The sequence below is a fragment of the Oncorhynchus nerka genome, linkage group LG11, assembly GCF_034236695.1.
Source record: "Oncorhynchus nerka isolate Pitt River linkage group LG11, Oner_Uvic_2.0, whole genome shotgun sequence".
Taxonomy (NCBI): domain Eukaryota; kingdom Metazoa; phylum Chordata; class Actinopteri; order Salmoniformes; family Salmonidae; genus Oncorhynchus; species Oncorhynchus nerka.
In genome coordinates this window covers 23665123-23777197 of record NC_088406.1, presented here as the reverse complement: position 1 = coordinate 23777197, position 112075 = coordinate 23665123, and the positions used below count along the sequence as shown (strand labels likewise).

General features: G+C 46.6%; 1 protein-coding gene and 1 pseudogene across 1 annotated transcript; one reads left to right on the top strand and one right to left on the bottom strand.

Moving 5' to 3' along the window:
* The first annotated feature begins 3131 nt into the window (after nucleotides 1-3131).
* Nucleotides 3132-52048, top strand: LOC115118101 (coatomer subunit beta'-like). Its single transcript, XM_065024314.1, is given in 23 exon segments — nucleotides 3132-3394; nucleotides 4231-4368; nucleotides 4523-4609; nucleotides 4760-4886; nucleotides 5036-5184; nucleotides 5366-5512; nucleotides 7376-7475; nucleotides 7704-7846; nucleotides 8132-8331; nucleotides 10490-10600; nucleotides 10706-10794; nucleotides 10911-11017; nucleotides 15354-15497; nucleotides 15634-15764; nucleotides 24699-24906; nucleotides 25050-25160; nucleotides 25504-25718; nucleotides 25967-26059; nucleotides 26391-26571; nucleotides 49466-49537; nucleotides 49694-51242; nucleotides 51245-51744; nucleotides 51956-52048. Coding segments are annotated over 23 exon segments (4692 nt in total). The 5' UTR covers nucleotides 3132-3391; the 3' UTR covers nucleotides 52043-52048.
* An 876-nt stretch (nucleotides 52049-52924) lies between these two features.
* On the bottom strand, nucleotides 52925-67305 carry LOC115126916 (small ribosomal subunit protein mS22-like; annotated as a pseudogene).
* Between the last annotated feature and the right edge of the window lie 44770 nt (nucleotides 67306-112075).

The following is a 112075-nucleotide window of genomic DNA, read 5'->3' as shown; positions in this document are numbered from 1 at the left end:
CAGTGGTAGACCTGATCACCGACAACGATGAGACAGTCTATAGGGAGGAGGTCAGAGAAATGGCAATGTGGTGCCAGGACAACAACCTCTCCCTCAATGTGAGCAAGACAAAGGAGCTGATTGTGGACTACAGGAAAAGGCGGGCCGAACAGGCCCCCAATAACATCGACGGGGCTGTAGTGGAGCGGGTAGAGAGTTTCAAGATCCTTGGTGTCCACATCACCAACGAACTATCATGGTCCAAAACATACAAAGACAGTCGTGAAGAAGGCACGACAAAAGCTGGTATGGCAACTGCTTGACCGTAAGGCGCTACAGAGGGTAGTGCAAATGGCCCAGTACATCACTGGGGCCAAGCTTCCTGCCATTCAGGACCTACAGTTGAAGTTTACATATACTTTAGCCAAATACATTTAAAGTCAGTTTTTCACAATCCCTGACATTTAATCAGATCCTAACATTCCCAGTTAGGATCACCACTTCATTTTAAGAATGTGAAATGTCAGAATAATAGTAGAGAGAATTATTTATTTCAGCTTTTATTTCTTTCATCACATTCCCAATGGGTCAGAAGTTTACATAGACTCAATTAGTATTTGGTAGCATTGCCTTTAAATTGTTTAACTTGGGTCAAAAGTTTCGGGCAGCCTTCTACAAGCTTCCCACAATAAGTTGGGTAAGTTTTGGCCCATTGCTCCTGACAGGGCTGGTGTAACTGAGTCAGGTTTGTAGGCCTCCTTGCTCGCACATGCCTTTTCAGTTCTGCCCACAAATTTTCTATAGGATTTAGGTCAGGGTTTTGAGATGGCCACTCCAATACCTTGACTTTGTTGTCCTTAAGCTATTTAAGCCAGTATGCTTGAGGTCATTGTCCATGTGGAAGACCCATTTGCAACAAAGTTTTAACTTCCTGACTGATGTCTTGAGATGTTGCTTCAATATATCCATATAATTGTCCCTCCTCATGATGCCATCTATTTTGTGAAGTGCACCAGTCCCTCCTGCAGCAAAGCACCCCCACAACATGATGCTGCCACCCCCGTGCTTCACGGTTGGGATGGTGTTCTTCAGCTTGCAAGCCTCCCCCTTTTTCCTCCAAACATAACAATGGTCATTATGGCCAAACAGTTCTATTTCTGTTTCATCAGACCAGAGGACATTTCTCCAAAAGTATAATCTTTGTCCCCATGTGCAGTTGCAAACCGTAGTCTGTTTTTTTTTATGGCGGTTTTGGCTCAGTTGCTTCTTCCTTGCTGAGTGGGCTTTCGGGTTATGTCGATATCGGACTCGTTTTACTGTGGATATAGATACTTTTGTACCTGTTTCCTCCAGCCTCTTCACAAGGTCCTTTGCTGTTGTTCTGGGATTGATTTGCACTTTTCACACCAAAGCACTTTCATCTCTAGGAAACTGTTAAGGTTTTCTTCCTTTCAAGGAGAGGAGGACCAAAATGCAGCGTCGTTATTTCGATACATCTTTAATAAAGATAATAACGAACAATACAAAAACACTAAACGTAACGTGAAAAACCAAAACAGCCCTATCTAGTGCAAACAAACACAGAGACAGGAACAATCACCCATGAAACACTCAAAGAATATGGCTGCCTAAATATGGTTCCCAATCAGAGACAACGATAAACACCTGTCTCTGATTGAGAACCACTCCAGGCAATCATAGACTTTCCTAGACTACTATACTATACCACAATCCCATTACCTAAAAAAACCCAAGACAAAACACACCACATAAATAACCCATGTCACACCCTGGCCTGACCACAAAATACTAAGACCAGGGCGTGACAGAAACAGAATTACGTCTCCATCCTGAGCGGTATGACGGCTGTGTGGTCCCATGGTGTTTATACTTACGTATTATTGTTTGTACAGATGAACGTGGTACCTTCAGGCGTTTGGAAATTGCGCCCAAGAATGAACCAGACTTGTGGAGGTCTACAATTTTATTTCTGAGGTCTTGGCTGATTTCTTTAGATTTTCTCATGATGTCAAGCAAAGAGGCACTGAGTTTGAAGGTAGGCCTTGAAATACATCCACAGGTACACCTCCAATTGACTCAAATTATGTAAATTAGCCTATCAGAAGCTTCTAAAGCCATGACATCATTTTCTGGAATTTTCCAAGCTGTTTAAAGGCACAGTCAACTAAGTGTATGTAAACTTCTGACCCACTGGAATTGTGATACAGTGAATTATAAGTCAAACAATCTGTCTGTAAACAATTTTTGGAAAAATGACTTGTGTCATACACAAAGTAGATGTCCTAACTGACTTGCCAAAACTATAGTTTGTTAACAAGAAGTTTGTGCAATAGATGAAAAACAAGTTTTGATGACTCCAACCTAAGTGTATGTAAACTTCCGGCTTCAACTGTATATAATAGGCGGTGTCAGAGGAAAGCCCATAAAATTGTCAGACTCCAGTCACCCAAGTTATAGACTGTTTTCTCTGCTACCACACAGCAAGCCGTACCGGAGCGCCAAGTCTAGGACCAAAAGGCTCCTCAACAGCTTCTACCCCCAAGCCATAAGACTGCTGAACAATTAATAAAATTGCCACCTCCCTCCCCTTTTGTACACTGCTGCTACTCGCTGTTTGTTTGTTACCTATGCATAGTCACTTCACCCCCACCTACATGTACAAATGACCTCAACTAGCCTGTACCCCTGTACACTGACTCGGTACCGGTGCCCCCTGTATACAGCCTCATTATTCTTATTCTTATTGTGTTACTTTATTATAGTTTACTTGGTCAATATTTACCTAACTCTTCTTGAACTGCACTGTTGGTTAAGTGCTTGTAAGTAAGCATTTCACAGTCAAGTCTACACTTGTTGTATTCAGCGCATGTGACAAATAAAGTTTTATTTGAGTTGAACTCTGCATGGACTATATTGGGTAAGCCTAGATACTGCAGCTTTAGCCTGATAAACATCTGAAAGACTATTCACTCACCAAGTTAGCATATTTATACACATTAGAAATAGGGAGATAATTTGAACAAATAGGACATTAGGCAATGTTTAAGATGTTCAAATTAATGATTATCTTTATAATTCATTCATTTATTCGTTTTTATTTATGTATATCTTTTTTGGAGGGGAGAGTGGGTAGGCTACATACAATTACCTGATTTTGCCTGTCGTCGAACGTCCATACATTTCTCTGTAACCTACATACACACCGCATAGTCTGATCATGTTAGGTACAGACTGTACTGGTGCTCCACCGGATCTTGCGAAGTGCAGCCAGGAAGCGTCATAGACTCCACGTCGCCAAGAAGACTCTCCGCTCTAAACTAGTCTACCAGCCCGACTCATTTCTCAGGGTGGTCGGGCACTTTGGCCAAACACTACCCGCAGACGTAGAAACATGGTAAGGAAATGAAAACATCGATGTTGAATGATGTGCAACATATATTTAGAGTGAAAGTATTGACAAAGATCCGCTGCCGCTCAGGCCAGTCGTGTTAGGCATTTTTTTATTTATATGAATAGCTTTTTTTACGATTGCTACCTGATTGAAAACTAATTTAGACCACATCCAATGAATTAACATATGCCTGGCTAGTTGTGAATGAAGATATTGCAGAAACTCTAGAAATGGCAATAATGTTACAATATGGTATTCAAAAGAGTCATGAAGTCTCTGATCGATTGGTCAGTTACTAAATATGCTAGTACTTCAATATGTAACTTTACATAACGATTTTTTTCCTTAACTACCTTATCGCAAATGGCTAATGCCTGGGAATTTCCAGACCAGAGAGAATCATTCATGCACCTCAAATGTGGTGGAATGACAGACACGCCCCCATATTAACCCTCCCCACAAGCTGTACAGTTGACTTGGTGCCACTTTGTGAAACTGTAGGCCGACAAGTGTATAGCTGTTATGGTTTGGATACACTTATAGTTTTATTGATAAGCGTAATCAGACTAACTTGAATACATGTTATAATAATAAAAAAAGGGGAAAGTGTATCCGACCTGTCTCTATAAAAACATACTCAGATCTGATCTCTGTCAAATCAGATGTTTTATTTATTGTTTCCGTTCAACTGATCTGCATATACATAGGAGTGAAGAGTAATCTGGTTAGTATCAAAATAAGATACTGTGTCTAGTATTGGTCTAGTATAAGTTAGGAGTCAGAGGTACAATATGACTTAATATATTGGGTCTCTCTCTCTCTCCCTCTGTCCCTCTCAGCCTCTCCGGTTGGACATCAAGCGGAAGCTGACCGCTCGGTCGGACCGTGTGAAGAGTGTGGACCTGCACCCAACTGAACCATGGATGGTTGCCAGCCTGTACAATGGCAGTGTCTGTGTCTGGAACCACGAGACACAGGTAAACAACATTCATTCTCATTTAGGATTCACTTCTCATTCATTCATTCATTGTAGATCTTGCTGCACACTATGTTCTTGAGTGATATATGAATGGATTGTCTCTCTATGATGATGATAACCATGATGCTGGTGATTCTTTTGAATCTGTGTAGACCCTGGTGAAGACATTCGAGGTGTGTGACCTGCCTGTGAGAGTGGCTAAGTTTGTGGCGAGGAAGCACTGGGTCATTGCAGGAGCAGTAAGTGTTATAACACCCTTATAACTGCTTATAATGCATCTATCTGTCCTGTTCAGAGTTTTCCCATATCTCTCTCCATTTTAACCTTCTCCACCCTCTCTTCCTTCACCTTCTCCCCCCTCTCTTTTGCTCTTCTCTGTTCCTCCCCAGGATGACATGCAGATCCGTGTGTTTAACTACAACACTCTGGAGAGAGCTCACATGTTTGAGGCCCACTCTGACTACATCCGCTGCATCGCAGTCCACCCAACACAACCTTACATCCTTACCAGCAGTGGTATGTTGTGTTTGTCTCTTTCTTTCTCTCACTCTCGCTCTCTCTCTTTCTCTCTTTATATATACATAAATTACAAACATCAACCATTGAATATTGTGAACATGATCGTGTGTGTGTGTGTGTGTGTGCATGTTTGTTTGTGTGTCCAGATGACATGCTGATCAAGCTTTGGGACTGGGACAGGAAGTGGGTGTGTGGTCAGGTGTTTGAGGGCCACACCCACTATGTCATGCAGATCGTCATCAACCCTAAAGACAACAACCAGTTCGCCAGCGCCTCCCTGGACAGGACCATTAAGGTACATACAGTACACACACTAATCTTTGTGTTTGTACCACTACAGTTGTTGGTTGGATTATTGTCATGCTGAAGTGCTTATAGATGTGTAATGTTTCATGAATTCTATACAATTGTTGTAAATCATTACCACTACATTTCAGTAATACACTGGAGTATTCTTTGGCCCTTGGCTGTTGCAGGTGTGGCAGCTGGGATCTTCCTCCCCTAACTTCACTCTGGAGGGCCATGAGAAAGGAGTCAACTGTATCGACTACTACAGCGGAGGGGACAAGCCCTATCTTATATCAGGAGCTGACGACCGCCTGGTCAAGATCTGGGACTACCAGGTACACATGGAAATAAACATGGAAACACAGTTTATGTACAGTCGTGGCCAAAGTTTTGATAATGGGCCTCCTGGGTGGCGCAGTGGTCTAGGGCACTGCATCGCAGTGCTAGCTGTGCCACAAGAGACTCTGGGTTCGAGCCCAGGCTCTGTCGCAGCCAGCCGTGACCAAGAGGTCCATGGGGCGACGCACAATTGGCCTAGCGTCAGTCTGGGTTAGGGAGGGCTTGGCTTGGATATCCTTGTCTCATCGCGCACTAGCGACTCCTGTGGCAGGCCAGGCACTGTACACGCTAACCAGGTCACCAGGTGCACTGTTTTTCCTTTGACACATTGGTGCGGCTGGCTTCTGGTTTGGATGCGCGCTGTGTTAAGAACGGATGGCTTTCGACCTTCGTCTCTCCCGAGCCCGTACGGGAGTTGTAGCGATGAGACAAGATAGTAACTACAAAACAATTGGATACCACTAAATTGGGGGTAAAATTTAAAAATAAAAATAAAGTTTTGAGAATGACACAAATATTAATTTTCCCAAAGTCTGCTGCCTCTGTATGATGGCAATTTGCATATACTCCAGAATGTTATGAAGAGTGATCAGATGAATTGCAATTAATCACAAAGTCCCTCTTTGCCATGCAAATGAACTGAATCCCCCCAAAAACATTTCCACTGCATTTCAGCCCTGCCACAAAAGGACCAGCTGACATCATGTCAGTGATTCTCTCGTTAACACAGGTGAGATGTTGACGAGGACAAGGCTGGAGATCACTCTGTCATGCTGATTGAGCTCGATTAACAGACTGGAAGCCTCAAAAGGAGGGTGGTGCTTGGAATCATTGTTCTTCCTCTGTCAATCATGGTTACCTGCAACACGTGCTGTCATCATTGCTTTGCACAAAAAGGGCTTCACAGGCAAGGATATTGCTGCCGATTGTTTGGGGCACCCGGACAAGGTGAGCGCTATCATCAGTCCTGTGTCATGCCAACAGTAAAGCATCCTGATAATATTCATGTGTGTGGTTGCTTCTCAGCCAAGGGAGTGGGCTCACTCACAATTTTGACCAAGAACACAGCCATGAATAAAGAATGGTACCAACACATCATCCGAGAGCAACTTCTCCCAACCATTCAGGAACAGTTTGGTGACGAACAATGCCTTTTCCAGCATGATGGAGCACCTTGCCATAAGGCAAAAGTGATAACTAAGTGGCCCGGGGAACAAAACATCAATATTTTGGGTCCATGGCCAGGAAACTCCCCAGACCTTAATCCCATTGACAACTTGTGGTCAATGGTCAAGAGGCGGGTGGATAAACAAAACCCCACAAATTCTGACAAACTCCAAGCATTGATTATGCAAGAATGGGCTGCATCAGTCAGGATGTGGCCCAGAAGTTAATTGACAGCATGCCAGGGTGGATTACAGAGGTCTTGAACAAGAAGGGTCAACACTGCAAATATTGACTCTTTGCATCAACTTCATGTAATTGTCAATAAAAGCCTTTGACACTTATGAAATTGTAATTATACTTCAGTATTCCATAGTAACATCTGACAAAAATATCTAAAGACACTGAAGCAGCAAACTTTGTGGAAATGAATATTTGTGTCATTCTCAAAACTTTTGGCCACGACTGTACACATGTACACACAGTTTATATACACATGTACACACAGTTTATATGCACACGTACACACAGTTTTTCACACACTGTCAAACGAAGAATGAAACACATATGAATATGCACAGCACACACACTTTTCAGATGAGAAAATACACACACTTGAAGTGTTACGCGTCTGTCCTAGTGATGATATATATTGAGTTGACTGATTCTACTCTAGTCCTCTCCTCTACCTCCAGAATAAGACATGTGTGCAGACTCTAGAGGGCCATACCCAGAATGTGTCCTGTGTCAGCTTTCACCCTGAGCTGCCAATCATTCTCACAGGCTCCGAGGACGGTGGGTAGTGTAGTGTTTACCTTATCCCTTTAGAATGGAACAACAAGGTGTTTACCTATGTTATAACATAGTAATAACATTGTAAAGTTGTAACATTGTACCGTGGTAATAACATGGTGCTTTCTTGTCATGTTGACTAGTTCTAGTCTTCCCTGGATCCGTTACCTCTCCTCTCACATGTAAATCTCTTTCTCTCCACCCTTCTTCCACCTTCTTATGGACATACAGGCACAGTGAGAGTCTGGCATTCCAGCACGTACCGCCTGGAAAACACACTGAACTATGGGATGGAACGTGTGTGGTGTGTGTGTGGCCAACGAGGCGCCAACAGTGTGGCGCTGGGATATGATGAAGGCAGCATCATCATCAAGGTACCAACTTAAGGAAACTCTAAACTACACATCAAGAATGATGTGGGGTCAGTGATCTGACTATTAGTATCGTTGGTAATCATATAGAATGCTTGTATTGTTTTCATACAGGGCCAGTTTGATTCTGTAGGCTGACATATCACCCATGTATGTCCAAGTTGGATGTTCAGCTGAAGTTGAAATATTATGATTTGAACATCACTCCTTCTCTTCCTCTGTCTCATCTTCTTCACTCTCTCCCACCTCTTCTCCCTCTCTCTCCTCATCCCCCCCTTCCTCCCTCAGTTGGGTCGCGAGGAACCAGCCATGTCTATGGACTCTAACGGTAAGATCATGTGGGCCAAGCACTCTGAGGTGCAGCAGGCCAACCTGAAGGCCATGGGAGAGGCTGAGATACAGGATGGAGAGAGGCTGTCCCTGGCCGTCAAAGACATGGGCAGCTGTGAAATCTATCCCCAGACCATCCAGCACAACCCCAACGGCAGGTCAGGGTGTGCGTGTGTTACCGTGTTTGTGTGCATGTGTGTACTAGTTGCTCATCAAATGTAAAAAAATATATATACAGTACCAGTCAAAAGTTTGGACACACCAACTCATTCCAGGGTTTTTCTTTATTTTTTAAAACTATTTTCTACATTGTAGAATAATAGTGAAGACATCAAAACTATAAAATAACACATATGGAATCATGTAGTAAGCAAAAAAGTGCTAAACAAATATATTTTATATTTGAGATTATTCAAAGTAGCCAACCTTTGCCTTGATGATAGCATTGCACACTCTTGGTATTCTCTCACCCAGCTTTACCTGGAATGCTTTTCCAACAATCTTGAAGGAGTTCCCACATATGCTGAGCACTTGTTGGCACCATCTCAATTGGGTTGAGGTCGGGTGGTAGAGGCCAGGTCATCTGATACAGCACTCCATCACTCTCCTTCTTGGTCAAATAGCCCTTACACAGTCTGGAGGTGTGTTGGGTCATTGTCCTGTGGAAAACAAATAATAGTCCCACTAAGCGCAAATCAGATGGGATGGCGTATCGCTGCAGAATGTTGTGGTAGCCATGCTGGTTAAGTGTGCCTTGAATTCTAAATCAATCAAACAGTGTCACAAGCAAAGCACCACCATACCGCCTCCTCCATGCTTTACAGTGGGAACCACACATCCAGAGATCATCCGTTCACCAACTCTGCGTCTCACAAAGACACGGCGGTTAGAACCAAAACTCTCAAATTTGGACATATTTCCACCGGTCTAATGTCCAGTGCTCGTGTTTCTTGGCCCAAGCAAGTCTCTTCTTATTGGTGTCCTTTAGTAATGGTTTCTTTGCAGCAATAATGGTTTCTTTGCAGCATTTCGACCATGAAGGCCACAGTCTCCTCTGAACAGTTGAGGATGAGATAGATGTGCATGTATTTAGGCTGCAATTTCTGAGACTGGTAACTCTAATGAACTTATCCTCTGCAGCAGAGGTAACTCTGGGTCTTACTTTCCTGTGGTGGTCCTCATGAGAGCCAGTTTCATCATAGTGCTTGATGGTTTTTGCGGCTGCATTTGAAGAAACTTTAAAAGTTCTTTCAATTTTCCGCATTGACTGACCTTCATGTCTTAAAGTAATGATGGACTGTAGTTTCTCTTTGCTTATCTGGGCTGTTCTTGCCATAATATGTAACCTTTATTTAATTAGTCAAGTCTGTTAAGAACCGATTCTTATTTACAATGACGGCCTACCCCAGCCAAACCCAAACGACACTGGGCCGATTGTGCACCGCCCTATGGGACTCCCAATGTGATACACGACCGGAGGGACTTGGTCTTTTACCAAATAGGGCTATCTTCTGTATACCACCCCTACTGTACCTTCTCACAACACAAATTCCACAAACCTTTAACAAGGCACACCTGTTAATTGAAATGCATTCCAGGTGACTACCTCATGAAGCTGGTTGAGAGAATGCCAAGAGTGTGCAGAGCTGTCATCAAGGCAAAGGGTAGCTACTTTGAAGAATCTCAAATATAAAATATATTTAGATTTGTTTAACACTTTTTTGGTTACTACTTGATTCCGTATGTGTTATTTCATAGTTTTGATGTCTTCACTGTTGTTCTACAATGTAGAAAATAGTAAAAATAAAGAAAAACCCTGGAATGAGTTGGTGTGTCCAGCCTTTTGACTGGTACTGTATATATGCTATTTAGCAGATGCTTTTATCCAAAGTGACTTACAGTCATGCGAGCATGCATTTATATGTACTGTTGCGCCCCGGGAATCGAACCCACAATCTTAGTGTTGCAAGCACCATGCTCTACCAACTGAGCTTTACAGGACCATAAATGGACAGTATATATGTATGTGTGTGTGTGTGTGTGTGTGTGTGTGTGTGTGTGTGTGTGTGTGTGTGTGTGTGTGTGTGTGTGTGTGTGTGTGTGTGTCAGTGGAGGCTGCTGATGGCAGGATGGCCCATAATAATGTCTTGAAGGGAGGAAATGGAATGGTATCAAACGTGGTTTATATGTGGTTGATATCATTCCATTGACTCCATTTCATCCATTACTATGAGTTGTCCTCCCCTCAGCACTGGTGTGTGATCACACACTAACTAATGTCGTGTGTCTGTGTGTGTATGTGTATGTGTGTTACAGGTTTGTGGTGGTGTGTGGGGATGGAGAGTACATCATCTACACTGCAATGGCCCTGAGGAACAAGAGCTTCGGTTCAGCACAGGAGTTTGTCTGGGGCCACGACTCCTCAGAGTAAATCAAGTCAACCGCACACTGACCACTCATACACAGTCATCTATGGACCATCCACAGTCTAGTATGGTCAGGCTGACTTAACCACTGTTGTTTCTATGGCAGGTATGCTACTCGGGAGAGCACCAGCATGGTCAAAATCTTCAAGAACTTCAAGGAAAATAAGTCTTTTAAACCAGACTTTGGGGCAGAAGGTAAGACAAACATATCTATTTGATCCAGTATGAGCTGACTCCCTGTGTGTGTGTCTGCATGCAGATGGTATGCTGATGTGTTATACCTAACGATATGTGTGTATCATCCCCTGCAGGTATCCATGGTGGGTTCTTGCTGGGCGTGAGGTCAGTGAGTGGTCTGGCCTTCTACGATTGGGAGAACACAGAGCTGGTCCGCCGCATTGAGATCCAGCCTAAACACGTGAGTCGGCTACAGTATTTAAACTGTTATTAATCCACAGTTGATCTATATCAACTTTCAGACACGTGACCGTTTACAGATTATAGCAGGTCCAGACAGCGCCTAGCTCAGGTCAAGAGGGTGAGACAGCGCCTAGCTCAGGTCAAGAGGGTGAGACAGTGCCTAGCTCAGGTCAAGAGGGTGAGACAGCGCCTAGCTCAGGTCAAGAGGGTGAGACAGCGCCTAGCTCAGGTCAAGAGGGTGAGACAGCGCCTAGCTCAGGTCAAGAGGGTGAGACAGCGCCTAGCTCAGGTCAAGAGGGTGAGACAGCGCCTAGCTCAGGTCAAGAGGGTGAGACAGCGCCTAGCTCAGGTCAAGAGGGTGAGAAGCCACCTACAGCGATCCAACCCTCCTCTGACTTCCTCCCCACAGCGATACAACCCTCCTCTAAATTCCTCCCCACAGCGATCCAACCATCCTCTAAATTCCTCCCCACAGTGATCCAACCCTCCTCTAACTTATTCCCCACAGTGAGCCAACCCTCTTCTAACCTCCTCCCCACAGCGATCCAACCCCCTCTTCACAGCTACCAAACCCTCTTCTAACCTCCTCCCCACCCAAGCCTTCTCTACCCTCCCAACCCCTGTCTCCCTTAACCTCCTCTCCACTGCCATCAACCCTCCTCCCAACCCTTATCTCCACAGCGACCCAAGCCTTCTCTACCCTCCTCTCCACTGCGACCCAACCCTTCTCTAAACCCCTGTCCACAGCGACCCAACCATTCTTTTACCCCCTCTCCACTGCCATCCAACCCTCCTCTAACCCACTCTCAACTGCGACACAACCGTTCTCTAACCCCTTCTCCACAGTGACCAAACCCTCCTCTGACCTCCTCCCCACAGTGACCCAACCCTCCTCTAACTTCCTCCCCACAGCGATCCAACCCTCCTCTAACTCCCTCCCCTCCACACAAAAATCCAACCCCTCCTCCTCCTCCCCACCTTCCTCCCCACCACAGCGATACAACCCTCCTCTGACCTCCTCTCCACAGCGACCCAACCCTCCTCTGACCTCCTCTCCACAGCAATCCAACCCTCCTCTGATTTCCTCTCCACAGCGACCCAACCCTCTTCTGACCTCCTCTCCACAGCGACCCAACCCTCTTCTGACCTCCTCTCCACAGCGACCTCTAACCTCCTCCCCACAAACCTCCCCACTCTAACCTCCTCTCCCCCACATTGATCCAGCCCTCCTCTACCCAACCCTCCTCCTCTAACCTCCTCCCCCAGCGATCCAACCCCCTCTTCACAGCTCCAAACCCTCTTCTAACCTCCTCTACACAGCGACCCAACACTTCTCTAAACTCCTCTCCACAGCGACCCAACCCTTCTCTCCACAGCGACCCAACCTCTTCTGATCTCCTCTCCAACGACCCAACCCTCTTCTGACCTCCTCTCCACAGCTTCTCTAACCCCTCTCCACAGTGACCAAACCCTCCTCTAACCTCCTCTCCACAGCGACCCAACCCTCCTCTGACCTCCTCTCCACCCCCAAACCTCCTCTCCACAGCGACCCAAGCCTTCTCTACCCCCCTCTCCACAGCGACCCAACCGTTCTCTAAACCCTTCTCCACAGTGACCAAACCCTCCTCTGACCTCCTCCCCACAGTGACCCAACCCTCCTCTAACTTCCTCCCCACAGCAATCCAACCCTCCTCTACCTTCCTCCCCACCGCGATACAACCCTCCTCTAACCTCCTCTCCACAGCGACCCAACCCTCCTCTAACCTCCTCTCCATAGTGACCCAACCTTCCTATTCACGGTGACCCAACCCTCCTCAAACCCCCTCTCCACAATGACCAAACCCTCCTCTAACCTCCTCTCCACAGCGACCCAACCCTCCTCTGACCTCCTTTCCACAGCGACCCAACCCCACTCTGACCTCCTCCCCACAGCGATCCAACCCTCCTCTAAATTCCTCCCCACAGCGATCTAACCCTCCTCTAACTTCCTCCCCACATTGATCCAACCCTCCTCTAACTTATTCCCCACAGCGACCCAACACTTCTCTAAACTCCTCTCCACAGCGACCCAACCCTTCTCTCCACAGCGACCCAACCCTCTTCTGATCTCCTCTCCACAGCGACCCAACCCTCTTCTGACCTCCTCTCCACAGCGACACAACCGTTCTCTAACCCCCTCTCCACAGTGACCAAACCCTCCTCTAACCTCCTCTCCACAGCGACCCAAGTCTTCTCTACCCCCCTCTCCACAGCGACCCAACCGTTCTCTAACCCCTTCTCCACAGTGACCAAACCATTACATTACATTTAAGTCATTTAGCAGACGCTCTTATCCAGAGCGACTTACAAATTGGTGCTTTCACCTTATGACATCCAGTGGAACAGCCACTTTACAATAGTGCATCTAAGTCTTTTAAGGGGGGGGGGGGGTGAGAAGGATTACCTTATCCTATCCTAGGTATTCCTTAAAGAGGTGGGGTTTCAGGTGTCTCCGGAAGGTGGTGATTGACTCCGCTGTCCTGGCGTCGTGAGTGAGTTTGTTCCACCATTGGGGGGCCAGAGCAGCGAACAGTGACCCAACCTTCCTATTCACGGCGACCCAACCCTCCTCAAACCCCCTCTCCTCCTCTCCACAGTGACCAAACCCTCCTCACTAACCTCCTCTCCCCCTCTCCACAGCGACCCAACCCTCCTCTGACCTCCTTTCCACTGCGACCCAACCCCCTCTGACCTCTGACCTCCTCCCCACAGCGATCCAACCCTCCTCTAAATTCCTCCCCACAGCGATCTAACCCTCCTCTAACTTCCTCCCCACATTGATCCAACCCTCCTCTAACTTATTCCCCACAGCGAGCCAACCCTCCTCTAACCTCCTCCCCACAACGACCCAAACCCTCCTCTCCACAGCGACCCAACTCTTCTCTACCACCCTCTCCACTGCCACCCAACCATTCTCTAACCCCATCCCCACTGCGACCCAACCCTTCTCTACCCCCTCTCCACTGCAACCCAACCCTTCTCTAACCCCCTCTCCACAGTGACCAAACCCTCCTCTAACCTCCTCTCCACAGCGACCCAACCCTTCTCTAACCCCCTCTCGACAGTGACCAAACCCTCCTCTAACCTCCTCTCCACTGCAACCCAACCCTTCTCTACCCCCTCTCCACAGCGACCCAACCCTCTGACCTCCTCTCTCCCCTTCTCCACAGCGACCCAACCCCATCCTCACCACAGCCCCAACCCTCCTCTGACCTCCTCTCCACAGCAATCCAACCCTCCTCTGACCTCTCCTCCTCCCACAGCGCCCAACCCCTCATCTGACCTCCTCTCCACAGCGACCCAACCCTCCTCTGACCTCCTCTCCACAGCGACACAACCCTTCTCTAACCCCCTCTCCACAGTGACCAAACCCTCCTCTAACCTCCTCTCCACAGCGACCCAACCCTCCTCTGACCTCCTCTCCACAGCGACCCAACCCTCTCTGATCTCCTCTCCATAGCGACCCAACCCTCCTCTGACCTCGTCCCCACAGCGATCCAACCCTCCTCTAAATTCCTTCCCACAGCGATCCAACCCTACTATAACTTCCTCCCCACATCGATCCAACCCTCCTCTAAATTCCTCCCCACAGTGATCCAACCCTCCTCTAACTTCCTCCCCACAGTGAGTCTAACCTCCTCCCCACAGCGATCCAACCCCCTCTTCATAGCTACCAAACCCTCTTCTAACCTCCTCCCCACAGCAACCCAACCCTCCTCTATCCTCCTCTACACAGCGACCCAAACCTTCTCTAACCTCCTCTCCACAACGACCCAACCCTCCTCTCCACAGCGACCCAACCCTTCTCTACCCCCCTCTCCACTGCGACCCAACCCTTCTCTAACCTCCTCTCCACAACAACCCAACCCTCCTCTCCACAGCAACCCAACCCTTCTCTAACCCCCTCTCCACAGCGACCCAACCATTCTCTTACCTCCTCTCCACAGCGACCCAACCCTCCTCTCCATGGCGACCCAACCCTCCTCTGACCTCCTCTCCACAGCAACCCAACCCTCCTCTGATCTCCTCTCCACAGCAACCCAACCCTCCTCTGATCTCCTCTCCACAGCAACCCAACCCTCCTCTGACCTCCTCTCCACAGCGACCTAACCCTCCTCTGACCTCCTCTCCACAGCGAACAAACCCTCCTCTGACCTCCTCTCCACAGCGACACAACCCTCCTCTGACATCCTCTCCACAGTGACCCAACCCTCCTCTGACCTCCTCTCCACAGCGACACAACCCTCCTCTCCACAGCGACACAACCCTCCTGTAACCACCTCTTCTTTCCTCAGGTCTTCTGGTCAGAGTCTGGGGAGCTGGTGTGTATTGCCGCGGAGGAGTCTTTCTTTGTGCTGCGCTACCTGGCTGAGAAAGTGGCAACAGCACAGGAGACCAAGGAGGGAGTCACCGAGGATGGGATAGAGGATGCTTTCGAGGTGAGACTATGCGACATCTAGAGATTAGATTCTGGACAGGACAATTTATTTTGTATTTCTACTCTAACATTTTTTTCCATACCTATATCTCTCCCACTCTCGGTCTCTATCTCCCCCCTCACCCCCCTTTCTCTAGGTGTTGGGTGAGATTCAGGAGGTGGTGAAGACTGGTCTGTGGGTGGGAGACTGTTTCATCTACACCAGCTCAGTCAACAGACTCAATTACTATGTAGGAGGAGAGATTGTCACCGTCGCCCACCTGGACAGGTAAGACTGTGCCTACCTGCTGAGACTGCTACAAACCATTGACCTGTTGACCTCAAATGACCTGTTATGCATGTGTTTCAATATTTGAAATCTCTCTCAACTCTTACAGTTCCCTAGGGCCTAAAACATAAAGGATTCATGCCTTACAAAATGTTATGTCAGAATGCCTTTTCCTTAAGCCATTGCATGTCATGTTTCCTTTCATTCAAGTCATGTTTCCTTTCATTTCATGTGCTCACCTTAATACTGGTGTTGTTTTGACTCCCCTGTCCATCTGCTATAGAACTACAGTTGAAGTCAGAAGTTTACATACACCTTAGCCAAATACATTTAAACCCAGTTTTTCACAATTCCTGACATTTAATCCTAGTAAAAATTGCCTGTCTTAGGTCAGTTATGATCACCACTTTATTTTAAGAATGTGAAATGTCAGAATAATAGTAGAGAGTGATTTATTTCAGCTTTTATTTCTTTCATCACATTCCCAGTGGGTCAGAATTTTACACTGAATTAGTATTTGGTAGCATTGCCTTTAAATTGTTTAACTTGGGTCAAACGTTTCAGGTAGCCTTCCACAAGCTTCCCACAATAAGTTGGGTGAATTTTGGCCCATTCCTCCTGACAGAGATGGTGTAGCTGAGTCAGGTTTGTAGGCCTCCTTACACGCTTTTTCAGTTCTGCCCACACATTTTCTAGTGTGAGGTCAGTGCTTTGTGATGGTCACTCCAATAATGTCACGACTTCCGCCGAAGTCGGGTCCTCTCCTTGTTCGGGCGGCGCTCGGCACAGTTTGCGCGAGGACGTCCGTCGGGAGTTGGCCTGCAGGGACACCACCCTCACCTTCGGCCAGCTGGTGGACCTGTCCATTCGGCTGGATAACCTGCTGGCTACCCGCGGACGTCCAGATCGGGTTCTGTCGGTTCCATCCCCCAGCACCACCGCTCCAGTGCCCATGGAGCTGGGAGGTGCGTAGGGAGACTGGAGGAGGTTGCGGCTCGTGCACCATCTGTGGCCACAGAGGTCGGTGCCAGGTTGGTTCCTCTGGGGATCGAGGCAGCAGGCAGGGCACTCTAGCGTCATCCCAGGTGAGCCGGCACCCTTCTCACCCAGAGCCCTCTGTTGCACACATGTTTTTGTATGTTACTTTTCCTAAGTTTTCTCCCGCATTCCCAGCATAAGGCACTCGTCGATTTCAGGCGCGGCTGGGAATTTTATAGACAGATCGTTCGCCCTTAGTTTAGGGATCTCTATTGTTGGCTGTGCCCTTCCCCGGTCATGCCTTAGACAGTCGACCATTAGGGTCTGGGTTGATTAGGGAGGCCACCGCTCCTCTGGGTATGGTGATGCAGGGGTGTCACAAGGAGAGAATCAGTCTCTTCCTCATTGACTCTCCTGCGTTTCCCGTGGTGCTAGGCCTACCCAGGTTAGCTTGTCATGATCCCACTGTTTCTTGGCAACGGAGGGCTCTCAAGGGGTGGACGCGAGAGTGCTCGGGAGGTGTTCAGGGGTTTCCGTTGGTGCTACTACGGTGGAGAGTCCAGACCAGTCTCCACTGTGTGCATTCCCCCTGAATATGCCCATTTGGCTCCCGCCTTCTCCAAAAAGAAGGCGACTCAATTACCACCCCATCGACGGGGCGATTGTGCGCTAAATATCCTGGTAGACGCTGCACTTCCCAGGAGTCACGTCTATCCCCTCTCACAGGTGGAGACGGCAGCTATGGAAACATATGTCTCCGAATCCCTGCGTCAGGGGTACATTGGGTCCTCCACATCACCCGCCTCCTCGAGTTTCTTTTTTGTGAAGAAGAAGGAGGGAGGTGTCATGACGTTCCCCTCTTTGGGTACAGCAAGCCCAATCCCCCTCTCCCTGCCTCCCCCTTCAACTAGGCTGCTGTGGTCAGAGAGGTCGTAAATTCCTAGGGAAGACCCTGCCTCATGGCCACACAGTATAACGAGAGAGTGAATTTTCATAGAGAACAAAGGAATTTCTTCCACCTCACAGAACTTGAGGTCTGAACAACATTTATGATCCGGAGAAGGTATAAAAGATCGGTGAAGAATCCAGCTACGAACTGGTCCGTTTGTTACATTTTGGCTCATGGGAGACGGTGCGGCCACATTACCATAACACTGTTTTTTATAATAGCCTCAGATATGAGGTTTACATCTAATTGTTGTATGAGATGAATGAGTGAGTATGATACTGTTTGTAAACTTGTGGAATGTGATTTTGGACTCCAATTCTCCAATTCCCTTTTGAGTTGAACTAAATCAGAGGACCGCCCATGAGCCCAGTTAGGGTCAGGCATCCTGGGACAGCCCCTTTTCTGCAATTCCGAATAAAACCCCAACTTTGAGAAGTTCTCAGTAGACCATGTTTTTCTCTATTACGAGAGGACGAAGTTTGCAGACCATTGCTGAATCTTTTAACCATACCACATGGTTAAACTCTTAGACTATCGATACCGACAGAATAAGAACAAGTCTTTGATATTAATTACTAGTCTGCAGCTAGGAATTCGGTATCATTGAACGCGAAGAACGACAACCACCGAAACATCCATTCTACAACAACATGAATGAATGTCGCTCTGAACTATCCCCTCTAATCAGGACATACGGAGAGAGAGAGACGGTCAATTCTACAAAAGAAACAAACTTTTCAACAGCGATCAAGACGACACACTGAGCGTAAATATATATATTGATTACAATTGTTCCCAAATGAGTGAGTGTTCATGTGCAAAGGATTAGTGTTTCAATTGTTATAATTATCACTCTGTAGTGACTTCTCAGGTGAACCCCACTCCCCCTTTTGTCTAACAAGCCGCCATGCCGGTTTAGCCCACTAGAGCACATTCTCCTATCATTTCTTGTAACCATATTTACTTTATTTGTGTGTGTGTGCACTTCTGTGATTGTTTAGTTAGTTAATAAATAAATTATTTAAGATTGATGTATGGATGACTGATAGTGAAGCCTGGGTTCGTGCAGATAACCAACAATTTACAACGTTTGGAATGAGACTAACGTGAGGTAAAGTAAATAATTAATTAATCAGAAGACTATTGATCAGATATGAAAATATCTGAAAGGTTATATTAGGAAATTATAACTTTGTAATCTGAATATTTTCCTTGGTGCCCCGACTTCCTAGTTAATTTTCGGACATATTCAATCAATCCCTATACCAGTCTGCTGTTCCCACATGCTTCAAGAGGGCCACCATTGTTCCTGTTCCCAAGAAAGCTAAGGTAACTGAGCTAAACGACTACCGCCCCGTAGCACTCACTTCCGTCATCATGAAGTGCTTTGAGAGACTAGTCAAGGACCATATCACCTCCACCCTACCTGACACCCTAGACCCACTCCAATTTGCTTACCGCCCAAATAGGTCCACAGACGATGCAATCTCAACCACACTGCACACTGCCCTAACCCACCTGGACAAGAGGAATACCTATGTGAGAATGCTGTTCATCGACTACAGCTCGGCATTCAACACCATAGTACCCTCCAAGCTCGTCATCAAGCTCGAGACCCTGGGTCTCGACCCCGCCCTGTGCAACTGGGTTCTGGACTTCCTGACGGGCCGCCCCCAGGTGGTGAGGGTAGGCAACAACATCTCCTCCCCGCTGATCCTCAACACGGGGCCCCACAAGGGTGCGTTCTGAGCCCTCTCCTGTACTCCCTGTTCACCCACGACTGCGTGGCCATGCACGCCTCCAACTCAATCATCAAGTTTGCGGACGACACAACAGTGGTAGGCTTGATTACCAACAACGACGAGACGGCCTACAGGGAGGAGGTGAGGGCCCTCGGAGTGTGGTGTCAGGAAAATAACCTCACACTCAACGTCAACAAAACTAAGGAGATGATTGTGGACTTCAGGAAACAGCAGAGGAACACCCCCTATCCACATCGATGGATCAGTAGTGGAGAGGGTAGCAAGTTTTAAGTTCCTCGGCATACACATCACAGACAAACTGAATTGGTCCACTCACACTGACAGCGTCGTGAAGAAGGCGCAGCAGCGCCTCTTCAACCTCAGGAGGCTGAAGAAATTCGGCTTGTCACCAAAAGCACTCACAAACTTCTACAGATGCACAATCGAGAGCATCCTGGCGGGCTGTATCACCGCCTGGTACGGCAACTGCTCCGCCCTCAACCGTAAGGCTCTCCAGAGGGTAGTGAGGTCTGCACAACGCATCACCGGGGGCAAACTACCTGCCCTCCAGGACACCTACACCACCCGATGTTACAGGAAGGCCATAAAGATCATCAAGGACATCAACCACCCGAACCACTGCCTGTTCACCCCGCTATCATCCAGAAGGCGAGGTCAGTACAGGTGCATCAAAGCTGGGACCGAGAGACTGAAAAACAGCTTCTATCTCAAGGCCATCAGACTGTTAAACAGCCACCACTAACATTGAGTGGCTGCTGCCAACACACTGTCATTGACACTGACCCAACTCCAGCCACTTTAATAATGGGAATTGATGGGAAATGATGTAAATATATCACTAGCCACTTTAAACAATGCTACCTTATATAATGTTACTTACCCTACATTATTCATCTCATATGCATATGTATATACTGTACTCTAGATCATCGACTGCATTCTTATGTCACTAGCCACTTTAACTATGCCACTTTGTTTACTTTGTCTACATACTCATCTCATATGTATATACTGTACTCGATACCATCTACTGTATGCTGCTCTGTACCATCACTCATTCATATATCCTTATGTACATATTCCTTATCCCCTTACACTGTGTATAAGACAGTAGTTTTGGAATTGTTAGTTAGATTACTTGTTGGTTATCACTGCATTGTCGGAACTAGAAGCACAAGCATTTCGCTACACTCGCATTAACATCTGCTAACCATGTGTATGTGACAAATAAATTTGATTTGATTTGATTTGATTTGAATTAGAGTTACATGATTAATCAGTTTGACCGTGTAATACTAATTACAGAGAATCTTTGATAAAAACTATAAGTCTTCAGTTTAATGATAGTAAAGACACGACAGAGGTCTGCGCCCGTGTATTGACTACCGAGGCCTAAACCAGATCACAGTGAGGTACAGTTACCGACCACGGCCACGGTGATTGAGTCAATGCACGGGGTGCGCTTCTTCACCAAACTAGATCTCAGGAGTGCGAGGAGGGAGACGAGTGGAAGACGGCCTTCAGTATGACCTCAGGGCATTATGAGTACCTCGTCATGCCGTACGTGTTGATGAATGCTCCGACAGTCTTCCAGGCCTTTGTAGACGAGATCTTCAGGGACCTGCACAGGCAGGGTGTAGTGGTGTATATTGATGACATTCTGATATACTCCGATGCACTCGCGGAGCATGTGTCCCTGCTGTGCAGGGTGCTTGGTCGACTGTTGGAGCATGACCTTTATATCAATGCCTGTTCTTCCAGCAGTCCATCACCTTCCTAGGGTACCACATTTCCACCTCGTGGGTGGAGATGGAGAGTGACCGCATTTCTGCCGTGAGTAATTGGCCAACTCCCACCAAGGTAAAGGAAGTGCAGCTGTTCCTAGGGTTTGCCAATTACTACCGGAGGTTTATCCGGGGTTTTGGTCAGGCAGCGGCTCCCATTACCTCACTGCTGAAGTGGGGCCCGGTACGTTTGCAGTGGTCGGCTGAGGCGGACAGGGCTTTTGGTCACCTGAGGGCTCTGTTTACCTTGGCTCCCGTGCTGGCCCATCCGGATCCCTCTTTGGCGTTCATAGTGGAGGTGGACACGTCCGAGGCTGGGATAGGAGCCGTGCTCTCTCAGCGCTCGGGTACGCCACCGAGCGAAACTATGACGTGGGGGACTGGGAGCTGTTTGCTGTCGTCAAGGCTCTGTAGGCGTGGAGACATTGGCTTGAGGGGGCTAAACACCCTTTTCTCATCTGGACTGACCACCGCAATCTGGAGTACATCCGGGCAGCGAGGAGACTGAACCCTCGCCTGGCAAGGTGGGCCATGTTTTTCACCCGTTTAGTTTTTTCCCTTTCCTACAGACCAGGTTCCCAAAACATGAAGGCAGACGCACTGTCCCGACTGTATGACACAGAGGAGCGGCCCATAGATCCCACCCCCATACTCCCAGCCTCCTGCCTGGTGGCGCCGGTAGTGTGGAAGCTGAACGCGGACATTGAGCAGGCGTTACGTGCAGAGCCCGCTCCCCTCCAGTGTACCGCTGTGTGTCTGTACGTTCTCTCTGCTGTCCGTGACCGGTTGATCTATTGGGCCCACACGACACGCTCCTCTGGTCATCCTGGGATCGGTCAGACGGTGCGCTGTTTGGTTGGCAAGTACTGGTGGCCTACCTTGGCCAAGGACGTGAGGGTTTATGTTTCCTCCTGCTCGGTGTGCGCTCAGAGCAAGGCTCCTAGGCACCTGCCCAGAGGGAAGCTACACCCCTTACCCGTTCCACAGCGGCTTTGGTCGCACCTGTCGGTGGATTTTCTTACCGATCTGCCCCCTCACAGGGAAACACCACGATACTGGTCGTTGTGGATTGGTTCTCTAAGTCCTGCCGTCTACCCCCATGCCCGATCTCCCTACGGTCCTACAGACTGCGGAGGCCTTGTTTACACACGTCTTCCGGCACTACGGGGTGCCTGAGGATATAGTGTCTGATAGAGGTCCCCAGTTCACTTCGAGGGTCTGGAAGGCGTTCATGGAATGTCTGGTGGTCTCGATCAGCCTTACCTTGGGGTTTCATCACGAAAGTAATGGGCAGGTGGAGAGAATGAACCAGGATGTAGGCAGGTTTCTGCGGTCGTATTGCCAGGATCTGCTGGGGGAGTCGGCGCGCTGCTGGAGCCGTACTGTCATGACTTCCGCCAGAGTCGGGTCCTCTCCTTGTTCGGGCGGCGCTCGGCGGTCGGATCCGCCAGTCTTCTAGCCATTGTCGAGCCAATTTTCATTTTCCATTTGTCTTGTTTTTCCACACACCTGGTTTCTACTCCCTCATTTACTTGTTGTGTATTTAACCCTCTGTTCCCCCCATGTCTTTGCGTGGGATTGTTTATTGTAGTGCTTGTGCACGTTCCCCTTGAGCGCACTACGTGTTATTTTTGTGCCTATTTATCTTGTTGCTCTTTTGTGCCTATTTATCTTGTTGCTATTTCTCTTTGTTGCGCTACAAATAACTTAACTTTATTGTCCTTAAGCCATTTTGCCACAACTTTGGAAGTCTGCTTGGGGTCATTGTCCATGTGGAAGACCCATTTGCAACCAAGCTTTAACTTCCTGACTGATGTCTTGAGATGTTGCTTCCATATATCCACATAATTTTCCACCCTCATGATGCCATCTATTTTGTGAAGTGACCCAGTTCCTCCTGCAGCAAAGCACCCCCACAACATGATGCTGCCACCCTTGTGCTTCACGGTTGGGATGGTATTCTTCGGCCTGCATTTCATCAGTTCGGCCTGCATTTCATCAGACCAGAGGACATTTCTCCAAAAAGTACTATATTTGTCCCAATGTGCAGTTGCAAACTGTAGTCTGGCTTTTTTATGGCGGTTTTGGAGCAGTGGCTTCTTCCTTACTGAGCTGCCTTTCAGGTTATGTCGATATAGGACTTGTTTTACTGTGGATATAGATACTTTAGTACCTGTTTCCTCCAGCATCTTCACAAGGTCCTTTGCTGTTGTTCCGGTATTTATTTGCACTTTTCGCACCAAAGTACGTTTATCTCTAGGAGGCAGAACGCGTCTCCTTCCTGAGCGGTATGACGGCTGCATGGTCCCATGGTGTTTATACTTGAGTACTATTGTTTGTACAGATGAACGTGGTACCTTCAGGCGTTTGGAAATTGCTCCCAAGGATGAACCAGACTTGTGGAGGTCTACAATTTTATTTCTGAGGTCTTGGCTGATTTCCTTTGATTTTCCCATGATGTCAATCAGAGGCACTGAGTTTGAAGGTAGACCTTGAAATACACCCACAGGTACACCTCCAATTGACTCAAATTATGTCAATTAGCCTATCAGAAGCTTCTAAAGCCATGACATCATTTTCTGGAATTTTCCAAGCTGTTTAAAGGCACAGTCAACTTAGTGTATGTAAACTTCTGACCCACTGGAATTGTGATACAGTGAATAAGTCAAATAATCTGTCAATAAACAATTGTTGGAAAAATGTATTGTGTCATACACAAAGTAGATGTCCTAACTGACTTGCCAAAACTATAGTTTGTTTACAAGAAATTTGTGGAGTGGTTGAAAAACTAGTTTTAATGACTCCAGCCTAAGTGTATGTAAACTTCCGACTTCAACTGTATGTACTGTACCTGTCTGTCTAAAATACTGGTGTTGTATTGACTCCCTGTCTGTCTGCTATAGAACTATGTACCTGTCTGTCTAAAATACTGGTGTTGTATTGACTCCCTGTCTGTCTGCTATAGAACTATGTACCTGTCTGTCTAAAATACTGGTGTTGTATTGACTCCCTGTCTGTCTGCTATAGAACTATGTACCTGTCTGTCTAAAATACTGGTGTTGTATTGACTCCCTGTCTGTCTGCTATAGAACTATGTACCTGTCTGTCTAAAATACTGGTGTTGTATTGACTCCCTGTCTGTCTGCTATAGAACTATGTACCTGTCTGTCTAAAATACTGGTGTTGTATTGACTCCTGTCTGTCTGCTATAGAACTATGTACCTGTCTGTCTAAAATACTGGTGTTGTATTGACTCCCTGTCTGTCTGCTATAGAACTATGTACCTGTCTGTCTAAAATACTGGTGTTGTATTGACTCCCTGTCTGTCTGCTATAGAACTATGTACCTGTCTGTCTAAAATACTGGTGTTGTATTGACTCCCTGTCTGTCTGCTATAGAACTATGTACCTGTCTGTCTAAAATAATGGTGTTGTATTGACTCCCTGTCTGTCTGCTATAGAACTATGTACCTGTTGGGCTACATCCCTAAGGATGACCGTCTGTATCTGGGTGATAAGGAGCTGAACATCGTCACTTACTCTCTGCTGGTGTCGGTACTGGAGTACCAGACAGCTGTAATGAGGAGGGACTTTGGGATGGCCGACAGGGTCCTACCCACCATCCCTAAAGAGATGAGGACCAGGGTCGCCCACTTTTTAGAGAAACAGGTGAGACTGGGAGGGTGGATGTATTTTTACATTGGTGTGTGTCTTAACGCACACCATTTCTGTGTGTGTCCTCTCTAGTGTCTGTGAATATTTTGTGTGTGTGTGTGTAACCCTTTCTCCTCTCTCTATCTCTCTCTCTGCAGGGTTTCATGCAGCAGGCTCTGGCTGTGTCCACAGACTCAGAACACAGGTTTGAGTTGGCTCTGCAGCTAGGAGAACTGAAGATCGCCTACCAGCTGGCTGTAGAGGCTGAGGTGAGACAACATGTAAAGAGAAAGACTGGGATTTGTTTTGACAAACTGGGAATTATAGCAGTCTTGGAATGCAAGGGAAGTATTGAGAAATGTACGGCCAAATTTGGATATTTGCAGACATACAGTATTTGGAGACCTACAGTATAAGATGACATGTGAAATACTGTAGTAAAGGTTATATCTTATCATATTTTTAACTAATCAAAAGCAGAGTGAATAGGGCTTCTGTTTTGTGTTTGTGATGAATGTCTTTCTAACATGGCATACCTGTTCCCTCTCTCTCTTCCCCCCGTCCCTTTCTCTCCCTCTCCACATCCTCTCTCCCTGGCACGGTGCCCTGCAGTCGGAGCAGAAGTGGAAGCAGTTGGCAGAGCTGGCCACCACTAAGTGCCAGTTTGTCCTGGCCCAGGAGTGTCTGCACCATGCCCAGGACTATGGGGGGCTACTGCTGTTGGCCACAGCCTCGGGCAACACCACCATGGTGGGCAAGTTGGCAGAGGGGGCAGAGAGAGACGGCAAGACCAACGTGGCTTTCCTCACCTATTTCCTCCAGGGGAAGTAAGTGTGTTTAGGGAGAGAACGGTGCGGGGGGTGGATGGTACAGAGGGAGGTGAGGAGGAGTGAGCAGAGTGTTTAGGTTGAACTTTTATATGTACATCATCTGTCAATAAATTGTTCTTATCGTTTCATCATTTATAATTCATTATTGGATCTTGGTGGGCTTTATGTTTATGATCTGGAAATGTCAATGTCCTTGGTTTCATCATTAGTCATTGTATTTCCATATTTCTGTTTTTTCCTTCTAGACTGGACAAATGTCTGGAGCTCCTCATTAAAACCAACCGGCTGCCAGAGGCTGCATTCCTGGCCAGAACATACCTGCCCAGCCATGTGTCTAGGTACAGCACTGGCAGGTTGACCTTGATTATCTCAATCTTGCCCTGGAAACACAACTTAGCTAAATTGGCTATATTAAAAAAATGCATGAAAACAAAATCTAGCTTTTTGGTCTTAATTTAAGGTTAGGGTTAAGCATTCGGGTTAGCAGTATTGTACAAATCTGAATTTATGACTTTGTGGCTGTGCCAGCTAGTGACCACTCTGCAGAGCTACCTCCAGCACATGATTCATGACAGAAAAACGCTAACCTGCACAGCTGTGTGTGTGTGTGTGTGTGTGTGTGTGTGTGTGTGTGTGTATACACATGTACTGACCTCTCTGTGTCTCCAGAGTGGTGAAGCTGTGGAAGGAGAGCCTGGGGAAGGTGAACCAGAAGGCGGCTGATGCGTTGGCCAACCCTACAGACTACAGCAACCTGTTCCCCGGCCTACAGGAGGCCTTCCTGGCCGAAGACTACCTCAAGGAGACCCACGTCAGGCTGAGGCCCGCCGCAGAGTACCCTCTCATCACCGTGAGTAGATACACACACATCTTGGGAACATTGTGGCAAAACTTTTGCAGCTGTTTTGGATCATTTTCTTCTGTTTCATACCTAATTAACACAACCCTGATTGGACATGTTCTTTCCATCTTTACACTGAACAAAAATATAAACACAACATGTAAAGTCCCTGTTTCATGAGCTGAAATAAAAGGTCTCAGAAATGTTACATGTGCACAAAAAAACATATGTTTACATCCCTGTTAGCATTTCTCTTTTGCCAAAATAATCCATCCACCTGACAGGTGTGGCATATCAAGATGCTCATTAAACAGCAAGATCATTACACAGGTGCACCTTGTGCTGGGGACAATAAAATGACACTCTAAAATGTGCAGTTTTGTCACACAACACAATACTACAGATGTCTCAAGTTTTGAGGGAGCATGCAATTGGCATGCTGACTACAGGAATGTCTACCAGAGCTTTTGCTCATTTCTCTACCATAAGCCGTCTTTAACACCATTAAAGAGAATTTGGTAGTACGTCTGACCGGCCTAACAACTGCAGACCACATGTATGGCGTTGTGTGGGCGAGCAGTTTTCTGATGTCAACATTGTGAACAGAGGTGGTGGGGTTATGGTATGGGCAGGACATAAGCTACGAACAACGAACACAATTGCATTTTATCGCAATTTGAATGCACAGAGATACTGTGCCGAGATCCTGAGACCCATTGTCGTGCCATTCATCTTCCACCATCACCTCATGTTTCAGCATGATAATGCACGGCACCATGTCGTAAGGATCTCTAAACAATTCCTGGAAGCTGAAAATGTCCTAGTACTAACGAGACATGTCACCCATTGAGCATGTGTGGGATGCTCTGGATCGACGTGTATGACAGAGTGTTCCAGTTCCCGCCAATATCCGGTAACTTCGCATAGCCATTGAAGAGGAGTGGGACAACATTCCACAGGCCACAATCAACAGCCTGATCAACTCTGTCTGAAGTAGATGTGTTGCAAAGCATAAAGCAAATGGTGGCCACACCAGATTCTTACTGGTTTTCTGACCCATGTCCCTACTTTTTTTTTTAAGGAATCTATGACCAACTGTATTCCCAGTCATGTGAAATCCATAGATTAGGGCCTAATGAATTCATTTCAATTGACTGATTCCCTTATATGAACTGTAACTCAGTAAAATCTTTGAAATTGTTGCATGTTGTGTTTATTTTTTATTCAGTATAATTATGTTACTGTAGTGTGTTAGCAACACCTAGTGGTGCAATACCAGCCGAGCACTATTGATATATGTGATGCACTGATGAAGACACTCAATGTATGCGACCAGCAGTAAAATACAGGTCAATGATTTGAGTCAAGGCAATACTTTACAGGTACCATAACCCCTTTGTACCTCTGCCCTTGTTTTCTGGTCAAATAAATGATATTATAATAATGCTTGTTATTATAGTATAAGTCTTGTACCTGTACTTGTAGTAATACTGTCGTAATGATGCCTCTCCACACACCTCTTCTACCTCTCTACTCACTGTTCTACTTCTCTACTCACTGTTCTGCCTCTCTACTCACTGTTCTACTTCTCCACTCACTGTTCTACCTCTCTACTCACTGTTCTACCTCTCTACTCACTGTTCTACCTCTCCACACACCTCTTCTACCTCTCTACTCACTGTTCTACTTCTCTACTCACTGTTCTGCCTCTCTACTCACTGTTCTACTTCTCCACTCACTGTTCTACCTCTCTACTCACTGTTCTACCTCTCTACTCACTGTTCTACTTCTCCACTCACTGTTCTGCCTCTCTACTCACTGTTCTACTTCTCCACTCACTGTTCTGCCTCTCCACACACCTCTTCTACTTCTCTACTCACTGTTCTACTTCTCCACTCACTGTTCTACCTCTCTACTCACTGTTCTACCTCTCTACTCACTGTTCTACTTCTCTACTCACTGTTCTACCTCTCTACTCACTGTTCTGCCTCTCCACACACTGTTCTACCTCTCTACTCACTGTTCTACTTCTCTACTCACTGTTCTACCTCTCTACTCACTGTTCTACTTCTCTACTCACTGTTCTGCCTCTCCACTCACTGTTCTACCTCTCCACTCACTGTTCTGCCTCTCTACTCACTGTTCTACCTCTCTACTCACTGTTCTACCTCTCTACTCACTGTTCTGCCTCTCTACTCACTGTTCTACCTCTCTACTCACTGTTCTACTTCTCTACTCACTGTTCTACCTCTCTACTCACTGTTCTACCTCTTTACTCACTGTTCTGCCTCTCTACTCACTGTTCTACCTCTCTACTCACTGTTCTACCTATCTACTCACTGTTCTACTTCTCTACTCACTGTTCTACTTCTCTACTCACTGTTCTACCTCTCTACTCACTGTTCTACCTCTCTACTCACTGTTCTACCTCTCTACTCACTGTTCTACCTCTCTACTCACTGTTCTACCTCTCTACTCCCTGTTCTACCTCTCCACACACTGTTCTACCTCTTTACTCACTGTTCTACTTCTCTACTCACTGTTCTACCTCTCTACTCACTGTTCTACCTCTCTACTCACCGTTCTACTTCTCTACTCACTGTTCTACTTCTTTACTCACTGTTCTACCTCTCTACTCACTGTTCTACCTCTCTACTCACTGTTCTACCTCTCTACTCACTGTTCTACCTCTCTACTCACTGTTCTACCTCTCTACTCACTGTTCTACCTCTCTACTCACCGTTCTACTTCTCTACTCACTGTTCTACCTCTCTACTCACTGTTCTACCTCTCTACTCACTGTTCTACCTCTCTACTCACTGTTCTACCTCTCTACTCACTCTTCTACCTCTCTACACTGTTCTACCTCTCTACTCACTGTTCTACCTCTCTACTCACTGTTCTACCTCTCCACACACTGTTCTGCCTCTCCACTCACTGCTCTACTTCTCTACTCACTGTTCTACCTCTCTACTCACTGTTCTACCTCTCTACTCACTGTTCTACCTCTCTACTCACTGTTCTACCTCTCTACTCACTGTTCTACCTCTCTACTCACTGTTCTACCTCTCCACACACTGTTCTGCCTCTCCACTCACTGCTCTACTTCTCTACTCACTGTTCTACCTCTCTACTCACTGTTCTACTTCTCTACTCACTGTTCTACTGTTCTTCTCTCTACTCACTGTTCTACCTCTCTACTCACTGTTCTACCTCTTTACTCACTGTTCTACTTCTCTACTCACTGTTCTACCTCTCTACTCACTCACTGTTCTACCTCTCTACTCACTGTTCTACTTCCTCACACTGTCTACTCACTCACTGTTCTACCTCTCTACTCACTGTTCTACCTCTCTACTCACTGTTCTACCTCTCTACTCACTGTTCTACCTCTCCATCTCCACTCACTGTTCTACCTGTTCTACCTGCTCTTTACTCACTGTTCTACTCTTTACTGACACAACTGTTCTACTCCCTCTACTCACTGTTCTACCTCTCCACACACTGTTCTGCCTCTCTACTCACTGCTTTACTTCTCCCTCACTGTTCTACCTCTAAAACTGTTCTACCTCTCCTACTCACTGTTCTACCTCTCTACACACTGTTCTACCTCTCCACTCACTGTTCTACCTCTTTACTCACTGTTCTACTTCTCTACTCACTGTTCTACCTCTCCACTCACTGTTCTACCTCTCTACTCACTGTTCTACTTCTCTACTCACTGTTCTACTTCTCTACTCACTGTTCTACCTCTCTACTCACTGTTCTACCTCTCCACTCACTGTTCTACCTCTCCACACACACTGTTCTGCCTCTCCACTCACTGTTCTACTTCTCTACTCACTGTTCTACCTCTCTACTCACTGTTCTACTTCTCTACTCACTGTTCTGCCTCTCTCTCTGTTCTACCTCACTCTCTTCTGCCTCTCTACTCACTGTTCTACTCTTTACTCACTGTTCTCTACTTCTCCTACTCACTGTTCTACTCTCTACTCACTGTTCTACCTCTCTACTCACTGTTCTACCTCTCTACTCACTGTTCTACTTCTCCACTCACTGTTCTACCTCTCTACTCACTGTTCTACCTCTCTACTCACTGTTCTACCTCTCTACTCACTGTTCTACCTCTCTACTCACTGTTCTACCTCTCTACTCACTGTTCTACCTCTCTACTCACTGTTCTACTTCTCTACTCACTGTTCTACCTCTTTACTCACTGTTCTACCTCTCTACTCACTGTTCTACCTCTCTACTCACTGTTCTACCTCTCTACTCACTGTTCTACCTCTCTACTCACCGTTCTACTTCTCTACTCACTGTTCTACTTCTTTACTCACTGTTCTACCTCTCTACTCACTGTTCTACCTCTCTCTACTCACTGTTCTACCTCTCTACTCACTGTTCTACCTCTCTACACACTGTTCTACCTCTCTACTCACTGTTCTACCTTCTCTACTCACTGTTCTACTTCTCTACTCACTGTTCTACCTCTTTACTCACTGTTCTACCTCTCTACTCACTGTTCTACCTCTCTACTCACTGTTCTACCTCTTTACTCACTGTTCTACTTCTCTACTCACTGTTCTACCTCTCTACTCACTGTTCTACCTCTCTACTCACTGTTCTACCTCTCTACTCACTGTTCTACCTCTCTACTCACTGTTCTACCTCTCTACTCACTGTTCTGCCTCTCTCCTGTTCTACTCACTGTTCTACCTCTCTACTCACTGTTCTACCTCTCTACTCACTGTTCTACCTCTCTACTCACTGTTCTACCTCTCTACTCACTGTTCTACCTCTCCACTCACTGTTCTACCTCTCCACACACTGTTCTGCCTCTCCACTCACTGCTCTACTTCTCTACTCACTGTTCTACCTCTCTACTCACTGTTCTACTTCTCTACTCACTGTTCTACTGTTCTTCTCTCTACTCACTGTTCTACCTCTCTACTCACTGTTCTACCTCTCTACTCACTGTTCTACCTCTCTACTCCCTGTTCTATCTCTCCACACACTGTTCTACCTCTCTACTCACTGTTCTACCTCTTTACTCACTGTTCTACTTCTCTACTCACTGTTCTACCTCTCTACTCACTGTTCTACCTCTCTACTCACTGTTCTACCTCTCTACTCACTGTTCTACCTCTCTACTCACTGTTCTACCTCTCCACTCACTGTTCTACCTCTCCACACACTGTTCTGCCTCTCCACTCACTGCTCTACTTCTCTACTCACTGTTCTACCTCTCTACTCACTGTTCTACTTCTCTACTCACTGTTCTACTGTTCTTCTCTCTACTCACTGTTCTACCTCTCTACTCACTGTTCTACCTCTCTACTCACTGTTCTACCTCTCTACTCACTGTTCTACCTCTCTACTCACTGTTCTACCTCTCTACTCACTGTTCTACCTCTCCACACACTGTTCTACCTCTCTACTCACTGTTCTACCTCTTTACTCACTGTTCTACTTCTCTACTCACTGTTCTACCTCTCCACACACTGTTCTGCCTCTCCACTCACTGCTTTACTTCTCTACTCACTGTTCTACCTCTCTACTCACTGTTCTACCTCTCTACTCACTGTTCTACCTCTCTACTCACTGTTCTACCTCTCTACTCACTGTTCTACCTCTTTACTCACTGTTCTACTTCTCTACTCACTGTTCTACCTCTCTACTCACTGTTCTACCTCTCTACTCACTGTTCTACCTCTCTACTCACTGTTCTACTTCTCTACTCACTGTTCTACCTCTCTACTCACTGTTCTGCCTCTCCACTCACTGTTCTACCTCTCCACACACTGTTCTGCCTCTCCACTCACTGCTCTACTTCTCTACTCACTGTTCTACCTCTCTACTCACTGTTCTACTTCTCTACTCACTGTTCTACTGTTCTTCTCTCTACTCACTGTTCTACCTCTCTACTCACTGTTCTACCTCTCTACTCCCTGTTCTATCTCTCCACACACTGTTCTACCTCTCTACTCACTGTTCTACCTCTCTACTCACTGTTCTACTTCTCTACTCACTGTTCTACCTCTCTACTCACTGTTCTACCTCTCTACTCACTGTTCTACTTCTCTACTCACTGTTCTACTTCTCTACTCACTGTTCTACCTCTCTACTCACTGTTCTACCTCTCTACTCACTGTTCTACCTCTCTACTCACTGTTCTACCTCTCCACACACTGTTCTACCTCTCTACTCACTGTTCTACCTCTTTACTCACTGTTCTACTTCTCTACTCACTGTTCTACCTCTCTACTCACTGTTCTACCTCTCTACTCACTGTTCTACCTCTCTACTCACTGTTCTACCTCTCTACTCACTGTTCTACTTCTCTACTCACTGTTCTACCTCTCTACTCACCGTTCTACTTCTCTACTCACTGTTCTACTTCTTTACTCACTGTTCTACCTCTCTACTCACTGTTTTACCTCTCTACTCACTGTTCTACCTCTCTACTCACTGTTCTACCTCTCTACTCACTGTTCTACCTCTCCACACACTGTTATGCCTCTTCACTCACTGCTCTACTTCTCTACTCACTGTTCTACCTCTACTCACTGTTCTACTTCTCTACTCACTGTTCTACTATTCTTCTCTCTACTCACTGTTCTACCTCTCTACTCACTGTTCTACCTCTCTACTCACTGTTCTACCTCTCTACTCCCTGTTCTACCTCTCTCACTACACTGTTCTACCTCTCTACTCACTGTTCTACCTCTGTTACTCACTGTTCTACCTCTCTACTCACTGTTCTACCTCTCTACTCACTGTTCTACTTCTCTACTCACTGTTCTACCTCTTTACTCACTGTTCTACCTCTCTACTCACTGTTCTACCTCTCTACTCACTGTTCTACCTTCTCTCTCTACTCACTGTTCTACCTCTACTCACTGTTCTACCTCTCTACTCACTGTTCTACCTCTCCTCTCTACTCACTGTTCTACCTCTCTACTCACTGTTCTACCTCTCTACTCACTGTTCTACCTCTCTACTCACTGTTCTGCCTCTCCACTCACTGTTCTACTCTCTACTCACTTTCTGTTCTACCTCTCTACTCACTGTTCTACTTCTCTCACTGTTCTACTGTTCTACTCTCTACTCACTGTTCTACCTCTCTACTCACTGTTCTACCTCTCTACTCACTGTTCTACCTCTCTACTCACTGTTCTACCTCTCTACTCACTGTTCTACCTCTCTACTCACTGTTCTACCTCTCCACTCACTGTTCTACCTCTCTACTCACTGTTCTACCTCTCTACTCACTGTTCTACTTCTCTACTCACTGTTCTACCTCTCCACTGTTCTGTTCTCCACTCTACTGCTTTACTTCTCTACTCACTGTTCTACCTCTCTACTCACTGTTCTACCTCTCTACTCACTGTTCTACCTCTCCACTCACTGTTCTACCTCTCTACTCACTGTTCTACCTCTTTACTCACTGTTCTACTCTCTACTCACTGTTCTACCTCTCTACTCTGTTCTACCTCTCTACTCACTGTTCTACCTCTCTACTCACTGTTCTACTTCTCTACTCACTGTTCTACCTCTCTCTCTACTCACTGTTCTACCTCTCCACTCACTGTTCTACCTCTCCACACACTGTTCTGCCTCTCCACTCACTGTTCTACTTCTCTACTCACTGTTCTACCTTCTCTACTCACTGTTCTACCTCTCTACTCACTGTTCTACTGTTCTCTCTCTACTCACTGTTCTACCTCTCTACTCACTGTTCTACCTCTCTACTCACTGTTCTACTTCTCTCTACTCACTGTTCTACCTCTCTACTCACTGTTCTACCTCTCCACTCACTGTTCTACCTCTCTACTCACTGTTCTACCTCTCTACTCACTGTTCTACCTCTCTACTCACACTGTTCTACTTCTCTACTCACTGTTCTACCTCTCTACTCACTGTTCTACCTCTCTACTCACTGTTCTACCTCTCTACTCACTGTTCTACCTTCTCTACTCACTGTTCTACCTCTCTACTCACTGTTCTACCTCTCTCTACTCACTGTTCTACTCACTCTACTCACTGTTCTACCTCTCTACTCACTGTTCTACCTCTCTACTCACTGTTCTACCTCTCTACTCACTGTTCTACCTCTCTACTCACTGTTCTACCTCTCTACTCACTGTTCTACTTCTCTACTCACTGTTCTACCTCTCTACTCACTGTTCTACCTTCTACCTCTCTACTCACTGTTCTACCTCTCTACTCACTGTTCTACTTCTCTACTCACTGTTCTACCTCTCTACTCACTGTTCTACCTCTCTACTCACTGTTCTACCTCTCTACTCACTGTTCTACCTCTCTACTCACTGTTCTACCTCTCTACACACTGTTACTCTTCACTCACTCTACTTCTCTACTCACTGTTCTACCTCTCTACTCACTGTTCTACTTCTCTACTCACTGTTCTACTGTTCTTCTCTCTACTCACTGTTCTACTCTCTACTCACTGTTCTACCTCTCTACTCACTGTTCTACCTGTTCTCTCTACTCACTGTTCTACCTCTCTACTCACTGTTCTACCTCTCTACTCACTGTTCTACCTCTCTACTCACTGTTCTACCTCTCTACTCACTGTTCTACTTCTCTACTCACTGTTCTACCTCTCTACTCACTGTTCTACTTCTCTACTCACTGTTCTACTTCTCTACTCACTGTTCTACCTCTCTACTCACTGTTCTACCTCTCTACTCACTGTTCTACCTCTCTACTCACTGTTCTACTTCTCTACTCACTGTTCTACCTCTCTACTCACTGTTCTACCTCTCTACTCACTGTTCTACCTCTCTACTCACTGTTCTACCTCTCTACTCACTGTTCTACCTCTCTACTCACTGTTCTACCTCTCTACTCACTGTTCTACCTTCTCTACTCACTGTTCTACTTCTCTACTCACTGTTCTACCTCTCTACTCACTGTTCTACCTCTCTACTCACTGTTCTACCTCTCTACTCACTGTTCTACCTCTCCACTCACTGTTCTCTCTGTTCTCTCTCACTCACTGTTCTACTGTTCTCTCTACTCACTGTTCTACCTCTCTACTCACTGTTCTACCTCTCTACTCACTGTTCTACCTCTCTACTCACTGTTCTACCTCTCTACTCACTGTTCTACCTCTCTACTCACTGTTCTACTTCTCTACTCACTGTTCTACTTCTCTACTCACTGTTCTACCTCTCTACTCACTGTTCTGCCTCTCCACTCACTGTTCTACCTCTCTACTCACTGTTCTACTCTCTACTCACTGTTCTACCTCTCTACTCACTGTTCTACCTCTCTACTCACTGTTCTGCCTCTACCTCTCACTGTTCTACCTCTCTACTCACTGTTCTACCTCTCTACTCACTGTTCTACCTCTCTACTCACTGTTCTACCTCTCTACTCACTGTTCTACCTCTCTACTCACTGTTCTACCTCTCTACTCACTGTTCTGCCTCTCTACTCACTGTTCTACCTCTCCACTCACTGTTCTACCTCTCTACTCACTGTTCTCTCTCTACTCTTTTCTACTCACTGTTCTACTTCTCTACTCACTGTTCTACCTCTCTACTCACTGTTCTACCTCTCTACTCACTGTTCTACTCTACTCACTGTTCTACCTCTCTACTCACTGTTCTACCTCTCTACTCACTGTTCTACCTCTCTACTCACTGTTCTACCTCTCTACTCACTGTTCTACCTCTCCACACACTGTTCTACCTCTCTACTCACTGTTCTACCTCTTTACTCACTGTTCTACTTCTCTACTCACTGTTCTACCTCTCTACTCACTGTTCTACCTCTCTACTCACTCACTCTACTCACTGTTCTACTTCTCTACTCACTGTTCTACCTCTCTACTCACTGTTCTACCTTCTACTCACTGTTCTACCTCTCTACTCACTGTTCTACCTCTCTACTCACTGTTCTACCTCTCTACTCACTGTTCTACCTCTCCACACACTGTTCTACCTCTCTCACTCACTTTACTCACTCTACCACTCTCTCCACTCACTGTTCTGCCTCTCCACTCACTGTTCTACTTCTCTCCACTCACTGTTCTACTCTCTCTACTCACTGTTCTACCTCTCTACTCACTGTTCTACCTCTCTACTCACTGTTCTACCTCTCTACTCACTGTTCTACCTCTCTACTCACTGTTCTACCTCTCTACTCACTGTTCTACCTCTCTACTCACTGTTCTACTGCTCTCTACTCACTGTTCTACCTCTCTACTCACTGTTCTACCTCTCTACTCACTGTTCTACCTCTCTACTCACTGTTCTACCTCTCTACTCACTGTTCTACCTCTCTACTCACTGTTCTACCTCTCTACTCACTGTTCTACCTCTCTACTCACTGTTCTACCTCTCTACTCACTGTTCTACCTCTCTACTCACTGTTCTACCTCTCTACTCACTGTTCTACCTCTCTACTCACTGTTCTACCTCTCTACTCACTGTTCTACCTCTCTACTCACTGTTCTACCTCTCTACTCACTGTTCTACCTCTCTACTCACTGTTCTACTTCTCTACTCACTGTTCTACTTCTCTACTCACTGTTCTACCTCTCTACTCACTGTTCTACCTCTCTACTCACTGTTCTACCTCTCTACTCACTGTTCTACCTCTCCACACACTGTTCTACCTCTCTACTCACTGTTCTACCTCTTTACTCACTGTTCTACTTCTCTACTCACTGTTCTACCTCTCCACACACTGTTCTGCCTCTCCACTCACTGCTCTACTTCTCTACTCACTGTTCTACCTCTCTACTCACTGTTCTACCTCTCTACTCACTGTTCTACCTCTCCACACACTGTTCTACCTCTCTACTCACTGTTCTACCTTCTCTACTCACTGTTCTACCTCTCTACTCACTGTTCTACTGTTCTCTCTACTCACTGTTCTACCTCTCTACTCACTGTTCTACCTCTCTACTCACTGTTCTACCTCTCTACTCACTGTTCTACCTCTCTACTCACTGTTCTACTCTCTACTCACTGTTCTACCTCTCTACTCACTGTTCTACCTCTCACTGTTCTACTCACTGTTCTACCTCTCTACTCACTGTTCTACCTCTCTACTCACTGTTCTACCTCTCTACTCACTGTTCTACCTCTCTACTCACTGTTCTACTCTCTCTACTCACTGTTCTACCTCTCTACTCACTGTTCTACCTCTCTACTCACTGTTCTACCTCTCTACTCACTGTTCTACTCTCTACTCACTGTTCTACTCTCTACTCACTGTTCTACTCACTGTTCTACCTCTCTGTTCTCACTGTTCTACCTCTCTACTCACTGTTCTACCTCTCTCTACTCACTGTTCTACCTCTCTACTCACTGTTCTACCTCTCTACTCACTGTTCTACTCTTGTTCTACCTCTCTACTCACTGTTCTACCTCTCTACTGTTCTACCTCTCTCACTGTTCTCTACCTCTCCACTCACTGTTCTACCTCTCTACTCACTGTTCTACCTCTCTACTCACTGTTCTACTTCTCTACTCACTGTTCTACCTCTCTACTGTGTTCTACCTCTCTACTCACTGTTCTACCTCTCTACTCACTGTTCTACCTCTTTACTCACTGTTCTACCTCTCTACTCACTGTTCTACCTCTCTACTCACTGTTCTACTTCTCTACTCACTGTTCTACCTCTCCACACACTGTTCTACCTTCTCACTCACTGCTTCTACTTCTCTACTCACTGTTCTACCTCTCTACTCACTGTTCTACCTCTCTACTCACTGTTCTACCTCTCTACTCACTGTTCTACCTCTCCACTCACTGTTCTACCTCTCTACTCACTGTTCTACCTCTTTACTCACTGTTCTACTCACTGTTCTACTCTCTACTCACTGTTCTACCTCTCTACTCACTGTTCTGCCTCTCTCACTCACTGTTCTGCCTCTCTACTCACTGCTCTACTTCTCTACTCACTGTTCTGTTCTACCTCTCTACTCACTGTTCTACCTCTCTACTCACTGTTCTACCTCTCTACTCACTGTTCTACCTCTCTACTCACTGTTCTACCTCTCTACTCACTGTTCTACCTCTCTACTCACTGTTCTACCTCTCTACTCACTGTTCTACCTCTTTACTCACTGTTCTACCTCTCTACTCACTGTTCTACCTCTCTACTCACTGTTCTACCTCTCTACTCACTGTTCTACTCACTGTTCTCTTTACTCACTGTTCTACTCACTGTTCTCTCTCTACTCACTGTTCTACCTCTCTACTCACTGTTCTCTTCTCTACTCACTGTTCTACTTCTCTACTCACTGTTCTACCTCTCTACTCACTGTTCTACCTCTCTACTCACTGTTCTACTTCTCTCACTCACTGTTCTACCTCTCTACTCACTGTTCTACCTCTCTACTCACTGTTCTACTCTCCACTCACTGTTCTACTTCTCTACTCACTGTTCTACCTCTCTACTCACTGTTCTACCTCTCTACTCACTGTTCTACCTCTCTACTCACTGTTCTGCCTCTCTACTCACTGTTCTTTCTCTACTCACTGTTCTACCTCTCTTACTCACTGTTCTACCTCTCTGTTCTACCTCTACTCACTGTTCTACCTCTCTACTCACTGTTCTACCTCTCCACTCACTGTTCTACCTCTCTACTCACTGTTCTACCTCTTTACTCACTGTTCTACTTCTCTACTCACTGTTCTACCTCTCTACTCACTGTTCTACCTCTCTACTCACTGTTCTGCCTCTCTACTCACTGTTCTACCTCTCTACTCACTGTTCTACCTCTCTACTCACTGTTCTACCTCTCTACTCACTGTTCTACCTCTCTACTCACTGTTCTGCCTCTCTACTCACTGTTCTACCTCTCTACTCACTGTTCTACCTCTCTACTCACTGTTCTACCTCTCTACTCACTGTTCTACCTCTCTACTCACTGTTCTACTCTACTCACTGTTCTACCTCTCTACTCACTGTTCTACCTCTCTACTCACTGTTCTACCTCTCCACTGTTCTGCCTCTCTCTCTCACTGTTCTACCTCTCTACTCACTGTTCTACTTCTCTACTCACTGTTCTACTGTTCTTCTCTCTACTCACTGTTTCTACCTCTCTACTCACTGTTCTACCTCTCTACTCACTGTTCTACCTCTCTACTCACTGTTCTACCTCTCTACTCACTGTTCTACTCTCCACTACTCACTGTTCTCACTGTTCTCCTTTTACTCACTGTTCTACTTCTCTACTCACTGTTCTACCTCTCTACTCACTGTTCTACCTCTCTACTCACTACTCTACTGCACTGTTCTACTTCTCTACTCACTGTTCTACCTCTCTACTCACTGTTCTACCTCTCTACTCACTGTTCTACCTCTCTACTCACTGTTCTACCTCTCTACTCACTGTTCTACCTCTCTACTCACTGTTCTACCTCTTTACTCACTGTTCTACCTCTCTACTCACTGTTCTACCTCTCTACTCACTGTTCTGCCTCTCTACTCACTGTTCTACTTCTCTACTCACTGTTCTACCTCTCTACTCACTGTTCTGCCTCTCCACTCACTGTTCTACCTCTCTACTCACTGTTCTACCTCTCTACTCACTGTTCTACCTCTCTGTTCTACCTCACTGTTCTACCTCTCTACTCACTGTTCTACCTCTCTACTCACTGTTCTACCTCTCTCTACTCACTGTTCTACCTCTCTACTCACTGTTCTGCCTCTCTACTCACTGTTCTTCTTCTCTCTACTCACTGTTCTACCTCTCTACTCACTGTTCTACCTCTCTACTCACTGTTCTACTCTACTCTCTGTTCTCACTGTTCTACCTCTCTACTCACTGTTCTACCTCTCTACTCACTGTTCTACTCACTGTTCTACCTCTCCACTCACTGTTCTACCTCTCTACTCACTGTTCTACCTCTCTACTCACTGTTCTACCTCTCTACTCACTGTTCTACCTCTCTCTCACTGTTCTACCTCTTTACTCACTCTACTTCTACTCACTGTTCTACCTCTCTACTCACTGTTCTACCTCTCTACTCACTGTTCTACCTCTCTACTCACTGTTCTACCTCTCTACTCACTGTTCTACCTCTCTACTCACTGTTCTACCTCTCTACTCACTGTTCTACCTCTCTACTCACTGTTCTACCTCTCTACTCACTGTTCTACCTCTCTACTCACTGTTCTACCTCTCTACTCACTGTTCTACCTCTCTACTCACTGTTCTACCTCTCTACTCACTGTTCTACCTCTCTACTCACTGTTCTACCTCCTACCACTGTTCTCTCTACTCACTGTTCTACCTCTGTTCTACTCTCTACTCACTGTTCTACCTCTCTACTCACTGTTCTACCTCTCTACTCTCTACTCACTGTTCTACCTCTCTACTCACTGTTCTACCTCTCTACTCACTGTTCTACCTCTCTACTCACTGTTCTACCTCTCTACTCACTGTTCTACCTCTCTACTCACTGTTCTACCTCTCTACTCACTGTTCTACCTCTCTACTCACTGTTCTACTTCTCTCACTCACTGTTCTCACCTCTCTCTACTCACTGTTTCTACTTCTCTACTCACTGTTCTACCTCTCTACTCACTGTTCTGCCTCTCCACTCACTGTTCTACCTCTCTACTCACTGTTCTACCTCTCTACTCACTGTTCTACCTCTCTACTCACTGTTCTACCTCTCTACTCACTGTTCTACCTCTCTACTCACTGTTCTACCTCTCTACTCACTGTTCTACCTCTTTACTCACTGTTCTACCTCTCTCTACTCACTGTTCTACCTCTCCACACTGTTCTGCCTCTCCACTCACTGTTCTACTTCTCTACTCACTGTTCTACCTCTCTACTCACTGTTCTACCTCTCTACTCACTGTTCTACCTCTCTACTCACTGTTCTACCTCTCTACTCACTGTTCTACCTCTCTACTCACTGTTCTACCTCTCTGTTCTACTCTCTACACACTGTTCTGTTCTACCTCTCTACTCACTGTTCTACCTCTCTACTCACTGTTCTACCTCTCTACTCACTGTTCTACCTCTCTACTCACTGTTCTACCTCTACTCACTGTTCTACCTCTCCACTCACTGTTCTACCTCTCTACTCACTGTTCTACCTCTCTACTCACTGTTCTACCTCTTTACTCACTGTTCTACCTCTCTACTCACTGTTCTACCTCTCTACTCACTGTTCTACCTCTCTACTCACTGTTCTACCTCTCTACACACTGTTCTGCCTCTCTACTCACTGTTCTACCTCTCTACTCACTGTTCTACTTCTCTACTCACTGTTCTACCTCTCACTGTTCTCTCACTGTTCTACCTCTCTACTCACTCACTGTTCTACTTCTCTACTCACTGTTCTACCTCTCTACTCACTGTTCTACCTCTCTACTCACTGTTCTACCTCTCTACTCACTGTTCTACTTCTCTACTCACTGTTCTACCTCTACTCACTGTTCTACCTCTCTACTCACTGTTCTACCTCTCTACTCACTGTTCTACCTCTCTACTCACTGTTCTACCTCTCTACTCACTGTTCTACCTCTCTACTCACTGTTCTACCTCTCTACTCACTGTTCTACCTCTCTCTACTCACTGTTCTGCCTCTTCTACTCACTGTTCTACTTCTCTACTCACTGTTCTACCTCTCTACTCACTGTTCTACTTCTCTACTCACTGTTCTACTTCTTTCTACTCACTGTTCTACCTCTCTACTCACTGTTCTACCTCTCTACTCACTGTTCTACCTCTCTACTCACTGTTCTACCTCTCTCCACTCACTGTTCTACCTCTCTACTCACTGTTCTGCCTCTTTACTCACTGTTCTACTTCTCTACTACTCACTGTTCTACCTCTCTCACTCACTGTTCTACCTCTCTACTCACTGTTCTACTCACTCTCTACTCACTGTTCTACTTCTCTACTCACTGTTCTACCTCTACTCACTGTTCTACCTCTCTACTCACTGTTCTACCTCTCTACTCACTGTTCTACCTCTCTACTCACTGTTCTACCTCTACTACTCACTGTTCTACCTCTCTACTCACTGTTCTACCTCTCTCACTCACTGTTCTACCTCTCTACTCACTGTTCTACCTCTCTACTCACTGTTCTACTCACTCTCTACTCACCGTTCTACTTCTCTACTCACTGTTCTACCTCTCTACTCACTGTTCTACCTCTCTACTCACTGTTCTACCTCTCTACTCACTGTTCTACCTCTCTACTCACTGTTCTACCTCTCTACTCACTGTTCTACCTCTCTACTCACTGTTCTACCTCTCTACTCACTGTTCTACCTCTCTACTCACTGTTCTACCTCTCTACTCACTGTTCTACTTCTCTACTCACTGTTCTACTTCTCTACTCACTGTTCTACCTCTCTACTCACTGTTCTACCTCTCTACTCACTGTTCTACCTCTCTACTCACTCTTCTACCTCTCTACACTGTTCTACCTCTCTACTCACTGTTCTACCTCTCTACTCACTGTTCTACCTCTCTACTCACTGTTCTACCTCTCCACACACTGTTCTGCCTCTCCACTCACTGCTCTACTTCTCTACTCACTGTTCTACCTCTCTACTCACTGTTCTACCTCTCTACTCACTGTTCTACCTCTCTACTCACTGTTCTACCTCTCTACTCACTGTTCTACCTCTCCACTCACTGTTCTACCTCTTTACTCACTGTTCTACCTCTCTACTCACTGTTCTACCTCTCTACTCACTGTTCTACCTCTCTCACTCACTGTTCTGCCTCTCTACTCACTGTTCTACTTCTCTACTCACTGTTCTACCTCTCTCACTCACTGTTCTACCTCTCTACTCACTGTTCTACCTCTCTCTGTTCTCACTGTTCTACCTCTCTACTCACTGTTCTACCTCTCTACTCACTGTTCTACCTCTCTACTCACTCTACCTGTTCTACTACTCTCTACTCACTGTTCTACCTCTCCACTCACTGTTCTACCTCTCTACTCACTGTTCTACTTCTTTACTCACTGTTCTACTTCTCTACTCACTGTTCTACCTCTCTACTCACTGTTCTACCTCTCTACTCACTGTTCTACACTTCTCTACTCACTGTTCTACCTCTCTACTCACTGTTCTACCTCTCTACTCACTGTTCTACCTCTCTACTCACTGTTCTACCTCTCTACTCACTGTTCTACCTCTCTACTCACTGTTCTACCTCTCTACTCACTGTTCTACCTCTCTACTCACTGTTCTACTTCTCTCTCACTGTTCTACTCACTGTTCTACCTCTCTACTCACTGTTCTACCTCTCCACTCACTGTTCTACCTCTCTACACACTGTTCTGCCTCTCCACACACTGCTCTACCTCTCTACTCACTGTTCTACTTCTCTACTCACTGTTCTACCTCTCTACTCACTGTTCTGCCTCTCTACTCACTGTTCTACTTCTCTACTCACTGTTCTACCTCTACTCACTGTTCTACCTCTCTACTCACTGTTCTACCTCTCTACTCACTGTTCTACTTCTCCACACACTGTTCTACCTCTCTACTCACTGTTCTACCTCTCTACTCACTGTTCTACTTCTCTACTCACTGTTCTACCTCTCTACTCACTGTTCTACCTCTCTACTCACTGTTCTACCTCTCTACTCACTGTTCTACCTCTCTACTCACTGTTCTACCTCTCCACACACTGTTCTGCCTCTCCACTCACTGCTCTACTTCTCTACTCACTGTTCTACCTCTACTCACTGTTCTACCTCTCTACTCACTGTTCTACTATTCACTGTTCTGCCTCTCTCTACTCACTGTTCTACCTCTCTACTCACTGTTCTACCTCTCTACTCACTGTTCTACCTCTCTACTCACTGTTCTACCTCTCCACACACTGTTCTACCTCTCTCACTCTACCTCACTCACTGTTCTACCTCTCTACTCACTGTTCTACTTCTCTACTCACTGTTCTACCTCTCTACTCACTGTTCTACCTCTCTACTCACCGTTCTACTTCTCTACTCACTGTTCTACTTCTTTACTCACTGTTCTACTTCTCTACTCACTGTTCTACCTCTCTACTCACTGTTCTACCTCTCTACTCACCGTTCTACTTCTCTACTCACTGTTCTACCTCTCTACTCACTGTTCTACCTCTCTACTCACTGTTCTACCTCTCTACTCACTGTTCTACCTCTCTACTCACTGTTCTACCTCTCTACTCACTGTTCTACCTCTCTACTCACCGTTCTACTTCTCTACTCACTGTTCTACCTCTCTACTCACTGTTCTACCTCTCTACTCACTGTTCTACCTCTCTCTCACTCACTGTTCTACCTCTCTCACTCACTGTTCTACCTCTCTACTCACTGTTCTACCTCTCTACTCACTGTTCTACCTCTCTACTCACTGTTCTACCTCTCTACTCACTGTTCTACCTCTCTACTCACTGTTCTACCTCTCTACTCACTGTTCTACCTCTCTACTCACTGTTCTACCTCTCTACTCACTGTTCTACCTCTCTACTCACTGTTCTCTCTCTACTCACTGTTCTACTCTCTCTCACTGTTCTGCCTCTCTACTCACTGTTCTACCTCTCTACTCACTGTTCTACCTCTCTACTCACTGTTCTACCTCTCTACTCACTGTTCTACCTCTCTTCTCTCACTGTTCTACCTCTCTACTCACTGTTCTGCCTCTCCACACACTGTTCTACCTCTCTACTCACTGTTCTACCTCTCTACTCACTGTTCTGCCTCTCCCACTCACTGTTCTACCTCTCTACTCACTGTTCTGCCTCTCCACTCACTGTTCTACTTCTCTACTCACTGTTCTACCTCTCTACTCACTGTTCTCTCCACCTTCTACTCACTGTTCTACTCACTGTTCTCTCTCTGTTCTACTTCTCTACTCACTGTTCTACCTCTCCACTCACTGTTCTCTCTACTCTCTACTCACTGTTCTACCTCTCTACTCACTGTTCTACCTCTCTACTCCCTGTTCTATCTCTCCACACACTGTTCTACCTCTCTACTCACTGTTCTACCTCTTTACTCACTGTTCTACTTCTCTACTCACTGTTCTACCTCTCTACTCACTGTTCTACCTCTCTACTCACTGTTCTACCTCTCTACTCACTGTTCTACTTCTTTACTCACTGTTCTACCTCTCTACTCACTGTTCTACCTCTCTACTCACTGTTCTACCTCTCTACTCACTGTTCTACCTCTCTCACTCACTGTTCTACCTCTCCACTCACTGTTCTACCTCTCTACTCACTGTTCTACCTCTTTACTCACTGTTCTACTTCTCTACTCACTGTTCTACCTCTTTACTCACTGTTCTACCTCTCTACTCACTGTTCTACCTCTCTACTCACTGTTCTACCTCTCTTACTCACTGTTCTACCTCTCTACTCACTGTTCTACCTCTCTACTCACTGTTCTACCTCTCTACTCACTGTTCTACCTCTCTACTCACTGTTCTACTTCTTTACTCACTGTTCTACCTCTCTACTCACTGTTCTACCTCTCTACTCACTGTTCTGCCTCTCTACTCACTGTTCTACCTCTCCTCACTGTTCTGCCTCTCCACTCACTGCTCTACTTCTCTACTCACTGTTCTACCACTGTTCTCTACTCACTGTTCTACCTCTCTACTCACTGTTCTACTATTCTTCTGTTCTACTCACTGTTCTACCTCTCTACTCACTGTTCTACCTCTCTACTCACTGTTCTACCTCTCTACTCACTGTTCTACCTCTCCACACACTGTTCTACCTCTCTACTCACTGTTCTACCTCTTTACTCACTGTTCTACTTCTCTACTCACTGTTCTACCTCTCTACTCACTGTTCTACCTCTCTACTCACTGTTCTACTTCTCTACTCACTGTTCTACTTCTTTACTCACTGTTCTACCTCTCTACTCACTGTTCTACCTCTCTACTCACTGTTCTACCTCTCTACTCACTGTTCTACCTCTCTACTCACTGTTCTACCTCTCCACACACTGTTCTACCTCTCTACTCACTGTTCTACCTCTTTACTCACTGTTCTACTTCTCTACTCACTGTTCTACCTCTTTACTCACTGTTCTACCTCTCTACTCACTGTTCTACCTCTCTACTCACTGTTCTACCTCTCTACTCACTGTTCTACTTCTTTACTCACTGTTCTACCTCTCTACTCACTGTTCTACCTCTCTACTCACTGTTCTACCTCTCCACACACTGTTCTACCTCTCTACTCACTGTTCTACCTCTTTACTCACTGTTCTACTTCTCTACTCACTGTTCTACCTCTCTACTCACTGTTCTACCTCTCTACTCACCGTTCTACTTCTCTACTCACTGTTCTACTTCTTTACTCACTGTTCTACCTCTCTACTCACTGTTCTACCTCTCTACTCACTGTTCTACCTCTTTACTCACTGTTCTACTTCTCTACTCACTGTTCTACCTCTCCACACACTGTTCTGCCTCTCCACTCACTGCTCTACTTCTCTACTCACTGCTCTACTTCTCTACTCACTGTTCTACCTCTCTACTCACTGTTCTACCTCTCTACTCACTGTTCTACCTCTCTACTCACTGTTCTACCTCTCCACACACTGTTCTGCCTCTCCACTCACTGCTCTACTTCTCTACTCACTGTTCTACCTCTCTACTCACTGTTCTACCTCTCTACTCACTGTTCTACCTCTCTACTCACTGTTCTACCTCTCCACACACTGTTCTGCCTCTCCAATCACTGCTCTACCTCTCTACTCACTGTTCTACCTCTCTACTCACTGTTCTGCCTCTCCACTCACTGTTCTACCTCTCCACACACTGTTCTGCCTCTCCACTCACTGCTCTACTTCTCTACTCACTGTTCTACCTCTCTACTCACTGTTCTACTTCTCTACTCACTGTTCTACTGTTCTTCTCTCTACTCACTGTTCTACCTCTCTACTCACTGTTCTACCTCTCTACTCACTGTTCTACCTCTCTACTCACTGTTCTACCTCTCTACTCCCTGTTCTATCTCTCCACACACTGTTCTACCTCTCTACTCACTGTTCTACCTCTTTACTCACTGTTCTACTTCCTACTCACTGTTCTACCTCTCTACTCACTGTTCTACCTCTCTACTCACCGTTCTACTTCTCTACTCACTGTTCTACTTCTTTACTCACTGTTCTACCTCTCTACTCACTGTTCTACCTCTCTACTCACTGTTCTACCTCTCTACTCACTGTTCTACCTCTCTACTCACTGTTCTACCTCTCCACACACTGTTCTACCTCTCTACTCACTGTTCTACCTCTTTACTGACTGTTCTACTTCTCTACTCACTGTTCTACCTCTTTACTCACTGTTCTACCTCTCTACTCACTGTTCTACCTCTCTACTCACTGTTCTACCTCTTTACTCACTGTTCTACTTCTCTACTCACTGTTCTACCTCTCTACTCACTGTTCTACCTCTCTACTCACCGTTCTACTTCTCTACTCACTGTTCTACTTCTTTACTCACTGTTCTACCTCTCTACTCACTGTTCTACCTCTCTACTCACTGTTCTGCCTCTCTACTCACTGTTCTACCTCTCTACTCACTGTTATGCCTCTCCACTCACTGCTCTACTTCTCTACTCACTGTTCTACCTCTCTACTCACTGTTCTACTTCTCTACTCACTGTTCTACTATTCTTCTCTCTACTCACTGTTCTACCTCTCTACTCACTGTTCTACCTCTCTACTCACTGTTCTACCTCTCTACTCCCTGTTCTACCTCTCCACACACTGTTCTACCTCTCTACTCACTGTTCTACCTCTTTACTCACTGTTCTACTTCTCTACTCACTGTTCTACCTCTCTACTCACTGTTCTACCTCTCTACTCACCGTTCTACTTCTCTACTCACTGTTCTACTTCTTTACTCACTGTTCTACCTCTCTACTCACTGTTCTACCTCTCTACTCACTGTTCTACCTCTCTACTCACTGTTCTACCTCTCTACTCACTGTTCTACCTCTCCACACACTGTTCTACCTCTCTACTCACTGTTCTACCTCTTTACTCACTGTTCTACTTCTCTACTCACTGTTCTACCTCTTTACTCACTGTTCTACCTCTCTACTCACTGTTCTACCTCTCTACTCACCGTTCTACCTCTCTACTCACTGTTCTACTTCTTTACTCACTGTTCTACCTCTCTACTCACTGTTCTACCTCTCTACTCCCTGTTCTACCTCTCCACACACTGTTCTACCTCTCTACTCACTGTTCTACCTCTCTACTCACCGTTCTACTTCTCTACTCACTGTTCTACTTCTTTACTCACTGTTCTACCTCTCTACTCACTGTTCTACCTCTCTACTCACTGTTCTACCTCTCTACTCACTGTTCTACCTCTCTACTCACTGTTCTACCTCTCTACTCACCGTTCTACTTCTCTACTCACTGTTCTACTTCTTTACTCACTGTTCTACCTCTCTACTCACTGTTCTACCTCTCTACTCACTGTTCTACCTCTCTACTCACTGTTCTACCTCTCTACTCACTCTTCTACCTCTCTACACTGTTCTACCTCTCTACTCACTGTTCTACCTCTCTACTCACTGTTCTACCTCTCTACTCACTGTTCTACCTCTACTCACTGTTCTACCTCTCTACTCACTGTTCTACCTCTCTACTCACTGTTCTACTTCTCTACTCACTGTTCTACTTCTCTACTCACTGTTCTACCTCTCTACTCACTGTTCTACCTCTCTACGCTCTGTTCTACTTCTCTACTCACTGTTCTACTTCTCTACTCACTGTTCTACTTCTCTACTCACTGTTCTACCTCTCTACTCACTGTTCTACTTCTCTACTCACTGTTCTACCTCTCTACTCCCTGTTCTACTTCTCTACTCACTGTTCTACCTCTCTACTCACTGTTCTACTTCTCTACCTTTCAGTCCAATGAGAATAGGAATGTCCTGGGGGAATCTGCAGATTATGTGCCAAAAGTAGTGCCTGCTGAACCAGAGGTAAATTCTGAAATCTCACACCTACTACAATACTGGACATGGCCACAGCTGTTATATGTTGTACTACTTACATAACCCCTATTTTAGACACAACCATTCAGTGTGATTTGTCAACTTGTCAATCTTAATTAAAGTACTTTACTGTCACTGTTCTAGGTTGCTGGGAGCATGGATGAAACCCCTGTATTGGAAGCAGTGGTAGAAACCCCTGTAATGGCAGCAGTGGTGGAGGCTACAACCCCAGAAGCTCCAGTAGTGGAAGAGTCCATTGTCATGGAAGAGGTAGAACCTGTTGCAGCTGCAGTAGTGGAGTTTATCCCAGCAGTAGAAGAATCTATCCCAGTGACAGTAGTGGAACCAACTATGGCTGCAGCGGAAGAATCCATTGAGTTGGCAGAGGAGGAACCCATTATTGTTGAAGTGGAAGCTCCCAAGCCAAAGGAGGCACAATCAGTGGAAGATATCATCACTAAGATAGAGGCTCTTGTCACCATAGAAAATGACACAGAAGCACCCCTCTTGGTGCCAGAGGTAGCACAGTCCACCCCAGAGGAAGAGTTCAGAGCAACACCAGAGGAGGCTGTTGAGGAAGGACCTGCAACAATGAAGCCCATAGCAACAGATGCACCTGTTACAGAGTTGGTCACAGAACCCATTGTAACAGAAGCACCAGTTGCCGAGGAAGCGCCAGTGCCTATAGCAACAGAACCAGAACCTGTTACCATAGAAGCAGTGGTGGAAGCTGAAGCACCCATTGCCGCAGCAGTACTAGAAGCCATAGCAACAGAACCCATGGTTACAGAACAAGCACCTGTTACCATTGAAGTGGCAGTGGCAGCAGAAGCACCCATTACTGAGGCAGTAGCAGAAGCCATAGCAGCATCTGAAAAAGCCCCAGTCATTGTAGAAGAGAATGAACCTGCCCCAGCACCACTCATAGACCTAGCCCCAGCCAGAGACCTAGCCTCAGCCATAGACCTAGCCCCAGCCAGAGACCTAGCCTCAGCCATAGACCTAGCCCCAGCCAGAGACCTAGCCTCAGCCATAGACCTAGCCCCAGCACCACTCATAGACCTAGCCCCAGCACCACTCATAGAACTAACCCCAGTCATAGATCCAGCTACAACCCCAACTGTAGAGGACAAGGCTGCAGCAGCCCCTCTAGCTGCCCTCTTAGAGGATAAAGGTGTGGAGGAGGCAGCCCCTGCAGCTCCTCTAGCTGCCCTCTTAGAGGGTAAAGGTATGGAGGAGGCAGCCCCTCTAGCTGCCCTCTTAGAGGGTAAAGGTGTGGAGGAGGCAGCCCCTCTAGCTGCCCTCTTAGAGGGTAAAGGTGTGGAGGAGGCAGCCCCTCTAGCTGCCCTCTTAGAGGGTAAAGGTATGGAGGATGCAGCCCCTCCAGCTGCCCTCTTAGAGGGTAAAGGTGTGGAGGAGGCAGCCCCTCTAGCTGCCCTCTTAGAGGGTAAAGGTGTGGAGGAGGCAGCCCCTCTAGCTGCCCTCTTAGAGGGTAAAGGTGTGGAGGAGGCAGCCCCTCTAGCTGCCCTCTTAGAGGGTAAAGGTATGGAGGAGGCAGCCCCTCTAGCTGCCCTCTTAGAGGGTAAAGGTGTGGAGGAGGCAGCCCCTCTAGCTGCCCTCTTAGAGGGTAAAGGTGTGGAGGAGGCAGCCCCTCTAGCTGCCCTCTTAGAGGGTAAAGGTGTGGAGGAGGCAGCCCTCTAGCTGCCCTCTTAGAGGGTAAAGGTATGGAGGAGGCAGCCCCTCTAGCTGCCCTCTTAGAGGGTAAAGGTGTGGAGGAGGCAGCCCCTCTAGCTGCCCTCTTAGAGGGTAAAGGTGTGGAGGAGGCAGCCCCTCTAGCTGCCCTCTTAGAGGGTAAAGGTATGGAGGATGCAGCCCCTCCAGCTGCCCTCTTAGAGGGTAAAGGTGTGGAGGAGGCAGCCCCTGTAGCTGCCCTCTTAGAGGGTAAAGGTGTGGAGGAGGCAGCCCCTGTAGCTGCCCTCTTAGAGGGTAAAGGTGTGGAGGAGGCAGCCCCTCTAGCTGCCCTCTTAGAGGGTAAAGGTGTGGAGGATGCAGCCCCTCCAGCTGCCCTCTTAGAGGGTAAAGGTGTGGAGGAGGCAGCCCCTGTAGCTGCCCTCTTAGAGGGTAAAGGTGTGGAGGAGGCAGCCCCTGTAGCAGTAGCAACAGCATCCATGGACCTGCTGGACCTGAATGATGAGGTAAACCTAACCAGTCTATACATCCTGTCATGACGTACACAGTATTTAGAATGCTAATCTATATTGGAAATCACGTTTAGATTTTTATTGATATTGAACAATGATGTGCTCTATATAACTGTTACGGACAACAAAGTACCAGCAAGGTAGTTCACCCTCCCCTACAGTTTTCCTCTAACTCCTCACTCATATACATGACTTATTCCTGCAGGGCCTTGACGACCTGGACATGTTTGATCTGGACGATGACATCGACACCACAGACGTCAATCTGGACGATGACTTCTTAGACGACTGAAACTCTTGGAGAAATGCCCTTAAAGTGACCAAAGAGCAGAGTGTTGTTTATACTCCTAGTGAATGGGAGTGTGTGTGTGGGGGACCAGGTGTTTTTACCTTTACAGTGAAACTGGTGAAAGGTGGGGTGGATGAGTTCATGTCTTTCCATCTTCACACATTAACTGTGAAACACCGTGGGAGGGTGTTTGTAGAAGGCTTTGGGTGATAATGAGGTGGACTGGGTTCATTCATTAGGAATAAACACAGTAAATGTTTTGAAACGGGATACAAATTTGCCTTCTTATTGAACAGGTCAAATGTACTGTGTCAAATTGATTTCTGGTTTCGCACATGCTGAACACAACCCCGGGTTGTATTCATTAGTCGTATTTCATTGCAAAATGTTTTGCAATGGAAATGGTCTCCTCCAAATACAAAACACGTTTCGTTCATAGAGTAAACTTTTTCCATTGCAAACATTTAGCAATGGCATCCAACTAGTGAACACACCATGGTTTTGAAATCCTTTGTACAGTACTTCATCCTCCAACTCTCACATTGACCTACAGTATAGAATGATCGTGTGAACCAGAGTGGTCATGGGTTTGACATGTTTACCTTATCCTCACACATAGGAAGATGGGAATAGTTTACTACTGTACCTCTTACCGCTAGCTAAACAGGCTTTGATCTTTCATTCATTAGTTAGGTAATGAGCTTGTCTTCAGTATACCTCTACATGTCTTGGCAAGCATGCTGCTCTGCCATGGTCTAGTATCTTATGCATCTGCTGTTTTTAATAAGGAACCTACTTCATTGTTACAGATGTGAACCCAAGTGCCTTATGTATGACTGGTCTGGAATTAAATGTTATCAACTCAATAAAGATGACAAGTGTATGTCTGAATCAGGCCATATTTTTATTTTACCTTTATTTAACTAGGCAAGTCAGTTAAGAACAAATTCTTATTTTCAATGACGGCCTAGGAACAGTGGGTTAACTGCCTGTTCAGGGGCAGAACGACAGATTTGAACTTCCGGTTACTAGTCCAACGCTCTAACCACTAGGCTACCCTGCATGCAATAAACATATATGTATATAAACATTTTTATTTTGTATGTACATGATAATTAAACAGCTTACAGTCAGTTCCAATGTTGAGATACAGTATGATTAAGGTTATGGACAAATTACAAGGTTGAAATGCAGAAGTGAATATCTGCACTGCGTCGACAGAAGTCAAGCTTGGTGCATCCCAATTATGTGCACATTTTGATGCCATTCATTGGCAATGGACACTTGGCTTGCAAGTGGTTCAAGATGAGCTCCATAGTTCAAGGACTAAGTTATTCTCTTTGTTTAGTGTAATTGTCCAGTTGATTAAAGATTTGGGTCATGGATAGGCAGGCCATTGGGGAGAATGTCACTGCTCCGTTGGTTTATTGTTGTGGGTGTGAGATGTATGGGACGGTTAGATGGAGCTATGCTGTGATGTGACAGAGCTCTCCAGTGGTTAGGTGTGGTGATGCATGACGGTCAGACGGATCTCTGCGGAAGTCTGCTCGTAGGCCTGCAGGGCCAGCTCTACGTATCCTGTCCTCTAGGACTCCCGCTTAGCGTAGATCTGTTGGGGAACAGACACAAGAGGTTAAACAAAGGGTTTACTGTGTATCACGGCTACCAATATGGTGACTAGTGCAACCTATAAATCAGGTTCTGAGATACACTAGTGTCAGCTGATTAGGCTTCACCTTGAGCAGGTCCAGTCCAGAGGCCTGTTGGCTGGAGGCCTCCTGGGCTGTCTCACTGTGTGGGTGGACCTTGTTGAACAGACCCACCAGACTCACTGCATCCTGCCATCTAGAACAATACAACCGGTGTTACTCTGGGCTAACAATGTAACAGTTATGGTGTTATTAAATCGTTACTTGTCCCAATGCCTACAAAACACTTATAACATATGGGGTGTCATGTAGAAGAAAAACAAGCCTCTAACACAGTGTTCCCAACAAAGGGTACTTGTGGTCTATCCACAGGGGGTACCTGGAGATTCATGAGACCATAGGCTTACTGGTCAAATTCACAAGGGGGTACTTCGGGGGTCTCCGGGCAGAGCTATTTTCAGTGGGTGCTACAGTAACCAAAAAAGTTTGGGAGCCACTGGTCTAACACACACAGACTCACAGGTCTTTCTGCAGCATGTCTGATGAGTCCATCCACCCTCCTGTGTCTGGTAGAGCGCAGCAGATCATACCTCCCCATCTTCTCAAGATCCTCAAGGTGGCTGCATGCACCTGGACCGCAGAGCACAGCCAATAGGGAGAGGGTTTTACAAACTGCTAATGGGTAATAATAACTGACGCATACATCTGGACAGCCTGTTGAGGAGTGTAGATGCAGTGGTCTTTTACCCTGATGTATTCTGAGGAGTCAGGTTCAAACTGGACCTGGCACAGATCCAACACATCCTCATGACGATCCTGGTGGGGTTCCACCTTCAGGTTCTCCTCGAAGACGGGGTGCTGTTAGCCTGCGGCCCTCTAGGGAAGTAGACCTGCAGGATCCTGTCTCTCTCTTCCCACGATGCCTTCCTCAGTGTCCCGGTGGGTTCGCGGATCACTATGAACCGCTCCTGGAAACACCGGCCCTCTTTAGGGAAGTAGACCTGCAGGATCCTGTCTCTCTCTTCCCACGATGCCTTCCTCAGTGTCCCGGTGGGTTCCCGGATCACTATGAACCGCTCCTGGAAACACCGGCCCTCTTTAGGGAAGTAGACCTGCAGGATCCTGTCTCTCTCTTCCCACGATGCCTTCCTCAGTGTCCCACTATGGTGGGTTCCTGCGGATCACTGCCTTCCTCATGAACCGCTCCTGGAAACACCGGCCCTCTTTAGGGAAGTAGACCTGCAGGATCCTGTCTCTCTCTTCCCACGATGCCTTCCTCAGTGTCCCGGTGGGTTCCCGGATCACTATGAACCGCTCCTGGAAACACCAGGAGGTGACCATGGAAGAGAGAACAAAACATGACAAAAGAGCACTAATTGTTTGAGGCATTGTAAATGATAACCAATATTTATGTTGATGGACACAAACCATTACACACTTTACCTGTGGTGTACTGTATGTTGAATGTAACGTTGGTGGACACAAACAAACACACTCGTCCTCTATGTCCTACCCTGTGTGGTATGTTGAAGGTGATGTCAGTGAAGACGTATTTGGCTGTGTCCATGCCCTCCAGGATCTTGTCCTCAGACAGGACATTGTTGATGGGCTTCCTCTCCGGCAGCACTGGAGGCATCTTCAGCAGCCTCTGGGCCTGCTCCCTGGGTCGCCTACAACACAAACACATTAACAAGACTGACACCAGCTGTATAGGGATGTAATCTGCCAAATTAAATGTTCAGAATGTTGCAGCAGATGTTGTAGAGCCATTCCCTACTCCGCATGATAGACAAACTATCTGCCCTACCATGTGTATGTGTGTGTGTCCATACCTCCTTCAACTGTGCATCTGTTATAAGTTTGTACTTGGGGGCTTCAGCTCCTGTTTGATGGGTCTGAACACCTTCTCCAGGTTCAAGCCTGTGATTCTGGTTAGGATGTCCTGCACCCAGAAACTGGGGCTTCACATGGGCATCTGGAGAACCTAGAAACAAATTAATGACTTTAGAGCTAGATGAAGCTAGCTCTGGTCTCAGATCTGCAGGTACGACCTGCATCGGAGCTAGTCACACTGCGCAGATTGAGACAGGAAGTGATCTCACTGATGTCGAGAAACAGGAAGAATGGCGCCAAGTACAAACCAAGGATGGTATGTACAAGCCTTCTGAAAACAAGCTTTGTAGATACTTTTCAATCGTCAACTACTGGAATGATTGCTACATCGTTGTTACATGTTCTCCAGAGAATCTTAAAGTGGACTCGATACTTAAAGAATAGAAGGGATGGAGTAGCTGCAGCAACAAGTCTTTTGAGCCTGAGGTAATTCTGGCACAGTGGGAATATGATTTTGGGAAAAAGTATATCCCAGCATTTTTTGGGAGTTACGAAAGTAGCTATATTGAAGCCAGCCACTAAACAAAGAACACATTGAAAGTGGCGGAGTGCAACTAATAGGCTGACCACACCGCTCGCGTCGTGTGCGCGAGTGTTGCAAAATAAATGTAGGAATCTATGTTATTAAATTATTGTGCGCGCCAACGAGCATCTGCGTTGCCAAGGGCTAAAATAGAACTCCTTTCTATTTCTGACGCAGATCGCACTGCAAGTCCTACCTCTCCCATCTCCTCATTGGTTTATAGAAGCAGGTACAGGTCGTTGCAGTAATACTATGAAAGTTTAGATGCCAACACCATATAAGTTCAAAGATGTAAAAAGCCTGGAAGGAGGAGAGATGACTAGAAACGATTCGGTTGACCGTTTTATGTGTGGATTAATTGTCGGAGTAGAGGACCTTGTGTATTTCAGGTAAAATAACAACTCAATGTTTATATCCCAGGACAAATTAGCTAGCAACAGCAAGCTAGCTAAATAGGACAAATCAGCTAGCAAGTGCAAGCTAACTAGCTAAATTGCCATAAATGTTTAATGCTTTTTGACCTGTTCCCAAATTAATGTAATTGGTTCAGAGTTTGTTTTGATATTTTAACCTGCATGTCATAATTGTGTTTGGTGTAGGGGGCCAAAATAAATGTATGCAGGATGGGGCACGTGCGCAGCCGGTTTGGGTTCCGTGTCATTGTCGTCGCGATGGACCCGAGCTAGCTAGTAACTTAAAGGAAAGATTCACCCATCTTCAATATTAAGGTTGTTTTTGTGCAGCAGAGCGATTTTCTATCGATTCCCAGCGTCATTTCATGTTTTCATGTGCGGGGTGCAACTTTCACTGGGGATGGTGAGCCCCCCAAACTTTAAGATTGTATTTTTAGCTAGCTACCTCACTATCTTCAGCAATTCTTTTTGCCTCAATCACACTAGACCTGAATCAAACGATGAAACCAGCGGCCAAACGATTGAAGACCGATATTCTGACGTTTTTTCAGCGCAATGTGAGTTTTTATTTTAATCAGTATAGCAATGTACTTGATCTGTCAGTTTCCCAAGCTAATTCCCTACTTTTCACTCTGACACAGTATAAACAGCTCTACAGGCTTCACTGCCATGGTGCACAAACAGAACACAACATTATGCTCATCATGTCTTAGCAGGATCAGATGGTGACAGGTGTCAAAGCAGGGTGAGACAGCCAGGGAAGACCAGTCTACAGAGCTCAGGTATATATTATAACAATCAGTGAATTGGTACAAAGTTCAATCTTGAGTTGATGGGTAAGCTACAGTCTGGGATCTAGGAATAATGGTCAGTTCAATTATTGAACCATTAATTACAGTGGGGCAAAAAAGTATTTAGTCAGCCACCAATTGTGCAAGTTCTCCCACTTAAAAAGATGAGAGGCCTGTAATTTTCATCATAGGTACACTTCAACTATGACAGACAAAATGAGAAAGAAAAAATCCAGAAAATCACATTGTAGGACTTTTAATTACTTTATTTGCAAATTATGGTGGAAAATAAGTATTTGGTCACCTACAAAACAAGCATGATTTCAGGCTCGCACACCTGTAACTTCTTTAAGAGGCTCCTCTGTCCTCCACTCGTTACCTGTATTAATGGCACCGGTTTGAACTTGTTATCAGTATAAAATAAACCTGTCCACAACCTCAAACAGTCACACTCCAAACTCCACTATGGCCAAGACCAAAGAGCTGTCAAAGGACACCAGAAACAAAATTGTAGACCTGCACCAGGCTGGGAAGACTGAATCTGCAATAGGTAAGCAGCTTGGTTTGAAGAAATCAACTGTGGGAGCAATTATTAGGAAATGGAAGACATACAAGACCACTGATAATCTCCCTCGATCTGAGGCTCCACGCAAGATCTCACCCCGTGGGGTCAAAATGATCACAAGAACGGTGAGCAAAAATCCCAGAACCACACGGGGGGACCAAGTGAATGACCAGCAGAGAGCTGGGACCAAAGTAACAAAGCCTACCATCAGTAACGCACTACGCCGCCAGGGACTCAAATCCCGCAGTGCCAGACGTGTCCCCCTGCTTAAGCCAGTAGATGTCCAGGCCCATCTGAAGTTTGCTAGAGAGTATTTGGATGATCCAGAAGAAGATTGGGAGAATGTCATATGGTCAGATGAAACCAAAGTAGAACTTCTTGGTAAAAACTCAACTCGTCGTGTTTGGAGGACAAAGAACGCTGAGTTGCATCCAAAGAACACCATACCTACTGTGAAGCATCATGCTTTGGGGCTGTTTTTCTGCAAAGGGACCAGGACGACTGATCCGTGTAAAGGAAAGAATGAATGGGGCCATGTATCATGAGATTTTGAGTGAAAACCTCCTTCCATCATCAAGGGCATTGAAGATGAAACGTGGCAGGGTTTTTCAGCATGACAATGATCCCAAACACACCGGGCAATGAAGGAGTGGCTTCATAAGAAGCATTTCAAGGTCCTGGAGTGGCCTAGCCAGTCCTGGAGTGGCCTAACCCTATAGAAAATCTTTGGAGGGAGTTGAAAGTCTGTGTTGCCCAGCAACAGCCCCAAAACATCACTGCTCTAGAGGAGACCTGCATGGAGGAATGGGCCAAAATACCAGCAACAGTGTGTGAAAAACTTGTGAAGACTTACAGAAAATGTTTGACCTCTGTCATTGCCAACAAAGGGTATATAACAAAGTATTTAGATAAACTTTTGTTATTGACCAAATACTTATTTTCCACCATAATTTGCAAATAAATGTATTAAAAATCCTACAATGTGATTTTCTGGATTTTTTTCCTTCTCATTTCGTCTGTCATAGTTGAAGTGTACCCATGATGGAAATTACAGACCTCTCATCTTTTTAAATGGGAGAACTTGCACAATTGGTGGCTGACGAAATACTTTTTTGCCCCACATTACTTTGTTTGAAAAAAATATAGAATAATTCATATACCCTACCATCTAACACTATACTCATTTTTTTTTTATCAATAAACACCATCATACTCCCCTATGTAAATCTATTTAGTCCTACCTCATGCCAACAGCTTGAAAGGATGGGACAACACCACTTAACAAACCCTGTAACTGACTTCATGTTACTCACAGCCAAATACCTCTGCAGCTGCCACCACAACACCCATTTTCTGCGACTTACATTCCATCCCTGCAGTACAGTTGATAACTAGGGATGCACAATATCGGTAAGAGGCCGATATTAGCTAAAAACGCCAATATCGGCCCATACCCATATAGCCTAGGTAGATGACATATTGACGCCTCAAAGATATAGTGCTACACGTGCAACACAGCATTCCTAACCTAGCCCACAATGTCTGCTGTGTGGATCGAGCAATCAACAATTCCAGCAGTCATTTGAAAGAGTAAGAACATTTCAGCGAGACAACTCTGCCAAATCCATTAACTTCTTATGGCTGCAGGGGCAGTATTGAGTAGATTGGATGAAAAGGTGCCCATTGTAAACGGCCAGCTCCTCAGTCTCAGTTGCTAACATAAGCATATTATTATTAGTATTGGATAGAAAACACTTTTAAAGTTTCCAAAACTGTCAAAATATTGTCTGTGAGTATAACAGAACTGATATTACAGGCGAAACCCTGAGGAATATCAAACCAGGAAGTGGCTTCTATTTTGAAAACTCCATGTTCCATAGCCTGCCTTTGCTCCATTTAAAAGGGATATCAACCAGATTCCTTTTCCTATCGCTTCCTCAAGGTGTCAGTCTTCAGACATAGTTTCAGGCTTTTATTTTGAAAAATGAGCCAGAACGATAACATCGCTTCAAGTGTTCGCATGAGTTTTGCTCGCACAACAGAGTTTGGACAGACATTGCCGTTCCCTCTCCTGCTGAACAAGACCGTTGCGGTTGATATATTATTGATTATATATTTTTAAAAACAACCTGAGGATTGATTATAAAAAACGTTTGACATGTTTCTGTGGACATTATGGAAACTATTTGGAATTCGTCTGCGTTGTCGTGACCGTTCTTTCCTGTGGATTTCTGAACATAACGCACCAAACAAACAAAGGTATTTTGGATATAAAAATAATCTTTATGGAACAAAAGGAACATTTATTGTGTAACTGGGAGTCTCATGAGTGAAAACATCTGAAGATCAAAGGTAAACGATTAATTTGATTGCTTTTCTGATTTGTGACCGAACTACTTGATGCTAAGTGTGCTTAATGTTTTGCAGAGCGATCGATAAACTTACAAACACTTGGATTGCATTAGCTGTAAAGCATAATTTCAAATTCTGACACGACAGGTGGATTAACAAAAGGCTGCTGTGTTTTCCTATATTGCACTTGTGATTTCATGAATATAAATATTTTTTGTAATATTTATTGAATGTAGCGCTATGCTATTCAGCGATTGTTGATGACAATTATCCCGTTAACGGGATTGCAGCCATAACAAGTTAATGCCAAGATAATGGTATTCATTGCCCTTGACAATCAACCATTCTCTGTCGTGGATGTTGGCTTTCGCCGACTGGTCGAGCACCGGTACACACTACCAAGTAGGCGTTCTTTTTCAGATGTTGCCCTAACGGAGTTACACAGTATTGTTGAAACATACATCCACACATCCACTTGCTATTAGCTTCACGACTGACATTGGGACCAGCGATGTCAGCCCCATGAGCATGGGCCGACGGGGATTTCGTACTGAGAAAAGCCGTATTGCTCAATAATGTGCTGGTTCTCATACCGCTGCTGCCATTTCCATGGCATTTTAAAACATGAACATACTCCTAGCTCCATTTGAACAACTGACTGGAGAAGTAAACTCATCAACTGCGTCTGCAGCAGACGTGATGCCCCTCTGTCATGGCTTTGAAATGGCTGCTCAACATAACTACCGACACAGACCGTGGGGTTAAAACTTGCATAAGTACTTTAAAAGAGGGTGTGAGCAAGCGATTCGGTGGCATTCTCTGTGAGCCTCTACTGTGTCACCGCCATGCCCGATGCTAGGTACAAGGACCGCTACTTCGAGGCAGACAAGAAACAGGGTTTACTTGAAATGTTACAAACAGCTGGACAAGATGGAAACAGACACAGTGGCAGTGCGCACCATGGAAGAGAGGCCACGGACAGACAGAGCTGAAACGTCACTGCTTGAATTCCTGGTTGAGAATGAAACTAATGAACAACGAAACAGCACAGCTAGTAAGAGTTGTTTCACTGGTAATGGAGACTGTCATGTCTTTGGCATCATTAAAACTGAAGACCTATTCATCAAATAACTTTGTAATTATTATTACACAAATTAAAATGATTAATCATGTAACTGTAATTAACAAGGAAGTCGGGGCACAAAGGAACATTTTCAGATTATAAAGTTAGAATCTTCCTAATATAACGTTCAGATATTTTAATATCTGATCAATTAGTCTTTGAATTAATTATTATTTAGTCAGTCTCATTCCAAACATCGTAAATTGTTGGTTATCTGCACAAACCCAGTCTTCACTATGAGTCATCCATACATCAATAGTCTTAAAATCATTTATTTACAAACTAAGTAATTCACAGAAATGCATCACACAAACAAAATACATTTTTATAAAGGAATGATAGGGGGATGTGCCCTAGTGGGCTAAACCGGTATGGCGGCTTGTTAGACTGATAATTATAACAATTGAAATGCTAATCCTTTGCACATGAACGCTCACTTATTCGGGAACAATTGCAATCAATATATATATTTACGCTCAGTGTGTCGTCGAGATCTCTGTTGAAAGTTTGTTTCTGTTGGAGAGTCTGTCCGCCCTCTCTCTCTCTGTTGTGGTTAAAATCGATAGTTCAGAGTGACATTCATTCATGTCTTTATAGAATAGATGTTTCGGTGGTTGTCGGTCTTCGCGTTCAATGATACCGAATTCCTAGCTGCAGACTAGTAATTAATATCAAAGACTTGTTCTTATTCTGTCGGTATCGATAGTCTAAGAGTTTAACCACGTGGTATGGTTAAAAGATTCAGCCATCTACTCAAACCTTAGCTTATACTCAGGTTTATGGTCTCCTCTCAAACCTTGGCCCTCTCGTTATCGAGGTAAGCTGGTCTCAACCTTAGTCCTCTCGTAATTGAGAGAAACATGGTCTGCTGAGAAATTCAAGGTGGGGGTTTTTATTCGGAAGAGCAGAAAGGGGCCTGTCCCAGGACGCCAGACCATAACTGTGCTCATGGGCGGTCCTCTGACTTAGTTAAACTCCAAAGGGAATTGGAGTTTCCTTCATTAAACAGTCCAAAATCACATTAAACAATTTCACAAACAGTATCATCCTCAATCATTCATATTATACAACAATTAGATTTAAGCCTCATATCTGAGGCTATTGTATAAACAGTGTTATGGTAATGTGGCCGTAGCTGGTTTCTTCACCGATCTTTTATACCTTCTCCAGAACATAAATGTTGTTTGGACCTCAAGTTCGGTGAGGTGGAAGAAATTCCTTTGTTCGCTCTATGAAAACTCTCTCTCTCTCTCTCTATACTGTGGCCATGATGAGATCATCTCCTCCAGGTATTTACGACCTGAGGTCGCAGCAGCCTGAGTGTAGGAGACAGAGGGGGGATGGTGCTCGCTGTACCCAAAGATGGCAATGTCATGACAGGACATATGTAAATGCCTAGAAAATAACTTTTTGGTCAGTGTGTTTTTCAACTATACTAGAATGCTTAAAAGGACTACAACTTTAAATATAATTATTGGGTTATTTGACAAGGAAAATATTGGATTTTGGTATCAGCCAAAAATATCGGTCTATCCCTATTGATAACCATTGCCAAAAATCAAATTTATTCCTGAGCATGACAACTTCTGCACTACTCTAACCCTGGAAACTTCAACCTGCCTCTCTCACATGGGTCTCACATAGGACAACTTCTGCACTACTCTAACCCTGGAAAATTCAACCTGCCTCTCTCACATGGGTCTCACATGGGACAACTTCTGCACTACTCTAACCCTGGAAACTTCAACCTGCCTCTCTCACATGGGTCTCACATGGGACAACTTCTGCACTACTCTAACCCTGGAAACTTCAACCTGCCTCTCTCACATGGGTCTCACATGGGACAACTTCTGCACTACTCTAACTAACCCTGGAAACTTCAACCTGCCTCTCTCACATGGGTCTCACATGGGACATTTCTGATCCCCAGCTCCATGGGCACCCCTACAATTAACACATACCATTACAATTTCCCCAATGCTACACATTCCTTTGTCTTATGCCCTTCTGCACACTTCTCACACCTAAGAACCTCCCTCCTACACACTGCTGCCACATGCCCATAAGCTTGACACCTGTAACAATGTAATGTATTCGGCACAAAAGCTCGAAAACGTATATATCCTAACATCACATCTGCAATAGTTTGACGCTCCAAACCACTTTCTCCTGTTATTGCCTTTGTTCAGTTACACTGCATTTATGATACATCAAAACTCAAAAGAACAGACGACTCATATCGCCACCCTGTGCATCGCACCAAACAAAGAGAATCAAACCAGGGAATCTTCCCCTTCAGTTGGTCAACTTTTACCACTACCCCAGTAATCCCTCCTTTCAATATTTGGTTTTCACCCACCCTGAAACAACAAATGGATCAGCCAAAAGCCAACGGCCCACTTTTTCCAAAAAACTAAAGACTCATCTTTATCCTGGGTGCATGTCTCGGGCTCATCTTTATCCTGGGTGCATGTCTCGGGCTCATCTTTATCCTGGGTGCATGTCTCGGGCTCATCTTTATCCTGGGTGCATGTCTCGGGCTCATCTTTATCCTGGGTGCATGTCTCGGGCTCATCTTTATCCTGGGTGCATGTCTCGGGCTCATCTTTATCCTGGGTGCATGTTCGGGTCATCTTTTATTTCTGTGTGCAGGCTCATCTTTATCCTGGGTCTCTGGGCTCATCTTTATCCTGGGTGCATGTCTCGGGCTCATCTTTATCCTGGGTGGGTGCATGTCTCGGGCTCATCTTTATCCTGGGTGCATGTCTCGGGCTCATCTTTATCCTGGGTGCATGTCTCGGGCTCATCTTTATCCTGGGTGCATGTCTCGGGCTCATCTTTATCCTGGGTGCATGTCTCGGGCTCATCTTTATCCTGGGTGCATGTCTCGGGCTCATCTTTATCCTGGGTGCATGTCTCGGGCTCATCTTTATCCTGGGTGCATGTCTCGGGCTCATCTTTATCCTGGGTGCATGTCTCGCATCTTTATCCTGGGTGCATGTCTGGGCTCATCTTTATCCTGGGTGCATTCTCGGCTCATCTTTATCCTGGGTGCATGTCTCGTGCATGTCTCGGGCTCATCTTTATCCTGGGTGCATGTCTCGGCTCATCTTTATCCTGGGTGCATGTCTCGGGCTCATCTTTATCCTGGGTGCATGTCTCGGGCTCATCTTTATCCTGGGTGCATGTCTCATCTTTATCCTGGGCTGTCATGTCTCGGGCTCTTTATCCTGGGTGCATGTCTGGGTGCATGTCTCGGGCTCATCTTTATCCTGGGTGCATGTCTCTTTATCCTGGGCTGTCATCTTTATCCTGGGTGCATGTCTCGGGGGTGTCTGTCTCTTTATCCTGTGCATGTCTCGGCTCATCTTTATCCTGGGTGCATGTCTCGGGCTCATCTGTCTATCCTGGGTGCATGTCTCGGCTCATCTTTATCCTGGGTGCATGTCTGTCTCGGCTCATCTTTATCCTGGGTGCATGTCTCGGGCTCATCTTTATCCTGGGTGCATGTCTGGGCTCATCTTTATCCTGGGCTCTCTGGCTCATCTTTATCCTGGGTGCATGTCTCGGGCTCATCTTTATCCTGGGTGCATGTCTCGGGCTCATCTTTTATCCTGGGTGCATGTCTCATCTTTATCCTGGGTGCATGTCTCGGGCTCATCTTTATCCTGGGTGCATGTCTCGGGCTCATCTTTATCCTGGGTGCATGTCTCGGGCTCATCTTTATCCTGGGTGCATGTCTCGGGCTCATCTTTATCCTGGGTGCATGTCTCGGGCTCATCTTTATCCTGGGTGCATGTCTCGGCTCATCCTGGGTGCACCTCGGGCTCATCTTTATCCTGGGTGCATGTCTCGGGCTCATCTTTAACCTGGGTCCATGTCTCCTCATCTTTAACCTCGGTGCATGTCTCGGGCTCCGAGAACGTCACCACACCTACCACCGCCGATACTTCGCCCTCATTCACTTCAATTTCTCCTCCTTTTTTAACTGACTCAAGCGCACCCTCTTCCTCCCTCTTAGAGCTCCTCTGCCACTCTTTTTCCCTCCATTCCTACTCTGTATTCCAAGTACACTTCTCCTTATGATAATACTGCACTTCTCCTGACATACATCTTGTTCATGCCTTCTCAAGGGATGCCATTTAACAGTCTGTCACAATCTCCGTACAATCAGCACGAACCCCTCAGGATGTAGCACTCAACAGTGCATCCCACTTATAAAGCAGCTGCTTCATCTCAATTTTCTATATCAATAGCGACCACAACACTTTTCCATATCAAACAAGCGCACTCTTCCCATTTAAATTTTTTGACCAATCGATTGGTTGAAAAAAATAATAATAACTACTCTTGGTCGACCAATAATTTGTTTATTTGTGTGTCAGGGACAGCCCCAGTAGAAATGCAGGAAATTAACTTTAGATGCCTAAAACAATTCTGAGGGAGGACCCCCAGACCCAACGCCAAAACTAAAGTTGCCCCCCTCTTCATGTGCATCTGCGCTATTGCCGTTCAAGCGAGGAGAAATTTGGCCATTATGACGTAGCATTGTATTAAAGCCACTCACTACACTGGAAGTTAATAGGAATATGACTTTTAGATCGCAAAACGTCTATCATATGTCAAATTTCAATAATGGCCGATGTCATAACGCAGGACGTTGTCTTCTCTCAAATGAGCCATTTTTTTTCATATTTTTTCAATAATGCCTACCTTGAGAAATGTGTAATTTAACAGGAGAGACCACCACAACCCTCATACTTGTCTGCCTCTTCAGTCCAGGGTGCATTGCATAGTGCCGTTGCGAATGTCAGACTCCACTCTGCGAGGCACATCGATCTGCAGGTTGAACATGGCGAGATTGTAGACTCCTAAATTGATAGTTAGCTATAAAATCTCCTAAACCAACTGCACTAACTACTTCACATGCTGATATTGACTTTGGTATTGTGTTTAATTTTATCTAGCTACCTAGTCAGTCCATGGAGAGAGCATTGCATTGTCGGTTTTGTAGTAAACTTCAGATGCAACAGATTTCCACGTTGCTACCAGCCTTAATGATAAAATGAAACATTTATTTACATAAAATATTGTTTTCACATAGTTATTTAACACTGTAACTTAAAGAAATTAGATATTTTAGGTGGACTTTTCCTTTAAATTAGATCCATGGTAGCCAGATAATATGCATGTGACGCTGTCACGTTCAAAACAAATGGGAACTCAGACCTAGGGAAATCTCCAACTTCAGAGTGTTCAAGACAACTGGGAAAAATCTTTTAAATCTTCATCCAAGTCGGTAAATGTCGACAACTTTGGGAACATTCAAGAGCTCCGACTTGCCGAGTTGAATATCACTGATGTTTTTTTCCCAAGTTCCCAGTTGTCTTGAAACCACCAGTAGTTTATGCTTTACAAAAAGCTAATGGTGCTTTCAAGACTGAGAACTGGGGAAAAAAACAAGGTCAAATCACGATGCCAGTGATTTCTCTTCAGGTCGGAGCTCTAGAAAGAGGCCGGAGTTTCCGACTTAGAAATCCATGACTTCGATTTTTCCAGTCGGAGCTCGTTTTTTCCGAGTTCCAAGTTGTCTTGAACGCACTGAAATCGGAGATGTCTGAGTTCCCAGTTTTGAACGCGTCATAAATTTGCGTTGTTGTCAACATGCGTTTAAATCGCTTCGAGGATAACAACTAGCTACTAGTACCATTAAAATACTAAAAAGTTAACGCTAGCATAGGCAGCTAACGTTCGACAACAATAGCTGCACATGCTACAAGGTCAGAGGTAGAACTCCAATTTGACGACAAAATAAACGACTTACTGCTGTCAGACGGTGCACTGTACAGCATCCTTCTGCTACATCTGACAAGTACTCGTGTATTTTGATCGACATTTCTGACCCGAGAATAGCTTCTAAATAAGCAACGTATGGCAAAAAGCGCTGCCATGTTTGTAATACCTCATCGCGCACACTGACGTAACCTTTACATACGACGTAGGAATGGGGGAATCATGGGAGATGGTGTCTTTCGATTGTGTGAGTGTTTTATAAAGGATGTTCGCAAGATGGCGCCAATTGATCATTTGTTCTGTTTCCACTTGCAAATCGTTCATGGTTACAGTGGTGATGCTCATGAAACTGTGACATGTAGTCCTAGGTTGGAATTAGGAATTTAGTATTGTCCTCAAATTGTAAGTACCATACACATGTATTATGTTTGTCTTACCAATACAGACAGTCTTTTCTCATTACGAAAATAAATAAATACATTCAATTTAGATGCCATGGGTGTCAACATGTTGGAGTGCCATGCTCTTTGGGCACCCATGCTAAAAAAAACAGCAATTATCTTTCCTTCTCTCTGCATGGTAGAATTGTGTCTGATAAGAATTCAGCTATTCCTGTATTCAGCAATTTAGTTGTTTTTCTGCACTGCTATGTGATGTCTGCCTATCCTTGAGGAAAAGCTTTGAGTCAGAGTACTAGACATTCCTACACCTTCGTTACAATGTGTTCCTGTATTGTCTGATAGATAGCTATGAAATCTGTCTGGATGATAGGGAACACACACACTTTCTCATGCAGACATACAAAACACTTTCTCATGCAGACATACAAAACGAAATGTAGACATCTACAAAAACAGAGACACGTAACGTTGCACTTTAGCACAGATTTACTGTCAAACACCTTATGATTTGGTCTGTAAAAAACATCTCCAATAATTTGTTTAACATTCTAAATAATAAAGGGTCATGGGATAGATTCTAGGACAATATGAAAACTTTAAGGAAGTCACAAATATTTTGGTAGATAATTATTCATTCTGACCCATAAGTCAGCAACTGATTGGAAAGTTCTATAATGGTAGGCAATTGAATTTTTATTGTGCACTATATTGTATTCCACAATAAAAGGGGAGCGAAACCAAGGAGACTGTTTTTGGACTGTTGAATATCTATTCATTGAGAAAGAATAGGCTGGCTTTGGCAGACATTCTCTGGTCGTCCCAGGTAACATGTAGGAGTGAAGCCTTGATCACTGCTTAGATCTTCTAGAGATGGATTATGAAAGACCAGGTGGCTATCGCTCACAGTGAGCCCACGGCACACACACACACACACTCACAAGCCACCAGCATATTATACAGTCACGTAACCAGAGATACCTATCTGTACGTCATCATGAAAAACAGCATGTCACACATAAATCCTTCCCCCAGGGAAGGGCTAGACAAGAGATGGGGGATGTAAGATAGAGCAGGGTAAGGTGTGTATTTGTCAGTAACAATGTGATGTGTAGCACAGCAGAGTAAAGCAGGGCAGACAGTGGGGTAGCTGTAGCTAGCTGTATGTAACAATGTGAGGATTGAGCTGTGAGGGGCCAACAGCTCCAGATGTACGCAGCTGTCGCGCTGCTGACAGTCCTAATCCTGCTACCCACAACTGAGTGCTCTAAGAGGGAGTGCTCTGAGAGGGATTTCTGATTGTCCTCTGTGTTGTCTTTATTTTTCTGTAAGATAGAGGGAGAGTAGGAAGAAGAAATCTGTCTATCTTTCTACATATCTGTTGACCCTCCTCCTCCTTTATCTCTCTGGACAGAGATTGTTTAATACAAACAGGAAGCTTGGTGACAACCATGATGAGTCAGGATCAAGCTCAACACACACACATATACAGTGCATTCGAAAAGTAATCAGACCCCTTGACTTTTTCTTAATTTTGTTACGTTATGTTTCGTAATGTCTATGTCTATGTTTTATATTTACGTCTTGGTTAGGGTCAATTGCATTTAGATTCAGATAATCCAGTAGGAGGTTCATAAACTTTTCTATTCAAGAACTGGAAAGTGCAATTAGGGTGTTTTTTCAGCTCTTGAATTCCAATTCACTACCTAAATTGACATGGGATTGACCCCAAACCTGAAATACCTAGACACACATGTAGGCCTACATATTTTCTCACACCCACGCATTCAATATTGGACTGGTTGAGTGTAAGGGTGTGTGTCAGCGTGACTGGGCGCAGCAGGAAGCACAGAGAAGTGAAACCTGAGTGGAGGGGCTCTCTGATAGAGGGGCTGCTATGGCGGGCGGTGATGGGGGCACTCAGGGAGCGAGTCAGTCTATGTTTATTTGTCTTTCTGCACGGTGGACAGAGGTGAACGGGTTCAGAGGAGGCTGGACAGAGGAGAACGGGTTCAGAGGAGGGTGGACAGAGGAGAACGGGTTCAGAGGAGGCTGGACAGAGGAGAACAGGTTCAGAGGAGGCTGGACAGAGGAGAACGGGTTCAGAGGAGGCTGGACAGAGGAGAACAGGTTCAGAGGAGGCTGGACAGAGGAGAACAGGTTCAGAGGAGGGTGGACAGAGGAGAACGGATTCAGAGGAGGCTTTACAGAGGAGAACGGGTTCAGAGGAGAGTGGACAGAGGGGAACGGATTCAGAGGAGGCTTTACAGAGGAGAACGGATTCAGAGGAAGCTTTACAGAGGAGAACGGATTCAGAGGAGGCTTTACAGAGGAGAACAGATTCAGAGGAGGCTTTACAGAGGAGACTGGATTCAGAGGAGGCTTTACAGAGGAGAACGGATTCAGAGGAGGCTTTACAGAGGAGAACGAATTCAGAGGAGGCTTTACAGAGGAGAACGGATTCAGAGGAGGCTTTACAGGGGAGAACAGATTCAGAGGAGGCTTTACAGAGGAGAATGGATTCAGAGGAGGCTTTACAGAGGAGAATGGATTCAGAGGAGGCTTTACAGGGAGAACAGATTCAGAGGAGGCTTTACAGTGGAGAATGGATTCAGAGGAGGCTTTACAGAGGAGAACGGATTCAGAGGAGGCTTTACAGAGGAGAACAGATTCAGAGGAGCCTTTACAGAGGAGAACAGATTCAGAGGAGGCTTTACAGAGGAGAACGGATTCAGAGGAGGCTTTACAGAGGAGAACAGATTCAGAGGAGGCTTTACAGAGGAGAATGGATTTAGAGGAGGCTTTACAGAGGAGAACGGATTCAGAGGAGGCTTTACAGAGGAGAATGGATTCAGAGGAGGCTTTACAGAGGAGAATGGATTCAGAGGAGGCTTTACAGAGGAGAACGGGTTCAGAGGAGGCTTTACAGAGGAGAATGGATTCAGAGGAGGCTTTACAGAGGAGAACAGGTTCAGAGGAGGCTTTACAGAGGAGAACGGATTCAGAGGAGGCTTTACAGAGGAGAACAGATTCAGAGGAGGCTTTACAGAGGAGAATGGATTCAGAGGAGGCTTTACAGAGGAGAATGGATTTAGAGGAGGCTTTACAGAGGAGAACGGATTCAGAGGAGGCTTTACAGAGGAGAATGGATTCAGAGGAGGCTTTACAGAGGAGAATGGATTCAGAGGAGGCTTTACAGAGGAGAACAGATTCAGAGGAGGCTTTACAGAGAAGAATGGATTTAGAGGAGGCTTTACAGAGGAGAACGGATTCAGAGGAGGCTTTACAGAAGAGAATGGATTCAGAGGAGGCTTTTCAGAGGAGAACAGGTTCAGAGGAGGCTTTACAGAGGAGAATGGATTCAGAGGAGGCTTTACAGAGGAGAACAGGTTCAGAGGAGGCTTTACAGAGGAGAACGGATTCAGAGGAGGCTTTACAGAGGAGAACGGATTCAGAGGAGGCTTTACAGAGGAGAACAGGTTCAGAGGAGGCTTCACAGAGGAGAACAGGTTCAGAGGAGGCTTTACAGAGGAGAATGGATTCAGAGGAGGCTTTACAGAGGAGAATGGATTCAGAGGAGGCTTTACAGAGGAGAACAGGTTCAGAGGAGGCTTTACAGAGGAGAACAGGTTCAGAGGAGGCTTTACAGAGGAGAACGGATTCAGAGGAGGCTTTACAGAGGAGAACAGATTCAGAGGAGGCTTTACAGAGGAGAACAGATTCAGAGGAGGCTTTACAGAGGAGAATGGATTCAGAGGAGAACGGATTCAGAGGAGGCTTTACAGAGGAGAATGGATTCAGAGGAGGCTTTACAGAGGAGAACAGGTTCAGAGGAGGCTTTACAGAGGAGAACAGGTTCAGAGGAGGCTTTACAGAGAACGATTCAGAGGAACGGATTCAGAGGAGCTTTACAGAGGAGAACAGATTCAGAGGAGGCTTTACAGAGGAGAACAGATTCAGAGGAGGCTTTACAGAGGAGAACAGATTCAGAGGAGGCTTTACAGAGGAGAACGGATTCAGAGGAGGCTTTACAGAGGAGAACAGATTCAGAGGAGGCTTTACAGAGGAGAATGGATTTAGAGGAGGCTTTACAGAGGAGAACGGATTCAGAGGAGGCTTTACAGAGGAGAATGGATTCAGAGGAGGCTTTACAGAGGAGAATGGATTCAGAGGAGAACAGGTTCAGAGGTGAAACCGAAAGGTTTGTGACTATGAAGGAGGACGGTCCTTTTTGAAAAACTATATGACCAAAATGTGAGAAAATAAATACTACCAATGCTGTATAGTTAAAATAATGTTTAATTCAAAGGGAATTGTAAGGTCAATGACTTTTAGTAGAAAAGCATTTATTGACCCTGACATAGAAAGAAGAAAACTCTGAAAGGATACATTTTCCCAAATTCCACCAGTTTAATTTTTTCTCAAATGCTTCGTAAATAAGTGTTATAAACCCCCTAAGGTCCATGTCCGTGCCCCTATGTCGCACTTCTGCATCTGCCGTAAATGGTCTTCTCACAAAATAGTCTGTAGTGTCCAATTGGTTTAGCCGACAAAACTTATGAAAGATGAGACTCTCACGAACAGTACAGTGTTTTTCATTTGCTCTCCAACCCCAACAATGTGTCTTGTGACTCGTCTGAAGTCGGTACAGCCAATCTGTCAACTTCTATCTGTAGTCTCTGAACCGTTTGGGCTACACACCTCTGTGGAAAGGTGAGACTCTAACGAACACGTACTGTACATGTCAGTTGATTTGCTCTAGGATGCCTACAGGCCTCAAAAGACATGTCTGAAGGTACCCGGAACCAGTTTAAATCTATGGAAGTATATATGGAGACTGTTTAGTGCCAGAAATGAAGGGTTAGATACATGTCAAATGTTTGTGTGTGTGTGTGTGTGTCAGCTGAGAAACAGGGGCATCTCTGTGGCTTCAGTCTCAAGGACAGCAGCTCCTCCTCTCCTCCTTGTCTTTGAACGAAGAGGAGTGAGAATGGGAGAGAAGGAGATAGGAGGACAGAGAAGACAGATAGGAGTGAGGGAGAGATTGAGGAGAGGGAGGAAGAGAGAAGGGCACAGTGACATAGGGATGGGTTGCTCCACAACTACAACCTGCATATTTTTATCATTATTACTGAATGAAGCTAGTGGCTCCCACCATCATGGAATCAGAGAGAGAGAGAGAGAGAGAGAGAATTCCTAGAGGGAGAGTTCACCTGCACCCTCTGACCTCCCTTGACCTGCCTACATCTTTTCATGCTCACTGGTTTCTAGTCAAGCCCAGACTAGCCCCATGCCATGCACTAAGCTATATGCCTCCCAACCTTTCTTATGGTTTTCACCCCAACTTCACCCCTTACTGTCTCCCTTCTCTCTCTCTCTCACACACACACACACACACACACACACACACACACACACACACACACACACACACACACACACACACATATACACACACACACACACACACACACACACACACATGTACACACTCATGTACACACTCATCATCACACCAATCACACAGACTACCCCCAAACTCCCCCTCCAAGTGAAACTGGAACCAACTAGCCACCACACCCTGCTGCACCTCCACCGTTCGAAAGGCCTTTAGACTGCATTTGTTTCCAACTAAAGCCTGTCTTGGTTTACATGCAATGCGAGAAGGCCTGCGAGAAGGGGGGAGCGTGGCACTGATAAAGAACCTAATAACCAGACTCTGAGGAGGTCAGAGGTCAAGCTGGGAAAACTGGGTGGTGGTGGTGGGTGGGGGGTGCTTCTCAGTAGGGATTGAGTAAAAATAGGTATGAAAGGTGCTTCTGAGTAGGGGGCTAGACTGGGCCGGGGCCTCATTGCGTGCCACATCGACCTCGACTTTTGAGGGACTGGAAGAAAGAGAACAAAAGATGGGAGGGAACACACTCTCTGGTCAGTGACAGTAATCAGAGCCAGTGTCCCACAGGAACAGGAAGTCCCACGGGATTCAGCTACTGATCTGCCCCAGCACTCAGAAGCCTCCACTACACCCTGTCCCCCACACACACACAACCTGTTCCCCTATTCCCCCACACACACAACCTGTTCCCCTATTCCCCCACACACACAACCTGTTCCCCTATTCCCCCCACACACACACACAACCTGTTCCCCTATTCCCCCCCACACACACAACCTGTTCCCCTATTCCCCAAACACACACAACCTGTTACCCTATTCCCCACACACACAACCTGTTCCCCTATTCCCCACACACACAACCTGTTCCCCTATTCCCCACACACACACAACCTGTTCCCCTATTCCCCCACACACACAACCTGTTCCCATATTCCCCCACACACACAACCTGTTCCCTATTCCCCACACACACACAACCTGTTCCCTATTCCCCACACACACAACCTGTTCCCTATTCCCCCCACACACACACAACCTGTTCCCTATTCCCCTACACACAACCTGTTCCCTATTCCCCCACACACACAACCTGTTCCCCTACTTCACCACACACACAACCTGTTCCCCTACTTCACCACACACACAACCTGTTCCCCTACTTCACCACGCACACAACCTGTTCCCCTACTTCACCACACACACAACCTGTTCCCCTACTCCCCTATTCCCCACACACACTAACTGTTCCCCTACTCCCTATCCCCCCACACACTAACTGTTCCCCTACTCCCTATTCCCCACACACACTAACTGTTCCCCTACTCCCTATTCCCCACACACACTAACTGTTCCCCTACTCCCCTACTCCCCACACACTAACTGTTCCCCTACTCCCCTACTCCCCACACACTAACTGTTCCCCTACTCCCCTATTCCCCCACACACTAACTGTTCCCCCTATTCCCCACACACTAACTGTTCCCCTACACACTCCCTATTCCCCCACACACTAACTGTTCCCCTACTCCCTATTCCCCCACACACACACTAACTGTTCCCCTACTCCCCTATTCCCCACACACACTAACTGTTCCCCTACTCCCTATTCCCCACACACACTAACTGTTCCCCTACTCCCCTATTCCCCACACACACTAACTGTTCCCCTACTCCCTATTCCCCCCACACATAACCTGTTCCCCTACTTCACCACACACACAACCTGTTCCCTACTCCCTATTCCCCCACACACACTAACTGTTCCCCTACTCCCCTATTCCCCCCACACATAACCTGTTCCCCTACTTCACCACACACACAACCTGTTCCCCTACTCACCTATCCCCCCACACACTAACTGTTCCCCTACTCCCCTATTCCCCCACACACACTAACTGTTCCCCTACTCCCCTATTCCCCCACACACACTAACTGTTCCCCTACTCCCCTACTTCACCACACACACACCTGTTCCCCTACTCCCTATTCCCCACACACAGTAACTGTTCCCCTACTCCCCTACCCCCCCACACACTAACTGTTCCCTACTCCCCTATTCCCCCACACACACTAACTGTTCCCCTACTCCCCTATTCCCCCACACACACTAACTGTTCCCCTACTCCCCTACCCCCACACACTAACTGTTCCCCTACTCCCCTATTCCCCACACACACTAACTGTTCCCCTACTCCCTATTCCCCCACACACACTAACTGTTCCCCTACTCCCCTATTCCCCCACACACACACAACCTGTTCCCCTATTCCCCCACACACAACCTGTTCCCATATTCCCCACACACACAACCTGTTCCCCTATTCCCCACACACACACACCTGTTCCCCTATTCCCCACACACACAACCTGTTCCCCTATTCCCCCACACACACACAACCTGTTCCCCTATTCCCCTACACACACAACCTGTTCCCCTATTCCCCCACACACACAACCTGTTCCCCTACTTCACCACACACACAACCTGTTCCCCTACTTCACCACACACACAACCTGTTCCCCTACTTCACCACACACACAACCTGTTCCCCTACTTCACCACACACACAACCTGTTCCCCTACTCCCCTATTCCCCCACACACACTAACTGTTCCCCTACTCCCTATCCCCCCACACACTAACTGTTCCCCTACTCCCTATTCCCCCACACACACTAACTGTTCCCCTACTCCCCTATTCCCCCACACACACTAACTGTTCCCCTACTCCCCTACTCCCCCACACACTAACTGTTCCCCTACTCCCCTATTCCCCCCACACACACTAACTGTTCCCCTACTCCCCTATTCCCCCACACACACTAACTGTTCCCCTACTCCCTATTCCCCCCACACACTAACTGTTCCCCTACTCCCTATTCCCCCACACACACTAACTGTTCCCCTACTCCGCTATTCCCCCCACACACTAACTGTTCCCCTACTCCCCTATTCCCCCCACACACTAACTGTTCTGTTCCCCTATTCCCCCACACACTAACTATTCCCCTACTCCCCTATTCCCCCCCACACACTAACTGTTCCCCTACTCCCTATTCCCCCACACACACTAACTGTTCCCCTACTCCCCTATTCCCCCACACACACTAACTGTTCCCCTACTCCCCTATTCCCCACACACACTAACTGTTCCCCTACTCCCTATTCCCCCACACACTAACTGTTCCCCTACTCCCTATTCCCCCACACACACTAACTGTTCCCCTACTCCCCTATTCCCCCACACACACTAACTGTTCCCCTACTCCCCTATTCCCCACACACACTAACTGTTCCCCTACTCCCTATTCCCCCACACATAACCTGTTCTCCTACTCCCTATTCCCCCACACACTAACTGTTCCCCTACTCCCCTATTCTCCCACACACACTAACTGTTCCCCTACTCCCCTATTCCCCCACACACACTAACTGTTCCCCTACTTCCCCATTCCCCCACACACTAACTGTTCCCCTACTCCCCCATTCCCCCACACACACTAACTGTTCCCCTACTCCCTATTCCCCACACACACTAACTGTTCCCCTACTCCCCTATTCCCCCACACACTAACCTGTTCTCCTACTCCCTATTCCCCCACACACTAACTGTTCCCCTACTCCCCTATTCTCCCACACACACTAACTGTTCCCCTACTCCCCTATTCCCCCACACACACTAACTGTTCCCCTACTCCCCATTCCCCCCCACACACAACCTGTTCCCTACTCCCTATTCCCCCACACACTAACTGTTCCCCTACTCCCTATTCCCCCACACACTAACTGTTCCCCTACTCCCCTATTCCCCCACACACACTAACTGTTCCCCTACTCCCCTATTCCCCCACACACTAACTGTTCCCCTACTCCCCTATTCCCACACACACAACCTGTTCCCTACTCCCCTACCCCCCACACACTAACTGTTCCCCTACTCCCTATTCCCCCACACACTAACTGTTCCCCTACTCCCCTATTCCCCCCACACACACTAACTGTTCCCCTACTCCCCTATTCCCCACCCCACACACTAACTGTTCCCCTACTCCCCTATTCCCCACACACACTAACTGTTCCCCTACTCCCCTATTCCCCCACACACACTAACCTGTTCCCTATTCCCCCTATTCCCCACACACAAACTGTTCCCCTATTCCCCACACACACAACCTGTTCCCCTATTCCCCACACACACAACCTGTTCCCCTATTCCCCCACCACACAACCTGTTCCCCATTCCCCACACACACAACCTGTTCCCCTATTCCCCCCACAACCTGTTCCCCCTACACCACACACACAACCTGTTCCCCTATTCCCACACACACAACCTGTTCCCCCACACACAACCTGTTCCCCCACACACAACCTGTTCCCCTACTCCCCTATTCCCCACACACTAACTGTTCCCCTACTCCCTATTCCCCCCACACACTAACTGTTCCCCTCCCATTCCCCACACACACTAACTGTTCCCCACTTCCCTTTATTCCCCACACACTAACTGTTCCCCTACTCCCTATTCCCCACACACACTAACTGTTCCCCTACTCCTTTCCCCACACACTAACTGTTCCCTACCCCTATTCCCCCACACACTAACTGTTCCCCTACTGTTAACTGTTCCCCTACTCCCCCCCCACACACACTAACTGTTCCCCTACTCCCCTATTCCCCCACACACTAACTGTTCCCCTACTCCCCTATTCCCCACACACTAACTGTTCACCTAACTGTTCCCCTATTCCCCACACACTAACTGTTCCCCTACTCCCTATTCCCCCACACACTAACTGTTCCCCTACTCCCTATTCCCCACACACACTAACTGTTCCCCTACTCCCTATTCCCCCACACACACTAACTGTTCCCCTACTCCCCTATTCCCCCACACACTAACTGTTCCCCTACTCCCTATTCCCCCACACACTAACTGTTCCCCTACTCCCTATTCCCCCACACACACTAACTGTTCCCCTACTCCCTATTCCCCCACACACACTAACTGTTCCCCTACTTCCCTATTCCCCCTTTTGCCTACACACTAACTGTTCCCCTACTCCCCATTCCCCCACACACTAACTGTTCCCTCCCCCTATTCCCACACACTAACTGTTCCCCTACTCCCCTATTCCCCCACACACACTAACTGTTCCCCTACTCCCCTATTCCCCCCACACACTAACTGTTCCCCTACTCCCCTATTCCCCCACACACTAACTGTTCCCCTACCCCTATTCCCCCACACACTAACTGTTCCCCTACTCCCTATTCCCCCACACACTAACTGTTCCCTACTCCCCTATTCCCCCACACACTAACTGTTCCCCTACTCCCCTATTCCCCCCACACACTAACTGTTCCCTACTCCCTATTCCCCCACACACACTAACTGTTCCCCTACTCCCTATTCCCCCACACACAACCTGTTCCCCTACTCCCCTATTCCCCCACACACACTAACTGTTCCCCTACTCCCCTATTCCCCCCACACACACTAACTGTTCCCCTACTCCCCTATTCCCCCACACACACTAACTGTTCCCCTACTCCCCATTCCCCCACACACTAACTGTTCCCCTCCCCCCCTATTCCCCACACTAACTGTTCCCCTACTCCCCTATTCCCCACACACACTAACTGTTCCCCTACTCCCTATTCCCCCACACACACTAACTGTTCCCCTACTCCCTATTCCCCCACCACACCCCTGTCCCTATTCCCCACACACTAACTGTTCCCCTACTCCCCTATTCCCCACACACACTAACTGTTCCCCTACTCCCTATTCCCCACACACACAACCTGTTCCCCTACTCCCCCATTCCCACACACACAACCTGTTCCCCTACTCCCCTACCCCCACACAACTAACTGTTCCCCACACTCCCTATTCCCCACACACACAACTGTTCCCTACTGTTCCCCTATTCCCCCACACACTAACTGTTCCCCTACTCCTATTCCCACACACACAACTGTTCCCCTCCCCTATTCCCCACACACACTAACCTTCCCCCCCCCCACACTAACTGTTCCCCTACTCCCCTATTCCCCCCACACACTAACTGTTCCCCTACTCCCCTATTCCCCACACACACTAACTGTTCCCCTACTCCCACACTATTCCCCCCCACACATAACTGTTCCCCCTACTCCCCTATTCCCCCACACACACTAACTGTTCCCCTACTCCCCTATTCCCCACACACACTAACTGTTCCCCTACTCCCCTATTCCCCCACACACTAACTGTTCCCCTATCCCCTCCCCCACACACTAACTGTTCCCCTACTCCCTATTCCCCACACACAACTGTTCCCCTATTCCCCACACACACACAACCTGTTCCCCCTCCCCTATTCCCCACACACACAACTGTTCCCCTACTTCCCTATTCCCCACACACACTAACTGTTCCCCTACTCCCCTATTCCCCACACACACTAACTGTTCCCTACTATTCCCCCACACTAACTGTTCCCCTACTCCCCTACCCCCACTAACTGTTCCCCTACTCCCTATTCCCCCCACACACTAACTGTTCCCCTACTCCCCTATTCCCCCACACACTAACTGTTCCCCTACTCCCCTATTCCCCCATTCACACACTAACTGTTCCCCTCTCCCCCCACACACTAACTTCCCCCACACACTAACTGTTCCCCTACTCCCTATTCCCCCACACACACTAACTGTTCCCCTACTCCCCTATTCCCCCACACACTAACTGTTCCCCTCCCTATTCCCCCACACACTAACTGTTCCCCCCTATTCCCCCACACACTAACTGTTCCCCCACTCCCTATTCCCCCACACACTAACTGTTCCCCTATTCCCCACACACACTAACTGTTCCCCTACTCCCCTATTCCCCCACACACACTAACTGTTCCCCTACTCCCCTATTCCCCCACACACACTAACTGTTCCCTACTCCCCTATTCCCCCCACACACTAACTGTTCCCCTACTCCCCTATTCCCCCACACACTAACTGTTCCCCTACTCCCTATTCCCCCACACACTAACTGTTCCCTACTCCCTATTCCCCCACACACTAACTGTTCCCCTACTCCCCTATTCCCCACACACACTAACTGTTCCCCTACTCCCTATTCCCCCCACACACACTAACTGTTCCCCTACTCCCCTATTCCCCCACACACTAACTGTTCCCCTACTCCCCTATTCCCCCACACACACTAACTGTTCCCCTACTCCCCTATTCCCCCACACACTAACTGTTCCCCTACTCCCCTATTCCCCCACACACACTAACTGTTCCCCTACTCCCCTATTCCCCCACACACACTAACTGTTCCCCTACTCCCCTATTCCCCTAACTGTTCCCCTCCCTATTCCCCCACACACTAACTGTTCCCCTACTCCCCTATTCCCCCACACACACTAACTGTTCCCCTACCCCATTCCCCCACACACTAACTGTTCCCCCTACTCCCCTATTCCCCACACACACTAACTGTTCCCCTATTCCCCCCACACACTAACTGTTCCCCTACTCCCCTATTCCCCCACACACACTAACTGTTCCCTATTCTACTCCCTATTCCCTAACCTTCCCCACACACACACTAACTGTTCCCCTACTCCCCCTATTCCCCCACACACTAACTGTTCCCCTACTCCCCCCACACACAACCTGTTCCCCCTCCCTATTCCCCCACACACACAACTGTTCCCCTACTCCCCTATTCCCCACACACACTAACTGTTCCCCTACTCCCCTATTCCCCCACACACTAACTGTTCCCTACTCCTATTCCCCCACACACTAACTGTTCCCCCTATTCCCCCACACACCTATTCCCCACCCCACCCACACACTAACTGTTCCCCTACTCCCCTATTCCCCACACACACTAACTGTTCCCCTACTCCCTATTCCCCCTCACACACTAACTGTTCCCTACTCCCTATTCCCCACACACACTAACTGTTCCCCTATTTCCCCACACACACACTAACTGTTCCCCTACTCCCCTATTCCCCACACACACTAACTGTTCCCCTATTCCCCACACACACTAACTGTTCCCTACTCCCCCCCCACACACTAACTGTTCCCCTACTTCCCTATTCCCCACACACTAACTGTTCCCCTCCCCCTATTCCCCCACACACACTAACTGTTCCCCACTCCTATCCCCCTATTCCCCCACACACTAACTGTTCCCCTACTCCCTATTCCCCCACACACACTAACTGTTCCCCTACTCCCTATTCCCCTAACACACTAACTGTTCCCCTACTCCCCTATTCCCCCACACACTAACTGTTCCCTACTCCCCTATTCCCCCACACACTAACTGTTCCCCTAACCCTATTCCCCCACACACTAACTGTTCCCTACTCCCCTATTCCCCACACACACTAACTGTTCCCCTACTCCCTATTCCCCCACACACTAACTGTTCCCCTACTCCCACTAACTGTTCCCCCACACACTAACTGTTCCCCTACTCCCTATTCCCCACACACACTAACTGTTCCCCTACTCCCCTATTCCCCCACACACTAACTGTTCCCCTTCCTCCCCTATTCCCCCCACACACTAACTGTTCCCCTACTCCCCCATTCCCCACACACACAACTGTTCCCCTACTCCCCTATTCCCCACACACACTAACTGTTCCCTACTTTCCCCCACACACACTAACTGTTCCCCTACTCCCTATTCCCACATTCCCCCCCACACTAACTGTTCCCCTACTCCCCTATTCCCCACACACACTAACTGTTCCCCTACTCCCCTATTCCCCACACACACTAACTGTTCCCCTACTCCCTATTCCCCACACACACTAACTGTTCCCCTACTCCCCTATTCCCCCCCACAACTAACTGTTCCCCTACTCCCCTATTCCCCCACACACTAACTGTTCCCCTACTCCCCTATTCCCCACACACATAACTGTTCCCCTCCCTATTCCCCCACACACTGTTCCTGTTCCCCCCATACTAACTGTTCTACTTCCTACACACACACTAACTGTTCCCCTACTCCCTATTCCCCCACACACACTAACTGTTCCCCTACTTATTCCCCACACACACAACTGTTCCCCTACTCCCTATTCCCCACACACACTAACTGTTCCCCTACTCCCCTTTCCCCACACACTAACTGTTCCCCTACTCCCTATTCCCCCACACACTAACTGTTCCCCTACTCCCCTATTCCCCCACACACTAACTGTTCCCCTACTCCCTATTCCCCACACAACTAACTGTTCCCCCTCCCCTATTCCCCCACACACACTAACTGTTCCCCTACTCCCTATTCCCCCACACACTAACTGTTCCCCTACTCCCCTATTCCCCACACACTAACTGTTCCTCCCTATTCCCCTATTCCCCCCACACACACTAACTGTTCCCCTACTCCCTATTCCCCCACACACTAACTGTTCCCCCACACACACCACTCCCTATTCCCACACACACACACTAACTGTTCCCCTAACTATTCCCCCACACACTAACTGTTCCCTATTATTCCCCACACACACTAACTGTTCCCCTACTCCCCTATTCCCCACACACTAACTGTTCCCTCTCCCCCCACACACACAACCTGTTCCCCTATTCCCTATTCCCCCACACACAACTGTTCCCCTACTGTTCCCCTATTCCCCCCCCACACACTAACTGTTCCCTACTCCCTCCCCACACACAACTGTTCCCCTACTCCCCAACCTGTCACACACAACCTGTTCCCCTCCCTATTCCCCACACACACTAACTGTTCCCCTACTCCCTATTCCCCCCACACACTAACTGTTCCCCTACTCCCCTATTCCCCACACACACTAACTGTTCCCTACTTCCCTATTCCCCACACACTAACTGTTCCCCTACTCCCCTATTCCCCCACACACACTAACTGTTCCCCTACTCCCTATTCCCCACACACACTAACTGTTCCCCTACTATTCCCCCCACACACTAACTGTTCCCCCACATTCACTAACTGTTCTACTCCCTATTCCCCCACACACTAACTGTTCCCCTACTCCCCTATTCCCCCACACACTAACTGTTCCCTACTCCCTATTCCCCCACACTAACTGTTCCCCTACTCCCCTATTCCCCCACACACTAACTGTTCCCCTACTCCCCTATTCCCCCACACACACTAACTGTTCCCTACTCCCTATTCCCCACACACTAACTGTTCCCCCACTCCCCTATTCCCCACACATAACTGTTCCCCTACTCCCTATTCCCCCCAACCACTAACTGTTCCTGTCCCTATTCCCCACACACTAACTGTTCCCCTACTATTCCCCCACACACTAACTGTTCCCCTACTCCCTATTCCCCACACACACTAACTGTTCCCCTACTCCCCTATTCCCCCACACACACTAACTGTTCCCCTACTCCCCTATTCCCCCACACACTAACTGTTCCCCTACCCCCCACACACACTAACTGTTCCCCTACTCCCTATTCCCCACACACACTAACTGTTCCCCTACCCCTATTCCCCACACACTAACTGTTCCTACTCCCTATTCCCCACACACTAACTGTTCCCCTACTCCCTATTCCCCCACACTAACTCCCCCTACTCCCTATTCCCCACACACTAACTGTTCCCCTTACTCCCTATTCCCCCACACACACTAACTGTTCCCCTACTCCCTATTCCCCCACACACACTAACTGTTCCCCTACTCCCCTATTCCCCCACACACTAACTGTTCCCTACTCCCCTATTCCCCACACACACTAACTGTTCCCCTACTCCCCTATTCCCCCCACACACTAACTGTTCCCCTACTCCCTATTCCCCACACACACTAACTGTTCCCCATTCCCCCACACACCAACTGTTCCCCTACTCCCCTATTCCCCCACACACTAACTGTTCCCCTACTTCCCTATTCCCCCACACACACTAACTGTTCCCCTACTCCCCTATTCCCCACACACACTAACTGTTCCCCTACTCCCCTATTCCCCCACACACACTAACTGTTCCCCTTCCCCTATTCCCCCACACACTAACTGTTCCCCTACTCCCCTATTCCCCACACACACCTAACCTGTTCCCCACACACACTCCCCTATTCTCCCCACACACACTAACTGTTCCCCCTACTCCCCTATTCCCCACACACTAACTGTTCCCCTACTCCCTATTCCCCACACACACTAACTGTTCCCCCTCTACCCCCACACACTAACTGTTCCCCTCCCTATTCCCCACACACACTAACTGTTCCCCTATTCCCCTATTCCCCCCCTACACACTAACTGTTCCCCTACTCCCTATTCCCCACACACTAACTGTTCCCCTACTCCCTATTCCCCCACACACTAACTGTTCCCCTACTCCCCTATTCCCCCCACACTAACTGTTCCCCTACTCCCTATTCCCCACACACTAACTGTTCCCCTACTTCCCTATTCCCCACACACACTAACTGTTCCCTACTCCCTATTCCCCCACACTAACTGTTCCCCTATTCCCCCCCACACACACTAACTGTTCCCCTACTCCCCTATTCCCCCCACACACTAACTGTTCCCTACTCCCTATTCCCCCACACACACTAACTGTTCCCTGTTCCCCACACTAACTGTTCCCTACTCCTATTCCCCCCACACACTAACTGTTCCCCTACTCCCCTATTCCCCCACACACTAACTGTTCCCCTACTTCCTATTCCCCCCACACACTAACTGTTCCCCTACTCCCTATTCCCCCACACACACTAACCTGTTCCCCTACTCCCCTATTCCCCCCCTAACTGTTCCCTACTCCCTATTCCCCCACACATAACTGTTCCCCTCCCTATTCCCCCCACACTAACTGTTCCCCATTCCCCTATTCCCCCACACACACTAACTGTTCCCCTACTCCCCTATTCCCCCACACACTAACTGTTCCCCTACTCCCCCTATTCCCCCCACACACTAACTGTTCCCCTACTCCCTATTCCCCCACACACACTAACTGTTCCCCCACTCCCCCTATTCCCCCACACACACTAACTGTTCTCCTACTCCCCTATTCCCCCACACACACTAACTGTTCCCCTACTCCCCTATTCCCCCACACACACTAACTGTTCCCCTACTCCCTATTCCCCCACACACACTAACTGTTCCCCTACTCCCCTATTCCCCACACACACTAACTGTTCCCCTACTTCCCTATTCCCCACACACACTAACTGTTCCCCTACTCCCCTATTCCCCCACACACTAACTGTTCCCCTACTCCCCTATTCCCCACACACCCAACTGTCCCCCTCCCTATTCCCCACACCCACTAACTGTTCCCCTACTCCCTATTCCCCACACACACTAACTGTTCCCCTACTCCCCTATTCCCCACACACCACTAAACTGTTCCCCTACTCCCTATTCCCCCACACACTAACTGTTCCCCTACTCCCTATTCCCCCACACACTAACTGTTCCCCTACCCTATTCCCCACACACACTAACTGTTCCCCTACTCCCTATTCCCCACACACTAACTGTTCCCCTACTCCCTATTCCCCCACACACACTAACTGTTCCCCTACTCCCTATTCCCCCACACACTAACTGTTCCCCTACTCCCTATTCCCCACACACACTAACTGTTCCCTACTTCCCCATTCCCCCACACACACTAACTGTTCCCCTACTCCCCTATTCCCCCCACACACTAACTGTTCCCCTACTCCCCTATTCCCCCCACACACACTAACTGTTCCCCTACTCCCCTATTCCCCCACACACTAACTGTTCCCCTACTCCCCTATTCCCCACACACACTAACTGTTCCCCCTACTCCCTATTCCCCCACACACACTAACTGTTCCCCTCCCCTATTCCCACACACATAACTGTTCCCCATCCCTCCCCACACACTAACTGTTCCCCATTCCCTAAACCTAACTGTTCCCCTACTCCCTATTCCCCCCCACACACTAACTGTTCCCTACTCCCTATTCCCCCACACACAACTGTTCCCCTACTCCCCCTATTCCCCACACACACTAACTGTTCCCCTGTTCTCCCTATTCCCCACACACACTAACTGTTCCCTACTCCCCATTCCCCCACACACTAACTGTTCCCCTACTCCCTATTCCCCACACACACTAACTGTTCCCCTACTCCCTATTCCCCCACACACACTAACTGTTCCCCTACTCCCCTATTCCCCCACACACTAACTGTTCCCCTACTCCCCTATTCCCCCACACACTAACTGTTCCCCTACTCTCCCTATTCCCCACACACACTAACTGTTCCCCTACTCCCTATTCCCCCCACACACTAACTGTTCCCCTACTCCCCTATTCCCCCACACTAACTGTTCCCAACACACTCCCCTACTCCCTATTCCCCCACACACTAACCTGTTCCCTACTCCCTATTCCCCCACACACTAACTGTTCCCCTACTCCCCTATTCCCCCACACACACTAACTGTTCCCCTACTCCCCTATTCCCCCCACACACTAACTGTTCCCCTACTCCCCTATTCCCCCACACACACTAACTGTTCCCCTATCCACACTAACTCCCCTATTCCCCTACACCCCACACACTAACTGTTCCCCTTCCCCACTAACTGTTCCCTATTCCCCACACACACTAACTGTTCCCCTACTCCCCTATTCCCCCACACACTAACTGTTCCCCTACTCCCCTATTCCCCCACACACTAACTGTTCCCCACTGTTTCCCCACACACATAACTGTTCCCCTACTCCCCCCCCACACACTAACTGTTCCCTACTCCCCTATTCCCAAACACTAACTGTTCCCCTCCCTATTCCCCACACACTAACTGTCCCTACTCCCTATTCCCCACACACACTAACTGTTCCCCTACTCCCCTATTCCCCCACACACTAACTGTTCCCCTACTCCCCTATTCCCCACACACACTAACTGTTCCCCTACTCCCCTATTCCCCACACACACTAACTGTTCCCCTACTCCCTATTCCCCACACACTAACTGTTCCCCTCTACTCCCTATTCCCCCACACACACTAACTGTTCCCTACTCCCCTATTCCCCCACACACTAACTGTTCCCCTTACTCCCCCTACTCCCTGTTCCTACTCCCATTCCCCACACACACTAACCTGTTCCCCCTACTCCCTATTCCCACACACACTAACTGTTCCCCACTCCCTATTCCCTTAACTGTTCCCTACTCCCTATTCCCCCACACACACTAACTGTTCCCCTACTCCCTATTCCCCACACACACTAACTGTTCCCTACTCCCTATTCCCTATTCCCCCCTACACACTAACTGTTCCTACTTCCCCCACACACTAACTGTTCCCTACTCCCCTATTCCCCCCCCACACACTAACTGTTCCCTACTCCCCTATTCCCCACACACTAACTGTTCCCTACTCCCTATTCCCCCCACACACTAACTGTTCTCTACTCCCCTATTCCCCCACACACACTAACTGTTCCCTTACTCCCCTATTCCCCCTCACACACACTAACTGTTCCCCTACTCCCTATTCCCCCACACACACTAACTGTTCCCCTACTCCCCTATTCCCCCACACACACTAACTGTTCCCTTACTCCCCCTATTCCCCCACACACACAACTGTTCCTACTCCCTATTCCCCCACACACTAACTGTTCCCCTACTCCCTATTCCCCACACACACAACTGTTCCCCTACTCCCCTATTCCCCCACACACACTAACTGTTCCCTACTCCCCTATTCCCCCACACACACTAACTGTTCCCTACTCCCCTATTCCCACACACTAACCTGTTCCCTACTCCCTATTCCCCACACACACTAACTGTTCCCCTACTCCCCCTTCCCCCACACACTAACTGTTCCCCCCTTCCCTATTCCCCTCCCCTATTCCCCCACACACACTAACTGTTCCCCCTACTCCCTATTCCCCCACACACACACTAACTGTTCCCCTACTTCCCCTATTCCCCACACACACTAACTGTTCCCCACCCCTACTCCCACACTATTCCCCCCCACACACTAACTGTTCCCCTACTCCCCTATTCCCCACACACACTAACTGTTCCCTACTTCCCCTATTCCCCCACACACTAACTGTTCCCCTACTCCCTATTCCCCCACACACACTAACTGTTCCCCTACTCCCCTATTCCCCCCACACACACTAACTGTTCCCCTACTCCCCTATTCCCCCACACTAACTGTTCCCCTACTCCCTATTCCCCCCACACACTAACTGTTCCCCTACTCCCTATTCCCCACACACACCTAACTGTTCCCTCCCCTATTCCCTCCACTCCCCTATTCCCCCACACACACACTAACTGTTCCCCTACTCCCTATTCCCCACACACACTAACTGTTCCCCTACTCCCCTATTCCCCCACACACTAACTGTTCCCCTACTCCCTATTCCCCACACACTAACTGTTCCCCTACTCCCTATTCCCCACACACACTAACTGTTCCCCCCACTCCCCTATTCCCCACACACACTAACTGTTCCCCTACTCCCCTATTCCCCCACACACTAACTGTTCCCCTACTCCCCTATTCCCCACACACACTAACTGTTCCCCTACTCCCTATTCCCCCCACACACTAACTGTTCCCCTACTCCCCTATTCCCCCCACACACACTAACTGTTCCCTACTCCCCTATTCCCCCCACACACTAACTGTTCCCCTCCCCTATTCCCCCACACACACTAACTGTTCCCCTACTTATTCCCACACACACTAACTGTTCCCCTACTCCCTATTCCCCACACACTAACTGTTCCCCCACTCCCTATTCCCCCACACACTAACTGTTCCCCCCTACTCCCCTATTCCCCCACACACTAACTGTTCCCTACTCCCCTATTCCCCCACACACTAACTGTTCCCCTACTCCCCTATTCCCCACACACACACTAACTGTTCCCCTACTCCCCCATTCCCCCACACACTAACTGTTCCCTACTCCCCCATTCCCCACACACACTAACTGTTCCCCTACTCCCCTATTCCCCCACACATAACCTGTTCCCCTACTCCCTATTCCCCACACACACTAACTGTTCCCCTACTCCCCTATTCCCCACACACACTAACTGTTCCCTCTACTCCCTATTCCCCACACACACTAACTGTTCCCACTCCCCTATTCCCCACACACTAACTGTTCCCTACTCCCCTATTCCCCAAACACTAACCTGTTCCCTATTCCCCTATTCCCCACACACTAACTGTTCCCCTACTCCCTATTCCCCCACACACTAACTGTTCCCCTACTCCCTATTCCCCCACACACTAACTGTTCCCCTACTTCCCTATTCCCCCACACACTAACTGTTCCCTACTCCCTATTCCCCCACACACACTAACTGTTCCCCTACTCCCCTATTCCCCACACACACTAACTGTTCCCCTACTCCCCTATTCCCCACACACACTAACTGTTCCCCTACTCCCTATTCCCCACACACTAACTGTTCCCCTACTCCCCTATTCCCCCACACACACTAACTGTTCCCCTACTCCCCTATTCCCCCACACACACTAACTGTTCCCCACTCCCTATTCCCCCACACACACACAACTGTTCCCCTACTATTCCCCCACACACACTAACTGTTCTCTCCCCTACTCCACACTAACTTCCCCTACTTCCCCTATTCCCCACACACTAACTGTTCCCCTACTCCCTATTCCCCCACACACACTAACTGTTCCCCTACTTCCCTATTCCCCCACACACTAACTGTTCCCCTACTCCCTATTCTCCCACACACACTTAACTGTTCCCCTACTCCCTATTCCCCCACACACTAACTGTTCCCCTACTCCCCTATTCCCCACACACACTAACTGTTCCCCTACTCCCCTATTCCCCCACACACTAACTGTTCCCTACTCCCTATTCCCCACACACACTAACTGTTCCCCTACTTCCTATTCCCCCACACACACTAACTGTTCCCCTACTCCCTATTCCCCCACACACACTAACTGTTCCCCTACTCCCTATTCCCCCACACACACTAACTGTTCCCCTACTCCCTATTCCCCCACACACAAACTGTTCCCCTACTCCCTATTCCCCACACACACTAACTGTTCCCCTACTCCCTATTCCCCCACACACACTAACTGTTCCCCTACTCCCTATTCCCCACAACTAACTGTTCCCCTACTCCCTATTCCCCCTATTCCCCACACACTAACTGTTCCCCTACTCCCCATTCCCACACACACCTAACTGTTCCCCTACTTCCCTATTCCCCACACACACTAACTGTTCCCCTACTCCCCTATTCCCCCACACACTAACTGTTCTCCCTACTCCCCTATTCCCCCCCCCACACACACTAACTGTTCCCCTACTCCCTTGTCTTCCCCACACACACTAACTGTTCCCCTACTCCCTATTCCCCCACACACACTAACTGTTCCCCACTCCACTATTCCCACACACACTAACTGTTCTGTCCTACTCCCTATTCCCCCCACACACACTAACTGTTCCCCTACTCCCCTATTCCCCACACACACTAACTGTTCCCCTACTCCCTATTCCCCACACACACTAACTGTTCCCTACTCCCTATTCCCCCACACACACTAACTGTTCCCTACTCCCTATTCCCCCACACACACTAACTGTTCCCTATTCCCTATTCCCCACACACACTAACTGTTCCCCTTTGTCTCTACTCCCCTATTCCCCCACACACACACTAACTGTTCCCCTACTCCCCTATTCCCCACACACTAACTGTTCCCCTACTCCCTATTCCCCTTTGTTTCACACACACTAACTGTTCCCCTACTTCCTATTCCCCCACACATAACTGTTCCCCTACTCCCTATTCCCCCACAACACTAACTGTTCCCCACTTCCTATTCCCCACACACACTAACTGTTCCCTACTTCCCTACCCCCACACACTAACTGTTCCCCTACTCCCTATTCCCCCACACACACTAACTGTTCCCCTACTCCCTATTCCCCACACACACTAACTGTTCCCTCACTCCCCTATTCCCCCACACACACTAACTGTTCCCCTACTCCCTATTCCCCACACACACTAACTGTTCCCCCTACTCCCCATTCCCCCACACTAACTGTTCCCCTACTCCCTATTCCCACACACACTAACTGTTCCCCTACTCCCCTATTCCCCCACACACTAACTGTTCCCCTACTCCCTATTCCCCACACACTAACTGTTCCCTACTCCCTATTCCCCACACACACTAACTGTTCCCCTACTCCCCTATTCCCCCACACACTAACTGTTCCCCTACTCCCCATTCCCCCTCACACACTAACTGTTCCCCTACTCCCCTATTCCCCCCACACACTAACTGTTCCCCACTCCCCTATTCCCCCACACACACTAACTGTTCCCCTCTATTCCCCACACACTAACTGTTCCCTACTCCCCCTATTCCCCCACACACTAACTGTTCCCCTACTCCCTATTCCCCCACACACTAACTGTTCCCCTACTCCCTGTTCCCCCACACACTAACTGTTCCCCTACTCCCTATTCCCCACACACACTAACTGTTCCCCTACTCCCTATTCCCCCACACACTGTCAATAACTGTTCCCCTACTCCCCTATTCCCCCACACACACTAACTGTTCCCCTACTTCCCTATTCCCCCACACACTAACTGTTCCCTACTCCCTATTCCCCACACACACTAACTGTTCCCCTACTCCCCTATTCCCCACACACACTAACTGTTCTCTACTCCCTATTCCCCACACACACGGTAACTGTTCCCCTACTCCCTATTCCCCACACACAACTGTTCCCCTACTGTTTCCCCCACACTAACTGTTCCCCTACTCCCCTATTCCCCACACACTAACTGTTCCTACTCCCTATTCCCCCCACACACTAACTGTTCCCCTACTCCCTATTCCCCACACACTAACTGTTCCCCTACTCCCCTATTCCCCACACACACTAACTGTTCCCTACTCCCCATTCCCCCACACACACCAACTGTTCCCCTACTCCCTATTCCCCCACACACTAACTGTTCCCCACTCCCCTATTCCCCACACACACTAACTGTTCCCCACTCCCCTATTCCCCCCACACACACTAACTGTTCCCCCTATCCTCCCACACACTAACTGTTCCCCACACACACACTACTCCCCTATTCCCCACACACACTAACTGTTCCCTACTCCCCTATTCCCCCACACACACTAACTGTTCCCCTACTCCCCTATTCCCCCACACACACTAACTGTTCCCCTACTCCCCCATTCCCCCACACACACTAACTGTTCCCCTCTATTCCCTATTCCCCACTCACACACTAACTGTTCCCCTACTTCCCTATTCCCCACACACTAACTGTTCCCCTACTCCCTATTCCCCACACACTAACTGTTCCCTACTTCCCTATTCCCCACACACAACTGTTCCCCTGTTCCTATTCCCCCACACACAAACTGTTCCCTATTATTCCCCACACACACTAACTGTTCCCTACTCCCCTATTCCCCCACACACACTAACTGTTCCCCTACTCCCTATTCCCCACACTAACTGTTCCCCTACTCCCTATTCCCCCACACACTAACTGTTCCCCTACTCCCCTATTCCCCCACACTAACTGTTCCCTACTCCCTATTCCCCCACACACACTAACTGTTCCCCACTCCCTATTCCCCCACACACACTAACTGTTCCCCTCCCTATTCCCCCACACACTAACTGTTCCCCTACTCCCTATTCCCCCACACACTAACTGTTCCCCCTACCCTCCCTATTCCCCACACACACTAACTGTTCCCCTACTCCCCATTCCCCCACACACACTAACTGTTCCCCTACTCCCTATTCCCCACACACTAACTGTTCCTACTCCCTATTCCCCCACACACTAACTGTTCCCTACTCCCCTATTCCCCCACACACTAACTGTTCCCCTACTCCCCTATTCCCCCACACACTAACTGTTCCCCTACTCCCCTATTCCCCACACACTAACTGTTCCCCTACTCCCCTATTCCCCACACACACTAACTGTTCCCCTACTCCCCTATTCCCCCACACACTAACTGTTCCCTACTCCCCTATTCCCCACACACACTAACTGTTCCCCTACTCCCCTATTCCCCCACACACTAACTGTTCCCCTACTCCCCTATTCCCCCACACACTAACTGTTCCCCTACTCCCTATTCCCCACACACAACCTGTTCCCCTACTCCCCTCATTCCCCACACACACTAACTGTTCCCCCTACTCCCATATTCCCACACACACTAACTGTTCCCCTACTCCCCTATTCCCCCACACACACTAACTGTTCCCTACTCCCCTATTCCCCCACACACTAACTGTTCCCCTACTCCCCTATTCCCCACACACACTAACTGTTCCCCTACTCCCCTATTCCCCACACACACTAACTGTTCCCCTACTCCCCTATTCCCCCACACACTAACTGTTCCCCCACTCCCTATTCCCCCACACACACTAACTGTTCCCCTACTCCCTATTCCCCCACACACTAACTGTTCCCCTACTCCCTATTCCCCACACACACTAACTGTTCCCCTACTCCCCTATTCCCCACACACACAACTGTTCCCCTACTCCCCTATTCCCCACACACACTAACTGTTCCCCTACTCCCCTATTCCCCCCCACACACTAACTGTTCCCCTACTCCCCTATTCCCCACACACACTAACTGTTCCCCTACTCCCTATTCCCCCCACACATAACTGTTCCCCTACTCCCTATTCCCCAAAACTAAACCTGTTCCCTACTCCCTATTCCCCACACACACCCCTAACTGTTCCCCTACTCCCTATTCCCCACACAACTGTTCCCTACTAACTGTTCCCCTACTCCCCTATTCCCCACACACACTAACTGTTCCCCTACTCCCCTATTCCCCCACACACACTAACTGTTCCCCTACTCCCCTATTCCCCCCACACACTAACTGTTCCCTACTCCCCTATTCCCCCACACACTAACTGTTCCCCTACTCCCCTATTCCCCACACACTAACTGTTCCCCTACTCCCTATTCCCCCACACACTAACTGTTCCCCTACTCCCTATTCCCCCACACACTAACTGTTCCCCTACTCCCCTATTCCCCACACACTAACTGTTCCCTACTCCCCTATTCCCCCACACACTAACTGTTCCCTCCCTATTCCCCACACACTAACTGTTCCCCTATTATTCCCCACACACTAACTGTTCCCCTACTCCCTATTCCCCTAACCTTTCCCACTCACTTCCCCCCTGTTCCCTCCCTATTCCCCAAACACCAAACCTGTTCCCCACTCCCTATTCCCCCACACACACTAACTGTTCCCTACTCCCCTATTCCCCCACACACACTAACTGTTCCCCTACTCCCCTATTCCCCACACACACTAACTGTTCCCCTACTCCCATATTCCCCCACACACTAACTGTTCCCCTACTCCCCTATTCCCCACACACACTAACTGTTCCCTACTCCCTATTCCCCCCACACACACTAACTGTTCCCCCTACTCCCCTATTCCCCCACACACACTAACTGTTCCCCTACTCCCCTATTCCCCCCACACTAACTGTTCCCCCTATTCCCCACTCCCCATTCCCCCACACACACTAACTGTTCCCCTACTTCCCTATTCCCCCACACACTAACTGTTCCCCTACTCCCTATTCCCCCCACACACTAACTGTTCCCCTACTCCCTATTCCCCACACACACTAACTGTTCCCCTACTCCCATATTCCCCACACACACTAACTGTTCCCCCCATACCCCCACACTAACTGTTCCCCTACTCCCTATTCCCCCAAACCCAAACTGTTCCCCTACTCCCTATTCCCCCACACACTAACTGTTCCCCTACTCCCCATTCCCCCACACACAAACTGTTCCCCTACTCCCCTATTCCCCACACACACTAACTGTTCCCCTACTCCCATATTCCCCACACACACTAACTGTTCCCCCTACTCCCCTATTCCCCCACACATAACCTGTTCCCCTATCCCTATTCCCCCACACACTAACTGTTCCCCTACTCCCTATTCCCCACACACACTAACTGTTCCCCTACTCCCCTATTCCCCCACACACACTAACTGTTCCCCTACTTCCCCATTCCCCACACACACTAACTGTTCCCTACTCCCCTATTCCCCACACACACTAACTGTTCCCCTACTCCCTATTCCCCACACACTAACTGTTCCCCTACTCCCTATTCCCCCAACACATAACTGTTCCCCTACTCCCTATTCCCCCACACACTAACTGTTCCCCACTCCCCTATTCCCCCACACACTAACTGTTCCCCTACTCCCCTATTCCCCCACACACTAACTGTTCCCCTACTCCCCTATTCCCCCACACACTAACTGTTCCCCTACTCCCCTATTCCCCACACACACTAACTGTTCCCCTACTCCCTATTCCCCCACACACACTAACTGTTCCCTACTCCCTATTCCCCCACACACTAACTGTTCCCCTACTCCCCTATTCCCCCCACACACAAACTGTTCCCTACTCCCCTATTCCCCCACACACTAACTGTTCCCCTACTCCCCTATTCCCCACACACACTAACTGTTCCCCTACTCCCCTATTCCCCCACACACACTAACTGTTCCCCTACTCCCTATTCCCCACACACACTAACTGTTCCCCTACTCCCCTATTCCCCACACACACTAACTGTTCCCCTACTCCCTATTCCCCCACACACTAACTGTTCCCCTACTCCCCTATTCCCCCACACACAAACCTGTTCCCCTACTCCCCTATTTCCCCACACACCCAACTGTCCCCCTACTCCCCATATTCCCCCACACACACTAACTGTTCCCTATTCCCCACACACACTAACTGTTCCCTACTCCCCTATTCCCCACACACACTAACTGTTCCCCCTTTGTTCTCCCCTGGCCCCCACACACACTAACCTGTTCCCCTACTTCCCTATTCCCCACACACCTAAACCTGTTCCCCTACTCCCTATTCCCCACACACTAACTGTTCCCCTACTTCCCCTTTCCCTAACTGTTCCCCACTCCCTATTCCCCACACACACTAACTGTTCCCCTACTCCCCTATTCCCCCACACACACTAACTGTTCCCCTACTCCCTATTCCCCACACACACTAACTGTTCCCTACTCCCCTATTCCCCCACACACACTAACTGTTCCCTTACTTCCCCTACACACACTAACTGTTCCCCTACTCCCCTATTCCCCACACACACTAACTGTTCCCCTACTCCCTATTCCCCACACACACTAACTGTTCCCCTACTCCCCTATTCCCCACACACACTAACTGTTCCCCTACTCCCCCATTCCCCACAACACACTAACTGTTCCCCTACTCCCCTATTCCCCACACATAACTGTTCCCCTACTCCCTATTCCCCACACACACTAACTGTTCCCCTACTCCCCTATTCCCCACACACACTAACTGTTCCCCTACTCCCCTATTCCCCACACACACTAACTGTTCCCCTTCTCCCCTATTCCCCACACACACTAACTGTTCCCCTACTCCCTATTCCCCACACACTAACTGTTCCCCTACTCCCCTATTCCCCCACACACTAACTGTTCCCCTACTCCCCTATTCCCCCACACACTAACTGTTCCCCTACCCCCTATTCCCCACACACAAACTGTTCCCCTACTCCCTATTCCCCCACACATAACTGTTCCCCTACTCCCCTATTCCCCCACACACACTAACTGTTCCCCTACTCCCTATTCCCCCACACACTAACTGTTCCCCTACTCCCTATTCCCCACACACACTAACTGTTCCCTACTCCCCTATTCCCCCACACACTAACTGTTCCCTACTCCCTATTCCCCATTCCCCCCTACTCCCCCTATTCCCCACACACTAACTGTTCCCCTACTTCCTATTCCCCACACACTAACTGTTCCCCACTCCCCTATTCCCCACACACTAACTGTTCCCCTACTCCCCTATTCCCCCCACACTAACTGTTCCCCTACTCCCTATTCCCCCACACACTAACTGTTCCCTACTCCCCTATTCCCCACACACACTAACTGTTCCCTACTCCCCTATTCCCCCCACACACTAACTGTTCCCTACTCCCTATTCCCCACACACACTAACTGTTCCCTACTCCCCTATTCCCCCACACATAACCTGTTCCCCAACTTCCCCTATTCCCCAAACACAACCTGTTCCCCTACTCCCCTATTCCCCCACACATAACCTGTTCCCCTACTCCCTATTCCCCCCCACACACTAACTGTTCCCTACTCCCTATTCCCCCACACACTAACTGTTCCCCTACTCCCCTATTCCCCACACACACTAACTGTTCCCCTACTTCCCTATTCCCCCCACACTAACTGTTCCCCTACTCCCTATTCCCCACACACACTAACTGTTCCCCTACTTCCCCTATTCTCCCACACACACTAACTGTTCCCCTACTCCCCTATTCCCCACACACTAACTGTTCCCTACTTCCCTATTCCCCCACACACTAACTGTTCCCTACTCCCTATTCCCCACACACACTAACTGTTCCCCACTCCCTATTCCCCCACACACTAACTGTTCCCTACTCCCCTATTCCCCACACACACTAACTGTTCCCTACTCCCTATTCCCCACACACACTAACTGTTCCCCTATTCCCCTAACACTTCCTGATATTCACACACACACTAACTGTTCCTACTCCCATATTCCCCACACACACTAACTGTTCCCTACTCCCCTATTCCCCCACACATAACCTGTTCCCTACTCCCTATTCCCCTAAAACCTAAACCTGTTCCCCTACTCCCTATTCCCCAACACATAAACCTGTTCCCTACTTCCACACACACAACCTGTTCCCTACTCCCTATTCCCCACACACACTAACTGTTCCCCTACTCCCCTATCCCTCCCCACACACTAACTGTTCCCTACTCCCCTATTCCCCCACACACTAACTGTTCCCCTACTCCCTATTCCCCACACACACTAACTGTTCCCCTACTCCCCTACTCCCCCACACACTAACTGTTCCCCTACTCCCCTATTCCCCCACACACACTAACTGTTCCCCTACTCCCCTATTCCCCACACACACTAACTGTTCCCTACTCCCCTATTCCCCCACACACTAACTGTTCCCCTACTTCCTATTCCCCCACACACACTAACTGTTCCCCTACTCCCTATTCCCCACACACACTAACTGTTCCCCTACTCCCTATTCCCCCACACACTAACTGTTCCCCTACTCCCTATTCCCCCACACACAAACTGTTCCCCTACTCCCTATTCCCCCACATACACTAACTGTTCCCCTACTCCTATTCCCCCACACACTAACTGTCCCCTACTCCCTATTCCCCACACACACACTAACTGTTCCCCTACTCCCTATTCCCCCACACACTAACTGTTCCCCTACTTCCCCCTATTCCCCACACACTAACTGTTCCCCTACTCCCTATTCCACCACACACACTAACTGTTCCCCTACTCCCCTATTCCCCCCACACATAACCTGTTCCCCTACTCCCCTATTCCCCTAAAACCCAAACCTGTTCCCCTAAACACCTATTCCCCAAACATAACCTGTTCCCCTACTCCCTATTCCCCCACACACTAACTGTTCCCCTACTCCCCTATTCCCACACACACTAACTGTTCCCCTACTCCCCTATTTCCCCCACACACACTAACTGTTCCCCTACTCCCCTATTCCCCCACACACTAACTGTTCCCCTACTCCCCTATTCCCCACACACACTGTAACTGTTCCCCTACTCCCCTATTCCCCCACACACACTAACTGTTCCCTACTCCCTATTCCCCACACACACTAACTGTTCCCCACTCCCTATTCCCCCACACATAACCTGTTCCCCTACTTCCCTATTCCCCTAAAACACAAACCTGTTCCCTACTCCCCTATTCCAACACACACACAACCTGTTCCCATACTCCCCTATTCCTCCCCTCATCACACACACACAACCTATTCCCCTACTCCCGTATTCCTACCCCCAAACACACAAACCTGTTCCCTAATCCCTATTCTCCCCAAACACACACAACCTGTTCCCCTACTCCCCTATTCCTCCCCCAAACACACACAGCCTGTTCCCCTACTCCCCTATTCCTCCCCCAAACACACACAACCTGTTCCCCTATTCCCCTTTTCCTCCCCTCACCACACATACTCCAGCTCCAAATTAGACTGTTGATTGAGCCAACCACTAATTTTAGCCAGAGACGCCCCCAGCTCCGAATCAGAATTGTCGGAAGAAGAGGTAATCAATCGCTGTCAGCCCTGTCACGACAGAAAAAGGAGCAATGCGGAACGGAGGGGAACGCTGGGGAATGTTATGGAAGTGGGGGTAACAAGCAAAATCCTGACATCTGTTGTTGTTGTAATTATTGTCGTAACACTGTGCACAAACAACACACTGATAACACCATACAAACACTGTGTACTAACACACTGGTAACACCATACAAACAATGTGTACTAACAACACACTGATAACACCATACAAATACAGTCTACTAACAATACACTGATAACACCATACAAAAACTGTGTACTAACAACACACTGATAACACCATACAAATACAGTCTACTAACAATACACTGACAACACCATACAACCACTGTGTACTAACAACACACTGATAACACCATACAAACACTGTGTACTAGCAACACACTGATAACACAATACAAACACTGTGCACTAACAACACACTGATAACACCATACAAACACTGTGTACTAACACACTGATAACACCATACAAACACTGTGTACTAACAAAATGTAATGTAATGTAACACACTGATAACACCATACAAACACTCTGTACTAACAACACACAGTTAACACCATACAAACACTGTGTACTAACAACACACTGATAACACCATACAAACACAGTGCACTAACAACACACTGATAACACCATACAAACACTGTGCACTAACAACACACTGATAACACCATAAAACACTGTGTACTAACAACACACTGATAACACCATACAAACACTGTGTACTAACAGACTGATAACACCATACAAACACTGTGTACTAACACACTGATAACACCATACAAACACTGTGTACTAACAACACACTGATAACACCATATAAACACTCTGTACTAACAACACACAGATAACACCATACAAACACTGTGTACTAACAACACACAGATAACACCATACAAACACTGTGTACTAACAACACAGAGATAACACCATACAAACACTGTGTACTGACAACACACTGATAACATCATACAAACACTGTCTACTGACAACACACAGATAACACCATACAAACACTGTCTACTGAAAACACACTGGTAACACCATACAGACACTGTGTACTGACACACTGATAACACCATACAAACACTGTCTACTGACACACTGATAACACCATACAAACACTGTGTACTGACACACTGATAACAACATACAAACACGGTGTACTAACACACTGATAACACCATACAAACACTGTGTACTAACAACACAGAGATAACACCATACAAACACTGTCTACTGACACACTGATAACACCATACAAACACTGTCTACTGCCAACACACTGATAACACCATACAAACACTGTCTACTGACAACACACTGATAACACCATACAAACACTGTGTACTAACAACACACTGATAACACCATACAAACACTGTCTACTGACACACTGATAACACCATACAAACACTGTGTACTGACACACTGATAACACCATACAAACACTGTCTACTGACAACACACTGATAACACCATACAAACACTGTCTACTGAAAACACACTGATAACACCATACAAACACTGTCTACTGACAACACACTGATAACACCATACAAACACTGTCTACTGACAACACACTGATAACACCATACAAACAATGACTTCTGACAACACACTGATAACACCATACAAACACTGTGTACTAACAACACAGAGATAACACCATACAAGCACTGTCTACTGACACACTGATAACACCATACAAACACTGTCCACTGCCAACACACTGATAACACCATACAAACACTGTCTACTGACAACACACTGATAACACCATACAAACACTGTCTACTGACAACACACTGATAACACCATACAAACACTGTCTACTGACAACACACTGATAACACCATACAAACACTGTCTACTGACAACACACTGATAACACCATACAAACACTGTCTACTGACACACTGATAACACCATACAAACACTGTCTACTGAAAACACACTGATAACACCATACAAACACTGTCTACTGAAAACACACTGATAACACCATACAGACACTGTCTACTGACAACACACTGATAACACCATACAGACACTGTCTACTGACAACACACTGATAACAACATACAAACACTGTGTACTAACACACTGATAACACCATACAAACAATGACTACTGACAACACACTGATAACACCATACAAACAATGACTACTGACACCACACTGATAACACCATACAAACACTGTGTACTGACAACACACTGATAACACCATACAAACACTGTCTACTGACAACACACTGATAACACCATACAAACAATGACTACTGACAACACACTGATAACACCATACAAACACTGTCTACTGACAACACACAGATAACACCATACAAACAATGTGTACTGACAACAAAATGATAACACCATACAAACACGTTGTACTGACAACACACAGATAACACCAAACAAACACGTTGTACTGACAACACACTGATAACACCATAAAACACGTTGTACTGACAACACACTGATAACACCATACAAACACTGTCTACTGAAAACACACTGATAACACCATACAAACACTGTGTAGTAACTCACTGATAACACCTAATAACACCACACAAACACTGTGTACTGACTCACTGATAACACCATACAAACACTGTCTACTGACACACTGATAACATCATACAAACACTGTCTACTAACAACACACTGATAACACCATACAAACACTGTCTACTGACACACTGATAGCACCATACAAACACTGTCTACTGGAAACAAACACTGATAACACCATACAAACACTGTGTACTGAACACTGATAACACCATACAAACACTGTCAACTGACACACACTGATAACACCATACAAACACTGTCAACTGACACACTGATAACACCATACAAACACTGTCAACTGACACACTGATAACACCATACAAACACTGTCAACTGACACACTGATAACACCATACAAACACTGTCAACTGAACACTGATTACACCATACAAACACTGTCAACTGACACACTGATAACACCATACAAACACTGTCAACTGACACACTGATAACACCATACAAACACTGTCAACTGACACACTGATAACACCATACAAACACTGTCAACTGACACACTGATAACACCATACAAACACTGTCAACTGACACACACTGATAACACCATACAAACACTGTCAACTGACACACACTGATAACACCATACAAACACTGTCAACTGACACACACTGATAACACCATACAAACACTGTGTACTGAACACTGATTACACCATACAAACACTGTCAACTGACACACACTGATAACACCATACAAACACTGTCAACTGACACACTGATAACACCATACAAACACTGTCAACTGACACACTGATAACACCATACAAACACTGTGTACTGAACACTGATAACACCATACAAACACTGTCAACTGACACACTGATAACACCATACAAACACTGTCAACTGACACACTGATAACACCATACAAACACTGTCAACTGACACACACTGATAACACCATACAAACACTGTCAACTGACACACACTGATAACACCATACAAACACTGTCAACTGACACACTGATAACACCATACAAACACTGTCAACTGACACACACTGATAACACCATACAAACACTGTCAACTGACACACTGATAACACCATACAAACACTGTCAACTGACACACTGATAACACCATACAAACACTGTCAACTGACACACTGATAACACCATACAAACACTGTCAACTGAAACACACACTGATAACACCATACAAACACTGTCAACTGAAACACACTGATAACACCATACAAACACTGTCACTGACAACACACTGATAACACCATACAAACACTGACACACTGATAACACCATAAAACACTGTCACACACACTGATAACACCATACAAACACTGTCAACTGACAAACACTGACACACTGATAACACCATACAAACACTGTCAACTGACACACTGATAACACCATACAAACACTGTCAACTGACACACACTGATAACACCATACAAACACTGTCAACTGAACACTGATAACACCATACAAACACTGTCAACTGACACACTGATAACACCATACAAACACTGTCAACTGACACACTGATAACACCATACAAACACTGTCAACTGACACACTGATAACACCATACAAACACACAAACAACTGTGATAACACCATACAAACACTGTCAACTGAACACACTGATAACACCATACAAACACTGTCAACTGACACACACTGATAACACCATACAAACACTGTCAACTGACACACACTGATAACACCATACAAACACTGTCAACTGACACACACTGATAACACCATACAAACACTGTCAACTGACACACACTGATAACACCATACAAACACTGTCAACTGACACACTGATAACACCATACAAACACTGTCAACTGACACACACTGATAACACCATACAAACACTGTCAACTGACACACTGATAACACCATACAAACACTGTCAACTGACACACTGATAACACCATACAAACACTGTCAACTGACACCATACAAACACTGTCAACTGATAACACCATACAAACACTGTCAACTGACACACTGATAACACCATACAAACACTGTCAACTGACACACTGATAACACCATACAAACACTGTCAAACACTGAACACACACTGATAACACCATACAAACACTGTCAACTGACACACACACACTGATAACACCATACAAACACTGTCAACTGACACACTGATAACACCATACAAACACTGTCAACTGACACACTGATAACACCATACAAACACTGTCAACTGACACACTGATAACACCATACAAACACTGTCAACTGACACACACTGATAACACCATACAAACACTGTCAACTGACACACACTGATAACACCATACAAACACTGTCAACTGACACACTGATAACACCATACAAACACTGTCAACTGACACACACTGATAACACCATACAAACACTGTCAACTGACACACTGATAACACCATACAAACACTGAACTGACACACTGATAACACCATACAAACACTGTCAACTGACCATACAAACACTGTCACTGACACACTGATAACACCATACAAACACTGTCAACTGACACACTGATAACACCATACAAACACTGTCAACTGACACACACTGATAACACCATACAAACACTGTGTACTGAACACTGATAACACCATACAAACACTGTCAACTGACACACACTGATAACACCATACAAACACTGTCAACTGACACACTGATAACACCATACAAACACTGTCAACTGACACACAAACACTGATAACACCATACAAACACTGTCAACTGACACACTGATAACACCATACAAACACTGTCAACTGACACACTGATAACACCATACAAACACTGTCAACTGACACACTGATAACACCATACAAACACTGTCAACTGACACACTGATAACACCATACAAACACTGTCAACTGACACACATAACACCATACAAACACTGATAACACCATACAAACACTGTCAACTGACACACTGATAACACCATACAAACACTGTCAACTGACACACACCATGAAACACTGTAACACCATACAAACACTGTCAACTGACACACTGATAACACCATACAAACACTGTCAACTGACACACACTGATAACACCATACAAACACTGTCAACTGACACACCATACAAACACTGATATACACCATACAAACACTGTCAACTGACACACTGATAACACCATACAAACACTGTCAACTGACACACTGATAACACCATACAAACACTGTCAACTGACACACTGATAACACCATACAAACACTGTCAACTGACACACTGATAACACCATACAAACACTGTCAACTGACACACTGATAACACCATACAAACACTGTCAACTGACACACACTGATAACACCATACAAACACTGTCAACTGACACACTGATAACACCATACAAACACTGTCAACTGACACACTGATAACACCATACAAACACTGTCAACTGACACACTGATAACACCATACAAACACTGTCAACTGACACACTGATAACACCATACAAACACTGTCAACTGACACACTGATAACACCATACAAACACTGTCAACTGACACACACTGATAACACCACACTGATAACACCATACAAACACTGTCAACTGACACACACTGATAACACCATACAAACACTGTCAACTGACACACTGATAACACCATACAAACACTGTCAACTGACACACTGATAACACCATACAAACACTGTCAACTGACACACACTGATAACACCATACAAACACTGTCAACTGACACACACTGATAACACCATACAAACACTGTCAACTGACACACTGATAACACCATACAAACACTGTCAACTGACACACACTGATAACACCATACAAACACTGTCAACTGACACACTGATAACACCATACAAACACTGTCAACTGACACACTGATAACACCATACAAACACTGTCAACTGACACACTGATAACACCATACAAACACTGTCAACTGACACACTGATACACATACAAACACTGTCAACTGATACAAAAACACTGTCAACTGACACACTGATAACACCATACAAACACTGTCAACTGACACACTGATAACACCATACAAACACTGTCAACTGACACACTGATAACACCATACAAACACTGTCAACAAACACTGAACTGACACACTGATAACACCATACAAACACTGTCAACTGACACACTGATAACACCATACAAACACTGTCAACTGACACACACTGATAACACCATACAAACACTGTCAACTGACACACTGATAACACCATACAAACACTGTCAACTGAACACTGATAACACCATACAAACACTGTCAACTGACACACTGATAACACCATACAAACACTGTCAACTGACACACTGATAACACCATACAAACACTGTCAACTGACACACTGATAACACCATACAAACACTGTCAACTGACACACTGATAACACCATACAAACACTGTCAACTGACACACTGATAACACCATACAAACACTGTCAACTGACACACTGATAACACCATACAAACACTGTCAACTGACACACAAACTGATAACACCATACAAACACTGTCAACTGACACACTGATAACACCATACAAACACTGATAACACCATACAAACACTGTCAACTGACACACTGATAACACCATACAAACACTGTCAACTGAACACACACCATACAAACACTGTCAACTGACACACTGATAACACCATACAAACACTGTGTCAACTGACACACACAAACACTGATAACACCATACAAACACTGTCAACTGACACACTGATAACACCATACAAACACTGTCAACTGACACACAAACACTGATAACACCATACAAACAAACACTGTCAACTGACACACTGATAACACCATACAAACACTGTCAACTGACACACTGATAACACCATACAAACACTGTCAACTGACACACTGATAACACCATACAAACACTGTCAACTGACACACTGATAACACCATACAAACACTGTCAACTGACACACTGATAACACCATACAAACACTGTCAACTGAAACACCATACACACTGATAACACCATACAAACACTGTCAACTGACACACACTGATAACACCATACAAACACTGTCAACTGACACACTGATAACACCATACAAAACACTGTCAACTGACACACTGATAACACCATACAAACACTGTCAACTGACACACACTGATAACACCATACAAACACTGTCAACTGACACACTGATAACACCATACAAACACTGTCAACTGACACACTGATAACACCATACAAACACTGTCAACTGACACACACTGTCAACTGATAACACCATACAAACACTGTCAACTGACACACACTGATAACACCATACAAACACTGTCAACTGACACACTGATAACACCATACAAACACACTGTCAACTGACACACACTGATAACACCATACAAACACTGACAACTGACACACTGATAACACCATACAAACACTGTCAACTGACACACTGATAACACCATACAAACACTGTCAACTGACACACTGATAACACCATACAAACACTGTCAACTGACACACTGATAACACCATACAAACACTGTCAACTGACACACATACAAACACTGATAACACCATACAAAAACACTGTCAACTGACACACTGATAACACCATACAAACACTGTCAACTGAACACTGATAACACCATACAAACACTGTCAACTGACACACACTGATAACACCATACAAACACTGTCAACTGACACACTGATAACACCATACAAACACTGTCAACTGACACTGATAACACCATACAAACACTGTCAACTGACACACTGATAACACCATACAAACACTGTCAACTGACACACTGATAACACCATACAAACACTGTCAACTGACACACTGATAACACCATACAAACACTGTCAACTGACACACTGATAACACCATACAAACACTGTCAACTGACACACTGATAACACCATACAAACACTGTCAACTGACACACTGATAACACCATACAAACACTGTCAACTGACACCATACAAACACTGTCAACTGATAATAACACCATACAAACACTGTCAACTGACACACTGATAACACCATACAAACACTGTCAACTGACACACTGATAACACACACTGATAACACCATACAAACACTGTCAACTGACACACACACACTGATAACACCATACAAACACTGTGACTGACACCATACAAACACTGATAACACCATACAAACACTGTCAACTGAACACACTGATAACACCATACAAACACTGTCAACTGACACACTGATAACACCATACAAACACTGTCAACTGACACTGATAACACCATACAAACACTGTCAACTGACACACACTGATAACACCATACAAACACTGTCACAACTGACACACTGATAACACCATACAAACACTGTCAACTGACACACTGATAACACCATACAAACACTGTCAACTGACACACTGATAACACCATACAAACACTGTCAACTGACACACTGATAACACCATACAAACACTGTCAACTGACAACACAAACACTGATAACACCATACAAACACTGTCAACTGACACACTGACACACTGATAACACCATACAAACACTGTCAACTGACACACTGATAACACCATACAAACACTGTCAACTGACACACTGATAACACCATACAAACACTGTCAACTGACACACTGATAACACCATACAAACACTGATAACACCATACAAACACTGTCAACTGACTGACACCATACAAACACTGTCAACTGAACACACTGATAACACCATACAAACACTGTCAACTGACACACTGATAACACACACTGATAACACCATACAAACACTGTCAACTGACACACTGATAACACCATACAAACACTGTCAACTGACACACTGATAACACCATACAAACACTGTCAACTGACACACTGATAACACCATACAAACACTGTCAACTGACACACTGATAACACCATACAAACACTGTCAACTGAACAACACACTGATAACACCATACAAACACTGTCAACTGATACAAACACTGTCAACTGATAACACCATACAAACACTGTCAACTGACACACTGATAACACCATACAAACACTGTCAACTGACACACTGATAACACCATACAAACACTGTCAACTGACACACTGATAACACCATACAAACACTGTCAACTGACACACTGATAACACCATACAAACACTGTCAACTGACACACTGATAACACCATACAAACACTGTCAACTGACACACTGATAACACCATACAAACACTGTCAACTGAACACTGATAACACCATACAAACACTGTCAACTGACACACTGATAACACCATACAAACACTGTCAACTGACACACTGATAACACCATACAAACACTGTCAACTGACACACACTGATAACACCATACAAACACTGTCTACTGAACACTGATTACACCATACAAACACTGTCAACTGACACACACTGATAACACCATACAAACACTGTCTACTGAACACACTGATTACACCATACAAACACTGTCAACTGACACACACTGATAACACCATACAAACACTGTCAACTGACACACTGATAACACCATACAAACACTGTCAACTGACACACTGATAACACCATACAAACACTGTCAACTGACACACTGATAACACCATACAAACACTGTCAACTGAACACTGATAACACCATACAAACACTGTCAACTGAACACTGATTACACCATACAAACACTGTCAACTGACACACACTGATAACACCATACAAACACTGTCAACTGAAACACACTGATAACACCATACAAACACTGTCAACTGACACACACTGATAACACCATACAAACACTGTCAACTGACACACTGATAACACCATACAAACACTGTCAACTGACACACACTGATAACACCATACAAACACTGTCTACTAACACACTGATAACACCATACAAACACTGTCAACTGACACACACTGATAACACCATACAAACACTGTCAACTGACACACACTGATAACACCATACAAACACTGTCAACTGACACACTGATAACACCATACAAACACTGTCAACTGACACACTGATAACACCATACAAACACTGTCAACTGACACACTGATAACACCATACAAACACTGTCAACTGACACACTGATAACACCATACAAACACTGTCAACTGACACACACTGATAACACCATACAAACACTGTCAACTGACACACTGATAACACCATACAAACACTGTCAACTGAACACTGATTACACCATGCAAACACTGTCAACTGACACACTGATAACACCATACAAACACTGTCAACTGACACACTGATAACACCATACAAACACTGTCAACTGACACACACTGATAACACCATACAAACACTGTCAACTGACACACTGATAACACCATACAAACACTGTCAACTGAACACTGATAACACCATACAAACACTGTCAACTGACACACTGATAACACCATACAAACACTGTCAACTGACACACTGATAACACCATACAAACACTGTCAACTGACACACTGATAACACCATACAAACACTGTCAACTGACACACTGATAACACCATACAAACACTGTCAACTGACACACTGATAACACCATACAAACACTGTCAACTGACACACTGATAACACCATACAAACACTGTCAACTGACACACTGATAACACCATACAAACACTGTCAACTGACACACTGATAACACCATACAAACACTGTCAACTGACACACTGATAACACCATACAAACACTGTCAACTGACACACTGATAACACCATACAAACACTGTCAACTGACACACACTGATAACACCATACAAACACTGTCAACTGACACACTGATAACACCATACAAACACTGTCAACTGAAACACACTGATAACACCATACAAACACTGTCAACTGACACACTGATAACACCATACAAACACTGTCAACTGACACACACTGATAACACCATACAAACACTGTCAACTGACACACACTGATAACACCATACAAACACTGTCAACTGACACACTGATAACACCATAAACAAACACTGTCAACTGAACACACACTGACACACTGATGATAAAACACCATACAAACACTGTCAACTGACACACTGATAACACCATACAAACACTGTCAACTGACACACTGATAACACCATACAAACACTGTCAACTGAACACTGATTACACCATACAAACACTGTCAACTGACACACACTGATAACACCATACAAACACTGTCAACTGACACACTGATAACACCATACAAACACTGGTACTGACACACATAACACCATAACACCATACAAACACTGTCAACTGACACACTGATAACACCATACAAACACTGTCAACTGACACACTGATAACACCATACAAACACTGTCAACTGACACACACTGATAACACCATACAAACACTGTCAACTGACACACACTGATAACACCATACAAACACTGTCAACTGACACACACTGATAACACCATACAAACACTGTCAACTGACACACTGATAACACCATACAAACACTGTCAACTGACACACTGATAACACCATACAAACACTGTCAACTGAACTGACACACTGATAACACCATACAAACACAAACACTGTCAACTGACACACTGATAACACCATACAAACACTGTCAACTGACACACTGATAACACCATACAAACACTGTCAACTGACACACTGATAACACCATACAAACACTGTCAACTGACACACTGATAACACCATACAAACACTGTCAACTGAACACTGATTACACCATACAAACACTGTCAACTGACACACACTGATAACACCATACAAACACTGTCAACTGACACACACTGATAACACCATACAAACACTGTCAACTGACACACTGATAACACCATACAAACACTGTCAACTGACACACTGATAACACCATACAAACACTGTCAACTGACACACTGATAACACCATACAAACACTGTCAACTGACACACACTGATAACACCATACAAACACTGTCAACTGACACACTGATAACACCATACAAACACTGTCAACTGACACACTGATAACACCATACAAACACTGATCAACTGACACAAACACTGATAACACCATACAAACACTGTCAACTGACACACTGATAACACCATACAAACACTGTCAACTGACACACTGATAACACCATACAAACACTGTCAACTGACACACTGATAACACCATACAAACACTGTCAACTGACACACTGATA